Source organism: Drosophila bipectinata, chromosome 2L (genome assembly GCF_030179905.1).
Source record: "Drosophila bipectinata strain 14024-0381.07 chromosome 2L, DbipHiC1v2, whole genome shotgun sequence".
Taxonomy (NCBI): domain Eukaryota; kingdom Metazoa; phylum Arthropoda; class Insecta; order Diptera; family Drosophilidae; genus Drosophila; species Drosophila bipectinata.
The window spans coordinates 9,436,115-9,573,351 of NC_091736.1; the positions used below are offsets into that span (position 1 = coordinate 9,436,115).

Here is a 137,237-nt window from a genome sequence, read left to right on the forward strand (position 1 = left end):
TGGCTAATTAAATGTACATTTATGTAGCTTCCCCCCAAAAGTCACGAAGTCAGTTGATAAAAATCTTACCGAATTCCAAATAGAATTATTTATTTTTAACTCGGAGTTATATTTCTTGATCCTTCTCAGACATTTCTTCTTGTACAAAATAATAGACTATTTGATAGGATATAATTGAGAGAGCAATACCTTACTAACCTGAATTATTCTTATCATATTATTTATGGTTCCTATTTTCAAAGTGTACTTTTGAATGTCATCCATCCTCAAAAATTTGTCTTTCCAACAGTCACCACTTGAAAGTGGCTAACAGGCAATTGCCTAAATGTCACGTACACTGGGACAGGAGACGGGACTTCCCCATGTGTAAATTTCAATGGTATGTCGAGTTGAGGAGACTCGAAATACCGCTAATTGCAGATGGTGCATACTTCATGGTGTACATACCATCCATAAGCCCATCGTGCCCCTTGCCTGTGTGCACTTGGCTTAAAGCCCCGCTGCTCTCTTTCTGCATGCAACACAGCCTCTTTGGCTGTGATACCCTGCTGCCCACTCCGCTGCATTCTTTGGTGGCTCATCTGTGTGGCAAATTGAAAATGACGCTCATTTATTTCATTATTGGGGGAGTGTGGAGGAGAGTGCTTTTCGTTTTGTCCCATTCAAATAGCCGTGAAATTGCATTTGATTTTATTTGTCACAAAGTTGTTGGAGACACAGGAATATGGGTAAGAAAATTGATGAAATTTTCAAAATCGATATTGAAGCAAAACTAATTCTTAAACACAATTGTTTTTGATGCCATTTCGGTCTGCCACTTGCTTGATTTTATTCAAAATAGCAAATAAAACCTGACCATAAAAAGTAGTTGCACCTTTATACTCTTGAAAATGAGAACCCCTTCGACAACTAACACCCCATCGGGCATTACAATCGAAATGAAATTGGCCCAGCCCGTATGTTATCCGCATCAAAAACCCGCTTTTTTCGCTTCGTGTTTATATTATTTAACTTTTTTATTTTTATTCTTGTACGGGGTGAACTGCCGTACTCGGGAGTACGTAAAAAATGGTTGTGCATCCGTATGTGTGCGGGCTGCGATAAGAAGGCACAATAACTTTTTCGCACTTAATGCGATTAGATAAGAGCACACAGCCAGGAACAGGGTGAGGAACCTGGAACTGAAATCCAAAAATTGGATTGCCTCGTAAAATTACTTAGTGATGGAAACTTGTTAGCCAAAGGAAAATGAATGGAAAACCAACGTCATAGAAATCAAATTCCTTAAATAGTATAAAAAGTCTGAAGCCAGGAGACTTTATCCATCTTGGTGTCCTTTGCCTGGGTCAGTAATTAGGAGAATCTAAATGGATTTTTGCTGAGATATAGTCCACACTCTGATTTGATAATTACATATGGGATGTATGTATCTTGGCCTGTAATTTTGTTCTTTGAGGTAATTCAATTTGCACAAATGGATATCTAATGTGGTTCTCGTTTGAACACAACACAGGGTGGTCATTCCATAACCTATTACCAAGACCCATATAAGTATGAGGACTTTGGTCCTTTAATGTTTAAGCATTAAGTAATGTTTGCTATAAACCAGATTGAAAATCGGAAATGAAAAATACATACCAGGGATTGCAAACAAGAGATTTAAAAGAATAGAATACCCTCCGAAATGGTATACATGATTACTTCATGATTATCTCATTAACATTCGTCGAGGGTTAAGCTCGAGTCAAGTCCTCCCAGCCGAATACCATTTATTCTATGCCTCATTATAATTTTGTTAAATGTTATGTAAAACGAGTGTCATGTTCCTCACCCCGGATCAACACTTTCCCTTTTGGCGCCACAGTGGCGGGGACTCTAACGTCCTTAGAGGGTTGCCCACTGGCTTCCATTTACAGTGACGTTTTGACTTTTAATTGTATTTTAAAGTGTTGCTACCCACCTCGGGGCTAGAGGGTAGGATTCAGCCGGCACTTGGGTCAGTTTCAGGCCATTTGGTTTATGATTTAGCCTGACGGTTTTTCGTTATTTGATGCCTAATTAAATTTAACGATGATATTGATTTCTTTTCCTACTTGTTTGTTAATTTCTCTAGAGATTCAAGTCGGTGGTGACAATTCTTAACCACAAACGAGCTAGGGAGTGGTATTCATACGGAGTGGGGCTTAGACACTATACTTACACTATTGGAATTCGAAAATCTTGACATTCGCTAGACAATTTTGACAAACCTTTACGCGGTTCTCATACTATTCCTGAACCTTTTTAACCCTAACCTCCTTTGGGACCAATCGATATTTAAACCTCTTCAAATAAATCAAATAGATTAAGTTCTCAATGACCTGCCTAGCTCTAGCTCTCTAACCACAAAACTCATGAATAGATCGAATATCTCAAACCCGGCGACCCGAGTCAAAAGTTCATGAGATTCTATACCCCGCCTGGAAATCCATCCACTGAACGGAAGCTAATAACAGGATTAACACAATGCGTGAAAATTGAATTTTATGCCAATATACTTAAGAGGGAAACACACGCTTAAAGAGTCGCCCGTGTCCCGTGGCCCAAGCCGTGGGCTCGGGCGAAAGGATCGAAGTTCTTTGGCGACAGCGCCGACGATGGCTTTGGCGACAAGCAAACACAAAGTCCCAAACGTAATTTTCACGAATTCATTGAACTGCGTGAGTGTGAAAAATAACAATTTAGATAAATATTGTGCTGGCGACCTCCATGGGCGCCGTGGCTGGCATGTCATACACGGCGGGAGTCGACATTAGACCTCGATGAGGAGGACGACGGCAGAGACGACGACGACGACGAAGACGACTACGACGGCATGGAAAGCGAGTGAGCTAGCGAGCTCTGGACAGCAAACGCATCGACCGTTGACACAGAAATCATATTAATATAAATTAACGATGTGGAAAATTTAGTTTAGTAGTGAAAATGGCGAGCCAAAGAAATACGCCACGCACAGCCACTGTGCCCAGGACGAGACTTGTGGCTCACGTCGTCGACTCATCCGTCAAAATGTCCCGAGTGCAAATCCCACAGCAACCCCTCCCATCTCCCATCGTACATAGCCACCCCACCTACCATTGTCAGGACTCCGTCGACAGAGATTGTTTTGTTTTTTCTGATTTAGGTATACCAATTTCTGCATACCGTCGTCCACTCCTCTTTCTTTCCATGCAGTTTTTCAATTAATTGGCATTTTGCGATATAATTTCAATGCACTTCAGCCAGTATGTTGGATGGGCGACTTGGCTCTAATAACGCCCCCATAATAATAATCCGATTATGCCCACGACATCCTCATGTAGTGTTGCTGAGCTTTCGACGTCATCCCAGTACGTTGGTGAAAATTCCACAGACATCCCACACGTGAAGCATCCTCACTGAAGCAAAGTTGGCTTATATAAACTTGTTGATTGCAAATTAATTAACGAAAGTTTTTTTCGATAGACTATGTTCTTTGATTAAGCTGTCTGCTTGCATATGTATAGCAAACTAAAGAGTTGACAACTACTTGGAAGACAAATAGAAAGTTATATCATTAAAGTGGTTAAAACAAAAGGTATACTTTTAGTAAAAATCCAACAATAACACCCATCAATACTTCAGCCACATTTCTTTTGAAAACCCTTTGATTTATTGCTGATTTAATAATATACTTTAAACTTATTTATTGATACAGACATTTAAAAAAATTGTCAAGAACTGTGAATAATCAGTGCCCAAAATTAATCGCATAAACGTACAGCAGATGCAACACAGGGTGCTTGTTCCAAATACAAATTAAAAAGGTTTTCATGTATATATTTTTTTTAGAAAAACAATATGTGGTGGCAATCTACACTCCACACTGGCCTGTGTCGCTTGATGTCGGATTTTTGTCGTTGAAATTCGCTGGCAAGAATAAATCGAGGTCCACAGACCCTTCATATGTGCCAAATGGCGAATACGACGACAAACTGCGTACTTTAGCTACTGGGGCATGTAACTTTTTTGGGGGGATTGTTATTGCTGTTTTGGGGGTTATAGAGGAGAATATGTGATTGGTGAGAGGGTCGGGGAAGCCTTGGGTTAAATATAACGATAACTTTGCAAACAAAAATTAAAATTAAATGAGACAATATGATGTTTAGCGCTTGCGCTCCTGATAAAATTCCCGAATCAACTGGCGCAGATAGCGCATCTCGTTGCGGCGCTCTCCAAGACGGCGTCGAAGCTCTTCATTCTCTTGGGTGAGCTCCTGCTCCTCGCCCATGACGTTCTCCATTTCCATTTTCTTCTTTTGCCTGTAGCGAGTAGCCGCGTTCTTGTTTTGTTCCTTTTTCCGGATCTTGCGGTCCTCCACGCCTCGGCCGTAGGTGCGAGTACGCTTCTTTGGGCTGACGGCCAACTCCTCAACGGATGTGTGAGCTGGGGAGGAGCTGCTGCTAATGGACTCTGGGATCCACTCCTCATCGACGTCCGCTATGCTGCCACTCACTCTGCTGGCACTGCTGCCGCCCAGTGAGGACGATGACTGTGATTCGCAGTCGTCCTGCTCCCAGTTGGTGGGGAGCTCCAACTCCTGAGCCCGCATGTTGACAATATCATCGATGATCTGGTTCTCCCGGGCAATTTCGCTTCCGCCCACCCATGTGTTGAAGTTGAAGGTGGCGGGCGTTGAAGCTGCCGCCGGAGTTGCAGCATCAGAAGCATAATATTGCTGTAAGATATGAGTTGATTAGGTAAAGATCTCGTATAAATCATCCTCCCCTGACTTACCACCTTCTCCTCGGCTTTGACGAGCACGGAATGGGGCTCTGCTTGTTGTTTGATAGCATCGAATTGTGGCGGAGACTGCGGAGGAGTTAGCTGCTGCAGTATCAGGGATGGGGCATCGCAATGGAAGTCAACAGTGGGCTCTACCGGAACAGCCGAGGCTGTGCCAGCAGGGAATTGTACTTTAGTTTCGGGAATTATTGGCTGGCTGACCACATCGATGTTGGGCTGATAGCTGTTGGCCTCATAGTAGTTAAGAGGAGTCTTTTGATCCAGAAGGCATTCTGATGGAAAGCGGAAGGAAGTTTCACATTATTATTAGCAATTCTCAAAGTCTATGTTTAATATAATAGCTGACAACAATGTTTATGAGGCGGAATAGATAAATATGTATAATTGTTTCAAGTAGTTTCAAGGTGAGTTCAAGCTTCGGCTTGAAACTGCACTTGATTTTCATATTCCATTTATATAATTTTCTCTCTGACCGGCCCTGTTGCTGGAGTATTTTCAAACATTGTATTAAAGATTTTGTAGCTTTTTTGGAAAACTCAAGGAAATAAATATTAAGCCCAGAGTTCGTCGACATCGAAAAAAAATTTAATAAAATCGCAATGAGAGATCGGAGAGAGTTGATAGTGGCGGGTTAAAAGCTTTCTAAAAAAAACATTGTTGCACCTGTTTGAAAAATATAATGTGACCCAGCGACACCTTGAGGTGGAGCCAGTACACATTCACCTCTCCCAAGTTAGACTCGATTAGCATAACACGTTTCCAATCAATCTGTCTCTTCAAAGAAAAATAAGTCTCTCCTCGCCCAGCTGCGCTTGAATATTTTAAAAGCAGAGCAAACTGTAACTGCATTAATTGATTTACATAAGTTCATAAAGTAAGGTCTGTTGCTACGCCTAGAAATACCTTTTAATTCTTGAAACAGTACGTCACAGGTACATATATTAGATTATAGACCTTCACAATAAATATTCTCTTTAAAGTTTGAAAATAATTGAATATGTAAGCTAATTAATCTGAATTCCATTTATCATAAACTAAAAGAATTTATTCACATTTGTCTTCTTATTTCAAATAGAGGGCAAAGATTGCATTTAATATGTTATCTTGACTTTTTTACCAATGAAAATTATAAATTTCTACATATTGCACTTATCATAATGGGGCAACAACAACTGCACCACAATGACAGACATTCGCAATCTTTACAGAGCATTAGAAGCTCTATATATAAATTGTATATATTGATATTTAATGGGAACATGATTAGCAACAACCTTGGCGTACTAATGCTATGGAAAATCACAAAGATTATCAGGCATAGCTAGGAAACTGAAGTAAATCCCAAATAAATAAACCCAAAACTTATTAAATAAACCCCTGCACTTTATTGAAAAATAACATCTATGAGATATTTTCTGATATTTGTTAGAGGCTCTCTTTAAAGAGCCTCTCTCTAAATTAATGGACATTAAATAAATCTAAAGACTTTATAGATCTATCCAAACAATGCCTAATTAAGTCAGAGTAATAGTGAAATCATTATAACATAGGATTTGTTTTCAAAATACTAACCATAGGCTTGCATAAATATATATGTGCTCATGTTTGCGGCAGCAGTCAGTCGTTTTTTTAGTAAAATGTATGGTAAGTAAATGGAATGGAATCTTAGCTTATAAACAATTAGAGAAGGCAGTAGATAAAAAATAGAAAAAGTTTTGTAGAAAAAGATACTAAACTAATCGAAAAACTAAAACTAAAACTATATAAAGAACAAAATGGGGGACTTTGTAAATAAAAATATGAAAATATATACGTATATATGATGCGTACTTTAATTGTTTTCAGTAGAAAAATCACAGTAAAAATTTTGAAGGTATACTCGAATTGCTGGCAAACGTGCTATATTGACTCTGTCAACAAATGACAAAAAATATCATATTTACAAAAACGCTTTTAAAAAAAAAACTCAAAAACTAAGGCACGTGGCAAAAGGTATTTATAGAGTTTTTTTTGGACTTTTGACTTTTGATAACTTTGTGTGATGGTGGATGTTATCAGTTTCTTGTATTTCTCCGACTGTCCAGGTCCTGTCACTGTCCGTGTTATGTAACTGCTGCCGCAAAATAAAAACAGGCGTGGCCGGACGGTTCAGTCAACTTGATAGGATCTTAACGTCGTTTCACCAACTTTTGCGAATTGATCACAATTTCACGGTTCCACATGTAACGGTATCCACAGTGCGCTATCATGCTCACAGAGTCCTTAATGGTCGCACTCGAATGTTCAGGGATGTGCCAGGATATCGCCAGGCTACATATAGTTATGAATCGGTTTAAGTTTAACAATACAAAGTCCTTTGCCTAGAAGGTTCGTCGAGAGTCGTCGCGACACAATTTCTGACACTTTGAGTGGTAATCGATTAGAATAAAAATTGCTTTGATTTATTCTTGTTGGCGCGCCAGATTTCCTTTATCAAAGGCATTTAAAATCTATATGTTTCTCAATACACATTAATTTAAGTCAATTTTCGAGACAGCCTGCCTTTGTTTGTCTTTTGCGCGTTTTTTAAAAGCCCGCAGACTTGAGGTTGTGTTGGTACTGCTGCTGCTGCTGCTGCTGCTGCTTGTTTGTTAGTCGCTTTTTCGCTTTTGGAAGTTTTCTTTGTGTTGTTGTGTGTTGTTTATCAACGAGGGGGGGCACCGCGGCACTTGGGTGGGAGGGGAGAGGTAGAAATCGAAGTCAAAGCCTGGCTTGGATCCGAACGCTCGTGTCTGAGTAACGATCTCAACTGACTTCGGAATGCGAAGCAACAACGTTTTTGGTCAACCCACAGCTCGCCAGCCAGCCGGAGAGGCACACACTGTCTGTCGAGAGGCCGAGAGTGTAACCCTGCAATAAGATCAATCTTTTCGCTGCTTTGTTTTGAGTCCGAGTCGCTATCAAAAGCGAAAAGTGAGCGATCGCCGCTCGGGCAAATATGAGCCGAGCCATTCAACTCGGCCACAGTGGAGCGTCGCTGAAAATTTCCATTCAAAATGGTCAACAGCAACAGCACTCTTAAGCCCCCATAGACCGTGAATACTATGCCAAAAGCAAATAAGAGTAGAACAGGACTTTGACTCAGAGGCGTTTCAAATCGAGTTTGACGTGATAATAAAATCAAGATAAAGTCATTTAAAAGTTAAACCAAATGATTAGACGAAAATATTTGCATCTACTTAACTACAATTCAATAAAGTATCTGAAAGAGTATTCAGAATCGTAGGCTCAATTGTTTTGAAATATTTTTCATGAGCTGCAAGTCGTTCTCTTCTGCAAGTCTCTCTTCCCTTATAAAAAGACCCTCCTGCATACACGTATTCGCACTTCGAAAGTTATATATAGGAACTACACCTTGTAAAACCTGAACAAAATTCAGTGTAAAACAGGGGCACGTCCCCAAAGATAAAAAAAGACTTAATAAAGGATTCTTCACGATCATAAAAGTAATATCCAAATATGACGTACAAACGCCTTTCCAAAGACGAGCTTTGACTCGGTAACTTTCCAGACAAAAGATAAATACAAGTTATTCATAAAATGGAAAATATTTTGTAAAAAAGCATAACAACAGCTGATATCTGTTGGATTTGTAAAAGTAACAGCTGAATTCCCGGCAAAGAGCGGAGCTTAAGAGAAACCCAGTGATCACTCGGTCGCCGCGTGATCAACCAAACATTGGTTCCGATTACATGGCTCTTGTTCGCTCGTAGGGTTTGTTGTTGCCCCACAATTGGCTTTTTGACCACCACCCGATATGACCGCCTCGAACACAAAAGAGGCCTGTATTCGTTTATATGTCTTTCAATATTGCAGCGAAATCGTTAATAAAAACAAAACCAATCTGGATCCGGTTTATCAACTTCACTTGTTTGAACGCTTCGGACTTGTCCCACTGTGGTCTGGCTTGTAGGGAAGTACGCGACAAAAATATTTCTACTACAAATCTTAATATTTTAAAACAAGTGTACAATATTTTAGGTTTCAAGTTACTTTTTTTTCAGTTCAGATATCTGAAACCTTTTTTAAGCTAAAAACTTGAACTTTAAAGCGAAAACTCAAGTTCTTGAAACTCTTAACAAGCTATATTTTTTTTGTTTTGCCAATCGAACTTTAGTTTCAATCTTTTCATTTCTCTATTCTTTGAACCTCGACTGATTACCTTGAACTGGGCTTTGAACCACAAAATTTATAAAAAGGGTGGGGGATAAATATAATTTATTTTGTTTATGGCTTCTATTCGTATCTACTGGGGTTTTCTAAATCCCTTATTGTTTTATTAAATACATTCTTAGTTGATGAAAAATATTTAACACAACGGTATGACCCTTCTTATCGTAAATTTGTAGAATTTCTTCTAAGAATAAATTACAAGAATTCTCTTAAAATTTTAAAAACCCAGCTACTAAATCATTAAACATAAGTAGCTTAGATCATAGTGCCAATTAAACGATAGTGCCTCTTCAAATACTTGCCTTCATCCTTCAAGTCAAAGATTTCCACAACTAACTCCTCGTCACTCAGCATCTCCAGTGAGGCTGCGTCATTCAGCGTCATGCACTCCTCGTCACCAATTAAAGCTATTCCTAAAAAGAAGTAGACTATGATTAAGGGTTTAGGTTTCTAAGCACAAGTGCATACCATTTGCAAAGTTATCGTCATACAGCCACTCAGAGTCTTGCGCCTCAGTGAGCGCAAACAGATCGGAGACCACCGTCGAATTGGGCGATTGTGGCTCCAGCTTGAGGTCCCAATACTCCTTGGGCAAATCCAAGCTCTCCATGGTTTGATGAAATGTTGCGTCCATAGTCAAAATCAATGTCAAAAATTACAGAAGATATGCTGTTCCTTGAATAGATGAAATCCGGTCCGAAGAATGCGAATGGTTGTTGTTGTTGTTGTGATTCTGGTTGTTGTAAGGATGCCATGATGGCACTGCGAGATTTCGAAAATGGAAAAATAATATATTAGTCTATTTGAGCTGAATCCACTGTTCAATAAGTCATAACCCCATTTAGCGAAACCCTAATCGAACCAAATCGATTGCCATGTCATGGTGATAAGCGAGACAGGCACCCTTAGGTCTATCTAAATAAAGTAATATAAGTATAATTGCTGTAAGTAAAAACAAGCTAATGCTTTAGCTTCAGCCGTACATATCTGGAGGATATGTTGGTCTATGGGTCAAGTACAAGGATATCAATGGTGCATCAATGGTACAGATTCATCTTCTGCATCTCCAGCATCCAAATCTCAATTCTATAGTTATGAATAAGCTTTTGGAAATGACATTCTTGCATTCCAAAGCAGTTCTTCCCCAAATTGGCGGGGTGGCAACTGTAGGCCACTTGCAACACGGATTATCCAATTCCAGGCAGCGATTGCGTCAGCCAATGTTTACACCTGCTTTTCGCCTGGTTGCATGCCACATTGCCTTTGATGCGAATTTGCCACGTTAACATGGGGAGGCCAAACTAGAATCCATACAACTTGTACATGTGGTGGGTGATTCACAAACGCCACACACAGCTACAATAAATGGGGAATGTGCAACCGCTCTGCAACAGTGTGCAAAAGGCGATTGTGAAATTAATAATCATTGCGAATACTCACGGGAGTTTTGTATACGTTTCCATTTTTTGTGTGTTTGGGGCACCTAAGTGCGGTTGTTGTTGCTGATACGCAAACTATAGAGCCATCTTTACGTCAATATAAATGCCGAAAACTTTGGATAAAAAATCTGGACCTTTTTGCGTTTCATTTGGGCTTATAATGATTGAGTGACCAGATGGGCGAATCGGATATTCGCACAGGGCCCACAAAATACACTAAAAAATCCTGTTTTCCTTATTGAGAGGTGTTGGGAGAAATACATCCTTTCTGAAAACCTAATAATATATTTTATATATAATTTTACAATCAAAATTAGTTACTTTTCTTACATTTTTTAAATATATTATCGATTTATCGAATATATTATCGGCAAGGTAGACTTGAAACAATTAGGGGGAGTCCCAAAAAATCATCTTAAGTTCTAGAAAATTTGGTTATTGATAAATTAATAAAAAATTGTAAAGCACTACACGTTACACATTTTCATGTTTTTTTTATGTCAATTAATTGTTACATTTTTTTTTTTTTTAATATGATCACTGTGGAATGCAGTGACGAATGGCACGCCTTAGCGTGCTATATATGGTACCATATACAGCCGATGAATAAAAAATTTTCCGAAACATTTCTTAAAATATATTTGTGTCAATATAAAATAATAAAAGATTATTTTAATATATTTTCTCTTTTATTGGAAATATGTCTATTCTCACACTTGCGTTTTTGGCTCATCTTTGCGTCGATTATCTGCTGTTATCGATTTTTTCAACACCTTGACAACCCTGATGGGTGGGCGAGGGCTCGCTCCCCGCTTGTAATGTGTGTTAAATTGCAATTAACTACGTAGCAGCTAGTTGTGCGCGTGTGTGCGTTTTCGCGGTGTGTTATTTAGAGCCAGTTGCAGCTATGCCCCCAAACTTTTGAGTGTGTTGGTGCGAGTGGGCGTGTATGCGCCACGGAAAATGGGGAACCCGTGCCCGAAACAGAGGTCAAAAGTGTAAACGCGGAGCTCGCGCAAGGCAAGGTCAAATGCGATAGCGATGGAGTAGATGAGCTTGTTTTGGCTTTCAGTTTATTAGGAGGAAAATAAAAATAACGCTGGTATTGCGTCCCACAAGGGCATATGTAGTGGTGCTGCTTGCTAGGCATGCTCTTCAGGCATTCCTCGTTCCCATGCTGATAAGAGTGAGAGAGGGACGGAGGCAGAAAGAGCGCGTCAGCTGTTCAATGTTTTGGTTGTGTGGAGGGCACAGGTTTCGCTTCGCAGATTCGTTCTTTGAACAGTTTCATTTGGAACTCTCGCCTCCACGTTTGCTTGTCGTACTGTCGTACTCTGGTATGCGTCGTATCCACTTGCCACGATCCTCGACGCGCGCGTGCTTTTGAGCGTTTTTCGATGAAAATACATACAGGCTGGATCGGCGGCAGTGGCAGCGGCAGCGGCAATTGAGTTTTCATTATCGGCAATTGCGGCGGTACGGAAGCGCGGCCAACTGACGTCTCCGTCTGACGTCTGCGCCACACAGCCCGCCCACCCCTTCCGCGTGTGAGTGTGTGCGCTATATTTTGTTATTATTGAGCTGATGACGCGTTCGTTGGCACAAGCGTTTCGCCATAGAACCTACGGATAAAGCCAGCTAGCCAGCTAGCTAGCCAGGCAGCTACATTAATTAAAGCAAACTAAACCCAATCAAGGTGCAAATCAAACAGCCATACTGGCACAGTAAACAAATCAATTACAAGTTATTCGATTTAATTTAAGAAGCGCGATTTTAGTGTATTAATAAATGTGCTAATAGACAGCCACACAGTAGCAATATTTATATGTTTTAGTCATAGTTTTTTGAAAAATTATTTGACCCGCGAACCCGTTTACAGAGTGATGGAAAATTCCCAGACACACGGCCAGCGCCAAGAGTTAATTGCTATTGCCATACCTGAGACTGAGACATTAAAAAAGCATTAAATGTGCCTCGTCACGACCGATAAAAAGCCCGCGAAACTACATCAACTATTTGAAACATCAGAGTGTGAAGCATATAGGGAAGCATAGACGTCTCCCCCGCAGCTGGTGAAAATGATGCTTAACAAATACGAAAGCTATCAACACGCAAGCCAAATGTTTCCCCATCAAGAACAGCAGCAGCAGCAGCAGCACCCGCTGCAACATCAGCACCAGCACCAGCATCCGACCCTCGCCCACACCTTCCCTCATCTTCAGTATGGGAGCGGGAACGCGGCAGGTGGGTCTACGGGCGCCACAGAATCGGCAGCGGACCTGTTGAAGGCCGAACGGGAGTCGATACACTCCGGCCAGTTCATGGTCTCGCATTTCGAGGCCGAGGAGGCGCAAGACGATCTCGAGGACGATGAGGAGGTGAAAATGCTGGACCCGGAGGATCCCACACTGGACAAGCCCGGCGAGCCGGCCAACACCTGTCGCGACGTCCAGCTGTACGTGCCCCAAACGGTCAGCCAAATCAATCGCATGGATCAGGAGTGCGACGAGAGCAGTATGAGCATGATTACATCGCACCTGGAGATCGAAACATCGCTGACTAAGCTGTTCAAGTGCATGAATCTGGCGTACAGGTGAGTCCCCCCCTGGTGAGCGAACATCAGCAACCTACACGTGCCTGCCTAGCTCCAAACACACACAAACACCAACAATAGCCGAGAGTGCCGAAAAGCCAAGTTTCCCTGGCCCGATTGTTCACGCTCTTGGCGCGTGATAACGGCCAAACTGACAAATCGAAAATCCAGCAACCAAAAAATGCTTGGACCGCTTTGGCCAACCGCATAATCGTGGCGGCAGCACCAACAGCACCAGCAGCGGCACATGTTGGGACGCGAGGCGGCTGCTCGGGTTACTCTACTCTGGCCATAACTTCGCTATAATCGCTCGTCCGCCTTCTACTGGCTAGTGGCTACTCCCATTTCAGCAGACGCTAGCGAAAATTTTCGAAAATAGTATCATAATGGCATTGTTTTAATGAAATTGAAGGTGTACTACCTCCAGGTACATCCAGGCAGGTGATATTATAGTGTCTGATTCTGTTCTATGAACTGCGAAATCGTTTAGGTTTGAAGCTATTCTTAGTAAGCTATTATTAAAATGGGCAAACACCATTAGGCTAGGGCTACTCTCGGCTTTGAAGACCATAACCAATAGCCCCTATAAGGAAAGATAGATATTAATTGGAAGATATTATCAGGTATTACCTTTATAACCAACCTTTTATTGAAATCTAAACACTAAATCCCTATAAATTCAATAATTGTTATTCCATTTTCAAATCTAGGGTAGACCATGGCTGGCTTTAGTCATCACCAAACATCGTACGACATGTGCGTTTCTTCGATCTATTTTTAACTCCATTTCTGAACGCCACTCTCTGACCTGGCCTGGGCTGGCCCACCCGATGGCGACTTCGTTTTTTATTTCCTTTGTTGCGAGCAGCGAAATTTATTGGACTCGCCGTGTCTTATCAGCCAGAAGTATTATGTTATAGGAGCTTATCAGCTCTAGCGTTTATACACAAATTTCATTCAGGTTGTTTTGTTTTGTTGGCTCTATATTAACCGTGTGGAATAATGCGCAAATACTGAGAATATAGATTCAGTAATTTTACCAGGAAAACATGGAAAGTTACGTCGAAAATCTATCAAGGCTAAGTGATATGATAATGTATCAGTAAACAATAGCAGTTTCCAAATTTTCATATTTAATTCAAAAACATTACCATTAAGGTATTCAATTAGTTAATATTTGTAGTAGATACACTCCACTGTAGCTCCGAAGTTCGTAATGCAAAATGAGAGTACCATATACCTATTAATATATAGACTGATTTCCCAGAGATTATGGCTCTGTTGGGGTTAGGGGTTTTTCTATATTTAGACTGCAATCTGGCTGCACCTACGTGAAATCGATTTTTCTTTATTATGTCAAAACAGAGATAGATTCAGAGATAAGAGACCTCAGGGTAGGTGTAATAAAGAGAATGACGTTTTGTGTATAAATTTTTGTTACTCTTGAGGGGTACTGATACAATAATACAGATACAATTACACCAAAAGTTTCCAAATGATCCAAGTTCTTTAAAAAAAGATATGCCACTGATCAAACATAAGAAAGATATTTTATAAGATACGAAATCTGTAATATTTACACCCAAAGTCTCTATTTTATTTAACTTAACTTATCTGACAAGAAAATTGTATTATAAAATACAAATCAATCCAATATGAAGGCTTTGTATATAAGTTAATCGAATCTTACCAGTGAAAGATCTATTATTATTATCAAGATCTATAATATCCCAACAAAACACACCTTATTTTTACGTCGAGACATCCCTACGAAGATTCTAAAAAAACATCTATTATAAGATCTTAATTTTCTTTCCTTCAATTCACATTCAAATACAAATTTTTGAATTCTTATTTTTTTTAGCCAAAAACTAACATCCCCCAAATGGAATCATTTCAAAGGAGTTCGCCTTCGTTGGAAGGACAAGATTCGCCTCAACAATGTCATATGGCGGTGTTGGCATATGCAGTGTAAGTATTATCTACTCATAAGTAGGAAATGATTCTGGGGGATTTTGGAGAGTAGAAAGTCATCAAGATTTAACTAAAAAAATACCTAATGATTTAGCTACAATTAAATAGCAAGTATTAGTCAAGAAGCTAAGATGTCTTAGGTCTCTAGTGTTGTGAGAACAATTTCTTTAAAACATCGTTTATTTTTCTTAGATTTTTAGCTTCCTTATATGATCCTATATATGATACATATAATTGTGCCAATAAATTTTTTTAGATTTTTTGTCCATTTTTCGTGATGGGACCCCTTGAAAATGGGATTTTTCCCTATGGGGCCCACAGCGATGGCTATATCTTCCCCAATTCTCATCCGATTTTCAAGCGGAGTACCTTAAACGATTTCTATATTGATTTCCCACAATTCTGCATCAAAATCCCGAGACAAAATATTTTTTAGATTTTTTGTCCATTTTTCGTTCTGGGACCCCTTGAAAATGGGATTTTCCCCTATGGGGCCCACAGCGATAGCTATATCTTCCCCAATTCTCATCCGATTCTCAAGCGGAGTACCTCAAACGATTTCTAGATCGATTTCCCACAATTCTGCATCAAAATCCCGAGACAAAATATTTTTCAAATTTTTTGTCCATTTTTCGTGATGGGACCCCTTGAAAATGGGATTTTCCCCTATGGGGCCCACAGCGATGGCTATATCTTCCCCAATTCTCATCCGATTCTCAAGCGGAGTACCTCAAACGATTTCTAGATCGATTTCCCACAGTTCTGCATCAAAATCCCGAGACAAAATATTTTTTAGATTTTTTGTCCATTTTTCGTGATGGGACCCCTTGAAAATGGGATTTTCCCTATGGGGCCCACAGCGATGGCTATATCTTCCCCCATTCTCATCCGATGCTCAAGCGGAGTACCTTAAAAGATTTCTAGATCGATATTCCACAGTTCTGCATCAAAATCCCGAGACAAAATATTTTTTAGATTTTTTGTCCATTTTTCGTGATGGGACCCCTTGAAAATGGGATTTTCCCCTATGGGGCCCACAGTGATGGCTATATCTTCCCCAATTCACATCCGATTCTCAAGCGGAGTACGGAATTAAGACATTGAACCTGACTGGAGGTGACTGGTGGGGATGTGGGAACGTGCGGCCTAGGTTGCCAGGCGGGCCGCTGGCCATACCGTCTCCGTCAGCTCAGCCATCGTCTCAGTCGTTACTCTTTGCCCTTATCAGGGACGCGTCGGTAGTGGTTGGGAGTGCTAGAGTCAGCGCCAGCGCCAGCCCTTATCAGAGTCTGGGGCTGGGGCTCTCTTCGGTAATACCCAAGCGGTTGTCATTTCATTTAAATTTCAGTGGATTTTGTTCTTGGGGCCTGCTACCGCCTGAGAACATAAGATTTCGCCATTGCCAGACGGACGGGGTTACTAGTTGCTGCTAATACATTTTAGTGCACACTTGGTCGCTCGTGTAGACAGGCTCCTCCTAACACTGTATTCTCCACCCGCTCCCTGAAGTGTGGCCCAGATCTTGTTGTTGTCCAGCACCAAGTGTCCCATTGATTAGCACCTCACAACGCAGACGGAAACAAATAAAAAAAAAACCCCAAAAACAAACCGAAACTATAAAAAATCAAAAAACTTGTTGGCAAACACAGTCGTCGATGATTTGCGTTTGGTTCTGCTTGTCTGCAACTGCTACTGATATAATTTTCAAAATTTTCCGTCCGTTACATCATTAGTGCGAGTGAGAAGCCCTCGGCGCTGCTTTACAAGCTACTAAAACGTCGTCGTCGACGTCGGCGTCCGCGATTATCTCTTCGCTCTACCAGATTGCCGGCCAACAACAACCACCCACAAAGGCAAATGGAAATTTTTCTTTAATTTTTCAACTCATACGACATTTTGTAATATTCCTCTATGATTCTTAATTGCCCATCGACACCCAATAATGGAGGCTATTTTTGAAATAATTTCGCCATCCGATTTCGTAGTGTGTCTCCTCAGACGAATCTCAGACACAAAATATCTAGAATAGTAGATCCCCAGATAGACTAAGTTTTTATCACTTTATAACTGCCCGTGGAAAAATTCAGACTTTTATTAGGGTCTGTCTAAAAATAATGCTCTACCATCATGCTGGCTAAAATAAAATAATCTCCACGTTAGTCTAAAATAATGGTAATGTTTATACTAAGGGTAGTCCAAGGTATACGCGTGCCTCAGGCGCTTCATAATTGAAAACACTTCTCATATGGAATAATATCAGTTGATTTAAAATATTATATAAATGCATGCATGTCATATCTCCCCCCAGTTGATACTATTTTGGGCTTATCAGATGCTTTATTTATAAGATACTTTTCAATTTAATGGTCAAGTAGACATTACCAGGAATTTCCAAGAAAGGGGCTTCAGAAATGAATCATTTTTGCAGATAACTATGTCTATATATCTGTAATTACTAGTCGAGGTAGTATCTATCTAGTAAAATAGTATCTTTCCATTTATAACCCTTTTTTTCCACTCCTCAAATTTTGTAAATTATTCTTTGATAATTCTCTGACCATTTCTTTAAAAGATAAATTCCCAAAAAATTCTACTTATTTTTGCAACACAATTGTATCTTTATTTTATGCATATTTGTTAGATAAGTGTGTGTAAAAAATAATCGGTTATTGTCCGTAACAGTTGTGCATAAAAATGATAAAGTATAGTAGCTTTAGATTCTAGATTCTAGATTCTACAGCCAGGGGTTCTCACACACGTGTTACTGGATAGGTTTTGTCATCTCTGGGGAAACTCGCTATCTCCACCTATCTCAGCTAAATCTTATCATGTTATTTTTTTGTGGAGAGTGTTTCCCTTACAAAACTGAATTCGTACCTTTTCTATTTTGCAGTCATTCAAAAGCGCAGAACTCCGGTGTGTCAATTTGCCTCGCCGTTGGACGTTGACATACATAGTAATCCTCAAGTAAGTACTCCCCTCAAATACTAGCAAGTATAGTATTAAGTAATTAAATAAGAGGACGTTTAAACGCCTAGTAACTGGAAAAGATTTGAATCTTATATACAAGAATAGAGTTCAAGCTAACAATCGATGAATCATCAGAAATATAAAAAGTATATTATTACATTCAATTTTTTGTGTTTTTTTTTGGCGCGAAAAGTATTTTTGCACTTTTTCGCATAGATATCGGAAGAATTTATAATGCATTTATTGTACAAGCTAGTTCGGTACCTGCCACACTGCTCTTTGATGACGAATCGGTAATATCGAGAAAGATTAACAAAGAATTCCCAAAAAAAAACCACAGAATAATACAAACAAGCCGCCATATCTTAGTTATTTTAAAAAGGTTTTCAAGCTTTGCTGAACCCATTAATTCATAATAAGCTTTAAATAGAATCGTTCTATAGCTTTGCTTTAATCTAATAAGTTTTAATCAGTACCTCCCTCTAAAATAATCCATATCTTAGATTAATCTTTAAGAATAATAAGGCCTTTATCTTGTATATCTTTAAAATCTCAAGCCTTTTCTTGACACGCCCATTTCGTGTTTTGCCTCTAAAGGTAATTTCCATATCGGACCTTGACTAGGCTGAAGACCTTTCTTTATCTCGCACTCGCCTCACGTATCAAGACTTAAACATTATCAGAAATTTTCGGGGCTGGCATCGACTCTGCTCCCTGTTCCGGAATTATCTTATCGGGTTTACAACTTGTTTTAATTTGGGCAGTCGGCGGGGAAAGCTTGCGTGCGGCCAGACTGGTACAATGTTAAAATTATTAATACATTTCGCTATAATTGACATTTCAATTAATGAGATTATAAATAGGATAAGGTGGAAAGAGCCTTATACTTCCTACAAATACAGTATGAATGTTGAGCATTATTGACCTTAAAGTATTCCAAAATGTATTCCCCCGATGGGCGGTGGATTGCCACACGATAATCCCCAGCAAACAATACTAGTTTTTATCTTTACGGAAGTATAAAACACGTTTATTCATAGTTAAGATAGTTAATTATGTATACTAAGTTAGTAGTATTATGTATGTGTACTTTTAAATGATCTTTCTCTAATCCAACTTAATCCTATTGTATTTCATACAGACAGTTGTACTTGAGGGCAAGTATTGGAAACGTCACTCAGCTGTAATTAAGGCTGAATACAGAAAATGGCGCAAGAACTATAGATCAAAGGCAACCGGATGTTTAACTTACGATTCGGTAAGTACTTATACTTTAATAGATTTTGTCGAGTTTTCCATTTCCTTGAACTGTACTAGGATGACCATATAAGTAAAGATTGCCGTAAAGAGCTACAAACAATTAAATAATTAGGATGAATAATTATTAAGGAGTTTTAAACCAACTTACCTTAAACAAAGTACTCTTGTCCAAGGCAAAAAATCCATAGGCTGTGAGAATGGGTTGTTGTCGAAGGTTCTTCAGTAAGAATTTTTCTATCTGAAAAATAGAAAAGTAAGAGTAATACTTTATGAGAGGTTTAATAAAAGGAATAAGCTTATGTAAATTCAACAATCACAGGGTGAAAGGAACTGATTACAGCTGGTTTCTAATAGAGTACAAGTTATTGTTATAATATAATATAAAAACAAGCAAATAAAAACACAATTAAAATACCAAAAAAGAATTTTAGAGAGCTTTTAAAGACCTCAAGGCCCGCAACGGGGCCTTTACTTTACTTACCATTTTATCCAAACCTGTGCCGGTTCTAGGTACCTTGGCCAATATTTTTGCCGTTTTATTAGCCTGAAAATATGCAAAAAAAGATACATTTTAGAAAAGAAAGGTCTAGATTCATTCATGTTCCAGCACCCACAACAAACTCACTTCCACCGTAATGCCATTAGAGCGAAGCATGAGTACCAACATTATTATCCACGGCAGGCCCCAAGTGGCCGAGACGAGAAACATTCTAAGGACTACCCCCGACTCGAACTTGCCTTCCATCACCGTGCTGATCATGTAAAAGGGACCAGAGGGGGCCATCAGCAGGACCAGTGCCACAATCGGCAGCATTAGCTGGCCAAAACAGTCGGCCAGTTCGCCCTGGCAGATGGCCAAGATCCGCTGACGGCCTTGGAGCTCAGAAGCCAGGACTTTGAGGCTAAGCTGCCGGTTGTAGTGACACAGTCCCGCAGCCATAATCATCTTGAGGCAGACAAAGAACACAAGCAGGAGGCAGAGCACCAGGAAGGCGTACACGTACACCACCAGGCAAAGGGCCAAGGGGATTGGGGCCATGCCGGATTGGCTGTAACCGCTCAGGTAGTTGCCGAAGCAGAGTACTGTGAGCCCTCCGTAGAGTACGAGGTAGTGCAGGAACTGCTTGTCTGCGCTTCTGTCCAGGCACTTCCGGTTCAGGCGCAACATGTCCTGGATCAACTGCCGGTGGCGGTGGCGTCGCAAGTAGAGAATCCCGTACAGCAGCCAGAGCACCAGGCATGTGCTCCGGAAGATAATGGTCTCGTAGAAGTTGCCCGTCCGGTTGTAGACGTTCAGGTGGAATATCTGAGGCTGCAGGTGGGCAAACGTGAAGCAGCCGGTGGAGGCAACCAGCATGGCCAGGGTGTATAGGAGGGCATATCGCTCATCCGGAGGTGTGGCCGATAGCGAACAGCTCTCCGAATCGAACTGCCAGCACATCATGCCCAGGAGATGGAGCAGCCGCAGGTAGATCCGCAAGTCCCGGCACAATGGAGACATGCTGTCGTCGAAGAGCCGATTCGCACTAACCAATCAGCCTAATGAGCGGACACTATTTTGTTACCAAATAATCAGATAGGATAGAGCCAATATTTACACGGTAATTGATTAGGGCTATCGGGCTAATGTATGAGGTAATTCAAATACAACTGGCCAATAAATAATACTCTGTGGTGGGGGAATAGACTGGCACTTAAAAGGATGGTAAAAGGATTACTTTAAAGTATGACAACATAAGCTCATGGCCTTATTAATGATTAATGTGACAAAAATGCACCTAATTCGGATGACATTAAAAGCTAAACATTATAAACTATAGTGGTAGTTTTTAAAGATAAGAATAAAGCATCTGACAGATTAGCTTTGTTTTCTTGACAACAGAGGGGTTTTAAACATGTTTCTTCTTATACTTGAGCTACTCACCTCTTCCTGAACATTTGTAAAGCCCATTACCTGATAGAGCAAAGCAACCCAAGGAATGCTCCAGTAGATACTGGTTAGGCATATAAAATGAAATCGCCAAGTCCGATGGAAACTACCAACGAAAATGGTGGAAATTAGAAAAAAGGGCCCCGAAGGCGTTATCAAAAATATAAATCCGATAATAAACAGAAACATGAGACCAAAACAGCGGTTCATCTCCACACGACATAGACAAACCAATTCCATGTAATCCTTGAAGTTTTTTATGAACTCGCAACTTTGCTTGGCAGACTTTAGGTTATCCTTCAACATTCGGTTGTATATCCTAAAAGACTCGAGTAGAATGCGTTGAAAGTGGGCAAAAAGGACCACTATCTGGCTGAGGATGAGGTACGCAAACCCGTACTCGAAAAGGTAAATGGGAATAACTGGAGGACGCACTCCAGCCTCCCAGTAGCCGTGGGCGTAGTTGAGGACACAAGTCACAAACAGTGTTATGTTCAGGATGTAGAGTATCCAACAGCTTGCAACTCCACCTTTCAAGAGCCTATGAAGCCTCAAGATTGACTCCAAAAGTCTGGCAAAGCGACGCCGTTGAGCATAGAGCTGGACGTACACCAGCAGGGTCACCAGGGAGCAGCTCCGGATGTTGATCAGGGCGTAGTAGTTGCCGGTGCTGTTGTGCTTTCCCATTGTGAGGTGATGGGGATAGAAGGAGCAGTAGGTGTTCAAGATGCAACTGTTGAGAAACACCACAGCCAGATAAATCCTAGCTTTCCGATTCTCGGAATCGGTTTCCAGGACACAACCCTTTTCTAAATCGAAGCTGAATCGGACAAGTCCTAGCCAACGGAGGGTCAGTAATTGAATTCGAAACTCCCTGAAATCGTTGCGCGACATTCTGTGAACTTGGCTTTACTAATAAACTTAAACGAAAGGCTAAAGGGCTATGTTGATAGAAAAGCACTTTAGGCACGACTTAATAAATATTGGAAAAGTCGGGGAAACCCCCACCACATCCTTACCCGAAAATAACTAGTTAAGCCAATATTTGTGTAGTTGGGTGGCGTCCATTAGGTTATGACAGCCCTATCCTTAATAGCTTACCTCCATTCTCACCGAATCCGATCGCAAACACATTAGGATGGAGAGTGTGTAGGGGAGGTTCCATAAAAGCGTATTCACCAGAGCATGCATCATGTAGGCAGTGCCCAGCTGACGGGCGTCCATCTCAAAGACGACGGTTATGAGGAAGAACGGAGCACCTGGGGCCCCAAGGAGCATGATTGACATGACCAACACCAAGGGAATCCCGAAATCGTGGCTTAATCGGTACTGACACAGGTACAGTAGTCGGATTTGTTGCCGCAACCGACAGGAGAACAGTTTCTGAGATAAAGCCAAGTTCGTGAGGATCGCACTGGCCAAGTCCTTGTTGTGGAGCTGCATCAAGGTAGTAGAAATCCGGACCAGATAGTTGTGGAAGGCTATGACGAGCCCGACCAGAATATAGCAATACGTGGAGATGAAAGCTATGAGGAAAGTTTGCCACGGCTTGAGGTCACTGTGGGTGAACGCCTTGAGGTTCACCACACCAGTGAGGACGACCTGGCTTGCAAAGAGGCCATAAGCCCGCAGAAAACCCCTGGCCTTCCGATTTTGGAGATCCGAGCGGTTTAAATAGATTAGCTGTGAGATGAGGGACTCGAACCGGTGGCGTTGCAAAAAGAAGCAAAGATGTATCAGCATGACTGTCAGACAGGCAAACCCGTAGTTAATCTTGAAATACGTGTTTCCCACTTGGCCGTACATTGGAATTTCATAGTCCTTGTTACTAATAATCATGTGGCACAGGCCCATCAGTGCCAAGAACTGAGAACTAACAAGTCCTGCCACGGCTAGGGTTTCATCACTCCTGGAAATATGTGTTTGAAGTTCTTGGACATCGTGGCTGATGCACAAAAGCCCGAAACCCTTGAGGGTCCGCAAGTAAACGCGCAGTTCCGCACCGAAAGACATGACGGAAGGCAAGGTACTGGCCATCGAAAACAGGGCTACCTCGCCTAGTCCTTCCCCTTTTAATCAATAATTAATTAGTTACAGATCTGATGATCGAATAGTTAGCCTAGTAATTATCCCAACTCTATAGGAAATTAGCCTGTGGAGACTGAAATTAGAATCAGCAGTACGAGGTTGGGAATAGGATATGATCTTTCAAATACCATAACACGAAAAGCCCTCCCCTCTTTTCTGATTAGAGGATGACGTTTTGTTTTAGGATTCTCATAATATTTAAACAACGAGGTTGACGTACATACCTGAACAGCAACTCGATTGCCCATACAAATGGCTGTACACGTTAGCAGGGTGGGGAAAAGCCAGACCAGGTTGGTGAGTAATTTTAATCCGAGGGGCTTATTCGTTTGTATTATCATGGTTAAATAAATCACACCTGATACGTCAAGCGAGGCAAACATCCAAGAGAGCCAGGCGATAAAACCATATACGAGGCTGATATCTACGTTGCAAAGTACGATCAGGCGATCGTGCAGATCCAGGCAACTGCGCAGCCGAATGAGGCTGTTCTCCTTGGAGCTGTTCAGCTGCCTGAGGATGTCTTCGATTCTGGCCTGGTTCCAGCTGATCACCAGCTGCAGGATGTGCATCATGCAGAAGTAGGTGCCCATCGTGAAGCTGGTGACCAGGTAGCGCAGTGGGAATCCCAGGGAGGTGAGCACAAAGAGGCGGGATGCCTCCAGCAGCCACTCAAAAATGCACGTCTTCACGAAGTTGGCCATGTACAGGACGTTGGTGGCAATGATTAGCCAGAGTAACCGCCGCGGGAGCACCAACCGTACATCCGCCAGGTGCCTGCTCCGATAGCGCTCTATTTGCCGGACGATCCGCAGGTGGGGGGCCTGCAGCCAGATGAGCCAGGCGTTCTGCACCACCAGAATGCCCAGAGCCACCACCACCACCAGGCGATCAAAGTGGTTGCCGGTTTTGGTCAGCTCGGACTTGAAGCACCTCCGCCAATAAATGATCATAACGGCCATGCAGCCAACTAGGTAGGCCTGCAGCGCAAAGTGCACCACGTAGCAGATGAGGCTGCGCCGGAGCAGGAACTTTTTCTGGCTGGGATTGTAGTCGATGCAGAATATGCCCAGATACCGGCACAGGCGGTAGTAGGCGCAGAGCTCTCCGGATTGAAACTTGTCCATTTCTCAGGGATACTAATAAAGGTATAAAGCTAGTGATGCCTGTCTCTTATAAGTAACCTGGCCTTGTTTGGATTACTTGTTTATACTAGTCTTGCTTGTTTATTTTTCTTCCATGTATTCTAAATACTCCTAAGTACCGGGTATTGTATACAGTCTAAGCTCTGCACTTACCTGATTAGAAACGTCATTAACGGCCAATGGCAAGATGATGTAGAAAACCAAGGGAGCCAGCCAACCGGAAACGAGGAGTAACTCCCTCATCGAGTGGAACTTTTCCAAGGTCGTGATGTAGAGTATCAGTACGCATTGCATGACCTGGTACAAGAAAAGGAACAGCAGGGATCCACCATACACATCCACCAGCTGGCTCTGGGAGAGAAGCAGGATGAAGTCATGGGTTCTTAAGCTTCCTGCTAGGTTGGCAATGGTTAGGGATTCCGTGGCCACCAAGTCCTCTAGCTGGTCTCCTTGGACACGTAGAAGCCCCTGCGTAAGACACACCATTCCACTGTAGCAGGTGAACAGGTAGTTGGCCTGAATGCATCGGATGAAGAATCCCAGCAGGATAACAGCACGGCTAAACTGCAGGCTGGTCAGCCAAATCTTGGAGGCAAAGGCTGCTATCATAAGGATGTAGAAAAGGCAAATGGCCAACCAGGTTCGGTAGATCCTTTGAATTAGATTCTTGGTCCGTGAGTCCAGTTGCCAGAAGAGCTTAATCTGCGAGAGTCGCTGCAGCAGCTTCGATTGCGTGTTTTGGTGGCAGCGGAACCACAGGTTCGCAAAGAGCTGGGTGAGGGAGGTGCTTATGATGACGGCATTGTCGAAAATGTTGCCAGTGCTTGTATCCGTTTCCAGGTAATAGAGGGACTCGGCTAGTGCTGCCACCAGAGCAGACACGAAAACAAACGTCACTAGGAGCTGGGTTCCATACGACAACCATGAGCCACGAAGCCACATTGAATGGGACAAGTCCAAGTCACTGAGGCCGAAATAGCGTTGGTGGCGCAAGAAGCCCAAGAACCTTCGCTTGGCCCTACACATGTTATTAGTCGTGTCTCCAATAGGGAACTAAGTAGCCAGCTGATGACTTTCAGTCAATACTCCAATTAAATTAATTGGCTGGAACGGTCGCCCTATCTGCTAGTAACTATCTGTAGCTAAAGAAGATCCCTGCAGAAGATAGACAACCAGACTTAAAAAACCCATCATATAGCCCTAAACTATCCATTCCAATAATACTATGTATATGAGGAGTGTGGTTTCCAATAAGCTTACCACTTTATTTCCAAACTGGGAACACATGACCAGCCGACTGACAGCCTTTAATAAATTTTGACGTCTGCCTGGGACTATCGTTTATAAAAAATCTATTGAAAATCTATCTATTTTATCTATTGATTACCTTTAACTTTTTTTCAGAAAAGTGAGTTGGACTTTCTGGAATGGTCGCCCCTGAACGATAGGAATCTTATGATTGACGAATTGACAACTGACACCTTGTTCTCAGCCATAAATGTTCCGTTTCCCTTTCCGGATTCTAGAGAAATCGGTAAGGTCTCCATTTAAAAACAAAACTGTGATTTTAAGTTAATAAAACTATATTTTTTTATCAGCACGTGGCGCAAGCATTGCGGATTTCATACAGCCAAGTCTGGGCCCCCTGCAACCGAATTTAGATGACATAGACGTTACTTTCTCAGGTCAGTGAGTCTGGGTTTAAAGCTGGGCAAGCTTTACTAAAGGTTGGGGATCTCCTTTTTCAGATCTGATACCTGCTACACGATTGCCCCCTGTTCCAGAGGAGGGCACCGATGCCGAGATGCTCAAGAACGACGACTACTGCCTGTCAGCCATTGTGGGTGCCCCGCACACTCTCTACAGCAGTGACAGAATGATGGACGTGGTTATCAGCAACAACAGTGGCGCCGGAGACATCGACGCCAACATGATGGAGCTCAACACGCCCATCAACACGATGGCCTATAATGAGATCGAACAAAGGTTCTCGGTGGCGCGTCAGGAGCAGCAGTCCGCCAACGAGTCCCAGTTTCTGGGGGACTCGGGCTCGTTGTCCGGTCGGATGCACGGCAGCAGTAAGCACTTCGGGGCCATCAACGCGGGTGACAATACCAGCAACAGGTGCGTCATCAACGGCCGGGTGGCTAAGAGCACACAGAGGCCCTTCCGGCGGGAGCCGCACAACTACGACAAGGCCCAGCCCACTCTGCACCAGACGAACCTCTACCAGCAGATGCTGGCCGAGCAGCAGAAGAACCAACAGCAGCAACATCAGTCCCAGATGGGCGGAGGCATTGTGTTGCAGGCAGCTTCCTTCCAGGCATCTCAACAACAACAACAAATAAACCAGCAACAGCAACATTTTCCCACTCAGCAGACGAACACGTTCGCCAACCAAAGCTTTCTAAGCGGCTACACAGACAACTACCAGCAACAGCAGCAGCAGCAGCCGCTCAACGTCAAGGTGGAGCCTCTGCAGAACGATATGCTGTCGCTGCACAATGACAGCGGCTATAACTCCATCGGCTACAAACCCTATCCGCAATTCAAGAAGTCTGCCTCGACAGGAACGTTTCTTAATGTCCCCAGGCTGCCGCAACAGCAGCAGCAGCAGCAGCAAGGATACTTGCAGCCGGAGTCGCCGCAGATGCAGCAGTCGCTTCCCTTGGGCCTGAGTACGCAACAGTTGTTGCAGCTGTCGCGCCAGCAGCAGACAACTCCCACCCATCAGCAACAGCACCAATCAGCAGTGGCCTGCTTGTTGCAGCAACAGCAGCAGCAACATCAGCAGCAGCAGCAACAACAGCAGCAGCAGCAACATCAGCAGCAGCAGCAACACCTTCAGACCTCTGTCAGTACAGCCACTTGGGTGTCGCCAAACACCATCTTGCCCAAAGAAATCCATCGCTCCAACAGCTTGCCACTAAATGTGACTCTGAACAAACCGGCCGACGGCAGACAGCTCATCCACGAGCAACCTTTCGCCGTGCCCAAGTATCATGCAAAGGGAAAGACAAGGGTGCGAAGCAACTCGATGCACCAGCAACACACCTCTGTGGTGGCAGCAGCCAGAGCGTGTGGGTCGTCCCTGAGCTCCCACAGCTGCAGCAACTTGCTGGTCGCGGAGCCAATGCAACCGGCCACCAGCGATCCTATGCTTCACAGCACTCTGGCCCAATTGTTGACGTCAAGTGAGTACCTCAAGAGGACTTTCTGTCTTTAAACTGTTATGAAATGTGGCTCCTTTCCAGATTCACGTTTGCAGACAGCCGTAGCGAACAGTTCACAGTCGAATCCAACCTCCGCTAATGCCATAGCCACCACTAGTACCAGCAGCAACATGTCCCCGGCCCTCTATGCTGCAATAACAACGCCGCTGTCGGTGCCAGTGCCAACGCAACAACACTCACCAAAGAAGTCAGCCTCATTGCCCATGGCCATAAATCCGGCGCTGAACAGTCCACCCGGCGCAGCCAAAATGCAGAGCTTCGGCCCATCCATTGGAAGTCTTGGCGGCAGTAGCCTAAGCCTATCGCCGGAGTCACCGTTTCACGACTCCCAGGACTCGCCGCTTTCGCCGTCGGCCAGTCTAAAGTTCCAGCCGAGGGACACTCAGCGGCGGGCGGGCCATATCCACGCTGAGCAGAAGCGGCGTTACAACATTAAGAACGGCTTTGACACCCTGCACGCTCTTATTCCACAACTGCAGCTGAATCCGACCACCAAGCTGAGCAAGGCGGCTATGCTGCAGAAGGGCGCGGACCACATAAAGCAATTGCGACAGGAGCGCAGTGTGCTGAAGGACAAGATCGAGGCACTTCGAATTGAAAGGGATGACCTAAACAACTCCTTAACGTAAGAATATCTCACATAACTCATCCTATATAATAATTAAACCTTTCACAATAGGCACCTCCACTCCATCCTGCCGGCAAATGGAGCGCCTGTGACGAGACAGGGATCTGAGCATGTGCGGCAGCTGTACGAGATCTATGTGCGGTACAACACCATGAACGACTGGAAGTTTTGGATTGTGAGTCTAGTATTTTAGCCTATAATTCATCATATTTAATGGAGTTCTTCCCTTTAGTTGGGTCTCATTCTGGAGCCACTGCTTGCCTCGTATACTTCGACGGTTTCAAGTGCCAGTCTGGACGAACTCCGCCGGACTGCCTTCTTGTGGGTGGATCAGCACTGTTCCCTCATTGATCTGCGACCCGGTAAGAGCCATTACTCCTTATAAAAATGAGCAACCATTTAATTATATATATTCTTTCCATTATAGCTGTTACAAATAAATTGAAGTACCTATCGATGCACACAGACATCGTGTCAGAGCCGCCAAGCACCTTGCAAGAAGAGGTTACCAAGGCCTTGCAGAACTCAAGTGGACAGCATCCAAACCTACATGGCTAATACTGTTGATGCTCCTGTCCGTGATAAGAATTTATTCAGTCTTTTTTTTAGAAATAAATGCTACAAATTGTTTGGTTTATTTGCTCGCCGAAATTCATTATGAATTCATGTACAAAAAAAAAAAAAATGAATGTTAGAAAGATTTTTATACAAGAGATTGGCAGCTGCCATTATTACGCAAAGCAGCAGATAGTGCCTACCATTTTGACATAAGGGTAAAATAAATACAGAATTTTACAAATTTAATAAAAAATGTTTGTAGAATGTTTATCTTTTTCGTGTGGCATCTACCCACTGTAGGTTCCTATAGGCGATAAGTACTATCTATAGGTTGATTACCAAGCTGAGAACCTCCACCGAATGAGCGAGCCAAGGCGTTGCCTCAGTTTGATGTACTCCTCGGATCCGATAGACCATTGTATTCCATTTCCAGAGAGTGAGTAGAATATGAGCGTATTTTTCGTAGTTCTCTGACGTGAAGTGTTTATTAAGTGGAGGAATCCGAATGCAGTTGATGTCTGGCTTTCCTCACGTAATCATGACAACCAACATCATCGCCCTTATTGTGGCTATTGGATTACCCGTTCTGCTGGCCATAAATGGCTGTTGGGTGCTTTTGTTTATTACCGCAATCGTCTGGCTTTGGCAGAAACGCCACTTCAACTTCTGGCGGCGATTGGGAGTCCCATCTATACCACCGACGCCCTTTGTGGGTAATGTGTGGAATTTATTGCGGGGAGGATGCTGTTTTGGGGACCAGTTTAAGGAGATGTACCAAAGCAGGGCTGCTGCCGGACATCCCTACGTGGGGATTCATGTTCTGCACAACCATGCTCTGCTTTTGAGGGATCCAGCCCTCATAAAGCGAATTATGGTGGAGGACTTCTCCAAGTTCTCCAGTCGGTTCGAGACAACCGATCCCATTCACGACACGATGGGTTCACAGAATCTGTTCTTCTGCAAATACGACACTTGGCGGGAGATCCACAAAATATTTGCGCCATTCTTTGCGGTCGGAAAGGTCCGGCAGATGTATGGACTGCTGGAACGCGTTGGCCAGCAATTGGAGGACCATATGGCTGTCGAGCTAGGCGGGAAGCAGTCCATGGAACTGGAAGTCAAGCAGTTGTGTGCCCTCTTCACAACGGATATCATCGCTTCCCTGGCGTTTGGAATAGAAGCCCACAGCTTGCAAAATCCCCAGGCCGAGTTCCGGCAGATGTGCATCGAAGTCAATGATCCCCGGCCAAAAAGGTTAATCCACCTGTTCACGATGTTCTTCTTTCCGCGACTATCCGGTAGAATTCGAACACATCTGTACTCGGATGAGTATGAGAGGTTTATGCGCCAGTCCATGGACTTTATTCTGGCCGAACGCGAAGCCAGTGGGATAAAGCGTCACGATCTGATAGATATATTCCTGCAATTGAAGAGCAGCGAGTCAGCAGACAGCATTATCCATCGTCCGGATTTCTTTGTGGCCCAGGCAGCCTTTCTGCTCCTCGCCGGCTTCGATACTTCCTCCTCCACCATTACCTTTGCCCTGTACGAGCTGGCCAAGCAGCCATCGATTCAAGCTCGGCTGAGGGAGGAGCTCCGAGAGGTCCTGCACTCCGGCCAAGATAGGCAACTAAGCTGCGACATCATCAATGGAATGACATATCTGCGCCAGGTGGTGGATGAAGTACTGCGTATGTATCCGCCCACCGCATTTTTGGATCGGTGTTGCAATGCCCCAGAGGGCTACGACCTCTCTGAATGGAAATGTGGTACCCCTTTCAAATTACGTTCCGGCACACCAGTATATATATCAGTTCTGGGACTTCATCATGATCCCCAGGTAAGATCCAACTAGGACCAAGCTTCTTTACTTCTTTATAATATTTTTAGTTCTGGCCCAGTCCGGAGATTTTCGATCCTGAACGGTTCGCTCCTGGACAACGACAGCAACATCATCCCATGACATATCTACCCTTTGGAGCCGGCCCAAGGGGCTGCATTGGGACATTGTTGGGCCAGCTGGAGATCAAAGTGGGTCTACTCCACATTCTGAAGAACTTTACTGTCGAACTCTGTGATAGAACTTTGCCGGAAATGCAGTTCGACCCAAAAGCCTTTGTCCTTACAGCAAAAGGCGGAACCTTCCTGCGTTTTGTTGAGAATCGTCTTTGAAGTGGATATAATTTTTTGCTTGTTATTAAAAAAAAAAATACAGATAGCTTTAACAAAAAACTTTTCTCTTAATTCGATTAACTAAAGTACCAAAGTCAGTACAAACGCATGGTTACAGCTAAACAGGCGTATATTTAATATCCTAAAAAATATTACTCATACGTATTAGGTATACGTACTGAAAATTTAATAAGTGATCTGTTTTAAAATGATTTTAACTTTACTTAATTTTTCCAGTAAAGTAAACCAAGATAACTGGTTGATTTCTATTGGGGTCTTAGCCATAACTTGGCCAATTCTTTTTTCGACTTTTTGGAATAAATATACCAAAATTTTAAAAGGATATTGAAGTACTAATACATAATTGGTATCTTGTTGTCAGGTTGGTTTAAGAAAAACCGAATATTTGGATAAGCACGAGGAACAAGTAACTGAGTTTAGTCCTAATATATAGAATATTCAAGAGAATATTGGATATAATCTAATAACTCTAGAGGATTAAAATTTACTTTGCCCAAAATTTAAAAAAAAGTTTGATATTTTTTTAACCAAGGGTTTTTACTTTATTTCAAAGTTGTAGCTTTCATGTACATTTTTAAAAACTAACTTAGAAGCAGTTTCGATTTTGTTTACAAATAAAAATAGAAAACTTTTACACAGATTATGAACATAATTCATAGGGTAATTACTAATTGCGATTTATTTTTTCACATTCAACACAATGTTTTAAATGATTTTTGTGTTTTCCTTTTTTTTACATCAAAACATTGAAACTTATACTATTACTGCCATGATATTTGCACGAATTGCTTTAAAGATTTCTAGGCCTTTGAAACGCTAACTAAGAGCTTATTTATATCGAAATAGTGAGGCCGATGAATTAAACTTTTGTGACTGATAACAAAACTATATAAGAGTGTGTACTGTGTGTTGTTTAAAACAAAATGCAAACGTTTTACATGAGATATGAAATAATGCCGAAGATTAGACTATTTTAATGTTGTGTGAATGTTGCATTGTATTTCTCAGAATAACCGACACGAGATCTTCCGATAATTCCGACAAAATACTCCAAGATTATTTTCATTCTATTTTGATTAGTTTGAGGAATATTTTAAGATGTCACGAGACCTTGAATTGTTTAATTTAAATTATTTTTCGAATGGAACTTTTAATTTTTATTTTATCTACTTATCGTTTTTATGTATGTAATTACTTTGCATATTCTATGCTCAGATTTACAGTGTTTACGTTTTATAATATTTAATGGGAAGTTGTTCTTTTTTGTTTTTGTGGTGCAACATTCCCAAAAGATCCAGGGCTATTAATAGAGAGCGCATCAATTAGCAATCTTTTTGACTACTGCCAGTTAACAAATCTATAAAACATACACACGTCGTTTATGCACGTCGGAATACAAGCGTATATAACTAGTGGTGTTGACACGACATACATTTATATAGTATTATATATAGCGTATTTGTATTCTCACATCAGTTTGCAAGTTAACGTATTTGCATATCCTAAACTACTGCGATTAGTTCGTTATGGTTTATGCTGTTACTTTCTGAGTTAGTCTTCTAATACATTTTATAAAACAGTTCGTAGCCGGCGACACTACTATCTTCTATCCTGCATGACCACTTGCTTCAGAGCTCCCGCTCGGACGCTCGACTTGACCTCGTGACCCCCCAACGAGGCGGTTCCATCACGTGCGATATATAGCTGCAAGCCAGAGGCTGTAAATAATAAAAATAAATTAATGTTATACAATCATAATGGTTCCACACAATCACTCACTTTCTGCTGATTCTTCAAATTGGTCCAGCTTTGTATCACTTAAAATCTCATCTATTAATGAGTTTGGATTGACCCGCGTCTCCTCCACTCTGTCCGAGACCCGGGGCCCGTCCTCCAGCGGCCCTTTCTTGCGCTTCTCGCCGCTGCTTTTCGTGCGATCTAAAGATCCTGTTTCACTTATAACTAAAGAACCGGAACTCGGATTCCTAGGAATTAAAATAAAAAGGAGATATATTAGTTTTCTATTCATCACAGAGTTCTCAGGTGCAGTCTTATTTATAAATCATTGGTAACACAGGCTTTAATAAGGCAAGACGATGTTCAAATAAATGCATTCTTTACACAACATGCCTTTGTACGAGTGCCTTATAAACATTATATGGAGTGACGGTGCAGTGACAGTCACATATGAGTGTAATATGAACTCAAAAGTTGAAAACATAAAGCATTATCGCACTCATCATTAATAATTGCAAACAATAATCGACTTACTGGATAATGAATTCAAAATATTGACAATTCTATAGCCCTAAAAGCTATCTTTTTTTGAATTTAATTGTTTATTATTTTGGGAAAATAATACTCCAACTATGTTCTAATGCGCCAATGAGGAATCTTTGAATCAGTATTTTTTTGATGGACTTATCACTATCATAAAATAATAACATACTTTTTTAAAACTTAAGAAAAAACAAGCATAGACTATAACACGACTAGACTTGGAGGATCCCACTTTAGGAGGCACAAGCTCTTTCCAATTTTCTTTCCAAGACAATCCAATATTTGACCTCATAAAGTAGGGATTTCATAGTGTTTATATCTACTGGGAGGTGGTGGATGGTGGAAACAAGAGACACCTTATAGGTTTTGAAAGATCTAATTTCGACAATACTAGGTCTGTGGTAGCACGTGAATGTCTAAACGAAAATTGAGGCAAGAGGTGAACTGTAACTCAACCCACATCAGAGTGATGCTTGGGCGGCGAATGATCTGAGTGGTGGCCAGCGGCGAAAGCGTTGCTCCTGATACGGACATGGTGGTGGCCGAGGCTAGGGCGGACGCCTCGGCGGCAGCTGCAGACGTGGATAGCAAAAGGGACGCGGCCGACGGATTGGAGCGGATGCTGCAGGCGTCCGTAGGACTGGCAGCCAGAGAGCCGATGGCATCGCTCGACATGACATTGCCCAGCCGGGGACTGCTGTCGTGGCCATTGGGTGAACTGGCCGTCATCTGTTGCTGCTGCTGCTGCTGGTGGGTCTGCTGGGAGGCCGAGTCCACAACGCTCTGACCACTCCCGGTGGTGCACTGAAAGATAACTGCTCCGCTGTGGCTGCTGTTGCTGCCGTTCGACGAGGAGGCCGAGTGATTCGAATGGATGCTGGCCAGGGTGCCGCAGGGCGAGGAACTGGTGCACCCGGAAGCACCAGTCTGCTGCTGCTTGTTAACGTTGCCACAGTTGTGACCATTGTTGCTGCTATCGAAAAGTCGACGAGGAACTCCACTGAAGCCTCTGCTGGGACGCATCGTTGAATTCAAATATTTTTTTAGAGACGCGGCAGCAAAAATGTATGGCGAGTGCACAAATAAAACAATCTTTAGGATTAGGAAGTCTTACAAACCAACAAAAAAAAAAAGTAACTGCGGGGATCATAAGCTTATATTATATCCTAGTAGATCACATAACTCTTTATAAGCTAAATTCCAATCACTCGTACATATACATATAAGATATAATAGATCATTGATTGCAAATAATAATGATTTCATTCATTCTCTATTGAATTGAAAAAAGAACTAATGAATATATTACAGATGGAGTAGTTCTGCTCTACCTCAGAGACTCGGTTAAAATAAAACCAAATTCAGTTATTAGATTATAACCAATTCTTATTCTATTTCTAGGTCTTTTCGACTGAAGGACGCTGCCACATAACGTACGGATGATAGATCTAGGTTTGTATCTTTTTACAATAGAATGATAGCCCGGTATTGCAGCGATTACAGATTATAATATGTTCTTAGGAGGATAATCTTCTAGTAGATGTCTTAGAGTGGATTTTATAACAAATATGTATTAAAATTTATTAACTTTTGTTAAAGTAAACTTTTAATGTAAGTAATTCGATATTTAATTGTTTTTATTGAAGGTGAGTCACTCTACTTGCACTTTTGTTAGAAATTGTTGCACTATTTTTGTTTATTGTTACAAAGACCACTGGCACATCGTTAAATACCAATTAGTTGAGTCATTTTCCAGCCGTGTTCCACCTATTTTACAATCTCCTGCTGTCCCAATGCAGATGCTATAGAACTTACTATTAAAACCCATGTACTGTAACCTTAATTATTTATAATATAAACTGTATATAGTTAGTAGCAACTTCAAAAGACAATAACAAATAAAACGAAAATGAAATAAATGATTAACGAAAATCGGGGAGGAAAGTACCATATGGAAACGATAACGATAACGTGGGGATAATGGACCAATACCAAGGACTGGACTATGTCTAGAACTAGGACGGGTCGCATAAACAGCGTTAAGCTAAACATCTAGGAACAGTGTTTAGACGTCTAACATCAAAGAACAAGTAGGAACGATTAACGAGTAACGATTAGCCTTCCGTTTGCTAATTTTATTAAATGTATGGCATAGTTATAGGACCTTTTTTGGGTTTTATTGCTTGAATTGAATTGAATTGTTGGGAATGGAAACACGACGCACCTCATTAGTTCGTATGTGGAGTTGGTGGAGTGCGGCCGCATCACGAACGCTTCCTGGGGCGGCAGGGGTGTCGAGGACGTGCCCTGGAGGATGTTGCGCCGGTAGGCCCGCTCGAACGGTGTTCGCGATATAAAGGTTACTGAACTGGCCATGGACTCCACCGGGGAGTCAACAACGTCATAGCTAAGCAGACGATTCACGGTGCTGTGGCCCAGTGCCGATGGCTTCTCCGCCGACTGTATGAGGCGGGGGAAATTCGGTTTTCGCTCTGTCGTTGGGGTCAGGAAGGGATCCGCCTCAATGCGCTCACTGACGATGTCCGGTATGGTGCCCATCGATCGCATCTTCTGGATGGGATAGTGCGGCGTCTGCGGACTATCGCCACCGTCCTGGCCGATGAACTTTGCATTCCCCACCTTGATGTGGTGGTGGCTCTGGTGGCTGACGTGCTTCACAAACAGCTTTCCGGACGAACCGTTCGACGTGGTCGAGTTCTTGCGCAGATTGTGGTGCTGCTGGAAGCGCAGCCGCTCCTCCAGCGACTGCTCGTGCATCCGCTGGAACTCCTCGCGTACAGCCTGCTCGGCGTACTCGTCGAAACACAGGTTGTTCAGAGATTTGATTTTGGGTATTTGGGCGTGCTCGGCCAGCTGCTTGAGGCGCCGCGGCGAGTTACGATCCAGCTCCATCGAGGCCTTGTGGAATTCCATTTCTAGAATGGAGAGATTCTCCATGGACTTGATCTTGGCCACCCGCGGAGTGTGATAGTTCTCCTCGAGGCCCGAGTCGTTGTCCCCCGAGTCTTCGTGCAGAGACTCCTCAGTGTCGCTCGTCTCCCCACTGTCGTACTGGGTGGCATGGGACGGTGACCCGGCACTCCGGTAGGTGGAGCCTGGCGTCGCCACGCCTCCTCCTCCGGCAAGCGGTAAGAACTGCGGGGCCGCAATCTCCCCCATCGGGGTGCGAAACTCCTCAAAGGCCAGCGAGTCTCCGGGCGCCATGGTGGAGTTGGGAGTCGCGTACAGTTGCTCCTCGCTAACGTACTCAACGGTGGTGCTGAGCGTGAACTTGGTCTGGACGTGACTGTGTGGAGCCGCCACCACGGGCCGGGTCTGCTGGGGTTCCGGGTTCTTTGGCCCGTGATGGCGACCGTGTGGTATGTTCAGTTTCATGGCATTTAGTGCCTTCTGATTAAGTCTATTGAGTAGAGAAACGGATTTTCTAAAACGACTATAGTTTATTGATTTTTTTGAATCGGAAGGCGGCCGTTGATTTTTTTTTATTTTTGTATGTGGTTGGTAAGTATTAATTATTTGGCAGTTAGTTGTCCAATCACCCCATTTTGTTAATAATTAAAATAATTTTGGTTAAAAAAGAAAGAGAAATACAAGTAGATTAAAATTAAAACATTAAAATAAACCAAAACAGAAAGTATAAGTGGATAAGCTAGGATAAATTATAAAGCTACCATAATGCCAATATTTTAAACCAAAACATAACGATTTTTGAGTAATGCCTAACCTTGACCATAATCATTATATTATTGGATGATACTTAGTTGGGATGGGAGCCGGTATGATTAGAGAGCAACGAGAGTCGGTTAGTTTTGGTTAGGATTTACCAAAAATATACATATCCTTAGAAGTATATACATATATCATCCGATTACCCAAGGCCTTTAATAATTTACAAAAGTGTTATAGTACTTATACACAAAGATCTATGAAATTTGTTCCTAAAGCCCTTAGAAAAATTAGCTAATGGTATAAACTCATTCTGGTTTTCATCCTGACTATCCTTGTCCTATTTTTTTAAATAAATTTTATTAGATTATATATTAAATTCTACTCCTTTTATGATCATTTATTGCTTAAAAAACTGACTTTATTTCTGTTCATCACCTAAAAGAAAGAATAAATCTTTCAAGACTCTCTTTTTTCTTAAAACTACCAAAAAAAATACAAAAATACCTTTAAAACGGACATTTTCGGACATGGTAAATACTCCTGCGAGGAACTAGGACCTCCAGCTGATGGCAAATTAATATCCTTTTGTTAATTACCTATAGTATTATCAACATGCAACACAAATACAATAGATGCCTGACATATATCGACTTAGTGGTGATAATGATTCGAATTATTTATATTTTAGAAGATACCCTTTGCAAGGGTATCCAAAAGAATATGATATACATTTAATAGGTTTTAGTTTACAAACAAGATATAGATATATATATAGATGCTGTTAAATATATGTACCTTAAGCTAATCATAAACTATGAGGTATTTGCTCAAAAAAATAGTTTTAGATACATTTTCAGGGTGTACTGCGTACTGCTTAAGCATTTATGCAAATGTAGATATTAGAGCATTATTCGGCTATGACGTAAGAGAGGTTATTCAGATTCATAGGCAAATAAGGTCAAAAATATTTGTACAAGAAGGGACATAAAAAGCATATAGACTCTGATTCGATTTGGAAACGTACCTTGCATGCCCCGAGTCGCCCTCGGAACTCTGCCGCGAATGTTGACTGTGGGAGAAGCTGCTGTAGCCCGAACCTTTCGACATCTGCAATGGGAATAATGTGAGTCATACGGACATCATCCTCCAGGCTGATGTATCGTTCCACTCACTTGACTAGTATTACTGGAATTTCGCGAATGACCTATTTCCATTAGGTTGGCGGTGCTAACCACATTACCAGAGAACCCGACTGCTGCTCCTGTGGTACCATAGTTATTGCTGCCAATAATCCCCAGGCCGGGAGCAGCCTGGGACACCGGAGTGGTGGCGTTCGACGCAGACGCATGCTGCTGTAGATTGTCGGTGGTCAGCGTTACCGCCGACTCCGAAGACTCTGACAGCCCCGAGTCTGTCACAATAGCCGCGAAAAACTCCCTATCGATCTCTGCAATGACTGTTGAAGGAATATACAAAGGTTGCTGGTTGACAATTCCATGTCTACTCACCCTCTTCCTTTGTGTTTGAAACTGTCCGCGCTGCCTGCATCCCCTGGGTGCTGGCGACCCCGCCCAAAGTGGCGCCACTGCCTCCCAGTGGAACCGCCGATCCGCCACTGCCGGCCCCAAAAGTGGGCAGAGCACTGGCCGTCGGCGTTTGCAGACCAACTCCAGTGGCTGCATTGGTTATGTCATCCATGGAAGGCTTGCTCTGCTTGCTCTTCAGACTGGGGGTAGGCCTGCAAAGGTGAGATAGTTGCTGGTTACTCATCTACGGTCTGGTCTGGAGGACTTGACTTACGCTTTGAATAGAATATCACCGCTCAACATGTGCATCTTGATGCTCACGCGCAGCATCGAGTTGTCCAGGCGATGGCGCAGGTCGTAGCCCTCGAGAAGGAAGCGCCGCGAGGTGAGGCCGGCGCCCGCAAACTCGGCCAGGTTGAGGTCGATGAAGCCCAGCTTGTAGTAGCTGCGACCGCCCTTCATCTCCTTGCGTATCGATATCCGTAGGTGGCAGGGATCCAGGACGCCGGTTGAGGCATTCGCACTCATTTTGCAGGGAAACTCGAAGCTGCGGTTCCACTCGACGCGATGGTTCCGCACCTCCTCCCTGTGAATGGTGGATGGACATGGTTGATAATGGACACTAGCTATGATTGAGAGTAAGTGGACTCACCGACTACTGTACTCCTGGAAAGACCCCCCATCAAGGAGTCGAATCTTTGCGAATAACACCTCATTAACTAGGGCCACCTCCACCAGGTCCTGCAGCTGTACTTCCACATTGAACTTGTACTTTTTCTTTTTCATCATAAAGGCCATTCCAGGGGCGCTAGGCCCGAGCAATGTCATCAATTCTTGGCCAACAATCCGTGGTCTGTTGTCTGTTGCCTTCCACGGGAGCTGTATCTAAAAAGGTGTCCTGGGTATTGGCCGAACGTGTGATGGAGACTCTTTTCCTGGGACTGAGGGTGAGGATTGTTAGGGTTACTCGGCTCTTAATTAAATTATTTTTAATGTTTCTAGATGTCCAGTCGTCCTGCTACTTGACTGCCATTTTCTAAAATAGACGACCGGCGCTGGAATTGAAGGCGTGGGCTGTTGGGCTGCTGGGATGGATGATGGTCATCAACGACTTGTTCGAAAAACTGCAAAAGAAAGCCAGGCATTCAGTAAATTTTTGTGAGTTGTGAGTTGAAAATGTGAAACCAGAGCTGACTTGATGAGCCTGAGCTTGAGGTTGAGGTTGAGGGAGTTATATTATATAGAAACATATGCTTATCTGGCAGATAATATCTACACATGTCAGCATTTTTTATCTTCCTCTGATGGTTATTTATTATTTTATTAGTTTAGTTCAGATACTGACTGGCTATGGCCATTCAATAAAGATATTAAATGAAACCCTGCCTGATTCAGGTTGACCCTGTTTGATTTTACCATCAAGATTCGGAATAGAATCGCTATATTATGTCCAATTAACAGAACCGTTCCCTAACAAAATTGCACTTGGACTGACTACAAATGAACTCAACTCGTACTCGCGTTTAATTGAAAACCTTTCATCTTAAAATTGGGTGATTCTGTGGAATTTTATTTTAAGAATTTTGTAATTCTTGTTACTAAATGTTACCCTTTAGGGAAGTAATTCCAGCTTAGTGAGATGCAAGCCGAGATTATGGCATGTGTTTGCTGGAATTTCAATAAAACACTTCCATGCCCCCGCCTGATGGATGTCGCAATTAGCATTTATCGCCAGAGCTGTGCTGTTTCCAAGTGGGCGGCCCCCAGCCCCAGCGAACTCAACTCAGCCCCAACTAACTACTTGTATTAATTTGTTTGTTCTTTGATAAACTTACACGGGTTTTCCCTTTTATTAGTTAATATTTTATACTCGAATTACGTAAGTATTATATCGTTTGGCGTGAGTCTGGACTTTGAATTCAACAATAAGCTGCCATTTACTTAATATTCGAAATTAAAAACATGACTTATTCGTTTATAGAGCCAGAGCCAGAGCCCTGGAGAAGGTTAAGTAAACACAGGCCTTACTTAATTTATAAGCCTTGTCCTAATTACTTAAGGTTTTTATATGTTTTTTTTTTTAATGGATGTGATATGTACTATAATTTCATAATTTTGGAGGAATATTTAGTCATTTTCAGATACTCTCCCTTATATAGAAGCTTTGTGGCTAGTAGAGTAGTAGTAGTAGTAGTAGTAGTATAGTAATATAGTATAGTATATAGTAGCAGAAAGTATAGAAAGTATAGTGGCATAGTATAGCTACGATAACCCCCCCTCCATTAGGTCTTTGGATATATAATTCCGATCATACCAAGTTAAGATAAACATATCCCTCTGTATAAACACTGTTGAGAATTTATGGTTTGAGATTCGAAATTATAATAACCCCTGCCACCAATATTCAAATTCCAATTAAACATTTTGGATTCCCAAGGCCGCTGGCCCCTGGACTCTCGGCGAGTCTATTCTCGGGTCTATTTAAAGCACTTATCAGCCCCACTACAGATTATGTCTTCAATTACTGTTTAAGTAGAAAAGTTAAGGAGCCAACCTCTGGAACGGGTTTCCACTATCACTGTGTGTGTCTCCGCCGGAGTGAACCATTCTGTTCATTACCTTATCTACACCTTTATTAGCCATCGTTCGAACGGGCGGGCTTTGTAATTATTAGTTTACCACCTTTGTTTGATTCTTTCCATTCCAAGTATTATGTATGTATTTTTTTTGTTGCTCGGTCTTTGCTTATCTTTGGTGGTAAACAGCCCCATAAACTGCGGATGACATATTTCAAGTGCAAAAGATATCAATAGGTTCACCTCTAGATAGGTCCGATAAGGGTTGCGAATTCTGGGCCTCTATGCCCTCGGAGGGTCTCTCATTAGACTGGGACTGAACTGGACTGGAGCTCTTATCTCTCTTCAGGTTAGAAAGTTCCGGGAATGTTAGCCAGGCGGCAACTACGCATTTTATGGCGATTTCCAACCAAAGATAATTGGCGGAGGAAGTGTTGCCGAAAACCGACTAAAAAATAATTGGGTCTCCTAATGATAGTGTTATCACGAGAGAATTGAACTCGAAAATTATATGATTTTTTGTGAGAAATACGCGGCCTAACAATGACTCTGTGTATGTGTTCTGTTTGGCCAAAAATTCGATGACTCACGAAACCATTTTTAGGTACATTCCACCTCCAAACGGCCCAATCATCGGAAATTTCGGGACTCTACCATAATACTATATAAACAACCCACTCAACCACAAGATAGAGGGAGGAGATGGAAGCACCTCCATATCTTGGAACATAAAGGGGCGACAACTAAAGTACTCCACTTCTCTAGGCTCTAATTAAACGTTAATGCCACTTTGGCCATAAGGTGCGTGTCTAGTTCGCTTCAACAGCACAGTAAGGATACACAGTAACGAACTCCTACTAGCCCACCACCCACCACCCACCGCCCATCGCCCACAAAAACAACGTTTGTTTAAACAGGACAAACTTTTAAAAAAAATCAATAATTCGGCGGAGCTGATTTGTGTTATATGTCGGTCTCGATTCGGGGTGGGTTCGGCATACACTATGAAGGCTAGACCGTACCGTAGTACCGTAGTTCAAGTGACCTACGTCCCCTTTGTGGCAGTGGAAGCGGAAGTCGGAAACACTTATTCCACCTGCCCTCCAAAGATGATGCAAGTTGCGTCTCAAGGCGGCGCTGGATAATGAGGACGAGAGGGCTTTGCCGTCGTGACGAGGGAAATCCTTAGAAGAGGTTTCTATAGTATCTATATTTGGATTAAAACCAGAAAGGGGTCTTCTACCTTCTATCCGGCAATTAGAGACGAAATTGCGTACGCAAATAAGAGCAATGGAGAAATGTTTCGGTTTCTTTACACTTTTCGTGTCGAAAATGCTACCTGACTGGTTCAACGAGCTCTGTCTTCTGGCTTCGGGCTTCCTCTTCCGAAGCTTACATCCATTCTCCTAACTTGGCCCTGAGAATTAGGTTCCAAGCTCTATATTGGGGACAGTGGTATGTCTGTAAGGAATTTCGCGACATGGAAACTTAAAATATTGACTGTCTGATTGATATTTATATTAATAAACATCTTTATGACTTACTTAAATAATAAAGAAAACAAAATGTTTACCCCGAACAGGGGGTCGAACCATCACCTTTCCAAGTGCTCGCTAAAATACACACAGAAATGGAATTTATTGGTTCTGCCGATTCATGGAAAAAATCCAGTACCCAGTACCCAGTTCCGAGTACCGAGTAATGGGGGAAAATGCACAATGCAGCAACGCAATTGACATATATTTATTTTAAATAAAACAAAACATGTATCGGTATCTAGCCCCCCCAAATGGCTTGGGGTTATGCGATCAGAAGCACCCACATGCCAGTGGCAAAAATTTGTGTTTAATTGAATGCATCCTCATTAGACAAGCCGTTAAAGTTCCATTCCTGGCTGCTCTGGATGCCCCCTAACTGGCTGGTGGCTGGCTGGCGGGTCGGCTTAACCTCATTGGAGGTGATTTGATATGACAATCGCAAACATCGCACTTGACAACGGTTTTGGTTACGAGATTTAAATTCCAGACCAGTATACCTCTGAAGGTTAAACGAGTCCATCTTTTTTGTAGATTTTGTTTAAAATAAATTAAAGTTACTGGGCATGGGCTGGTAAAAAAAAAAACTAGTTTCGTTTAATGGCTAGTTCCGGTTACTTTAAAAAGTTTAACTTTTTTGAATAAAAGAATTTTTTGAAATAATTTACTTTGTATTTAGAGATATTTTTATAGATGATCTAATGAAAAATGGTCCAAAATAATAGAAACACTTGTTTCGTTATTTCTTCTACTATAATTTAAAATAGTTCTATAATTTCTGTATGAGTACCCCTCTGTTTTTGGAATATTTCAGCTGAATAAAAAGCATTTTGTTTTGATTACTTAATGGTGTTTAGACAATTTGAATGGAAAACTAGAATATATTTTTCATCGGAAACTACCGAAAGCTGTTGGGTTTCATTGTCTGATTTTAATGATAAATCAAAGGCATATCTACGCACATATTTTATCACTAAACTCGTTAAATTTCGGCCCCCACTTGGCTGAACGACATTTCTGAGGTCAAATACCCCACTGTGCCCCATTAAAATGCTCATTTCAAGCTCAACCCAGACAGGCTCAAGGCCCGAGGCTAACTAAACTCTTAATAACTGTCATTTCCCATCCCCTAGAATAGGAACTGAGACTCACCTATATCAATTGATGAAAAATCCGTGCAATTTCCGTTTAGTGGGCGGCGGCGATGTTACAAGCAGCTGATTATATAGCGGATGCGAACGAGGGGCACAGACAGACAACGAAACGAAACGAAAGCGAAATATTATACACACTTTTCGCACAAATAGAACAAAAAACAACTATCTGCCAGATACCAGATGAAAATTAACATTTGAATAGAAAAAGCAAATAATTGGACTTCTCAATGGGCACGAAAATGAGACAAGGTGGCAGCGCCACTGTAGTACCTCAAAGGGCGTCGTACTACTTGTTTCATTGCCGTTATTTTGTTTTGTAAAATGATCTTAGGGCTTAATCGATACTAAAGTATTGCAATTCGTTGCAATTCTAGACATTAATGAGTGATGACGTTAGGAGATGAGAGTGTACATTTTCAAGAACACGCTTCGTTTTTTTTTTTTTGTTTCTGTTTTCTGTTTCTCTATTGTTGTTGTTGTTGTCACTGTTTTTGCGCTCTAGGCGAGCAGAGCAGAGGAGAATGTAAAAAGGCCAGAGAGAGAGATAGAGCCAGTGGAATAGTGAGTCAAGAGGATGCACACTCCCCCACACCCCCTGCACAATAAACGCAGTTATGATTTTTCCAACTCTTTGCCAGCTCCGTATTTGGCCTAATGAGATTTCAGCACTACACTCCTCCACGGACGGAAGGCACTTTAATTAAAACTCGAGAGGGGGACACGACTCCCACACCAACACAAACACGACGCCAGCAACGGTGTCAGGCTATAGCTGCTTACCACTGGACTTGATATTTGATAACTACGCGCACATAATTGAGAGTGTTGGGTCGTCCTTCACTCCGCGTTTGTTTAATTGCCAACAGATTCGCTAAAAAAATGACACCACAACCGAACAATGAGCGAAAATTGTAGGGATGTCGAATATTTATTTATATCGAACTATCGATATTATCCCCCAAAATAGATATATGTCTATCGAAATTATTTTGTTTGATCTTACTGAGGCTTTGCAACACTGTTTATTGAACTTATCAACACTGCGAAAGATACCAAACATGTGTGCAGTTTCTTTAGAGCGCCAAATTTGAATTCCCGTATTCTTAACAGAAAACCCGAATCGTTTTTTTTCTAAAATTTTTATGATTAAAATTTAACATTCTTATAACATTTACAGAATCAACTTTTCTTTCACAAAACTATCTGAACAGTTGAGGTGAACGTACAACACGGAGGCCGCCAATCGGGCCTGCAACTCCTGTTGGCTGAGGTCGTGGGCCCACTCCACACGGCCCCAGAACTTCAGTTGATACTCCTCTTCTAAGCGGGCCAACGCTACAGCCTTCTCCACGGGCAGCATTTGCTCGATGACAGCGCACGCCAGAATAATGGACTTCAAAGTATCCACAGCGAATACAAATCCTAAAGAATAAATATATTTAATTATATGTAAATACACTAAGAAATGTAGGTTACCATGCAGTGTTTCTAAGCTGTAGGAATGAAGGTGCTTGGCAATTTTAATTTTGTCTGCCTCACTGACTTGGGGAGGCGTTATGTTCATGGTCTTCTGAAGGTTGACCTCGAAGCGTTGGTTGAACCAGTCAATAACAGGATCCCATTCATTTTGCTGCAATTCCTGAAGAGCTTTCTCGTCCTGCAACGGATTACTTTGTGACTAGGAAGGATATTTTAAAATCAAACACTTACATCATACTGGAAGAGGACTGTGTCGGTTGGGATAAAGTTTAGAAGGTAGTTAACCATGTCCAGCTTGGTTAGATTGTTCGGATTATCGATGGCCGTAAAGCAGAGCGCGGAGAGGTGCATGCGGGATCGTTCGATGTGTTCCTTTTGGGCATCAAATTCAGTGGCCACGGCTATGGCAAGGGGTTCGCTGCGCACTGTGAATGGTGACCCCTTGGGGGTCTTTAGCTTCCGGTGGTCCAGCACCACCTCGTATCCTCCATCGCTGCTCAGAACAGATGTCTTCTTGTAAAACCTTTTAGGCGGAGTGGCTGTGTAAAATTTGGAAAACCGGCATGTTATGAAATATTCCAACATGTGATTGGTATCAAACATTACCATACTTCCGCGCTTGAGACAAATTACAACCGCCGCTTCGTAGAGCGCGAATCGCGTTAAACAGAAGTTTCCCATTCATTATGGCTTATTTTAATCTTTATTTACAAGTTATATATTAATATTTACAGTCGGGATATTAGGTAAAAGCTTGGTATGGTATTTCAAATATCGATAAATGAGGTGATTCTTATCGATAGTGTATACACCGACTGTTACTTATTTTCAAAATGTTAGCGTTTACACTGGCTGTAACTTAAATACGCTTTTTAAAAAATAGTTTTTAAAGTCTCAGACTTAAGACTATAAAATATAAATTTATGTTCTAAAAAATAGAACCAAGCAGCTTCAATAAACTTACAATGTAAATATTTCAGAAACACAAAATGTCATCAAAATTGTAGTTGTTTTTTAAATTTTTTGTTCGTTTTTTTTGTCCGGTTTTATGTGCCTTGAAGGCAAAAACTTCAATGGAGCGTCCCAACGACTTCGAGTCCAGCATGGATGGAAGCCAGGCTACTTTCCAAACAATAAATAACATCAAAAGTCTGGACGCAATATACAAGACTTACATACCAGCTTCAGCTTCAAAAGAACTTAAGACCAAATCAGACTTTAGCATTGCAGACTCCACCACTACCCTTAAAAATGAACCCATTACACCACCTCTTCCATGTCAAATTGTAGACACTTCATCACCATTAAGTAGGAACAATCCACCTTTAAGGAATATAGATAGTTCCATGTCATCATTCCAATTAAATAGATCGGATTCCAGAATCGCTTCTGGACAAATTGTTAAAACTCGGAGCAGTATTGGTGGAGGTAACTATTACTAGATCATTGTTCTATAAAGTCTATAAGGGATCTATAAAGGACCATCTCAAATCCTGTTAATTCTTATACAAAATATAAATAGGATCTTCCAGTTGTTGGGGTCAATCGCCCAACGTTACTTTCGCTGAACCGGAAATTTGTAGCGATCCCTATTATGATCAAGGCTCGTCATCCAATTGTGGCTGTGGCTGGTCTCCCACGCAGTCAACTTGGAACCAATCTCAGATGCAGAGCGGACCGCCCACGAGTCAATCCCAACCGATATCAGGCGGTTCTTCACGTGCGCCTTCCCAAGGGTGCTCAGCCACCTGCTCAGGTAATCCAAATGGATGCTCCTGTGAGTCATACTTCACGGATTCAGATCAAGAATCGGATTCAGATCCTTCTCCCAGCGGCAGTCCATCACGTCAGACAAGGGACCAGGAGGAATCTGAATGCTCGGAGTGCCGAAAGATGGCATTCCAAAGGCAAAATCAAACAGCTCAAAACTCCTCTTATGGTAATTATTCTTCAGGAAACTCACCAGCATCTGGTAGCTCACCCCATTCCTGTGGGCAGCGGAAGATTGATCCACCAGCTTTCCGTCCACCTCAGTCAGATTGCTACTCCACTATATCGGATTGCTGTGCTGCACCGTTTCTTCCACCGAGTTCCTCCTCTCGTCCTCCACCGGATTACTGCTCTTGTAGCTTCTCAAGTCCACATGAGCCATCTCCACATATTCCTGCAAAGGATTGCAGTACCCATCCATCGAATGGCTTTCAGTTTCCTCCATCTAATTGCTGCCAGAGCTCTCCACCAGATAGCTTCCCACCTCCACCGGATTTCTGCTCTTGTGGCTGTTCACCTCCACGTGAGGTACCTCCACAAGTAGGTCCAACGAATTGCTTTCAGGGTCCTCCGCCTAATTGCGGTCAGTGCCCTTCACCGGATAGCTTCCAGTGTCCCCCACCAGACGGGTGCCCTCCGTCAGGATGTTTCCCTCCTCCAGGCGGGCAGAAGAGTTGCCCTCAGATGCCCTGCTTCGACAGCTGCTTCGGAAATAAATGTTGTTGCGGTTCCATCGTGAACGACCGTATCCATTCCCAAACTGTTTACATGGCTGACTACAGGCCGACCTGTTACCGTCCCAATACATTTTCTGGAAACACGGAAGCAGGGAACGAATGCTGCTGCGAAAGTGTACCTCTAGGTGGAGGATTTGGAAGACTATGCAAGGATTGCCCTTGTTTAAACTCAGGTGGTTGTGGACCCACGTTTAGTGGCTGCGGTGGGTCCAACCCTCAGCCTCCTGGGTGCGGTGGAGTATGTGGTGACCTATATGGTGGACAGTCGCCCGGAACTTATGGATGCTCGAGTGGCTGTGGTTCTACCCCTCCGCCTTCTGGTTGCTGTGGTGTATGTGGTGATCTATGTGGCGGACAGTCGCCCGGAATTTATGCCATTGGTGATCTATATTCTCCAGATTATTGCTGCTACCCACTAAGTCAGGTCACGTGAGTAAAACAGTATCCCCTTAATGAAGTATTGAGATCCTAGTTATATTTCTTCCAGTTACACTTGCCCCAATGCCTATTGCTGTCAACCGACTGACTGGTGTAATCAGGGCTCATGGTGAGGTTCTTAAACAAAAATCCATATCCACAAAACTTAAAAATAATGAAAGTGATCTAAACCAAACGTAAGGCTTTATAATTAAATAAAAAATTATACAAGCCCGAAAAAAACAATCTTTAAAATTCGAATTTCTCTGCTTTCTTCTGATTAGCTAGTCTATAATTAAACAAGAAAGGAAAGCCACCTTCGGGCGGAGCCGAAGTTGATAAACCCTTGCAGTTAAAGCCGGATATATATCGCAAACATCGGATATAGTTGGCCGATCTTTATGAGAATATCATAATAAAACCATTATGCATCAAAATCATAAGTCAAAATATTTTGTAGATTTTTTGTCCATTTTTCTAGATGGGATCCCTTGAAAATGTGGTTTTTCCCCATATGGGCCACAGTGATGGCTATATCTTCCCCAATTCTTATCCGATTCTCAAGCGGAGTACCTTAAATGATTTCTAGATCGATTCTCCACCATTCTGCATCAAAATCCTGAGACGAAATATTTTTTAGATTTTTCGTCCATTTTTCATGATGGGATCCCTTAAAAATGTGGTTTTCCCCTATAGGGCCCACTGTGATGGCTATATCTTCCCCAATTCTTATCCGATTCTCAAGCGCAATACCTCAAATGATTTCTAGATCAATTCTCCACCATTCTGCATCAAAATCCTGAGACAAAATATTTTTTAGATTTTTTGTCCATTTTTCCTGATGGGATCCCTTGAAAATGTGGTTTTCCCCTATAGGGCCCACTGCGATGGCTATATCTTCCCCAATTCTTATCCGATTCTCAAGCGGAGTACCTCAAATGATTTCTAGATCGATTCTCCACCATTCTGCATCAAAATCCTAAGACGAAATATTTTTTAGATTTTTCGTCCATTTTTCATGATGGGATCCCTTAAAAATGTGGTTTTCCCCTATAGGGCCCACTGTGATGGCTATATCTTCCCCAATTCTTATCCGATTCTCAAGCGGAGTACCTTAAATGATTTCTAGATCGATTCTCCACCATTCTGCATCAAAATCCTGAGACGAAATATTTTTTAGATTTTTTGTCCATTTTTCCTGATGGGATCCCTTGAAAATGTGGTTTTCTCCTATAGGGCCCACTGTGATAGCTATATCTTCCCCAATTCTTATCCGATTCTCAAGCGGAGTACCTTAAATGATTTCTAGATCGATTCTCCACCATTCTACATCAAAATCCTGAGACGAAATATTTTTTAGATTTTTTGTCCATATTTGCGTAGAAACAGACAGACGGACATGCTATATCAACTCAGGAGGTGATGCTGATCAAGAATATATATAATTTATAGGGTCGGAGATGTCTCCTTCACTGCGTTGCACAGTTTTGGACAAAATTATAATACCCAAGGGTATAAGGGTGTAAAAATATATTTTAGGCTTAGATGTTTGTGTTTTTATTCAACTTTCGAAACTGCATATTGATATTTTAGTAGTTTTCACAAGACTATTTTAGTGATACAATTGGTTTCTGTACATCAACGGGACATCGCTGGGTGGGGCAGACGGTATTGAAATAAACTTTATAAAAACAAGTTATCTTTTCTGTAAGGAAAAATAAAATTTTCGAATTTCTTTACAAATTATAAATAAAATAAAAAGGCTTGGGATTTTTTTTACAATTATATTTTCTACATTAAGTTCGAATCACAATACTATACGTATGTGGTTCTCATTTTATGCAAGATAGATTTTTATTGGAATTACATTTTAATATTTCAGTTTTTCTATTTTGAGTTTTGTTTTTTGTTTTCTGGTGGGGCTAAAAGTTTTATAGTTAACGTACACACATATAGACACAAATATTCAGGATACAGATCTAGCTATTGAAGAAACATATGTATTTATAAGCGAAAAATTAGTAAAGACGGCATTCAAATAGCCGGTACTCCGGACTTAAGACGACATGCCTATCCAGGAACTTCAGAAAAGTTCCTTCACAATAGGTTATCCGTATTACGAAGGTCGTTTAAGTCCGATTACCGGTATTATATATGTATGTACATTTGCACGAACAAAGGGTAACATCGCCAAATACGAGTACCTCATACTAATTATACCATGTAACTGTTACTTTCTTGTTAGGTGTTTTTAATCCTGTTGCAGGATTTGCTTCAGCTATTTAAGTAAGAATGACTAATAATAATAATTATAAAGAAGAAATCAATGCAAACTTAAAAAATACAATTCAATTATACATTTGATTTATATATATACTACCATGTATATTGTATAAGTAGTCGGGTGTGTGTATTTTCATGTAACAAATAGAATCACTGGAGGAGTCTTAACCAGCCCTAGTCTGGCTCTGTTGAGGGGTCTTTTCTTGTTGAAAGTGTTGCGACCATATCTGCGGCATGCATTAAGTAGACGTGGGTGAAATTGCACTAAGACTAAATGCTAAAACTTTTAAAAATTGGACTTTATCCGATTTGCATTAATGTATATATGTATATAGATATATGTATCGAAAATTCTCTTCTCTAGCAGCTCATCTTTACACCAAATCGGTTTTGGCATTTCATTAAAAAATAGTTTGAATATTTGCTCTTAAATAGATACATATAAAAAGTCGCTATCTTAATTTGATTCTTGATTCTTATTATTTTTTCTTTTTTTTTTATGCGTTTTCTTCGTTATACTAAAGTTAATCCCTTAAATAAATTTCTTAGTCTTTTCATTTTCCATGTGTGCTTTAGTTTTCTTTATACATAAGTCAAATATGTATATATAGCAAAAACGTTATATACTTTTTCTTTACTGGAACACCGGCCGACAACACCAGCAATCGAAGCCCCTGACATGGCATATATCAAAATATATATTTGTGTAAAAATTTGGCAAATTTTGCGCTTAGTTTCATTCTCCGCTACGGGCTCGACTAAGCTGCTGCTGTGGCTTTGGTTTTAGGCACATATTTTCAGAGCTTATAGTTAGAAAACGTAATCCTAAATACATAATAGCTAATACTAAATATGTAAAACTTGTGCCAATGGTAGCGGACTTCCATCTGAATAATCAATTGTCAATGTTCTCCGCGTAAAAGCTCCATCAGCAAATTGAAATCGGCCCCATCGCGAGTCTTGATCGTAAGCATCTCCTTTCCAAGCTAAAGGAATACATTTATTAATTTAATTTTAATTAAAATCATGTATGTACACTCACCTGGCATGTACGCTGCAGATCGGGAATACGGAGCAGGAGTTCTCCAAACTTGGAGGGAGTTTCCGGGTAGTGGGCCAGGGTATAGGCCTGTAAGCTCTGCAATGCCTTCTCCTGGCACTCGCGCACCTTGACAGCCTCCTGCAACTCCGTTGTATCTGCAGAAAGAAATCTCTAGTTTAGAACTTAATAGCTTTAATGGCTTCTCTTTAGCTTACCTGACTGTAGCAGCACAATCACCTTCATGGCAACGTATTCATAGCGATCGACTCGCAAACGTCTCAAGTGATCTGTCAGATTAAGCATTCTTTCAATGCAGGTCTACAAGAGAGTGTTTTAGAATAAAATGGAATACAATTTGGAGGTAAAGAGACTCTAACTCACCTGCAAACCATTGGATTTGGCCTGCGACAGGGTTATCTTTCTTCCTTGTGACATTTTTATTTCGCCGGGAGTGTCGATGGATCGAAAGCAGCAGGAGAAGAGCAATAGCTCACACCACGAATTGATTAGCAAACATATCTGATCATCGATCTAAAAAAAAGATTTACCACAAGTTCTAAAACCATTCATAGAATTATATAATTGATTTCCTACCGAAATATTTTTAAAAAGCGGCAAACTCTTGCACCATTTCACTATTTTATAAAGACGGTGGTCGGCCACGTTGCACAGATGGGCGATCAGATCGGGATTGGCGTTTTCTCCGTTGGATGATAGACCAGCACTGGCCAGCAGTGGATTGGTCACTTGTGGCTGTTGCCCGTGGGCGGCTGAGGAAGCCGCAGATGATGCTCCCGACGAGGAGCTTCCGGAGGCGAATGCAGACAGAGGTTGATTGATGCGGGCCAGCTCTGCGTCGGTGTACTGCCATAGATGTTCAACATCCATAATTTCCTACAAATATATAAAATTTTTAATTAAAGTTGAAACACAACCATTAACTAAGAAGTACCTTCAGGAGCGGCGGAATGCTTCCAGTTCGTTGGCTCTGCTTCGCCGACTCCAGCGATTCCTCCACCTTGATGGAGGCCCCAAGATTCGGGCTGGCGGGCAGGGAAACCGAGGTGGACAGAGAAGCACCACCAAATCCGTTTAGTTGATGAAGTCTCTGTTGCTGATTTGGCTGCTGTTGCTGCTGTGGGCTAGCCACCGTTGCAGATCCTGTCGCCTGGTCCGGACTCACAAGCGGGCTGAGCATCGAGTTGGGTAACGTGTAGGAGCACTGATAGGTGGACCGACCGCCACGCGTCCTGTCCTCCCGGATGGCTTCCAGCTTCATGCCCTTTTGCAGGCACTTTTCGAACCGGCAGGCCGGACACTTCTTGCGCGTGGAGATGCTGACCTGGCAGGGCCCACCCCGCACGCAGACGTAGTTCTTCCGATTTTGCACAGTGCGCTTGAAGAATCCCTTGCAGGACTCACAGGAGAAGATGCCGTAGTGGAAGCCACTGATTTTGTCGCCGCAAATGGGACACGGAGAGTTGATGAGTTGCTGCCGTGAAATGCCAGCCGGCGAAGCGGGCAGGGATGAGCCCGAGCTACCCACGTCCAGGCTGCTGCAGACAGAGTCCATGCTTAGATTCTGCGCCTCGTGACTGCCGGATGAGGCGGTGGACGATGCCTCCATCTTGAGCGGTCGGTACAGCACGCTGTGGTGGTGCAGACTTCCGTTGCCGTAAAGGACTCCACTGGGCGGAGCATGACGCGCCTGAATGGGCGAGTGGGTGGGACTGAACTCCGAGCTGTAGCTGTAGCAGCTGCTGTGGGAGGCATCACTGTTGTTGCGGCTGAGCGAGGGCGTGTAGGGGGCGTGTCGGGACGTCAGCGGTGACTGGGAGGGCGAGCTGTGCGTGTAGACGGAATGTATGGCGGAGTCCGGACTGGGATTCGCGGGCAGCGGCAGATGGCCACCGCTACTCGACTTGCTGCGGGCTGCCAGGAGCGGTGAGTTGTCCCCCAGCGGTGGCTCAAACTTAAGATTAATCGGGTCGCTCTGGGTCGGCGCCAGCTTCAGCTTCGGGCCAGAGTGCGGCGTCGAGCTGGTCAGCATGTATGGCTTTCCCTGTTGCTGGTTCAGTTCCCCGTCAATGTTCTCCAGCTCGGTCTTGATCGGTTGCAGGGTCGTGGCAGCATGAGAGGCTAGGATCTCCCTTTTGATCGTCGGCTCGGTCTCCATGGGCTCCTCGCCGCCGTCGGCCTCCGGTTCGCTTAGCTCACCCTCCCAGGACATGGGCCGCGGGCCATTCTTGTCCGAGGCCCGTCGCCGCACCTTTAGGTTCTCAATGTTGGTCAGTTCTGCCTCCGAGTCGGACTCGTCCTCTTGGCTGGGTTGTCCGGTCAGCGGTATAAGCAGGCTGCCGGAATGGAGTTCATAGTTGGCTATTACCGGCACTAGGTTGCCGTTGGGCGTGGGGGGTTCGTCCAGCTCGCACTTAATGTTCGTCACGGAGACGTTGTGCCTGGAAGGGGTGGCTCCTCCAGCAGCACCCGCCGGCATCGCCGTTGTGGTGGTTACATTGCTGTTCGTCGGTAGCTGAAAGCTACTTCCGGTAGTGCCCAAGGGTGCACTTTGCTGCTCCGCCTTGATGCTGGACATGTTCGGCATAGTGAGGCACGTGGCAGCGGGAATAGTATGGCCTCTCCTGGCACTGGGTGCCTCTGGCTCGACAATCGATTATCGAAGACTTTTTCTCTCAGTCGTACACTTTGTAGAAATTGGACAGGTGGCGTTGGTTTGGTTCCATATTGGGTTATGCAACTGTGGAAAGTGGAAAGAGGCAGTACGATTAGTATTTCGAATTTAAATAATTGTGGTTCTTTAAAAGAATTGCTGGCATGGAAACTAACTAAGGCCTATTGTACGATGGCTCGAGAAGCGACAACAATAGGGTCAATGCCACCCCACATTTACCCACCCCGACGACCTTGGTCGGAGCATCCACCGCCACTTATGCTAATTGAGTTTACTCGCGAGCGGGCTTTCATATTCTTCTGTTCATTCACTTCTTATCATTGCTTGTCGTTGTTCTTTCTTTCGTACCACGCGATTACAATGGGCAGCACTAGGGGGGGCTCTAGGGTGGGAGCCCCACAGCCAAAGACGAAAAGTGTCATTGACCACCCGGCGGGTGTCGTATCTTGGGAGTGTGGGTACTGAAGAGTGGTACTTTAACCCAGCAACCACGCCACTTGCTGGAGGGGAACTTTTCCATATGTCTGATTAAAAAATATTTCTATTTTTGATAACTAAAAATTATTATTGTAAAAACTAATTACTAATATTAACAAAAAAAAAAAAAGTTTCTGATAAAATAATACTCACAACAATCCACACCCCCACCCTGCTGCTGGCTGTGAAAATTCCTTGACCCTAAGGCGGAAAATACACTCTGCCAAAATAAAGAAAAATTCTCATATCTTATACGAAATTACCCCAATGGGGAAGGAAAGAAGGAGACGGACGGATTAAGAGAGAGAGCGAGAAAGAGGAACGACGCGCAGAGCAGCCAAAGGACGACCTTCAAATAATGTTGAATTTTGTACGCAAACGACCTTGCATACAACAACAGCAACGGAACGACGAACCAGACCACGAAGAAGACGGAGCAACGAAGACAACTCAATACACACATGTACACACACACATACATATAGTGTAAGGCGTAACACATGCGCGCCAGGGGGGAGCCAAAAGGGGAGCTGGGCTAAGATTTTGAGAGAGCAACAAGATAGAGAAAGAGAAAAGCATGAGTCATTTTTTTTTTGTCGTCTTTTACTTTGGTTTGGTATACAAAAAGAACAGAAATCCCCATATTGGGGGCATTCTGTGCATGTGTGGGGGAATGTGACCAGAGAGAGAGAGAGAGGAAAAAGAACAAGTCAAATATTGTATGAAAAGTTACTAGCCAGCCGCTCTCTCTCTCTCTCGCGGCAAAGAATCGTTCTCAGTGAACGGGCCGGGTGAGAAGCGAGGGAGGGCCCCCCAACAGTAGAGTGAGTGGTCAGCATTCTTATTTTGCTTATTTTTGTGTTTTGTCTTTTTGTCGAAATACACACAAACACACACACACACACACATGTATACAGTGGCGGGTTAAAGTTTTGGCTCGGCAACAGAATCTTGGATAAGTCTTGGACTTATGGACTTGTGACTAACTTTAGTACCTCTTTTAAAAAAAAAACCTCCACAATTAAAGCTTTTCTGCATTAAAATGTATACTCAAGCGGAAATCCCTTCAACAATATTGATGAATTGGATATAATATTCCCTGTTTTCGAGCTTCGAGGGTTGCACATTTTGTTTCCCTTTCGCCTTTGACCTCGAACCATGGGGGTGGATGACTCCCGGGCTTTTCTTCGAATATGAGTTTTTTGGAAACATGAAGGGGAGTCTATGTTAATGGCCTCGTGAAGGGTTAGACAAATGTTTAATTCCGATAATGCCGATAAAGGTTTATTTATATCCCAATAACCCCAATTGCATCTGGCAGAGGTTCAGGCTAACCCTAAAAAAGCAAGAGCTTTGATGGATTATTCTAAGGATTCTAGGGATTTAGCTTCTATAGATGGCAGTTTTAATATTTTGAAAATATTTTAAATAAAAAAGAAAACCTTTCAGTTTTATTTAAAGAGTTTTAAAAATTAGACCATGTGGCTCAGAGTGGTACTTTGCGCCCCAGATTAAAATATATGTATTTTTTAGACATAAATAATAGATAATAGATAATAGATAGATAATAACAAGTTTAATCTTTAAAGCATAACGTTAAAACTTACTCTTAAACAAATGCCTTTAGTATGTACGTTTTTATGTAAAAAAAAACTTGATTTTTAACAGGTGCGTTTAGTCGCGTTGCTATTTGGCATCGATATTGCCACAGTTTCCTTCTAAAAACTTAGACATAGGAACATTGGCCAAAACTTCAGCAAACCGGTACCAGTCCAAGCTTCCACTGCAATAAAAACAAATCACTATTTTACTAAATAATTGATAGAAAAGTAAAGAAACTTTATCTTTATCAGACAATTACTTTTTTGAAGAACTAATAGATGTAATTTTAAAAAAGAAATAATTCAAGTTTTCTATTAGTGATGCATTTTTTAAGGGAGTCTTGAGTTTCATTATTTTTCTTGCAGTTTTTCGTTGTGTTGGAACGAGTTTCGCCATCGCTACTGCTTTTGGAGCTGGCTTTGGCTCGAAATACGACGACTAGGCCCGGTTGCGTGTCTTTAATTAAAATCAAAAGCCAGGTCAGCGACGCGTAATGTACATACATGCATATGCAAGTTGACTGCCAAATGAGAAGTCTAAGCACAGAACTGACTGCCAGCACTGCCAGCCGCCAGCAAGTTGTTGTGGGACAAGGTTGTTACGATCGTTTTTTTTGCAGCAATATGCATATGCAGCTGAGCTTTTCTTGCTGTTGGCAATCGGTTTTGGTATTGGGCTGAGCTGGCAAAAAATTTAACCATTAAACCATTACATTTTACAATAATAAAATATTTCAGTAGTCAGCTTAGAAATATTTTTCTATTAAAATATCATAAAAGACTTCAAAGATTCTAGTTTTGTAGAAGATAATGGTATGAGATGGTAAGTATCTTCACCTCTAGATACATGAGATAGTAAGTATCTTTACCTTTAGATACTTTTTATGAGAAACACCCGTCTGGATATACACTGATTATAAGCTCTAGCTCCTCTAGAACCCAAAGCCAAGCCCAACTATGATAATTATTGCAGTTCCCCTATCGCTCCACAACGAGATTGTCAACCTCGTAGATGCATTGCATTCGTATTAGTAAGTATCTGTCAGATAGAGTTCTTGCAGATGCCCCTTCTTCCAGCACTACATTACATTTTTCGGGCAAGGTCATCAGCGGGACAGAGTCAATGGCCGCCAATGACCTTATCTCCCGCTCTCTTTGGGTCTTCAGCTGGCACTCCACTCGTTCTTCTTCCACCACTGTTGCTGGCTGTTTCGGTTGCTGGTTTCTGCCTCATTTACAACTTGTTCTTGGCAGAGGCAGAGGCAGAGTCAGAACCCGAGTGGTGGATAGTGGTGAGTGGAGAGTGAATAGTGGGCAGTGGGGCGGAGGCGGGGGATTTCAATAAAAGAAGGTAGCAAGGTAGCAAGGGCAGTCACCATGACGTGTTATTATTTTTGTTTTTTTTTTTGTTCTTCGTGCGGATCTCTCTTTCATGGTTTCCTCTTTGTCGCCGCCTTTGCTTAGTTTGGGTTCGAGTTCTTTTTTTTTATTTCTTGGCAACAAGTCGTTGTTGTTCTGCTTCTCGATACCCTTTCCAAAGGCCTAACCGATTGGAGTCAAAGCTTACCAAGCCAAGTTTAAAGGGTATATTGGCCTCGAGTGTGTGGCGGGTAACTAACTAGCTTTCCTTTCTTCTTTTTTCACTGCATCCGTCTTCTTCTGATGGCCATGTTTGAACGTGTTTGGCCCCTCTATTGTCGTCCCCTTCTCCACAACAAGTTTAAGTAGTCTTTGTCCCCTTTTCACTGGCTTTCTTGCTCTTGGAGCTTCCTTGTGTCTGGGCCCCATCTTGTTTTCCCCCCACCCCACCAATGTGTTCATTGATCTCTCACTCTCTTGTCGGTTCTTCGGTTCGATTTTGTATTTCGCCAGCCAGGTACGCGTAAAGTGATATGGATATGGTATAGTACCGTTTTCACCTCATAAACCATACAGAATTATTACCTTTAACATTAAAGGTTTTTTTTTGAAACATTTTTTTATAATTAGAGGTTAGATGCCACACCTTCATGTGGCTTTTAGAGGAAGTTATGGACTTTGATTCTTCATTTGGGTGGGAGGTCTATCAATAGTTACTAGTTTCAATACAATATTACTTATAAGAAGCTTTTATTAATACTATCTTGAAATATTTAGCAATTACTTTGTAATTAACCTCTACTTTTAAGACTCATCATATAATAAGAAAATAAAAAAAAGGGCTACGATTAAGTTTCTAGATTATATAATAATACCCATTACTTTTCTCCTCCACTTCATGATTCTTAAGATACCATTACCATTACCAGATACTATTAAGCCACTGAAGAAAGTCTATAGATCATCTAAAAAATAGTCCGATTTGCTTGAATTTATAATAATAATTCTAATAATAATTGTCCTTCAGTGTATGGCTCAAGACCTTGAATCAAACCTTTAACAAAGAATTAAATCCATCTCCATGACACATACAGAGTACAAGCAGCACAATATACCCTTGTATTTCAGGGATACCGGGTATGTATAATAAAGCAAATTGGAGCCAATCTCTCAGAACCGAATTCTGCGGCAATTTTTGTGTGATTAGTCATCAGGAGAAACAAAAAAAAAAGTTCTAAGAACTGGAATTGTGCGAACAAGGTCTTAGATTCTTAAGAACATCTCAAGTCTCCTATTGAAATAGTGTATTTCCTTTGGATAAATACCATGTATATTACTATACTCTATAGATACTAGAATTATAGATATTTATATAGATATGCAGATACTTTTAGACCATAAACAAACAAACAAGGTCTTAGATTTATAAGAAAATCTATTGTTTCTTACTCGAAATGTGTATTTCCTTTGGATAAATGATATGTATCTAGTATCTAGGCCCTAGATTCTAGGGCTTAGAGTCTAAGCTAATTATGTTAATGGTCTGTTTTAATAAAATTTTAGTTCTATCGATTTCTTAATTCGATTTTTCAAAGACTCAACTTTATTATCACAAATTTATTGTTTATTCCAGCATAAATTAAGGTCTAAATGTTGATTTTAGGGCTTGATGGTTTTACGAGCTGGTCTTTACAAGTTTTTTATTTTAGGAACTGTTTCAAAAATATTCCTTTCATTAAAACAAAGTGATGGAGATCTTAGAATACCCATTACATTCATTAGTCTCTCATTTAAATAATCTAGAAAATAATACAAATATTTAATAACTCCAAGCCTCTAAGTCTAGGACTAGTCTTTTTTTCAAACCAAAGTTCAATCATCGTCCAAAAAGGCTTTCAATTGTTACACAACAATGAGCAACAGTCGGTTGCAGTTGCAGCAACCAGCGGCAGCAACTACATTTACTTTTTTGTTGCATTTAGCGAGCAACATGTCTCTGTCTTTTGGTTTTGGTGGCCCCGCGTCACCTACATACATACATACATACATACTACCACCAACTGTAAATTGGCGAGGCAAAAAATTGGCCAAAGCTATCATGTTTGTATAGACACGTATAGACAAGAAAAAAAAGCTGAAAAAACAAAAAAAAAAAAAACAACAAAATCAGTAACCACAGAATAGTGCAGCAACTGCAGTTATGGCAGTGGTGGCTGCCAGTTTCAAACAAAATGGCACAACTTGGCCAAAACTGCAACGCCAACGACAGATAACTGGTCGAAAATTCACAAAAAAAAAAAAATATATTGAATTGGTATGGTTGAAGTGCCACTAGAAACTTTTTATCTTTTTAAAAGTTATAGTTATTTAGAAAACAATATTTTAAATTAGAAATAAGTATCCTATAGGTGCAGGTCTAAAAGCCAGTTAATATTCAGAAATACTATTAGAATGTAAAACTAGTAAGCGGACCAGAACCACCAGAGAAAAATACATGTTGAGGAGGTCAATGTTGCAATTGTTAACTGCTAATTAGCAGTCAGAGTCAAAGCCAGGCGGCGGAGGCATATATCGATGCTGGAAAGCATGTAAGTATGTAACTATTTATGTACTGCAGGCGGAGGAAGTGTATGTATGGTATGGTTACTGCCAGAGTCGGGGGGGTCTGCGGTGGGTCGCCGATCGACGGCAGTTGGAGCGCCCCAAGATATAGCCACGGAACCGGTTAAGAGCTCTGAGTTGAGTTGCGGTTGCTGCTTTTATGACAGTCTTTGATCAACATTATATATACATATATACATACAAACAGACTTCGAGACATCTAGACAAGTTATAATTTCCAAAGTCATGGAATAGAAAAGAAATCTGAATACTTAAGTATAGTAAACATGATGCAATCCAGAATCTTAAAACTTCAGTAAACGGCATCAGTGTCATATTAAGAAAAATCGTGCCAGATTATTATTGCCCTTTATTATCCTGGGCAGCTTTAAACTGTATGAGTTATGGTCGCAGAAGGTAAGGGCTCTCCAAGGCATCAAGAACATAAATAATCAGACACGGTGGTGTGGCGACCAAAGGAGCCAATCAACTTACGAGTCTTTTTGTTAAAAGTTAAAGGCCAGGCTTTCTACCCAAAGCATATAAACATAAAAACCGCAAATCAACGCAGCCAAAATCTTAATGAGACCAAGAGGCCTTTCAAGAAATAACCGATCCCGAATCGTGGGTCTGGCCCGTCCCGGCAACGGAAATACTTGCCAATATTTTCTGGGTCAAGTCACACGTGAAACCAGAAGACATGGCCTGAAGACCCAAGTGGAGGAGTTCCAAAAAAAAAAAAATAATAAAATTTACTTGGAAGTATAAACTCAAGCACTGCACTGCCAGATATGACTAATCTTAATTTCGATTTTATAAAAATATCTTACCATATTTTAAAACTAAAATCCGATTGTCTTTTTGGTTCAGTCGATTATATTTTTTTTTTAGTTGATAAGATTATTAAAGTTGGCCACTTTTTTAATTAAATAGATTTTTGTAGTGGACTTGTAAGCACCGCTTTTTGTGTTTTAATAATATGATGTGTTAGTGGGCCACCTTAAGGCCTTCTCAGGTTGAGATTATTGCACGACAAATATCGGCCGCCACTTGGATTTTGCACCTGTGAATTATTTACGGTAAATTTCTCGTCCAGGCAGGGTGAGTCCGGCGGCGCACTTGTATGGGTGTATGGGTTATATAGCGAGTGCCGTGGCTGCAAATTGACAATAAAATAAACAACAAAAATTCACTGGCGAGAAACAACACGACGATGACGATAACGACGACGAAACTTGTTGGAGCCGCGACACAAAACGCGGAAGCTGCTGTTGCTGGTTGCTGTTGCAAGCCAGAACCAGAACCAGAAAAACTTTTCTGCACACCGTCCCGGGCGTCGTTGGAATCAGAGAACCCGACCTCCGCCGTCCACCGCCGTCTCTCGGAAAATACCTTCTTTTTCTCTTTTCCCTCTTCTTTTTGGTTCTTTTTTTTTGCACTTGCCCGCTTTCTTCGTGGCCCCGGTTGGATTTTATTTTACACTAGCGTTTCGTTTCGTTATTCCTCACCTTTTGCAAAGTTTATTGACATTTCCAGCCTTCTCTTTGGCTGCTTTCTTCAAGCGTGCGCAATATCTCTCTCTCGCTCTCAACACTTGCTTTTTTGTTTACAATGGCTGCGGTGATTGGAACATTTACTCACACTAACACTCTCTCACACACACACACGCAAACACACACACTCGCACAAAGAATAACCTTCAATTTTATCTTGTTGCGCGTTTTGTCATGCCTTTACCGTCTGCATTTTGTGAATTAACATCCTATTCGTTTTTAATTGCAACTTTAAATCAAATTTGGCCCTTTGGCATTGGTTCTCCACTCCACTCTCCACTGCAAGACACACACACACACTTTTTAAACAAGCGAGATAGCAACACACGAAAAATTACTTTATTTGCTCTTCTTCGGCTCCGATCCCTTTTTTTTTAAAATTAATTATTTGCAAATTAATTTAACCGATAAACTTAATAAGAAATTAAGTACCTTGCCCGTGGGATGATTAAAATTTCAATTTCTGTTACACACATCCGCTTTTAAGGATTTTTGACGGTTTGCAGCCGTCCGCTTCCTCGCGGTAATTCCAATTAGAACATAAACAATGAAGAAAATAGACATAAGCAACGAAGAAACAGTGTGCCCAGCGGCCGAAAATGTGATTTCCCGAACCGGTAACGAACGTTTAGAATCGAACACGAACCGGGTAAAAAATCGTTACATAAATTACCTATTTGTATCATTTAATTTTGTGTATTTTGTGGAATAAAATAGCAGGGGAAAAGTAACATTTAAATTATTTTGAAAATTAGTAGCAATTTTGCAACATTGATAAGTTCGATGATCGATAGGCATGGAACTATGACTCCCAGCAACATATTGTCAAAGTGTCATCACTCAAAAAGCGCCACCTTTTGGCGATTGGAGTAATTAATTCTTTTTGTTTTTTAAATTTTAAGTTTTAATTAAATTTTTAAAGTGTTACTCCAGAAAACTAAAACTGTCTTGGGAAAGTTTTATTTAAATAAAAGCCTTGAACTTAAAATTTGACAAAAATATTTATTTTCTTAGAGCCCTGCTAGAACTTTAAAATCATTTTTTTTAAAGAAATTTTTTAAAATAACGATTTCGGGGTAATATCTAGTCGGGGTAGTATATTAAGATATTAAACAGATTCTTATATAATATATGTTAAAATTATAAAAGACAAACTTTAAAAGTGATGGAGTAAATATATATGAACTGGTTAAAAAAATGTATTAATATTTATCTGAAAAGTTTCGCTCGATTGATAATATTTACTTTAAAGTGCCTAATTATAAAAGTAAAACCCATGAGACATAATTCCAAAGTTTCGGTTTATCTGCCAAATGGTTTCGACGACCTTGCTGCAATTCGCAAATGGCAAGTTTAAATGCATTGAAGGTTTGTTAGTATTTACAATTGACAATTAGCATTAACCATTTAGCATTACCATTTAGAGACTTGACTTGTTAAATCAAGGGTATTTTATGTTTTTTTAAATGTAACTCGGAAGCTTTATAAAATAGACCATTGATCAATAAATATTCGGAAGACTGTCAGGCTCTATAAATAAAAAATGGTAGTCTTCGCCAAAGCCAAAAACATCATTAATTTTCAGTTTATCATACATAAATTTAAAAAATGTATAACCTTAATAAATAAAAAATTTAATAAATTGTGAACTCCTTAAAATTAGTCCACTAAATTGGTTTACCTTTTTATATGATTTACGTAAATTAAGCATTTTAAAAACCATTTGTCTTTTTCTGCATCTCCAACTCGGATCGATATCTGTATCATGGACCTTTTAACTGTTATGGCATACGGCCGAGGTCATCTATTTATAATATAGCTTGCCTTTGTGCCGATTTTGCCAACTCTTACGCAAATCTCACCTCTTAAGCCCGGTTTTATAGTGTTGATTTTAAGTGCCTGGGCTGCGATCGGTAATCGGTAAGCTCATCTCAAAAAATGGGATTTCCCAAGCTATACTATCCAATAATAAGAGTTTGTAATTTATATTTAATATATATTTTTTATTTTTTATTTGTATTTATGTCTAAAATCTCAACGGAACTTTGTGTAACAACAACATTCAACAATAATGAGTGGCAGTGACTTGTTAATTTAACAAGCTGCCCGATCATGACTCCTCTTAGAAGCGGAAGCGCTTGGCGGGCACGTTGTAGCTGTAGCCGCTAGACTCGACGGACTCCACGGGAGCGGGAGCAGAGTAGACGGGAGCGGGTGCGGGGGCAGAGTAAACGGGAGCAGGCGCTGGGGCAGAGTAAACTGGAGCGGGAGCAGGGGCAGAGTAGACTGGTGCTGGAGCAGGAGCTGGGATGTCCTGGACAGGGGGCAGGTACTCAGGAACTGGAGCTGGGGCAGAGTAGACTGGAGCGGGTGCGGGAGCAGAGTAGACTGGAGCAGGTGCTGGGGCAGAGTAGACTGGGGCTGGGGCAGGGATATCCTGAACAGGGGGCAGGTATTCTGGAGCAGGAGCTGGTGCGGAGAACACTGGAGCTGGGGCAGGGGCAGAGTAAACTGGAGCTGGAGCAGGAGCAGAGTATACTGGGGCAGGAGCAGGGGCAGAGTAGACTGGGGATGGAGCAGGAGCGGGGATTTCCTGAACGGGAGGAAGGTACTCGGGAGCTGGAGCGGGGGCGGAGTAGACTGGAGCCGGAGCCGGTGCAGAGTAGACTGGAGCCGGAGCAGGAGCAGAGTAGACTGGTGCTGGAGCTGGGATGTCCTGAACAGGAGGCAGGTACTCAGGAGCAGGTGCTGGGGCAGGTGCAGAGTAAACTGGAGCCGGGGCAGGAGCTGAGTAGACTGGAGCCGGGGCAGGAGCGGAGTAAACTGGAGCCGGGGCAGGAGCAGAGTAGACTGGAGCCGGGGCAGGAGCAGAGTACACTGGGGCCGAGATCGGGGCCTCCTGGGGGGCCAGGTAAGACGACACCGGAGCCGAGGGGATGTTGAAGGTGGGAGTGGGCTTGTTGTAGCTGTAGCCGCTGCCCAGGTTCAGGTGGGAGACGTCGGCGGAAGCCACGGCAATAGCGCACACAGCAAACACGAAGAGTTTCTAAAATGAAGGGAGAACCACGGTTACAACTCTGAGGGACAAGGATCGGCTGGGATGCAAGGCATTACTCACCATTGTTGTTGAGTTGTTGGGCTACGTTAGTTCGTTGGATTAACTTTGGTAAGCTTTGGTCGCAAGACGCTGAAGCTGAATGATAACCAACTGCAGATGGGCCGGCACTTTTATACCGAAAGACGGGTTTGGGTCAATCTATGATTTGGCCAGATGTCTGCTCATGTGTCTCTGGCTGAGGGTTTCTGCTTCTGCTTCTTCTTCTTCTCGGCTAAGGCAGCTTGTCAAAAAGAAGACGCTGGTTTTGAACAGAGTGGAGCGGTGCTACTTAACCCTGTCGTGGGCCCGATAAAGCATCAAATTATGGTTTCAGGTTTTCCTTCTCACTGTGTATTTTATAATTTAATTTTATAAAAACTTAAGCATATAATTATTTTAATTGCAGATAAATTTTGCAGAAAATATTCAAACTCTAAACTGAAATACAGTTTCAATATTAATTCAATCTCAATATTAAATATCTTAAAATTCTAACCAAAGAGTATACAATAAGTCAAGATTAGATTTTAATAAAATTTAATTTTTTTCGTCTCATCACACTCATTAAAGGCCTACTCTTAACCTTTGAAAGGTAGTGTGAGTGAGAGTGGCCAGCGGACCAGGTGTGGGGTTAACACGTCTGCTATCTGCTCTCCGAGGCGTATGCTGCGCATGCGTGGCCGGCCGTTCGCCTCTCATCGCTATCGGGAGATTTGGGTTTTGCAATGTCAATAGGGCAGATACAGATACAGATACAGATACAGATACAGAGTGTATAGGAGTCTAGGGGACGATGGGACACACCAACGCTAAAGACAAACAGAAGACGCTGTAAGGGCCGCCAACTTAAGTCATAGGTCACGATCGGCTTTTCACTTTCAGTTAGCGGAAATCGGTCTTGTTTGACCAATATAGTGGCCGGTGCTAATGACCAAACTACACGCTTGACTAAGCGCAGCTTGTTCGGCTCAAGGATGCCCGGCTCGGCGCTAGCATCTGTGAACTTGTAATTAATGAAAACGAAATACCTAAGGCAGACATGCGCTGTAGCTTTATTAATTTAAATATTAAATACTTAGGGTTGGCCCTGTGTGAAGCCCCTAGCTGGATTTTTGTTTTATGTGCCATATTAATTGTGTGTGACTCTAAGCTTCCCAATATTTTTTTTTTTTTTCATAATTTGTCCGATAGTGAGACGGCATATTTCCTACGACTTGGTATCAATTAATTGGTGTTACAGCAGCTGACACAGTTTCAAAATAAAAACAGCCCATCATTGTCTATTGTCGAATTGCCGGGACTCTGAAAGACAGGTTTCAATCAATTGTATCTGCTAAATACTAAAAAAAAAGTATTCCTGCCAACTAGTTTTGATCTTATTGCATCTATAAATCTGCATATATAAATAAGGAATTGTTAGATTGTAAACTGAGCCGAGTCTGAATTTGAATAAGTTGAATAATTCGATGCAATATTTTCGAAATAAATATTTATATTTGTGACGTTTCTCCCGAAAGTCTATTTCGTATATACGGCCTTCACACCGCCCAACCCGGCCCGGCAGTGGCAAAATATTTGCGTATTGTTGTATTGTTGTACAAGCTGATCGAATCCATACATATTGCTTAATCTTTAATGCATAAATGCATCATCCGAAAGCATATTTCACTTAAAATAAAATCAATTTATGCGCTGTTCCGAATTGGCTTTGCCTCTTTCGATGTCGAATAACAATGCAGATACGTTTTGTGAGAAAAATATTCAAAAGAGGCGTAATCCGTTTTAATGATACCACTTAATAAGTTCAAACAGCAACAACAGCAAACCTAATTTGTAAAAAAAAAGATTGGTTGGTGTATATAAATATATATTCGATTATGTCGTTAGCCCCCGGTCACTTGCACTCGTCAGCAAAACAAGATTAGGTTAAAGTAGATAATATTTAAAACTGAGTGTTTCAAATGATTTTTGTTTAATTTTAAATAAATGTTTAATATTTCAAGTTCAATATTTCAAGAGCCAAATTGCGAAAGTTTTGAAAATTATATTTTTTTTAATTTAGAGCGTATTAAAAACCCAAAACTATATTTGTATAGTTATTATATGATATATAATATAGGCATATACTCAAATAATAACTATACAAATATAGTTTTGAGTACCGTATTGTTATGCAATTTCAAACAGAAACTTTGAATATAATATTTTTTTTTTAAATTTTTTTAACTGACTGAAGCTGTTTATATTTCTCAAAAAATGTTTTTTTTTTTTTTAACTTGAAAGTGATTCCAAAAATTGAACATTTGAAATTTTGAAAACCCTCTCAGCGTTCCTTAGATAAATCTATTGTCAAATAATACTATTTTGAAGTTTTCTATAAATCTCTGATAGTCACCTCAGTTGACCAAAAAATCATAAAAGTTTTTCTATTTTTCATTAACAATTCATATTGCCCTTAAATGATTTTATAAAGTTCAAACATACTATTTTATACAAATACTAATTTTGTTTCAAGTTTATAAGCTGTAAACTTTAGCTAAAAATTTTCGTTTGTTGTCGAGTGTTTAATTAAGCAATTAGTTAACCATATGAATAATTATTTGAAAATAAAAGGAAAGCCAGCTGTCACACCATCGGACCATCCGAAGCTTCTGTGCACTGCCAGGTAGGGTTGTTGGTTTTTAAAAAAATATCGTATTGATGATATTTGCTGTGAAAAAAATATCAATCGATAATATTAAGAAATATCACATAAAAAAATCGATATATCGAGTATTTTTGATATTTTTTATGGTCAGCTAAAATTGAAAAAAGGTTATTTGTAAATTTAAAAAAAGGTTTTAATATGTGTTTTCATCCGCCATGGACTGCAAATAAGAGTTATTTTTTATTTAAAAAGTGAATTTAAAAAACAACAAATATTTATACCCACTCTCAAGCAACTTTTATTTACGTTATTTAAAATAAAAAATAACAAAATTATTAAGGACATTGTATTCAAATTTAATTATAAAAAAAACTTAATATAAAAAAAAAGTTTTTTAAAACTTAATTAATTTATGGAATATGTACTAAATAATGCTAATTACCTAATTATCTTATTTAATGCTCTTAATTACAAAACAAATCTTTCTTCAATGATTTAAAAAAAACTCTTTCGGTTATATGCTGGTCTGTCATTCGACTACGGGAGTCACAGACAATACATTTAATGGCAGAAGCCAACCGTTCAGATGGAACCGTACTTCCAGGCGTGATAAGATAACTTAATGCCAATTTCTGGCTTAAGAGTGACCAAACATAAAATATTGAAAATACCAACTCAAAAATATTATTATCGACTATTTTTGCCCAAAAAATATTCCGATAATAATATTTTTTTAAGAGAAAATATATCGATATATTAATATTTTGATATAGTTCCGACATCCCTACTGCCAGGTGACCTTTAAGGCATCTCATCCATTTTGGACGCGTGCAGGATATTATAATATGGTCTTGCGTAAGATGATAGATAAAGTTAGTGGATTAATCCAAACCCAAGAATAGAGCTAAGATATATTGTAATCCAGACAGATCCATCAACAGATTCCTATAAAAAGTGGTTACATTTTCTTCAAATTAAAAAACAAGTCAGTAGGGATTTTTTCAACTAATGATAAATGATTTTATTGTTTTCTCTCATTATCAGAATACCGTTTGCACTGTTTGCATGATTAGGTAGGTTTATTTGTTATATAATGCGCTGCATTCGGTTGTTAATTGCTTAAGTTGTTTAATTAGTTAAATTATCATAAGTATACATGCTAAAGCAAGTCAGACGCTGCCTTGAATGTAGGTTGTTCTTTCTTTACCTGTAGTTCAGATTATGCACAAGTTTTCTTGTTATTCGTGTTAAGTTTTAATGGTATGTATCATAGATCATAGATTACTTATGCGTATGTATTTCGTTAGAACTTGTACAATTTACATCTAAAATTAGAATACTACAAGTAGTTGATGTTTCGCTTTAGCTAAAGAAATCATATAAATTAAGATAGTCGACAAATAAAGTAAAGGCGCCTAAAATTAATATAATTGTTTATATAACTGGCTCTGAAGATTATTAGAAATTAAAATATATATATTTCTTAAAATGAGAATCAATAATGCTTCAACACCTTATATGCACTTTGTAGATTGCGTTTGGGAATGAATTTCCAATAAGTGGCCTAAAGCATACCATAGTTACATTCCATGCAGATACACACTCCGGTGTAATCATCTTTTTTTTCAAAAGGGGCGGGTCGATTTATTCCAAGACGGTAGGTAATTTTTGAATAATATTAGGATTTATTCTCGAAGGAGTCCACACAAGCTTATAATGAAGCTCTGTCGGGTTTAATGAAATAAGTTGTCAGGGTTTCTAACTTGAATATCCGATTAGAAAATAAACTTTTTAAAAGTTTTGGAGTAGATCGGATAGTTTTGGTGTGAATTTCTAAAATAGGGATTACATTAGGAAAACTTTACTAGTTTAGCTAAGGAAATCAATCCGCCCGATCCTACATGCATGGGCAACACTATTTACAGATCTCTATGCGCCCGGCGATGTTAGTTATGTGTCATAGTCGTCCTGCTGGGAGCTGAAGTAGCTCACCAGCCCGCTGAACTCTCCCACAGCGGGTGCGCCCGGGCCCGGTGGTAGTGCTCCGGCCTCACGCGGTGACCCGGAGTCCTCCTCGGCAATGGGTGCTGGTGAGTTTGTGGCACCCACTACAGCCATTGGAGATTTCTGGATGGTGTATGCCTCCAGGGTGGTCAGTTTTTTGCTCGTTATCACCGAAGTCGGCTTGAGACTGCTGCCCTCCACGGGGATCGTAGGTGCAGCGGCTACTTCGGGAGAGGGTGCCGGCGGCTGCGTTGGAGGTCCTGCCGCTGGGGACTTGTCTCTCGTCAAGGCAGACACCGAATGATTTGTAGGCGTGGATGAGGGCGGAGCACTCACGATTACCGAGCTAGGTGCTGCATGAGCGGATGTGGTTGTCAGTGGAGGGGGTGGAGGGTAATAGCCATATGGAGGATATGCACCTAAAGAATCGGAAGAATAATGATGGTTAATCACAGAGAACCCTAAATATTATCAGTTGCCCCAAAACTTACGTGGTCCGGCGGCATAGTCCACGGATCCGGGTCGCAAACTCCCTACACCTGGTGGTCCATTTACACGGGGTGGGAAATTGGGATTACCATAGATGGTGGGAGGTGGTCTAGAAGTAGATTTTGGGATTACAGTGTATTCATGACGAGAAATCTTTACCACTTACCTGTAAGGATTTAGATGAGGCGATGCATGTCTGGCGGGTGGCGGTCCAGAGGCGTAGGCTGCAGCCATCGAGGGACCTGGCGGTCCACCGTGATGCTCCGCACCATGAAGGAACGGGGCTCGTGGATTCTGCGAGCCTACACTAGCCGTGGAGGTGGGTGGCACTGAGCCCCGAAGCGGCGGCGGAGGTCCGTACGTAGGACGCAGAGTGGAGTGGGAGGGAGGCAGGCCAGGTGGCATCGGGGGTCGCAGTAGGTGGCGCGGCGGGCCTGGCGACGACGAAGGGGAACGGGATCCAGCAGTGGGTGGAATCGGCGGCTGTCCATAAAACCTCGCCAAGTCCGTGGTGGTGGGAAACATGCCTGCAGGTGGGCCGTGTCCATGCGGCCGGCCATGGTGCGGGGGAAGGTGTGGTGGCATCCGCGGAATCACTGGAGCCTCAGTAGTTGGAGCGCTGGCGTTGAGCGGTTGCCCCTTGGATTTTGGTGCTGGAACTGATCCTGTTCCTGGAGCCACCGAAGACGTAGCCGCAGTCATTGCTGCAGCAGCCTGTTGCTTTTGCAACTGGTCTCGGAGGGGAGTCACCTTTTTCCGCCTGCCGCGGGGTTTCGAGTCCGAGGACGCATTCCCAGCTGGAGCATCTGGAGGACGGGCCGCGGCTGATGCGGCGACAGATTGCATGATGTGGGCCGCCGCCGCAGCAGCCGAGGGCATGGACATGACTAGGGGCAAGTGTTGAGAAGACGGCGGCGCAGGGGGATAGTTGCCTCGACTGATCGGCTGGCCCAGGGGAGCTGAGAGGGCGTTCTGAAGTAGCTGCATGGTCTGCGGTGGCGGCACGGCTTGGGACAGGTGGCGCTGCAACATTGGGTGCATTCCGTGCATCGACTGGGGTGGAAGTAGAGAGTGAGGTGGACCTTGACCACCGGAGTGCGGGAATGCATGTCTCAGTAGCGGCGGATGCATTGTGGGCATTGGTAGACGCTTCCGCATAGGCTCCTGTAAGCCAGATGCACTGGGAGCTGGAGCTGGTGGGTGAGCAGGAACCGGAGCCGCAGGAGCAGCCTCGGGCGCACTCTTACTAGCCTGCTTCGCTTTTGAAGGCGTAGTGCGCAGGACCTCCTCAGCTCCGGGCAACTCCCTGGCGGCCACAGCCGCGCTAAACTGTTCCTCTTCCTCGACCATACGCGCAATGGCGTCCTCCATGTCCTCAGGTAGGTCGTCAGGCAATTCTGCGTCATCCAGCTCTGACTCATCCACGTCCTCCAGATCGCCGATCGTCTCGCCCTTGCGCTGCAGGTAATCAATGTCCAGCACCTTGGCCTGCCGAATAACCGATAGAGGAACTGTGGACAGGGAATCTCCACCGCCAGCTGCCTTTACGGGAGTCCGCTTCTCGGCTCCGCCAGGACCCGAAGCCCCCTTGATAGGCGTGAGACGCGGTGTGGCCGCGAGCTTGGCTCCTTCGGCATTCTTCTCGGCCAGCATGCGTTTGATTTCCTCCTGCCGCTGGATGAATTTCTGTCGCTCCTCCGGCGGAGTATCCGGCCTGTGGACGCCCGGCTTAATTCCTCCATCGGAGCTGTCGTCGTCTAAATGGAAGAAAACTTGTTAATATCCAACAGCATCCCTTTGAAGCTTCAACTTACCCTCCTCAATATAAGCGTATCGTCTTCCCCGGGTGCGAGTTCGATCATCAGAGGCGGCACCTTCCTCCTCATCGTTGGACGAAGGCGGCTTCTTCTTCTTGGGCTTCGGTTTGCTCTTACCCTTGCCCGACGGTGCGGCAGCTCCAGTCGGTTTCAGAGGCTGAGAACGCGGCTGCTTGCCAGAGCCCTTTCCCGACAACGGAGCGTCCTCCTCACCATCGTCGTCATCGTCTTCCGGCTCACTTTCGCTAATATCGTCGTCCGAGTACTCCAAGCGCTTGGCCTTCTTGGCAGTCTGGGCAAAGGGTTTCTTCAACTTGGGCGACTTTCGGGCAATGCCACCTGCGTTGGACTTCTTGGCGCCCGACGCCTTCTTGCGCTTGGAGGATGGACGCCAAGCACCGTCATCGCTATCAGAGGTGGTGTCGTCGCACAAGTCGGCACTGTCCACGTTCTCGGAGAGGTCCGACCCGTTCTCGTCGTCCTCCGTTTCTGTCTCCGTATAGTCGGAGTCCTCCTTCTTCTTTTTCTTTGACTTGGTGCTCCGCTGTGGCTCCTCCTCTTCGCTCTCGTCGCTTCCTTCCACGACGAACTTTCGGTCCTTCCGCCTCTCCCGTGCCGCTCTTCTAGCCGCCTTCCTCTGCTTCTTTCCCCGTCCTGGACGCCTGTACACCTCCAAGCTGGAGTCAGAGTCCCCGGATCCAGACTGCGAGGTGTCCTCGTCCGAGTAGCTGGAGGTCTTGAAGTCCTCGTCGCTGCCATTGTCCTCCTCGCTGCTCACATCCAATGTCGTCAGTTTCCGGGACTTCTTCTTGGCCGGCGGCTGCTTGACCTTGTTGCGCTGGACGAGAATCTCATCTTCGGAGCTGCTGGCGCCGTCGTCACTGGCCTTTTCCTTTGGCTTGTCGGACTCGTCGCCCTCTTTCTCCGGCTTCTTTTCGTCCGAAGAGGTCTCTTCCTTCCGTGCCTTCTCCTTGTCGGCCTCAATGATGGTGGAGATGTCCTTGCCGCGGCCCAAGTTTCCAGCTCCCGCCACCTCGTCCATTTCCTTCTTGAGCGCCGAGTTGATGAGGTCGTCGTACTCATTCAGTCGATAGCTCACGTTGATCTGCCGCCGTTTGCGCAGCTTGTAGATGGGCTCGTCGTCCGAGTCCGAATAGCTGCTGCTGCTGCCGCTGCTAGAGCCGGAGCGCTTTCCTGTGCCGGACCTGGAGCCGGAACCACTGCTCTCATATTTTCCATTACTCGAATCGGAATCGTTGCCGCGCCTTCGCCGGGTGCCCCGCTTAGCCGCTCGCCGATTGCTGCGGCCATCGCCCCTTCGCCTTTTCACCTTGTCCGCCTTGCTGGCCTTCTTCACCTCCTCCTCATCTTCGTTGTCCTCATCCTCCTCCCTCGAATCGTCGTCCTCAGCCGCCTTGGTGGACGCCTCTTGCGCCTGCCGCTCGCGTTCGGCCTGCTCCTCGGCCAGCAGCCGCTCCTGTTCCTTCTGCGCCACCATGGAGTCGAATTGCTGCAGCTGACGCTCCAGGGCGGCAATGAGTTGCTCCTGCTGGCAGGGCGGGCAGTGCCAGTCGCCCTCAGGTATGTAGAAGAGAACCGGAGAAAGGCAGGAACAGTGGTAGCCCTTGTTGCAGGCCGGGGTGTCGCACAGAAGAATCCATTCGGGGTGGTCGGACTTGCCGCACTTCTGGCACGCCTCCTCTGCATCATCGCTCTGGTCATCCGCGTTCTCCTTGCGCACAGTTCGCGCTCGCTTCATAGGTACCACCTGGGACTCGTCCTCCAGCTCAGACTCCGGTGAGAACTCGTGATCCGAGCGAAAGAGCGGCGAGCCTGGATCAGTCTCGTAGTGGGGGGGCTCCTCCTCTTCCTCTTCGCTCTCCGGCTGCTCCTCCGAGTCGGATGACCAGCCATCCTTTCCGGGGCACTTCTTCTTCTTTTTGCTGCGAGCCTCCTCTTCGGCTTCACTGGCCTCGGACTCAGACTCTTCGCCCGACGGCTCTAGCACTGTGGGATCTGCCTCTTTTTCGGCCTTCTTCTTTTTCTTGAGCTCCTGCTTCATGGAGCGCAGGGCAACCTCCTCCAGCTTGCGCCGTTCTGCTTCCTCTTTGATCTTCTGCTGGGCTATGCGGCGGGACTGGCGCACTGGAGTCTCGGAATCGTTGGCCTCAATGATATTAGTGGTGTCCACCTCACGCTTCTTTCGGGGACCACGACCTCGTCCAACTTTTGGTTTCGGCTCTTCCTTGGCATCCTCTTTGATTGGTTCTTCCTTGGATGTTTCTTCCTTAATTGGTTCCTCCTTGATTGAATCTTCCTTGACGTCTTCTTCTTTGATTGGATCTTCTTTGTCGTCTTCCTCCTTGATTGCCTCCTCTTTAACGGGTGACTTCTTCGCAGGTTCCTCACCCGAAGATTTCCGTTTAATCTCTGATTTGGACTTCAACATTGTTTTGGGTGGAGACTTCTCTGGATGATCTTCCTCCTCGGACTCCTCCTTAGCTTTATCCTCAGGCGGAGGCTTCTCTTTCGAGCCACCCCTTGTCCTTTTCGGTTGGGGAAGTTCAGAATAGACAACGGCGGCTCCTCCGCGCCGGCCAGAGCGACGAGCTGATCCTTCAGGAGGCACGGATGTTTCCTTGGCAGGAGGGGAAGACTCTTTGGACGCCAGCTCTTGAGGATCCTCGGCTTTGTCGACGCTCTTCTCTTCGTTTCGTTTAAGCTTTTCATTGGCAACGGAGGCAGTCACATCGCTGGGAGAGGATTCTTTCGAGGCGGAGTCCTTGGCTTCGTCGCTGCTCCGACGTTTGCGGTAACATTCCTCTGACTTGCCGAGTGAGGTACTCGGAGTTGGGATCAAAGGCACAGTGGTTTCGCTATTGGTTCGCTTTCGAGGCACAGGCTCTTCATCGCTCTCTTCCTGCCGCAGTTGCGTGAGGAGATTTTTCTTTAGAGGCTTCGTCACTGGGGACTTCTTTGGGGGACTGAAGGATGTGGGCGGAGGTGTAGCTTCCTTAAGAGGTGTTGTCTCCGCTCCACCTCTTATGGAACTGACTTCAGAGGGTTCCTTTTCCGGCGTCTTCTTAAGCTTCTTTTCGATAATCTCCGCCAGCGTGGGTTTTTGCTTGGTGGGAGGAGACTTCTCCAAGTTTCTCTTGGGAGCAGCAATCTTATGCCGACTCCGGGGATCCTCCTCACCGCTTGATGATGTCGTCTCCTCGATTTGGGTCTTCTGGGCCTCCACCTTACGTCTGGACTCCACGTTTGTGATTTTCGGGCGCATCTTAATGCGTTTGCCGCCCACGTCCAGATCGTCTTGATTAGCTTCTTCCTCCTGGGCCTGCTTGTGCTCATCCTCCAGAACTTCGCTTTCCGAGGTAGAGTTTCTGAGATTGCGGTCGCATTCGTTGAGACGTCGCTTGCGATTTCTTGATTGAAGGCAATCTTTGCTAGCTGCCGCAGGCGAAGGAGGCTTAGGTACTGAATCATCATTGGGCTTGGGCTTTGCGTCACTCCCTTCCACATCTCCACTCCCGTTTTCTTTGGAAACTAGACTCTTGACAGTATTGGGCAATTCGTTTTGTACTTGGTCCGATATCTTTTCAATATCTGGAGAGGCATTGCTCTTTTTTATTGTCTTGTCGCCAGTATTTCCCTCTAATATCTGATTAGTCTGCTCTGGAGTGGGTCCTTTTTGGGTAACAGATTCGTCAGGAACCACTTTTGCGTCTTCTTGAATTTCTGGTGGCGTTGGGATGGTTTCCTCCAAGGATGTATTGCTCTTAGTTTGGCTAGGTTCTCGGGTAGGTGCGGGCAAGTTATTGACACTCCCATCATCATTAGAGCTACTTCGTTCGCTCTCCACGTCAGTTCTCGTCCGCTTTTGGTCTGGTGGGAGTTCATGATCTGTCTTTAAAGCCAGACTGTTTTTAATTGGAGCCTCTTCTGTGTGTTTTGAGTCTGCATCTCTAAGGCTTTCATCCGGTCGAGGTAGAACGTCTCTTTCTTCAGCCTTGTGTTCAGCGTCTGCAGCACTTTTCGATGGAGCCGTGGTTTCTGGAGCAGCTTCTTTGACTTCAGGTTTGGTTGAAGCAGAGCTAGTTTCAATTACTTTGATTTTGTAATCCCGAGGGACTTCATTTGCCGCAGGAACTTCCTCTTCTTTTAGTATTTCTTTTGAATTAGTTTCTTTTTCAGGCGCTTCACTCGATTTGTGGGAAGGAGCTGGTGTTGGCAGAGACTCTTTAGAAATCGTCGTGGGTCGAGTGTCATTGGCTGGCAAAGATTCCTCTTTGGGCTTCTCACTTTCTCCATTGGTTTTCTCCTCACTCAGGCTGTCGAAGATGCTGCGCTTCGTTTCTGGCTTTGAGGTTTGCTTTATTGGACTCAGCTTCAGGCAGCCTGGTTCGCCGAAGAAGAATGTCGCCTTGGGCTCCGATTGCTCAGTCGTCGTCTCCCCTTCGGCAGCATCGTTTTTCCCGTTTCCCACCAGGCAGTCGTGGCCACTTCCTTGACCAATAACATGCATCACGGGGTCCTCCACTACTTCACTGAATAGGAGTTCCTCGCATTCGAACTGAAATGGCAATTCGCAGATTTGGTTTGTGGGAACTGCGTCACAATCGCGTCCTGATCCTTGGCCTTTAACCACCATAGTTGGTTCTTCAATGGCCTCGCCTATTTCTTCGTCGTCATCGTCGTCCTCTTCGATGTCAGCCGCAGCGCTGTCGATGTCCTCTTCTTCCTCCTCCTCGGCCTCATCCAGTTCGGAATCATCGTCCTCCTCCTCCTCTCCAGACTCTCCTTCGTTTTCTATTTTGGAGCTCTCATAGCGACTTGGTTTGTTTATGCGCTTTGCGTCTAGAAGAGTCGGGCGGTACTTCTTCAGCTGGTGCTGCTCCTGAGAAGCGGTGGGACTGCTATCCACCTCTTCGACAGAACGTTTTTTGACTTGAGCGGGCGAGGCAGTGCCGCTTAGTTTGGCCTGGCTGATGAGCAGGGGCTGTTGAAAGGGAATCATCGTGGAATTACTTTGGTTTTCAAGATTAGCTCTCCTACTTACCTTGACCTTCTTGGTCTTTTGCTCCTCTTGCTCTGGGGATCGAAGCTTGATTTTCAGGTTGGGTATCGCCTTTACAGGCGGTTCCTCGGGCTCTTTGTCGTTCTCATCATCCTCCTCCTCCTCCTTTTCCTCGGGGGGTGGCGGCTTATCCGGGCAACTATTGCTACTGCTGGTGTCCTCGTCGGCCTCTCCGATGTCCTTGGACGGCAGCACAACCTCGTTGCCGCGTAGCCTAGCGATGAGATTGACAAACTCCTCCCGGTTTGTGGCCACCACCTGCCAGATCTCTTCGTCGAGGTGCTCCTGGTAGATGCGCAGGTTGCAGTCTGCGTCCTGCGTCAGCCAGTAGGTATGCCCCAACCGATCTCTCCCAATGGGCTCCGATCGCAGGGTATTCGCATTTAAGGTAAGGATGTGGGCACGGAATTTGGCATTGCGCTCGAACTGGCTCTCCAAAAGTTCCTAAAAGAATAATGTTATTACCAGGAGAGCTGATATATCTCATTTCTTACCCGGAGTATTCGCAGCTTGACCCGGAGGCTGGAGTTTTTGTATCCGAAGCGTTCTACCTCCCAGGCATCCTGTACAGAATAACCAAAGCAAAATTTGCTAAGGGCCGATTCCCAGCTCTTCTCATGAACCGTCTTTCGGGTTTTTCTTAGCAGTTTTATGTGCAAGTCCTTTAGTTCGGTAACTAAAATACAAATTAATTAAACAATAAATTAATTATTGTTGCTTTAAAAAGAAATTCTGATTCATTCATTGCCTTGGAAGCCCCTGACAACTGTTTTTATGCAAAATAATTGAGACATTTTTATTTGTTTTATCAGAAGGGTAATTCAATGCCACTAATTTATTAATATTAATATTTTAAAGTTAAATTTTCATGTTTTTGGACACTTTCTCACTCTCACCTTCATCGTTGTTGGTCAACCAGTCCTGCAAATGTTTGAAATTCGGCAAGTTTAGGCCCAAGTCCTTGGCGAATTTTTGCAAAAACGCACAAATCACAGCAAAGTCGGGATCGTTGGCGCACGTATGGTGCGTGGAGGTCATGGCATCGTCATCCTTGCACTCCTCCGAGATCGCCTCGGTTTGAATTGGATTTGTTGGCCCTTCTGAAGCCGCCATTTTTCATGCGTCCCAAGAACGGGGAAAATTTTTCGTAGCTCACGAAAAAATTGTATACTACTCTGGTAAATCCGCACAATTCGCACTGTTAACACTCATCATTAGTTCGAACCTCAAGCTGTCTAGACGGACAACACTTTCGGCTCTCGAATAGGCATATTTGTAAGGGCAGGGCTGGCCTTTTTGCAAATAAAAACCACTATTTAAAACAAATGAAAAGGCTTTATTTTCTATTGTGACTATCAGTGTGGCTGTCTGCTGATTGGCCAAAAATACTGCAATCTGTACATTACTTTCCTATTAGTTCGAGACTCTCAAAGAACCAGTTTATTTTAATATTTTCAGGGTAAGTGTTCAAAGTTTTTAAATTTGAGTTATAAACTTTATATAAAAATAACACGTGCTGAAATTTGTTCAAGTTTGCTATACGTTTGAATAAAAATAATTACAACTGTAAATTTTTTTTTGTTTATTTATATACATTTTTAAGAACTTACTTAATATCTGTTTTGAGAATTTAGTCGTTTTTAATCTGTTTAACTATATATTTAATTAAAATTAAAACGGTAGTAGTAAATTCTCGAAATAAAACATTATTTTTAAAAGAACTCTGGTTTTAGTATACCCCTAGTACAATACCGTTGTCAAATTGGTATTTTAAGTATCGAACCAGTTCTATGTTCGATAACTGGTTCCGCAGAGCAATTTTCGATGTGTATGTGCCCTGTGAGTTGGGGGAATTTGTTGATAGAACGAGAAAACAAAGGCAAACAGTCATAGAAAAACAACAAAGGCGACTCTAAATACCCAATTAAAAAATCGAAAATCCAATCGTACCGTTTGCGTTGCTCGCTCGACTATTTGCCCCATCAATATTTGTTTATTTCGAAAGTGAAAAAGTGTAAGATACGTACATAGAAAAATCTACAAAATATACAAAAAGCTAGTGAAAGTGAAATAGAGTGAATAAAATCAAATCAGTGCAAAAAAGCTGGAAACAATGGCCACTTATCAAATGAACTTCAACCAGGACTTTACGTAAGTACCAAAAACTACATTAATCCTCGGGTACAGAGCTAGAAGGTCACAATAGCAAAAAGAAAAAAAAAATGGCAATCCACATCAAACAATTGAGATACAAAAATCGACAAACGACACGAGTAAACAAGGCGAAAACAGCTGCTGTGGTTTAATTTCACGGAATGAAGGGGGGGGGGTTCCTAATAGCTCAACTGTAACTGCCTCATATAGCGAATGTGGGTGAGAGTGGGGGGGGATCGGCGTCATTCACTTATGTCTATGTAGTTTATTAGAACATGCAAACAAGCCATTCCAATAACAATAACATGCATACACATATCTACATATTACGAAATATAGTTTGTGGAGGGGGGAGTGGGGCACTACACTGGCCACCACGAAAAATAACGTCCCCACCAAAGGCCTTTATTTTGATGGCCAGACGACGCACAAATTCTACACACAAGCATGTGTAGGTGCGCAACAGCTGACGACTATACTTATTATTATTATTAGTGAACGAATACAGATGCAAACTTCAAGCTTAATAAACAAGTTTTGTTTTGCACTTTTGTGATTATTTTCGCTCAGCTGATGTCATTTAGTACAAATGTACCGTAACTCTTTAAAAAAAAAACTCATCTCTTCCAAAAACCCCAACAAACCCAGTTCAGATTTGAATAATCAATATTTTTGTAATATATTTATAATATAAAAAAGATTTAATACTTGTCTCATTGAACCCCAAACCGGGGAATAATATATATGTAGATGTTTTTATCAAATCAGCTGACCTTTTTTTTTAAACAAGAATTATTTCATTAAATTGTGATTGTAAAGCTCTGGAAAAAACAGAGAAGCTTTTGGGGAATGGGGGGCCGATAGGGGACAGGAGGAGAGCCTTTCAACTTATTATCAACAAATCACTGTGAGGGTGAATGGACTCCAATTAGCAAGCCTAGCAAATCAGTGCCTTTATTTTTCAATAGGAGCAGGAGCAGGAAATGACGCTTATAAGCAATTTGGGTATAAATTTATCAATTATTACAATTGAAGCTCAGACCATATTTTTTGTGCCAGTCACTGTTGTTTTTATATTTCTTTCGTAGTGTTTACGAAACTGCGTTTTGTTTACAAACAATAGTTGGTAACAACAAATAAACAACAAAACAATAGGAGATTAGGGCTGAAGTGTATATACTCTTTAAAAATAATAATTAAAAATAAATAATAAAATTAAATTCAGGATTTGTTTAGAATCTTAGCTATAGTTTCAAGAAAGAAGATTTAAAGGCTTAGATATTTAACTAAAAAAATTAAAGAATCTTAAAGATTTTATATTTATATTTTATATGAGATTTTCTCAGACATTGCCACAATCCCCACCAAATGGTGGGTGGGGCTTAGTTTCCTAAAGAGTGTTACAGACGCTTCAAAAAATGTATAATACTCTACTTAACATTAGTATGAAAACTAGTGAGAAACAACTGACCGCGAAACGCTATCGCTTCAGTAACCTTGGGCCTCATTTTAGCGCACACGCCCTTCGGAAACTAGTTTTGAAAATTGGGTATCAAAACAAACACGTGTTGCGCTCCCAGACTGATTGCTTACATCGTGATTTGAAAGCCAATTCCTTGCCAAAATTGCCAAATATGATAATAAGTGCCTATTGTAGTTTCAAAAACCGGATTCAAATGCCGAGCGGTTGAAAACTGTACTACCTGCGAAGCATACCAAACAGAACAGCCATTTTTCACACATCTGGCAAGCCTTAAAAAAAAATACCAAAACAAACTCGAAAAATACCAAACTTCAAACAACAAAGAGGTGGGCAGGAGAAACAAAATAAATAAACAAACTTAGTAAATTTTCGAAAAATTTATTTATTTTAGGGCACAGGCATTAAATTTAATATTAAAATGTTTAAACAACTTAAATGTTTATTTAAAAACTTTCAAGAGTGACCATATTAAAAAAATCATTTTAAAATTATATCGATATGCGATATTTTGGACAAAAAAAAAACATCGCATTGATATTATTATTTTGGAATTATCATAAGAGTGCAGTTTGCAATTAGAGAGAGAGACATTGTGCATGGGGAAAAATCAATTAGGGGTCATCAGCGATGGAGCAGCGTGAAAATTTTCTAGCACTGACCCTCCTGGACGCGTTGGAGGATGAGAATGAAGCGGACATCATGTCGATGCTGGACAGGAATAGCATCAATGCTGGCGTCGTACCTTGTGAGCGAGGATTGGCACCCCTGCACTACGTTTGTGGGATGCGTAACGAGGATCTAGCCAGACGAATCCTTGCCCGATTCCTGGAGTGCCCCGATCTGGACGTGGATGCCCTGTGCGATGGCAAGACCACGGCTCTGCACATCGCCAGCATCTACGGACGTGTTGAGATAGTAAAGATGCTCCTGGAGCGCGGAGCTCGAGCTGATCTTTCAGACGAGGAGAACAAACTGCCGGTGCATTACGCTATTGAGGAGTGCCACTTTGAGGTCCTACAGCTTCTGCGGGATCACATTTTCCAACAGAAGCGAAAGAAGAAGTTGCAGCAGGAGCAACTAAATACTCCCAATCAGCTGAAGTATAATCACGACGTTACCTCTCCTTACTACATAAACATCACCCACAGACGGCACCGACCGCAGCCCAAGTTTCCAGATGTTAGCAATGATCTCCACAATATTCCGCCTTTGCCGGATGAGGAGTCGGTCAACCTGTTCTCCCTCACAGAAGCACATCTCACACAGCTCATTCAGAGCCAGCAAGACCGCCATTCGGAGGATCCCGATCACCCCAAGCAGCGCACGCTCATCGAGAGCTGGCGGGAAAAGGTCAATCGCTCTCGCGCTCGCCAGTCTCTTCTCAAGCAATACGACGAGCATGTGGAGGCACTAGTGGATGAGGCCCTCGGCCAAGATGACTTTAACTACAAGCAGCATGTTCAGCAGCAGCTTCGGTTCGAGGAGAACTCCGAGGAGGCAACAGAAGAGGCCTCCAACTCCTGCCGACAGGTATTCGAGCAGTTGGTGGAGCAGGTCTCCCAAGCAGTAATTGTGGAGCCCGAGACTGAGCACAGTTTCTTTACCGCCAACGATGACATGGACAGTTCACGGCAGCGACAAGATGAATATTTCCTGCAGATTAAGGAGGCTTATGTGCACACGGATGACGAAAACGGATTGGTGTTTTACGAGGCGAAGTTTCTCCAAAACGGAGAGGGCCGGAAGCCAGTCAGTGTAGAACCTCTGGAAAAGACACCTGATCTCGACAGTACAGTCAGCACAAACCTAACTCTGCCGCTCGACTACGAAACGGATGCCTTGCGCCGAGAACTTACCCAGCTGGGTGCTCCTGTCGGTCCAATCACAAAGACCACCAAACGTCTGTACATCAAACAGCTCATCAAGTACAAGAGGAACACGGATGCCCTGTTGGCCGCCCAGAAGCATGCACAAGATTCGCAGATTCGGTACTCGGTTGAGCTGCATCGTACCCTGCGCTCGCCGGAGGATTTCGCCAAGATTAGTGACTATATGCCGCACGAGGCTGTCTCCGCGCAGCACTTCGCAAAGTGCAACCTGCCGAAGAAGAACATGCGGGAGGGACATCTGAAGCAGAGCTTCATTTACATGCTGATCGATCCGCGGATTTCACGAAACCTGCCTGGGGAAAGCGCCTTCCTGGACAAGTTCGATGTGTGGCAGCGGTTCCTCGATTCCATATTTTACGTGGGCAAGGGCAAGACCTCGCGTCCCTACGCCCATCTCTACGATGCTATGAGACAGCACACACGTCTCCATCAGAAAAGGGGCAAGATGAAGAATGGAGAACGGCCTGGAGGATTCCGAACCCTGCAGCCGGAAGTTTTTCGTTCTCCACCGCCGGCGGACTCCAAGATGGGCAGCGAGAAGCTAGATCGGATACTGAGCATTTGGCAGCACGGAAGTGGCGTTGTCTGCTTGCATGTTTTCCACAACATTATGCCCATTGATGCCTACACCCGTGAGGCGTCCATTATTGATGCCCTGGGCCTGGTGCACCTGACCAACATGAAGCGCGGCGACTACTACGGCCCCGCTCAGTCCTGGACGATGAAGCAGAAGAAGCAGTTGGGCATCGCACTGCTCTACAAGGCCATGCACATATACTTGGCAGAAGGAGAATCTCAGCTCTCGCCCAGTGACCTTCTCTAGAGGAGGGTGGCTCTCCGAAAGGGTACAAAGTGCTTCGACACAATTCGCGAAAGTTCAAAGCTTGATCTCAAGAATGTTGTGTTAGAATTTATTCAAATATTGAAACTCTCAGAAATAGGCTTTAAATGGCAGGCACTGTTTTCAGGCGCACTTACAATTGCAAGATATTTTGTTTTAATGCAAGTTAAGCTTAAATAAATAATTAAATAAATTAAATAATTATCTTTTTTAATAATAGGAATCTAAGGTAGCTAAGAAAAGAGCTAATAGTTTTTTTAAGATTAAATTTATTTTACAACTTCCCAGGTGGATCTTATAAATAAGAATGGCATCTAGTCAACAATTAGAACCTACATGAAAAATCGATGAAATAAAAATAAATGTATTTAAAATTAAATCAACTCAAGTGGTATTTTATCAAAATGTCCTAAATTTTACCAAACCGTTTAAATCCCCATTGGCGCCTCTCCCCAAAAGCCTCTCGTTTGGGTTTGTTTACTTTTTGAAGGTCTATGGAAGACGTCTCTTGAAGTTATAAGATTTATAAATGGGAAATATTGGTTAACCAGTTTATAAAGATAAAAAAGAAAGCAAAATATTCAAGAAATTGCAAGCTTCAAAATGATTATTTCTTTATTGCATTATATTTCAAAATAACAACAAAAGTTTTTATAAATATTAAAAAAAAGGATGTGTCCTTTGAACAGCCTTCATTATCCTTTGAAAAATTGCATTTCGCAACAAAACTCTCAAAGGTGGAGCCCAAAAGCATGCTGCACCTTTCTGGTGGTTGCGCACTGCTATGAGTATGCGGCCTTATAATTCACAACCGCTTCTAGCTGCGCTGGAATGGAGTAGTCTGGCCGTACTGGTATTCGTTATCTTTGCGCAGTGGCAATACCGTAACCGATGAAGTTCTACTGAGGTGCGGTTATTGCTAGTTGAAAACTTTAACCAATACCCCGCCATGGGGACGTGAAATACCGTCCACTACGGCAATTTTTGCAAGCCCGAGAGGGCTAATTGAATAATAAATATGAATTATGAAGATGGAGTTGTGGAGAGAAAGGCTTTTCTCGATGTTCATAATAATAAAGAGGGAGCTTCTTCAGGGATAAACTCATTGAAGCTGAAAGGATATTGAATTGGATCCTTATAGGTTCCAACAAGGTTAGATTCCTTATAGCTAAAAGTAGTTATTAGTGGTAGTTAGGTCATTTCTCGCCAGAAACATCTTGTAAAACCTCTTTTTATTGTACTTTGCAGCTCATTGTCCGTGTTGAGTTCCACGGGCCTTCGCCTGTACTCGATATCTGGCCAGGACAAGGTGGAGGAGATATTCGCCAAGGATAACACAGAGCAGATACGGATTACGGAGAGGCTATTCAACAGCTCCCTAGTAGTCCTGGTGACTGCCCAGAAGCCCAATTGCCTCAAGATGTTGCACTTCAAGAAGAAACAGGACATCTGCAACTGCTTCTACCCGTCGGATATTTTGTGCGTTCGCATGAACCGCCAGCGTCTGATTGTCTGCCTGGCGGAGAGCATACACATCCATGACATTCGTGACATGAAGATCCTGCATTCCATCGACAACATCGCCCCCAACGAGCAGGGCCTGTGCGCCCTCTCGCTCAACTCCCTCTTGGCCTTCCCCATCTGTCAGACCAGCGGGGAGCTGCGCATCTTCAATGCGAGCAAGCTCCGTACTGGCATCACGATCAAGGCTCATGCCACGCCCCTTTCGGCACTGACATTCTCGACCAGTGGCACTCTGCTGGCCACCGCCTCCGAGCGTGGCACTGTCATCCGGGTTTTCTGCGTCAAAAATGGACAGCGGGTCCAGGAGTTTCGGCGAGGCGTGAGCTGCGTACGCATCGCCTCGCTGGTTTTCGCGACCAGCGGCGACTTCCTCTGCGCCTCGTCCAACACGGAAACCGTTCACATCTTCAAGATCGACGCCCAGGCTGTGGAGACGGTGGAGCTGAAAGCTATAGGTAGGACCACATTAGCTAAACAATAATATTACTAGAAATAACCCATACCCCTTACCATTATAGCCGAAGTAGCTGCCAAGTCTGATGAGGCGAGCAAGGAGGCAGCGCCGGCTCCTTCTGCTGAGGAAGCCAACAGTACGGCCGCTCCTGCTGCTAGCTGGGGAGGCATGTTCTCCAAAGCGGTGTCCTCGCTGCTGCTGCCTTCACAGGTGACTGATGTGCTGGCCCAGGACCGATCCTTTGCCACTGTGCAACTGGCACAGGCGGGTCTGAAGCACATTTGCGCCTTGACTCGCGTGCAAAAGGAACTGCGCCTCCTGATCGCCTGCGAAGACGGTTTCCTCTATGTCCACGACTTTAATGCGGAGCGGGGAGGATCGTGCAAGCTTTTGGCTGTCCACGATCTACGCGGTGCCCTTGAGGATGTAATCGAGCTTCAGTTGAGCGAGAGTGTGTTGAGGTCGCAAATAAAGACATCATCCACGATACCAGCCCAACCCTCATCTCTGAACATGCTGAAAAGCTGTGCAGCGAGTGTTCTCATCGAGAATCCTGATCCGATGCCAGACAACAGCTATGCGAGTATTCTGAGGGGTGAACAGGCGGATGCCATGTCAGGTTAGAATCATTATTATGACTAGCTATTGGCAACGAAACTAATTCTTCACCTTCCTCAGATTCCGCAAAATTTCGCAAGCTGTGTGATGCCATCGATACTCCAACAAAGCTGTACGATGAGCGTCAGTTCCCTCCTGTAGCCATTGCAGCCAAGGATTGACCAAGCCGGCGGAGCCAGGATAAGATGAATAGCAAAGTTAGCAAAATCCCCAAAAACAAGAAATAAGTTGCAAAAACCAGTCCTCCAAAGGGGGGAAGAGTGTGACTTAAGGTCTGACAAAAAAAATAACAAATACTCCTAAAAACGAAAGAAAAAAAAAAGTATTTTAATTTATATGTACCTAATTTTAGTATTTAAGAATTTTCAAATATTCTTAATCTGTATATATGTACGTACCCTTTAAAATGACGATTTAACCGACTTGTACAAAATGTTTACTTTCTGATTATTTCTCTTGTACCATATTGATTAGATTCTTCTCTTATGATCCAATTCGAACTGTGTTTTTTTGTGGTTTAACACTAGGTATAGAACTCTATTTATCTATGGATGTATGCGAAGTGAAGACTAGAAAAATTGTGCAAAAGAAGCTCAATAAAAATCCAAAAGCAAATACAATTGAAAGATAGCTTAAGCAACCAATGATGTACCTTCAAAATAAACGAATAAGAAACCCTATCTTTGGCCCAAGCCGAGGATCTTATATCCTTGCAGTCGAGAATATGTAGCCTTTAACTTACTAACCATTTTTTTCGATCTCTATATGAATTTAATTGCTTTCTCGTGAATTTCTTTAAAAGGACATTCATACTTTATCCGCTTATAACGATCTGCTTCAGTGTGACTGACATCCTATTCTAATCTTAAATGTTTCCTTCTTGCAATAACTTTTTAAAAACATATAATTGCCTGCAAGGATATATATTAGAAACTCAGATGTATAGAAAAGACCTCTTAATAGATGTTTTCGACCTCCAACTCACAATTATTTAAAATATTAGTTCGAAAAAATGCAAAACAATTACTTAAAAAAACTAAGTATTAAACAAAAAAAATCATATATATCAAAGCTAGATTATTAAAATCTTTATTTTACTATTTAAAATTTATTGTCGAAATTTGTAATCCAAAACCAAGCGAAAATAAAAAGTGCATGTATATAATATGTGTAAATAGGTACAATATACATTGTACTTATTTATTTAAAATAAATGTCAATGCCGCAAGATAATATTTAGTGAAACATAACAATTAGGCGGCATTCCATAAAAAAGAAAATGTCCTTTTAAACTCCGTTGCTGATTTTGCTGGCCCGATAGGTCTGTATCTGATCTGGATCCGGTTGCTCCTCTCTGTGGTGATGATGATGATGATGACGATGATGGTGGTGGTGATGGTGTCTATGTGGTGGCTGCTCTGGTTCAGGTTGCAACTCGGGTTCCTCTTCAGCCGGAATTTCATCCATCTGCGTTGACTTGTCCAATTTCCATCCAATTTCTGGAGGTGGTGTGGTCGTCTTTTGTGATTTTAGTGAGAACATGGAACCAATTTTCTTCAGTTTGTTGTGAACTGAGGCCTCCACATCGTGATGGTCAGAGCTCTTAATACTTTTCATTGAAATGCCTGGTGACTTTGAAGAGTGCTTCGATCTGCTGGAAGGGGCCTTTCCGGACTTGGATGATGAGCTCGACGAGTTCGATGAGGACGAATCGCCAGTGCTGGTGTGCACTGGTTTTGTGACAATCCATATTTTTGCCGCAAAAAGTGCTTCGGCTTTAAAGGCATCTTTAAGAGATATCTATGGAAAGTATTAATATGTAAACAGATTTTCACATAGTGTCTGGATATTGCCTTTAAATAGTAGTCGATTAGTCAAAACCACCAACATACCTACATATGTAAATTAATTTCAATTCAAGCAATGTAGTTTGGAATTTTACCTTCTCTTCGATGGCCACCGACTTGACGTTCCAGAGAAATTCCGTACATCCCAGAACCATGGCTGCAAATAACCCAAGTCCCAGTACAAGGAAAACACCGCCCACATTCTCCAGTCCCAGCTCAGGTGTGTCTCCACCTTCCTCGTCGCTTTTCTCACAGCTGCCACCGCCGTGCATTTCCTTCCACCACTTGCGCTTTAGCTCGGCAAGTTGGCCAAGTTCTCCCAGTTTTAGAACAGCTCCACTAATCTGCTTCCGATATGGAGAATCTGAAAATAGTTTTAGTAAGTAAAGTAAATTAAAATAGTCAAAGTTGATATGATACTTACTAAAGGGCATGGCAATACCATAGCTTTTATAATCCAGCCAGCCTCCGATCTGCACCAGATCACACTTCCGCTCCACATTGTACTCCAAGGTGGTGGACTCCATAAAAAAAGCATAGAGGTTCTTGCCCTTCTGGACCCTCTCGACTCCCTCATCGTTTGTCTTTGTAAACACCGATGGACTGGCACTCTCCATGGCTGTCCACATTTTCTGATACGTACTGAAGTTGGAGTCCCGGAAAAAGCCTTGGGTGGAGCCACCGGACATGACTCCATACTTTATTTTATTTTGAGCAGCCAAATCTTCGGCACTGCTGATGGTATTCCCCTGGCGGGAATTGGTCAGAAAAGCGGCCAAGTTTGCGGTATAGGAGTTCAACATCATCAAAGCAAAGAACCACCACATTCCAGTCACCAGTCTGGTGGAAGCAGCCCTAATAATACACGTTGGTTAGTAGGATACTTGACAGCTTGACTTTTGAAGTGGTTTTCTTACTTGGGCAGGATGTCACATCCTTGACCCATCAGTGAGCCAATTGAAAGCCAAGTGGTGTTCATTATAGACCAAATATTCTCGACTTCTTCGGGTTCCTTGCAAGGATGCGGGTTCTCCCAATCGTCTGGTGCCATTCGAGCAAGGGCAAACAGGAGCAGAGATATGAACAGATACGCTGATCCCATGTAGATCCAAACATCTAGCGAAAAGGGCGACAGGAAGGAGAATAGGTCTGTGGGTGGGGTGGGTGGCTTGGAGAAGAGAATACTGATTCCCAAGGTCATAAATGGAGGCGTAAAGTCCACAGCCTGACGTCTAGAAGATGTCATTGTAAGGTCACAAATTCCAAGATCAGCGTTCTGAAAGAAAAAAATATTTTAATTAAAAAAAACAAGTTATGTTAATATAAAATACTCACACCATCGATGAGTTGTTTCACAATTCCATCCCAGGTTTGGGTTACTTTGTTTAAAGCCCCATATTTACCATCGGGAGACATACGGAATTCGTATTTAAAATTTAACATTCTGGCGATTGCATCTATGAGGTCTATAGAGTAACCCTCATATCGCGCATTTCCCTGAAGAATTTCTCCCTCGTTCGGTTCCCGGAGTGTTAGAAATGGAGCTCCAAGTCGGGAGGATACAATAAACGTTTTGTTGGACAATTTCAAACCCACTCTCTTTTCGCTTTCCTCGTCGTCGTTAAGTACATCTAAGCCATTTACTGGATCCCAGGTGGCCAGATCCGTAAAGCCGCCGGAACTCAATTCCATGAAACGTAGAGTGAAGAAGCTTCTTTGTCCGTACTCGTTAAAGTCAATCCTTCCAGTAGCTGTTTCTTCAGAACGCTGTGGAGTATTAAAATCATTAGAACCACAATCTGAGACTCTTCAAAAATGTTTTGTGAAAACTTACTGCTTTCATAAACTCAATAATTCGCCTGCCAAAGGACCATGGTTTCTTCCGCCTACACTCCAGTTCGGGAGCTGCAAGTTCCTCCAGAATTCCCAACTGGGTTAGACCCTTCGAGAAGAGCCAAACGGCATCATTCAGGAGTATCATTTGGGTTTTTACCCGATGGGGCTCAACGCTATAGTAACGACCGTCCTGCTTCTCCCGCTCCTCCCAATCGTGGACAACGTTTTTTATGTGAAAGTCTGTTGGATCCATTAGGCGGATTGTGGTTATGTTGGCTTCAACTCCAGAAAGTTCACCAAAGTCTATCGTGTGGGTATCCAGTACGGGTATGAAGACGCTCTGAAAAAGTTGTTTTTTAATAATTGGGTTTTTCAAGCCCATTACCTTATACCTGATATTCTCCCAACATTTTCAGTTCATTGGCTTGCTGTAAAATTCCCAATAAATTCTCTGGAGAACAGTGCAGGATCAGACAGTTGTCGGTGGATAGTTTGATTTCCTTTAGGAAGGGTCTGTGATCTCCATCCGTTGCAAGCTGTTTTACCGTGGTGGGGTAGCTGGTAGGTTCTCCGATTTGTAGAATATCCTGGAGTTGTTGAAGCTCTAAGGGTAATTATATTTTTTAAAAGGGATTATCAACTTTTTGGTTAGCTGACCTGACCTTTATCGGACTCGTAGGCAACGGTAAAGCTTCGCCAACCGAAACTTTGGACGATTTCAGCAAATCCTCGGGATAACAAGAGGTTATCGGGATGAACATTTAGTGTCATGGTGGAGTGTTCTCTATCCGGTATAGATTCGTTCGGTATCCAATCGTATACAATGTGAGGTATGTCCAATGTATCGCAGATGGAAGCTATTATATCTGCAATGATAATGGATGATATACCATTACATACCTTATAAGTAAAATTGGGATATCTGAATACTTTCCAGAACTACTGCCTGTACTGGGTCCAAAAATGGCTATTGCACCTTGGGAAATTAAATTGCAAACTGCAAAAAAAGTGATTAGTATTGCAAGAAAAAATTCTTATTAAGACCTTACCAATTTTTTCCATACGGAAGCTATCATCTGTATTGGCGTACATGACGATGGGAACCAGTTCTATGTCCCGCTCCAATATATTGGCTCGATGGACTGCGGTTCGAAATGCAATTTCCGATTCATCCTTGTCCGATGTAAAGATGCTACCTAACGAAAATAAGCGACAAATTGTGTCTAAGAGGCCGCATTAGGGCAGGTGACCTACTTACCCACAAAAAACTGATTTCTAGCCGAAATTAGGGGTAAAAGGCTCAGCAGAAGCTGGGCAAACAGTAGGGTACACATTTTGGAAACCATTACTGGAGGATAACATTGATGTAAACGTCTTAGTTAAATGTTTATTTTGTTGATGATGTAAAACCCGCAGACGAGAAAATTTCAGTAAAATGCAGTTTTGATGTCCGGAGCTCTGCGATGCAATGAGCAACAAATCCGATTGGATTCAAAAGTATGCTAAATTTAAAAATATGTGAGTGCGAAAGCGGCTAGAGAGAGTGTCTCTGGTGTTTGTTTTGCTTAGGGTATTCTAAAAACAATCAAATATTCTGAGAGCAGGGGACAAATGTATTGGTATTAACTAAGAACAAAGTCCCCAAAATTGGTTTATCTCTGGTGATTAATTTCATTGATTTATGGTCTGCAGAAATATTTATACATTCGTGTATAAAAGCTATTAAAATATCTTTTAAGTAAATATAAAAATGCGTCTGTTTCGATAATTTAATTTTATAGTTTAATTGTTGTTTTTGTTAAAGATTCACATAAAGTATTCCTAATACACTTTTTAAAATTTTGATTTGGACAAGACCAGGACTAGACCTTCTTGCGCACAAAGTGATCGTAGAAGACGACATATCCGTACTTTGGTGAATAGACCATCGACCTCTTGGCATTCTTCGTGTATATATTGTGTTGTCCACCCACCGTAATCATTTTGTGGTCTCCCCTGTGCATAAACATCAGCCCGTGATGATGATCGTGCATAACCACATAGTTGTCGCTCTGGGTGTACTTGACCATGTTATATCTGGGGTTCGAGTAGCTGAGGTGGTGAGGCAAGGGCTTAAGCCGGGTGCGACCCGCATAGACGCCCCGCCAATCCGTGTGCTTCAGGGATTGTATGAAGCAGTTCCGCCAACTCATATCCAGATCGATATATCCGGAAATCTCTGATCCGTCGACGTTTACATATGAGGTGAAAACGATTGTCTGCAAGAGGAGAGTATAGGTTACAAGGTATAAAAAAGAAAAAGGAGGCAGGCCTTAAGTCACCGATAGGATCTTGTTACGGTTAAGCGACTCTCGAGCCTTGAACTCCAACAGCACTGGGTCCTTGTTAGTCGGAGACATCAAGTCGCCAAATAATCCAACGTGCGTGGTCTTTGGCCTGATGGCCTCCACGGCCATGGTGACACGCTTCGCAAACTCATCGGAGCTATAGGGAATCTTGGTGGTACGATAGCCCAGCTGGACGATGGTCTTGATAGTGTTCTGGTTGTTCAGATACCGGTAGTCCTGGGCAGTGGCAAAGGAGCTAATGTAATCGTTGTAGTTTTCGAATTCCAATACGCTAAAGTCCACGTTCTTGCCTTGATCCATTCCTGTAAGTGTCTTGTGTGTCTTTGGACTTTAGGAAAGAGCCTCTCGCTCTGTGTGGTCTATCAGAAATTCTAATGTGTGTGGATTATTGAAAAGTGTAAGTGTTCAAGTGTGATTATGTCAGAAATAACTATTTTCCCATTTACATTTGGTTTAGCTGTCAAAACAAAACTTCTGACCACAATTCACACTCCAACGTTTGTTGATGTTCGATGTCTGGCACACACATTTATCTCTTTTTGTTGTGTTTTCTTTGTTTTTGTTAAATGATGGAACCCATCAAGGTAGGTGCATTTTAATGAATATTTCTCCTAGAGAATATAATGGGTTTCATTGCAGACATTAGCAAAATCTTTGCCTGTGAAAGTTGACGTTGAAAACCCTTTAAAATCATCGTCTTCGAGAACTTCCAGCTCGAATTACAGCACTTCAATTGAAATAAATGTTGATAGTCATTTGGATAATAAAACAGTCCATAGCGAAAAGCATAGGAAAAGTTCAAAGCAACTTAGAAACGAACGTCATGCCTACGAAAGGTATTTGGATACCTTTGTGAGGATCGAGGACAGACGGTATTTGCCGAATGGGTCGGTTAGGCGTCAACTGGCTCCACTCAGGGCGATGGTCGGGACGGTAGTGCTCTCACCCTCCAAATTCAGGCACAAGCACTTCCGGCCCCTGGGCTCCCACTTTTATTTCAGTGAGCATATCATGGCCGTGGACCCATTGGTTTCAGCGATTTCGGAACGGGAGCGACTAAACACGACTAAGACAATATCGGTAAGATATTGTTGGCACGATTATATTTCGATAAAATATTATCTTATACTGATAGAAACTACTACATTAAATACCCTGAAGGCAGTGGCAGATTCAACAGGTGGGCAAAGGCGCGCTTGCCCACTGGGCCCCCCCGACGAAAGGCTTTCAGGGCCCCTCGTGCTGAAAGTTACACCTTCGATTTCTTTTCCACAAATCTGCATCAAAATCTGGGAACAAAATATTTTTAAGATTTTTTGTCAAATTTTCTGGGCTGTCCCCTTCAAAATGTGCAAAATGCATGGGGAGCCCCATATGACCCACTGTGTAGGTCACATCTTAGGAAATATTGATCCGATTCTTGAACGGAATACCTTAAACGATTTTTGGATCGATTCTCCATAAATCTGCATCAAAATCTGGGAACAAAATATTTTTAAGATTTTTTGTCAAATTTTCTGGGCTGTACCCTTCAAAATACCCTTCAATGTACCCTGACAAAATTTTGCCCACTGGGCCTTTTTCCTTAAATCCGCCACTGCCTGAAGGTTTATTGTAGCTATCTCTTGTCACTTTTGTCGAAGCAGCCTATTAACCAATTTATAGTCATTAAGCTTTAATAAATTTAAATGAATATTTTTCCAAACTAGACAATTATTTTCGTAAGCACCCGAGACTCCAAGGGCTTCAGTGTTTCTGGCTACATTGATTTGGAGCAGAGCATGCGAAGGTTCAAGCTCGGCGAGTTTAAATGTCATCCCTGGTCGGATATTTTTGCAGGACGCCGTCGGCTGGAGCCAAACAACCAGGATCTGAGCTTTGTCACTTGGAAGAATGCCACTGTCTATTACAATGAATCGGATAACTATAGGATTATTCCGGATGCTGGAAAAGGATTGTGTTTTCTCTTCAAGGGTGATGGTTCCTTGCTGCCTATCGAGAAATTCATCACTGAAGAACATTCATCGTGCACGTTTCTAGAATCAGAAAAACATGGATTTTGTGCTGTTTATGATCATCGAATACGCCGTAAAATGTGATTAAAAAAATAAAATATAGTAGAAATCAAATTACATATTTATTTTTAATTTTTTTTATTTAATAGTGGCTTTATAAAAGATTTATTAAATTGTACTTTGGCATAGTTTCAAAATGGCGGTTGCCTGATTGATGTGCCGTCTACGTCACCGTGCGACGTCATAACGTATCCGCCCGAGAGTACGTTACGTATACGATCCGTGGGCCGGTGTCTCCGAAGAGAGGAAGTGCGAAGAGAGCCCCCGCTGGGAATCCATTTCGTGGCAGCCGTAGTGGCAGTCAGTAGGCGCGCGAGGCGCTTTAAGACTGGACGCCGTGTCGCGTGGAAAAATCTCGGAAAATAATTTCACTTTTTAATTTTTGCGTAATTTCTGGTGATTGCGTGTGTGTCTCATCTGTACATATATTGTACATATATATATGTAACTGGAAAGTGAATATACCGAAATGGCTGCTGCATTTAGAAAATTCAATTAGATTTGAGTGTTTTGAGTTAAACAAGTATTTCGGAAGAATACAAAAATGCATTTGTGTCCAGGTCACATTTACCTTTTCATTATCGTATTTTTTAAAACAATACTCGCCTTTGGCGGAGGTGATCGCAATGAAATTTCCGTGGGTAGGTCCTCGAAAATGCGTTTAAACTATTGGCTTAGTGAAAAATTTATGATTTAAGGTGCCATTTTCTATGAAAATGAAAAGGATATCGAACTGAGCTTCGATCAGGCCTTCCGAGATGTCAACAACATGAAGTTCGGCGACGTCCGGTTCATCCCAATCAAGAGGTATATGCCCACCAATGATAGTTTTCTCCTGCAGCAGCTGAGTGAGTGAATAAATACCCATGCAGCTTGGACAGCAAAATTTATGAGATAAATATCTTCCGTATAGCTTGTGAACTGATTTCCGATGGCGTTGCGGCTATTTTTGGACCAAGTTCAAAGGCAGCCAGTGGTACGCTCGCCTCTAGAGTGTAAGGCTAAAGACATCTGTTCACCGATGCTCCCCCGTTTCTTCACAGATATTGTGGCGCAAATTGCAAACACGACTGGCATTCCACACATAGAGTACGATTTGAAGTTGGACACGGCAACCCAGCAGGAGCATCTCAACCACAAAATGTCGGTCAATGTGGCGCCCTCACTGACAGTCCTTTCGCGGGCCTATTTCGAGATCATCAAAAGCAACTACGAGTGGCGCACCTTTACTTTGATTTATGAAACACCTGAAGGTGAGCTCGACGCATTGGGGTTACTTGGGCTATTTATTTTCCCCCCCACCTATAGGTCTGGCACGCTTACAAGATCTTATGAACATTCAGGCACTAAACAGTGACTATGTGAAGCTGCGAAACCTGGCAGACTACGCGGGAGATTATCGAGTGCTTTGGAAGGAAGTAGATGAAACCTTTCACGAACACCGGATCATTCTAGATTGTGACCCGAAAACTCTTAAGGAATTACTGAAGGTTTCGGTGGACTTTAAGCTGCAGGGTCCTTTCAGGGTGAGCTTATAAGGAGGGAAAACAGACTACATAATCAATGATTATATATTCTTAGAACTGGTTTCTCACCCATTTGGACTCACATAGCTCGGGTCTGAAGGATATTTATAATGAAGACTTTAAAGCAAATATTACCTCCGTGCGCTTGAAAACTGTAGACCCAAATCCTTTTGATAGAAAAAAGACTCGTATTACAGAGGTGGATGTAAGTAGAAATATCATAGGTATCATAAATTATACATTGATTTCTGATCATATTTGTAAAACCTTTAGCAAATTCTGGGAAACCAAACCATGTTGCCCATTCTTATATACGATGCTGTGGTGCTCTTTTCCAACTCTGCCCGGAGAGTTATAGCTGCCATGGAGCCGTATCAACCGCCGAATAGATATTGTGGCAGTATGAGCCCCTGGGTACTAGGGCCTTTTATAGTCAACGAAATGAAGACCATCTCCGAGGACGATGTAGAGCCCAATTTCAAGACCGAAAATATGAGGCTAGATGAATATGGACAGCGGACAAACTTTAACCTGGAGATCTACAAGCCAACTGTGAACGAGCCCATGATGGTCTGGACTCCTGATAATGGAATAAAAAAACGACGCCTCAGTCTGGAGCTGGAAAACACAGCATCCACTCAGGATTTTTCAGAGCAGCGTCGAGTTTACACGGTGGTAACTCACTACGAGGAGCCATACTTTATGATGAAGTTTGTTTTAAGATAATGGATTAAACTTTACTCTAAGACTAATCTATCTATTTTTTTAGAGAGGACCACGAGAACTTTAGGGGGAGAGAGAAATATGAGGGATATGCTGTGGACCTCATAAGCAAACTTTCGGAAATCATGGAGTTTGATTATGAATTTATGATTGTGAATGGAAATGGAAAATATAATCCTGAGACTAAGCAATGGGATGGCATTATTCGCAAACTAATAGATCATGTAGGTTATTCGATAAATTATTTTAAAGAAAATAATCCAATATTTATTTTAATTTCCAGCATGCTCAGATAGGCGTTTGTGATCTCACTATTACACAACTGCGAAGGTCTGTTGTTGACTTCACAGTGCCCTTCATGCAGCTGGGCATTAGTATTTTGCACTACAAGAAACCGCCAGAACCCAAGAACCCGTTTGCCTTCTTGGAACCCTTTGCCTTCGAAGTCTGGATCTATATGATATTTGCTCAGCTAGTGATCACTTTGGCTTTCGTTTTTATTGCCAGGTAGGTTTTCATTTAATTTACACAACAAAGTCGCCTATTACTTAAGATATATGTTTCAGGTTGTCTTACCGGGAATGGCTGCCCCCCAATCCGGCCATTAAAGATCCCGATGAACTGGAGAATATTTGGAATGTGAATAATTCAACATGGCTAATGGTGGGCTCTATCATGCAACAGGGTTGTGATATTCTTCCAAGGTGGGTTAGACTATTATCCAAATTTGTATTATCATTAATATTATTTTTTCAGGGGTCCCCATATGCGCATCCTTACTGGAATGTGGTGGTTCTTTGCCCTAATGATGCTAAGTACTTATACTGCAAACTTGGCCGCTTTTCTGACCAGCAACAAATGGCAGAGCAGCATCAAGAGCCTGCAGGATCTGATCGAACAGGATGAAGTGAGCTTCGGCAGTATGCGGGGTGGCAGCACTTCCCTATTCTTCTCCGAGTCGAATGACACCGACTATCAGAGGGCGTGGAACAAAATGAAGGACTTTGAACCATCTGCCTTCACTAGCACCAACAAAGAAGGCGTGACTAGGGTCGAGAAGGAAGCTGGTGACTATGCCTTCTTGATGGAGACCACAAGTCTGACGTACAATGTGGAGCGAAATTGTAATCTAACTCAGATAGGTGGAACGATCGGTGAAAAACATTACGGCTTGGCTGTGCCCTTGGGTGAGTAAACTAGGATGTATCTGGAGTCCTTTAGCTTAACTTTTTTCATTCCAACCAGGTGCTGACTACCGAACCAACCTCAGTGTCTCGATTCTGCAGCTAAGTGAGAAGGGCGAGCTCTATAAGCTAAAGAACAAGTGGTGGAAGAAGCACAATATCACCTGCGAAGCCGCCCACGAGGTGGATGGTGACGAGTTGTCTATCATCGAACTGGGAGGTGTTTTTCTTGTTCTGGCTGGTGGCGTTCTGACCGGTGTCATTTTGGGCATAGTCGAGTTCCTTTGGAATGTGCAGCATGTAGCGGTCGAGGAGCGGGTTACCCCTTGGGAGGCACTCAAGGCGGAGTTTATATTTGCCCTCAAGTTCTGGGTCCGCAAGAAACCAATGAGGATCTCCAGTAGCAGCGACAAATCAACTTCCAGGAGATCTTCGGATTCTAGACGCAGTTCCAAGGAGAAGAGCCGCAGCAAGACGGCTAGTTGAACAACTTTGACAAAATTGTTAGAAAAAAGTTTTAATAAAATGTTACAAAAATTTCACATGTATACCAAAAGTATTTTAATTCTAAAGTTTTTTAAAAATTTAAAAGCAGAATAGAGTACCGGGTTTAATGAGGAGTTTATGAAGCTATTTATTTTGAATATCTTATTTAAATAATATAACTTTATAAAAGTATAAGAAATTTCTTTCCCTAAACTAAATAAAATGGGAACCTGTCACGCTTCTTAAATGTGTATATAGATTTAAATTTAGATCTATATACACATTTAAGAAGCGTGACAAAAAATAGACCAAAACATTAGCGGCTGATTTCAGAGAGGAAAGTCAATAAAAAACAAATTATTGAAATAAAGATATGACGCTGTTGATAGATCTATTTTCCGATAAATATTTGTCCATATTTCAAAAGCTATAGGCAAACTAAGATAGTTCTCTTTGATTTCCGGCTCCCATAGGAAGAATTTTTCCTCGATTGTGTATTTTTCTAACTCGTTTTTTAAGCATGTGATGCACCACTCATTCCGTTGTGGAGGCGCCCGTCCTGCCTAATTTTAGAGCACATATATTTATTGGTCCGTTTCCAGCTAGAGATAGCCGGAGATCAGTCCCCCTCGTGTCCGACGAACAAATGGGACTCCGGCACTCGCAGCAGTGGTTGCCGCTGACGTAGAAACAAAAGTTCTCTCGCAGATTCACTCCAAAAAGTGTATTTTTTGTGTGGCCTCCCCAGTGCTTGGCCAACTTTTCCCCCGAACAGATCGAGTCCATATATTTTTTTGTGTCGTCCGATCGGAAAAGCTACAAATATATTTCCTATACGAATCTCGAATGTCGTCAAGTGCTGTGAACTGAATCACTTATTAAAACCTGACCTAATTATGACCTGCCACAGATGACACGATGTTCGCGTTACGGTTTTTCCTGTTGGCCACTTTGGCGCTATCCAGTAGCGCCAACGAAGAGGTCTTGGTTCTGAGAGTCGGTTAGTGTGTGTTGTCGATTGTCTGTAAAAATCGTCTTTGAAATATGATTTCCTTTAGGAGCCATCTTTTTCGATACGGAGATGAAACTAGCCGAAGCCTTTGATGCGGCAGTGGAGGAAGTGAATGCCATAAATCCCAGCTTGAAGCTGGATGCCATCAAGCACTATCTGACGGTAGACGACAGTATTGTCCTGCAAGAGATCTGTGAGTTGCTGAAATGATTAAAAATTGATTGGAAGACATTATGATTTCACTCCCTAGCTTGTGACTTGATTGGAAATGGTGTGGTGGCTATTTTCGGACCAAGTTCAAAGACAAATAGCGGTAAGTTGCTTTCTCTTTTCTTGTCTACCGACCCATCATTAAATTATTTTTAAACAAAATCTTATGGCCTGCCGTCACAAAATAATACCAGTCTGCACCACACGCTGAAACATATATAAATTGTATTTGGATAATACAGAGAGACAAATGGAGGGCGCGGAGCAGGTCTGTCACGGTTTGGCTGAGAGTCTTGGACAAATATCTAAAGGCTCGTCAACCTCGTTAATGATTCTTCAAATCATCTAAACACACTCACACATGTTTGCCATTAAAATGATGCTTTCTGGCTTCAGATCTCTATAGTTTGCTAGACGGAGAAAATTTGAACAATTGCCAAGAAAAATGGCATTTGATTTTTAGGTTTTGTGCTCTTTGTGTTTTGCTCGGTATAGTTATTGTGTGTTTTGTTAGTTCCCCGCATAATTCTAAACAAAATACTCAAGGCAATTGATTTATCTCTCACTCTCATTAAATACAAAATCTCTGGTTTCTCTGTTTACATCCAGACATCGTGGAGGTGCTGTGCAATACGACAGGTATACCCCACCTGCAGTTCGATTGGCCGCCCCAAAAGTCGGCAAGGGAAGGTCTCAACCATAAAATGACTATTAATGTGGCGCCCATGGAGCTGATTCTATCTACTGCCATTCTGGATGTGTTGGCCAGCAAGAGCTTCAACTGGAACTCCTTTACCCTTGTTTACGAGAAAAGCACTAGTGGGTATTGAGCCTCCATATACATGGACTTAAGATCTTATTATTTTTCTCTAGACCTGAATCGCCTTCAACACATATTGGCTTGGAAGCAGCTCCATAAGACAGGCATTAAAATTCGACCATTCGAACGAGGCGACGACTACCGGGTGCTCTGGAAACAGATCAGTACGGCCAATGAAAAATATGTGCTCCTCGACTGCCCCCCTGATATCTTAGTAAATGTTATCAACGCCTCTATTGGATTTAATATGACCGGTGCATTTAATGTAAATTTTGGACAACCAGAGACCTGAAAACTCTTCATTAAAATTATTTGAATATTTTCAGCATTTATTTCTAACCAATCTAGATACTCATATTAGCGGAATAGATCGTTTCTACTCAAAGGAGTTCACTGTATCGATTGCTGCCATCAGGATACGAAACTACATTCCACCACCAGTTCACGATGAGATCGATGTATTTGACAACGAAGTGGACGATATGGTAGGATAATAGAATATTATTATAATAACTTTTCTTATTTTAACCTCTATTTAAAGTTTGATTCGCTGGAAACCCAACTACTTTATGACTCAGTCGTTTTGTTCTACAATGCTCTTCTCGAGTTAAGTCAACGGTCGGGATTCTATGCGCCTCAGACCAGGTGTGGTCTTGGATTTTGGCAGCCAGGACCCCGTTTGGTTGAACAAATGAAGAATGTAAGTTTGTAGTCTATATATGTTTATATATTCCATTTATTTATTTACTTTAATAATTCCAGATATCCCCAAAGCAAGCCAAACCTCCTTTCAAGACCCAAAAACTCCACATCAACGCGGATGGACAGCGTGACGATTTTAATCTGGATGTTTATAATCCCATTATCGATCGCGTGAACTATATCTGGAACAAGGAGTTTCAACTTGTCAGCTACGAGAAGATAAGGGAAAATTCTTCCCAGGCCCTGAAGCAGAAACGGCTAGAGGACAAGGTGGATTTCTCCCAGAAACCTGTTCGCTACAAGATAGCAACTCGTGTGGGTGAACCATACTTTAGTTGGCGGTTGGTTTCTAGCAAAATGTTTCAGTTTTAAATGTGTTTTAATATTAAATGCAGATTAACCTTTTAGTGCAGAGCCAGAGGGTGTTCACTACGAGGGAAACGATCGATTCGAAGGCTATGTAGTGGATCTAATTTATGATTTGGCCCAGGAGTGCAAATTCGAATTCGACTTTGAGCCAGTGAAGGATAACAAGTATGGGAGCTACGATCCGATAACCGATGAATGGGACGGAATTATTCGAGCCCTGATGGATAATGTAAGAAAAGGATACTTCTTCAATACAATTTAATATTTAATAACCTATTTCCCTAGCATGCACAAATTGGGATTTGCGACTTGACCATCACTCAGGCCCGTCGATCGGTCGTGGACTTCACAGTTCCCTTCATGCAACTGGGCATCAGCATCCTCGCCTATAAGAAACCGCCACCGGAGCCAAATGAATACGGCTTCCTCAAACCTTACAATCTTGAGGTGTGGCTTTATGTCATTATAGCCATGATGATCAGTGCCATAGCCCTGATTTTAACTGGTCGAATGGATAGATTTGAGTGGGAGAAGCCGGTGGAAAATGAGAACAATGAACTGGAACAGGAGAACATATGGCATATGCGAAATACTCTGTGGCTGGTATTGGGTTCCATTCTTAACCAGGGATGCGATCTTCTACCTAGGTTTGAAAGCTAAAGTAAATAATATGATATATAATACATAAGCTGATTTCATTTAAGGGGCGTTCCCATGCGTCTGTTGACCGCTTTTTGGTGGATCTTCGCCCTACTCGTCTCGCAAACGTACATTGCCAAGCTGGCGGCCTTCGTCACCTCGTCAAAGATCTCCAACGACATAGCCTCCCTGCACGACCTCGTCGACCAAAACAAAGTGCAGTTTGGCACCATTCGAGGGGGCGCCACCTCGGTATATTTTTCCGACTCAAACGATACTGAGAACCGGATGGCTTGGAACAAAATGCTATCCTTTAAGCCAGACGCCTTCACGAAGAGCAACGAGGAGGGTGTTAAGCGTGTCAAGGTGAGCAAGGGCACCTATGCCTTCCTGATGGAGACCACCAGCCTGCAGTACCACGTCCAGCGAAACCTGGATCTGATCCAGATCGGGGAAAGTTTCGGCCAGAAGCATTATGGCATAGCTGTTCCGCTTAGTAAGTCTGGTAGAGTAAAACTACTTTGAAAGTACTACAAATATTTTTCCAATATCCTTACAGACTCCCAATTTCGTTCCAATCTAAGCGTGGGAATTCTCAGGCTCAGTGAAAAAGGAAGACTGTACTATTTTCGAAATAAATGGCTAAACACCAATGATAGTTCCAGTGACAAAGGACCCGAACCTGTCGATGACGGTAAACTGGATATGGAATCGGTGGGTGGGCTGTTTGTGGTGCTCATAGTGGGCGTGATTATATCATTCATAATTGGATTGGGCGAGTTCCTCAGGCATGTGCAGCGCATTGCACTGAAGGATAAAGTAAGAGAGAGTCTTTTAACCTTTTAAACTGTCAACTATTAATGGATGTAATATTTTTTTTCAGATAACTCCTAAGATGGCCTTAAAGGCCGAAGTCATGTTTCTGATCCGTTTCTGGGAAACCAAAAAGCCGCGTCATACCTATCAACGGAGCAGGGACTCCACCTCTACCGGGTACTCCTCAATGGAGCAAATGTCCACTGTGTCCAGTGTGAAGAAGAGAAAAAATGCAAGAAAGGATAATTAGAATAGTGAAAAGGCTTGCAATCATTCAGTGAAATACTTTAAGCCTAGAACTAGTCATAAAGCTGTTAATCAATCGTGGTAGAACATGGGTCTACTCATATACAAATATAATATAACAATACATTTTTTATTTAAAACTTAAGCAGACTAGAGTGTTTTCTGTAGGGGTCGATTATTGAGAACTAAGAATATCCTCTATATATTATCCAAATAATGTTTGTAAAATATTTGTTTTTGTAAAGTCAATTATTTTTAGCCTCTTAATGTCTTAAATTATCAACTTGAATTAAGCCTTTGGTGCATTTTCCGAAAATTTCAGAACAGGATCAATACAGACACAGACACAGGCCCAAAACCATTGAATTTTTATGACCTAACAAGCAATTTTTGGACTGCGTTTTGTTCTGTTGCCGACCACTTCGATGAGCACATCCCGCATCAAAATACATACTCTGTGGGCCTTTAGTAACCAACATAAAAAAGGCCGGGCCATGGAATTCGAAGCTGGGAGGATGGGAGGAGGTGGAGTGGCCATGGTGAAAGGGTCAAGTGTCTGGGCTGCGTTCGGGCCAGATACTTGGATTATGGGAGTTAAGCCGCTTGCCCGCAGCTCACTCAACGTGTAAGCGGCTTCAAGGCAACTGTCGGCCAATTTCGCCTTAAAGTTAAATGCCACTCAACGCATAAACATTCCACCTCAGACAATACGCCGTCCCGAACGCGGCTCCTCGAAATTTCAGGTCGTGGGACTCGCGGGCAATGCAAGCAGCCGATTAACAAACGACATCGCCGTCCTGCCAAATGGCTATGGTTTGTATTGCGCTTTGTAATTTAAATGGCCCTTTTACGGTGCTGGCTATAAAATGTACAAATAAGGGTTAATTATGGCCCGGTAATTGACGCCAAGCCTGCCAACACAAGAAGCCCAAATTTGTGGGTGGAAATGGCTGACGGGAATGTTAAGTAGAGCGGGTAAAAACTTTTTTTGTGAGTTGCCAGTCCAAAATTAAAGCTGGATCCTGTAGAGAAACTCAAAGCCAATATAGGGGAGTGTTTCGCATTGCTTATTTTATTGTTAATGGGTATGTGTCGATATTATAAGGTATAGTATTGCTTACAATATTGCCTCAAAAAATGTAGAAAAATTTATTGGAAGCCCGGAGTGGCAAAGATATAATAGCTTTCTCAGTGAGTCATTTATTGCATGCATCCCGTGAGATTTTTCAGAGAATTACCAAAATTTTTTCCTAATAAAAAAAAGTTTCTTGTTTTCAATTGGTTTTATGCAGAATAATAGAGAATATATCAACAAATCGCTTAAGATATATTTTTGAAGACGGATAAAGATTGGAATTTATATAGGAATACCACTTTGGAAGTCCTATCCTCGTATTGCAGACTTTCCCTTCGATGAATAAAATTCTTTTTAAAACAAAACAAAATTGGTGTAAAAAAGGTCCTATAAATTACGCTCTCATTAAGGAAAGGCTTCAAACAAAAGCTGCAAACACTTAATTTAATATTCGAGCTGCTCATCTCTGTCAAAAGTGACAGACCCACAAGCTTATTAACCCATGTCAGCAACGCCCCCAGGCAACAATTCACCGGACGGATGTTGGCTGTATCAACACCGTAGAGCAGCAACACAGAAAACAAAAGTTTCTTTTTACCAAAGAAACAAAAAACCGAAAACAAAAAACGCATAAAAACCCGACGCAGTCGATTGCCCCATCGACGGAGCGGAAACAATTGACTCGATTACATGGCAAACAAAAACAACTTGCCAAGATAAACATGACAGACCAATAAAAGCAACAAAAAAGGGCAGCAAAAAACCAGAAAAACCAAAAAAAAAACCAAAACGAAAAAACTTCACAAAACATTATGGCAAACAGTGCGTGTGAAGGGATGTCGACCATGTTGTGGGGACTCCAATCGAGTGTGTGACGACCCCAGTTTAGTTTCCGGGATTTTCCAAACTAGATTTCTTTCCGTTTCGGACAGGGTTCCATATTCGTTTTGATTTGAATAAATGCTCTTGGTTCTTTTATCCTTTATTTTATTGGCTGAATTGTTTTAGCTGTGGCGAGTCCTTAAACCACATTGTACCATTCTTGTTATTGTTATTTGTTATTTGCGCCACAGTTTCACTTTTTTTTTTAAACTTGTTTTGTTTTAACGAAACCAGATTCTAAAAAACCACAAATTGTTTTATAGCTTGGGTGCTTCATATTGCGGATAAATTATTAATTGGTATTTATTGGTGAGACTTTTATAATAAACCTCCCATTTTGTAGTTTGTTTTGTTGGATAATTTGTTTATAGCTTTGGTAGGATTTTTTTAAGTCTTTCGTATACGAAAAAGGGATATTTTAAGACTTTCGTATAGATTCTGTACAACATTTTATAGAATGGTTTTAGGAACTTATATCTTATTTTTAATATTTATTTTTACATAATAATATTATGTATCTTTACTTAGTTGTTCTTAATTATTATTAGTTATTTTGAACAAATCTATTCTTTCAACTATACTCCACTTCCCGTTTGTGGTCATTGCGTATACGCACCGTTGCCCCTTTGTCGGTGAATGTTTGTCCAAGGATTGATTTTTATTTTCGATTCCGCAGCCAGAGCTCTCCAAAAGCAGTGGGCTGCAAACAAATCTACACGAACTTTTGATTTCAAGCCAATCCCAATGCATTTTAAACAACAAGTTGCCAGGCCAGTCGCAACTCTTATGATAATTATGGCACGTGCTGTCCACGTTATGCGGGTGAGGGGAGCCAATTTGCTTCCATCGATGACAAGCGCTTCAATGACAACGAACTACACTTAAACAATAAACTTTTGGTTTTTAACATAACTTTTTTTTAACAATATAGATGGTTGCTTTCCCCTCGCCACCTTGAAAAGTTCGTTTTCTTCAGGATTTTATGCATATATAATGCTTTTAATTTTTTTCCCAGTGTAGAGTTTGCCTGGAAGCTGCAAATTTCGGGAAATTCGGCCAGCTAACCAGCAGAAAGCAAGCTGGCAAATAAAAACAGAACCAAAACAAAGAGGAAAACAGGCAGGGGAGCGCCCCATAGCCCGAAGCTGGGCGGAGTACGACAGGATGAGGCTTGGGACCGGCCCAGGCACGGGTTCGGGTTCATGAAGGGAAGACAGAGGAGCAACGAACCCTCGTAGGCTCCGTCAGAGGCTCAAATTCAATATGGCGTCGCAGAGGAAGTGCCGCAGACGCAGTTGCATGTGCATCCTAGGTAACTGGTGTGAGTTAGCGTGGAGGGGTCGTGGGTGGTATGTGCGTGGGTGGGTGGACTTTCTCATTGAACCAACAGCTTGTGGCGTCAATTTGCGGACATTATTGTTTCATGACTGCCAACTGCGTAGCGGCCAACGTGAAGTGGGCACCCAGTGGACAGTGGTCTCTAAGCAAAACCGCCCAAAACTCGCCGCAATCACGGGATAACAATTTTCGAATCATCTCAGCGGTGAAACTCGATGAAAGAGGTGGGGTTTTGTATTTTTTTTTCTATATTTTTTGCAGCCGCATTAAAAGCAACAACCATATCAGCAGCGGCATGCCGGGACTACCCCATTTCAATACCATTTTTGATTATTTGCACGGCTTGCGCGAAAAATTAATTGCGGCGCTAGTTTTTGTTTTCGTTGGCCGAATTGCCGATTTTCCGCTGTTCCACTTCTCAATTTTCATTCTATTCGAATTTCAAAGATCATCAAAATTCCACACAGAAAATCCAATCGATTGGGATTCGAAATAATAATGCCATACCATATGCTTAGTTGGCGTCGCCATTGTATATCAATTATAGAGGTATTGTTATTTCAAAAGATAATACAAAAAAGAATTCTCTCAGTTGTCAGTAAATCAACAGAGAAATTTTATAATTTAATTTAGTGGAATGTGAAAAATTTTAGCCGAGGGGTTAATCAAATTGGTTGAGATATTTATAATTAGAGCATCAAATGCCTGCACGTGAAAAATCTATTTTATTTAAACATAAATATCTTTTTATATACTAAAAACTATTTATTGAAAAATATTTGTTTTTAGAGCATGGAAAATCGAGAGAAATTATTTATTTATTCATTTTTTTTTTGTAAATTTTGACTAGGTTCTAATGGTGGTTTCAATTAGCTGTTGCCTTCTTGCCAACACGCATAGGTGGGCCAGGTCTATTATTTCCCTGGAAGTATTACGCACAAAGTGCATGGCACATGTCGGTTTGAAAGTCATTAGGCAATGTGAACATATCGACACGAAGGCTTAGAATAGTTCATGCCCTCCACATGCAAACCAAAATGAGACCCCGACCGTGGTCATTATGCGGCTGGCTTTTTCCACATTTCATGGCCCAAGTGCTTATTTGGACACATTGCAGAGGTCGAAGGTTGAGAGGGCGAAGGTGCCTCCAACTAGCAGTTCAACTTTTGAGTTTATTCCCACTTTTTGCCCCTTTTTTTCTGCGCCAACTCGACCATTTCGGGCGAAGCACTTAAAAATCGACACGGTATGCAGTTATTTGTTATTTACTGTTTTGGGGAAATTGCTTACTTGGAGTCTAGGTCCTCGTCCAGCTGCCTGAAAGCCATCTACTTTCATGGAGTATATCTCTAGTTTTCAATCAGCCTAATGACAGAGACGGTCGGAATTTGCTTTTTAATTAAAAGAAAATACCATTCAACATTGTCGAAAAGCAGACACTCGAAAAACTCAACTATTTGCAGATGCAAGCACAAAACTTGCGAAAAGAAAAACCCAATGGAGATAAAGAGCCATAGAGAAGTAGAGTCATAATAACAATAATAAACAAGTTAGCCACTTCATTTTGAATGGTCCGGCGACGTTCTGATAGCTACTTAGTGCCAATATTAAAATCCAACCACAAAGCTAAAGGAAGCTTGCTTTTTCAAATACTTCAAATAGATAAACAGCGACGACATCAAGACAACATTGGAACATCAGTGTGGGCACAAAAACAATCCTTGTAGAAAGTTTTTTCAATATTTTTATTAAGGGATGTAGGTTATCGAAATATATATTTAAAGGTAAAGTTTAAAGCAATCCAAAATAAATTTTGAAAAAATTAGAATTTATTGACGCTCAAATTAAAGATTCACTCAAAGACACTTCCCAAGAAAGTCATGAGTAAAGTGCACTATTTTTAAAGGACTACCCACTTTCATTTTAGTTTAAAGGATATATTTTTAAATCCACAAACATGGCTGGTGTGGTTTTTTGCCTTCTAATCTCCTAAATATACTATCCATTTCATGAATCCAAGTCCAGAGTAAACTACTCCACCGCTTTAGCTAATGACACTTTATGGAGCCAACAGTCTGCTGATTTCCCAACCAGTCCTAGCCTCTGAGCTCTATTTTTGGTGTCTGGGTAATGTGCTTGAGCCTCTTGTCTGTGGAAAGTTTTTTAAACCGAAGGCGTAAGTTCCAAGTGTGCTTGGCCCTGTGATGGTCCTTAATATTTTTCATTTTATGCTTTTTTTGGGTGTATTGGTATGTGAACTGGTCAAGTGGGGATTTGTTTAGTATATGCTACAGAATATAGTGTACTATGAAGTCTTATTGCCTGTAGATTTCCTCATTTAAATGTATCATTAGCATCTAAGTAGTTCCGAAGAGGCGTGTCCGACTCTTCAATTTTAAGCACTTCCGCCGCACAATACAAGCAGAAAATAAATTAAACTTCCTAGGACTTGGAATTGAATGCTATCGACTAGGGATACCCATTAAGAAGTTAAAATAAGCTTAATATATGCTAGCTAATTTTCTAAGGCGTTTATATATAAAATGTATTTAATTTTTGAAGATGATTTAGCTATTTTTTTTTATTTTAAATCAATATATATATACACTCCATTTTGTATATGCACTGGGTATTGAAATTTAACCCCCAACCGTTTATTGTCCGCACATAAAATACAACTTTCTCATTGGATTGTCTGTCTTGGATATAAACGGAAAAAATTTACGCGCTGCAAACATGCAACTTGTGGCTGGTTACTTAAGTCAAGGTTCTCCAGAACTAATACGAGGGGTCAGTGCAATTCCCCCATCGAACAGGGCATGTGTGGTGCAGTCGGAATTTTTTACTCGTTAGCCAAGTGCCCCCAACTATGCTACATGCCACTGAAGAAACTTTGTAATTGAAATCAAGTGTGTAAAGTGAGCTGGAAATCAAATCTAATGCAATACACATGAACACTTTCATAAAGGATCGCCAAGAACTTTTACGCCCTCAATAGAAATGGAAGACAAAAGCAATATACCTACACTGCTAGAAAATAATTTTATAAATTTTGTAGATCATACATGAGATTTACAAAATATGTTTATAAAGTAACAAGACTTTTTGTCTCAACCTAACTTTTTTATGAGGTTCTTAGTTTAGCAAATACTTGAGTATTTAAAAAATATTGTTATTTTATATTATTTTTTTATTATTTTATATTTATATTATATTATAATATTGATATTTTATAAGAATTTTTCACAGTCGACTAGCTTCCAGAAAACTTGACCATTTGTTTTGATTAAAGATGGGAAACATTTAGGAAAGCTGTAACAAGAAAAGTGTTTGCCAACTGTTTGCATTTTCTATTCACATTTGAGGGTTTCATATTTCAGTTGAATGGGTTTTGCGACAATGGGTTAATGTACACATGTACCATGTCTTTGAAGGGTTGATCGATGATGTTTTGTATTAATTGGCAATTTGTATTTAAGTTTCTTGGCCGTTTCAATTTTCTTTTGTCTTCAAATGTGGTTGCCAATTTTAGGAGCTGATTGATTAATTTTTCTAGATTTATTCGCCTTTAATTGATTTTCAAAGGTTGTGCATTCATATCAGTGACATAATTTAAGACATAAGACCATTCATCGCATTGCCTAATTAATCATGGAAATCGGAAAGCCATTTCATAAAATTGACTGTACATCGATTGCACACACATTACGGAATAGGGGCCATAATTAATTTCGTATTCATTAGAAGATGTATAATTAATAAGAAAATAATTCGGGCAGCAACATGCAAAATTCACGAAAGTCATCTAAATACTAAATTTCAAATCAATTTACCAAAATCCCCATCGCACGCACTCATACGCAGAATTATGTCCTCATATGAAGATATATACATAAAGATATATATACATATATAATTGTATATGGAGGCATGTGAGTGCACATGTTCGTAGGCACGTGCAATTGAGCATCTATAATCACTGGAATTTATCTAAAGTAGGCAGTAAGCGAGAATCAGGATGTCGGCATCAAGGCAACGACGACGAAATTTGCATAAACTTGGTGGACATTCGAGGCATCTCAGGATATGCAACTGCCACTGCAGCAGCAGCAGCAATAGCAACAGCAACTGGAAATGCAACTGTGTGCACCGCCCTACTGAGATGCATCCCACAGATAGGCAGGAACTGCAATTGAAGATATTTGTCATGCCCATGACGGGCCGAGGACGATGACGATGACGGGTGGTTCAAGCAACTTGGTTAATTATAATGGGTGAGCCATTTGGGGGGAGTTAGAAGATTGGGATCTGGGGGCTGGCGGGCTGGAGCGGGGTAATCCTGCCGAGGACGCTGGCAAATTGCAATTCCAAGGGAGCTGACGACCGGAAGGAAGTGTAAAATTCAAATATGACAAATGACATGAACTTAAGCGGCTCCTGACTACAACAGAGACAAGAGGTTTGATTTTGAAAGAGATTTCGGGGGTGGATGGTGAGGGTTGCAGAGGGGCGGTCGAGTTTACTCAGTGTTCAGGGTCCATAAGATTTATTGTGTGCCGGGTTATGGAAATTATTAATATCGTAATATCTTGCCATAATTTCATAGAGAAATGCAATGTCATACAACAACACTCGGGGTCTTAATTAGTATTTTCGTAATTTATCAATTTGAATTCTGGTGCAATGGCAAATATTTTGATGACTTTAAATTCCACAATTGGTCACCTCTTAGTGCAGGCGAATGGAAAATTGGTCTGATGGCCGCTCATCCTGGCAGGAGTTTGCATGTCAGTGTAGGTGTAAGATTAGCTTATGTAAGCTTTTGAGATACTTGTGCAACAATGCCTATGACTTTGAACGCTAGTTACAATTCTAAGCTACTTGAAACCCAATGGGGGAAATCTAAGTAATTTGTTTCAGTTGTTGTTGAGGGACTCTGAAATATGACCTTTCTTTAAGTATATTCATAAGAAAAAAAGAATTCTAACCTTTTGAAGTCTTTTGACTGAAAAGTAGGCTATACTTTTGTCTGCTAAGTACGGATTACGTATACGCAATGTGGGTTGTTGTTCTATTGCAAGGGAGCTCTACTTATATCATCTGGGACTATATTACAAGAGTCTATGAAGAATATACAGCATTTAGGTTTGCCCTGTACGATACCAGGTAGACTTAAAACAATCTGTTAAGAGTTTAAGTGAGATTGGTTACTTGTTGGCTTAAGTTTCCTTCAATATCAATGACTCCAAAAAGTCAACAGTGTCACTAGAGCACCTTAAAAATCTTCTAGGATCAAATAGAGTGCCGGCACTAAAATTGAGATGTTAAATACTAGCAATGACGCTGCAGGTGTCCCACAATCCGGGGACAGTTCTTCACGTTCCGTTTAGCTGGCTGCGGTTTCACGCACACTCTGTTTCATACACTTGCCTGTAATCCCAGGCGCGACTGGGGGCAGGCATCGCTCCGCCGGAGCAGATTACAGGGCGAGTGGTGAAAAACTAGAAACACGACAACAATAAAAAGTGGCTGGCTGCTGACACAAAAAAAGCTGGTACCCGGTGACTGCTCTAAAAACAATTTGATATTTGGCCAGCAAAAAAAGCACAGGCGAAAGGCGAGGGTAGGGTAGCTCCACAGCAGGGGCCATAAAAAATTAGTAGGTCTGGCCAGAAGAGAGAGAGCGGGAAACTCACGTTATCAGCAAACGCCATCATCGGCCGACCTGACGGACGTTGTCAACACCCAAATCCAAACAAGGACTCCAGTCCAGGACACGACAGCACACCACACCACAGGATGGGAGAGGAGTCGGAACAGAAGTCACAGGGGCCGGGCTAAGGAGTCAAATGCACAGGCGCCTATAAGTTGGCAAGCGAAATCAAATTCTGGCAGGGCGACAAAGCTTTGTGGCCATAATAATACGTGACCAGTCTGTTCCCTGGCTCGGGTCTCTGACTCCGGACAACGGTTTCGGTTTCTTAAAGTCATCGATTTGGTGAACAGATAGCCAAGAGTCGGTTGCTGCTGCAACTCATGGCCAGTGGTGTAAAGTTGAAACGCCCACTACCATCTATGAGTTACTTACAAATTGATGTGAATTCCTTCACATGTTCCCGTGAAACTAACACACACGCCAACCATTCATCATCCTCCGCCGCAGTCGAATATTCTATTTTCCATATAGGATATGGATCCTCCACCCTGTCACCTCCTCACGGAGAATATATTTTTGGACTAAGAAGCGGTAAGAAACATTCATATGTGGGAGTGCATGTGGATTTTTGTGAAAGAATAACTTTACAAGTTGCAGCCTAAGGCTATTTGCCTTAAATAAACTTTTTTTTCCGGCTGGTAAATCCGGGCCAGCACAGTGATTCCAGACTTATGGTATGGTTTATGGTATATATTTATCTTTTGTAGAAAAAGTATTCTTATAATAAATGTAATTGTAACTAATAATATAGTAGTTTAAATAATATTAGTAGTTTAAATAAATCGAATATGTTACGAAAACTTCTTAGCTTGAACAAAGCAAACTATTCTGAATGATCTCAGATACATGGGTAAATTGACGGATATAGGTCTAGAAATAGGATATATGGGAAAATTTTTATAATGAAAAGATACGCTTATTCAAGACCTATGTAGTTAGTATATAATAGTATATGAACTCCTTAGAACCTATAATTGCTACCATTTTAGAATATCTTGTACTAGTGTACTGCTCCTTCGGCATACCAAAGTAGCGGCTTCAACTTATGACTATCGTTAGGTTCGGTAGAACGGCAACATATACATTTCCTGCCCAAAGATATTATCTAAGTGAAAAAGTTTATACACATATGATTTATTTACTGATTGGCTGGCTGGCTGAAAACTCCTCGTTGGTCACAACATATTATGAAGATGGTTATCGCAATTTGGCGATTAGTTATTGGATCAGGTTATAAATGATTGATAGCTGAGCGGAGACATGAAATCTAATTGGGGGAATGGCTGGTTGTGTAGCATGTTGAATAATGGATACCATTATATAATGATCCAATTTGCAACCTGTTGGGACCGAGAAGAAAAGTCCCAAATGTTTGCCAAACATATAACAGCATTTGTAACTTGATTTAAAGTCACGACTCATGGCACTCTTCTGGTGAGCTGACAAATTTTATTTCCGCCAAAGTCACGCACCAGGGAACTGAACCCCGCCGACCCAAATACACTTCAAAAGTGCCACCAGAGCACTGTGGGTGGGTGGTTGCAAAATTCCCGCTCTGGCTACATTTATTCGAATTGTCTTTTGTGCGCTTCATTTCGCATAAACAAATCTCGGCTGTTGTGTATTTATACCGGAAACGTGCAAATAACGCCCCAGGGACTAGGGGAAGTCGAGTTCCCAAACGCTTCCACAACGTGCTCCATATTGTCACCATTGTTGTGGCCTCCGCCACCGGAGCCACCTGCGTCGCTCAGATTTTTGTCTTTTTTTCCATTTCATTTTTTGTTGTTGTTGGTTTTACCCAGTTTTTCATCAACTAACATACGTAGAGCTGAAAAAAAGTTACTTGACGTTTCCGTTGCAGTTAAAACACATGGCCAAAATACAAATAAACAAACATAAATGTCTATAAAACTGTGAGCTGGCTAAGGTCGAAGCTTAGATACTCTTTCTAAAGGTGAATGGTCCATTAATTAGTCAAAATTAAGAGAAACAAAACAGAAAATAAGTTACGTTTCTTATAAAAGTATGTATATCCTTTGCTACAAGTATATCCTAATAGATCAATCAATACGACACTTCTTATATAAAAGACTAATATAGATGTTCTTGTAAATGGATTCATTTGATTGGATTTAAATTTTCAATAATGTTCAATCATATATTTGAAATGTTTATTAGTAAATGTAAATAATGCCTAGGGTAATTATGTTTTAAGTGGCATGAACACAAAACACGTAAACGTTTGTATTAATTGAATCATTTATAATCAACTAAATGGCATGCGATACTTTTTCCCACAAATTCAATTAAACTAATAACCAAATAAAGTTTAGATTCCATTGCTATACAAACATATGTAAATACGAATATTAAATAGGCTTATCCGTACCACAATTGGCATGGTTTTTTAATCTTGAATAGGGTACTGGGATATTCGGGTTTTTTCGGTCGCCTTGCCTACTTTTTGGCGCCCGTACGTGTTCCTGTGTGGGGGCTTTAAGGGCCTGTGTGGCAGCTTAGCGCGGTTGAATGGTTGGTTTGTTGCTTGGGTTGGCTTTTGTGTGCGCCTATTGTCAAATTGAATTGTAATAGACACGTTTTTGCAAAGGCAATGTATGAGTGCCTGTTGGCATGTGTGTCCTGGTATATTTGTATATCTGTGCATGGCGATTTTCCTGGCACTTTACATTTGCAGCTGCGCTCGTAATGCTCGACCAGAAGCGGGACGGCAGGACCCGCTGCCGTAGTCTGTTCTGTCCTGGTGTGTGAGTTTTGTCCGTCCCAGCCGAGACTTAATTTTATGCAAACGAAACGTATGCGGCGTCTTCCGAGCGCATAAAAAATATTATTGCTTACATTTAGACAGAGACCCCGCTGTTAGTCCTGCTGAAATTGCACCAGTCTGCTTCCTTGGCGGTTGTCCTCGCATTTGCATTTTCTTATTTAAATGTCGACTTTTAAATGACGACAAATTGTTTTGACGTTGTGTCGCTTTTTGATTTTAAAAATGCTAAGAGACAAGTGAAAAAACGTCCCTGGTGTGTGGCTTTGCATATGGATATGTTGTCATGAGATTGTGTAGAAGGCTGAAAATGGGTTTTGTGTTTTTTCTTTAAGGCCGCAGCCATTAACTGAAACCAAGTTTACTTAAAAAAGTAACTAAAGTAGAAGTCTCAGTTACGAGGTAGAGGTTATCAAATACTTTTTTATTTATTTATAACAAATACAAAACAAGAAAGAAAATATTATTTTGGGCGGAATCATAATTGATATACTCTTGCAGTGGTATATCATTCAAATATTGGATACAGTTATAGGGGTCAAAGATAATTCCTCTTCCCTATTACACAAAATCACAGAAATACAATCTACCTTCGTAATTTATGAGTACCGGGTATAGCAATGCTTCCACAAAAATATGTCCAACCAATAGCCGTGTAAATTGCCAACAAAATATGTGTATGCATAATTTGTTGGCGTAAATCCTCGTTGACACAATTGCTCAAATATTACTTGCCAAATTAAAGTTAAATTTTTCGATTAAATGCAACCGCACTATGATGCCCCTCTGCCGCCCACATCGCCATAAGCCAATTTTCAGGGCACTGTTAGACCAATTCAAATGAAGCCAAAAGCCAAAAAGTGTAAAAACTGTAACAATATTGTCACTTAATTTAATCACATTTATGGAAACCACTAATTGACTTTTGAACATTAATGCACGAGAACCATTGAAAAGGGCCAGTATATGTACACACAGTACCCCCTCGGTGTGTGGCCAGTGAATTGGTCTAATGCACGAAGATGGGACCAAAAAGGCAGGGGGATGCCATCCATGAATTGGCGACAGCAAAATGTTGCCATAATTGGTATTTTTGATATGTATGCAAATTTTGGGCTGAAGCTCATAACCCCTGGCTGCTGCAGTTGCCCTCAACGTGGCTTGTGCTAATTAAATTATTATTTCCCATAGAATGACCCGCGAAGGGAATGCATAATATGTATATGCGGATATTATACATTGTTTTTAAACATTTTTGTCGGATATTTGAGATTGGATATGTTTGAACAGTTTTTATGGTTATTCAAAGAGATACATATCATATAAAATACCATATCATCAATAGATGATATTCAGCCTTTATTTTTGAGAGATGAAAACTATTTTAATTAATTTAATTCGGTTCACTTGATTCCTAAAGATTTGGGTCTTTGACTTCTATTGCTAATTGCCTCTGCAAAATAGCTCCAATCAAAAACAAAATCTTTTCATTTTGGTAACAGTTATTGACACATATTTCTGTGCCTGATGCCAGAGTTTTTACTATGATGCATTTTTTTGGAGGTTAGTAGCCTGGTACATACACATCTTCTTTTAATAATTTATTTTATCCTAATAGATTATAGTTTTTGTATAATTTTAATTTTATTTGTACTTTTCCAAAATAAATTTCTTAATAACCCCTCTGTTTTTATTTTACCTTGTTTGTTAATCTATCAATTCCGGATTCAATTGCAGGGTAGCCGATAAGCTTCAGTAAGGACACGTCATATTTTTATGCCGTTTATTTTTCACACGCTATCAGTTTTCAATGAATTTTCATTTATAAAACAAGTCTGCGTTTCCCACTTTACCTTTCACCTCTTCTGTTTTCATCTTTCGATTTTTTATCAGCCAATGTTTGTTCGTCACGCCCTCGAACAGTGTGCGTCAGGAGTTCATCATGACTTTATGGGCGAGAGTACATATGTACAGAAAAAGAAAAAATATTTAAAAATTTTTTTTAAATGTGTAATCTATTGATATACATTTTTTCAATTCTCTAACAAGCGAAAATGTCATGGAAATGGGTTCTTTATCAGGAAAGTCTTTTGAATAATAGCAAAAAAACTATATAGCTTATTTATTTAATTCTGATGGTATTTGATGTGTTATTATATTAAAAAGTTCAAGTCTCACAAAGTTTATTTATATTTTTGAATAGAATATATTTTTTTTTATAAGTTTTTAGGTATATAATTTTATTTTGTTGCATGAATGCTTTTGAATATAACATTTTGAGTTTGAATATCGGAGTATTAATGTATTTTCTACGCGTGTATAATGGCCAGAGTGAACATTTACAGATGTCCGGGTGTATGTTAACACGCAGCACCACCACGCTACCGAGCACCACCCCACCCTCTTGTCCTTATGCCAGCGCCCATCAACCAGCCACCCCACCGAAATCGCCTTTCACTGCGATTGCCAATCAATGTTTGCGCAAAAATATTTGATTCTCCTTTTTTCCACTCCCTTAGCTCTGGCGGCCCAGGATGGAGGGTATGGATGGTCTTTGTTTGTGTTTTCGATAAATCTGTCTAGGCTTGAAATGCATGCCATGACGCTCAATTGCAGTGGATTAAATTATTAAAAAATGGCCCCAGTATGAAAACAGAAGAAATGGAAAACGCGAAATGAGAAACTCATATATAAACTGCTGAGGCTTGATCCAGGGAACGGATGGCTTCGGATTAATAAAAAGTGGGAAGCTGCTTTAATTTGATTAACATGTAAATTGACTCAGGGGTCACTGGGAGCTGCTAATTTTCCAGATGAATATAAATAATTGTATTATTACTTGCGGTGAGGTATTTAAAGCGAGTCCTCTGTCCAATTCCATCTCGAATCCCATTCCCTCTGGCAAACCCGCAGCCCGAAAAGAGAATGAAGAAACTAAATCGCTTTAGGCCAAGTGACCCTGGAGCCAACCGAAGCACAAATAATAACACAATTTTTTCTGGCACGCCATTTTCATATTAAATAACTTTGTATAAATTTCCTGCCTGCCCAGCTCTCGAGCCTTACCTTTGGCCCGGCCTGTCTCTCATTTTTATTGTGTCACTTGAGCGACAGGTGGAGAAGTTCTCAGAGGTTAGCTGCTCTTAAAAAATAAGAGGTGCAAGACAGTTTTGGCCATTTAATTAAACATAAATCAGCCGGGGGCGGCAAAACTTCTGAATCGTTGATTGTTTTATTAACTTGAACTGTTTCCTTCCAAAAAAAAGCAAGTCGGAAGACTAAAAACTCTAAAAGAGCTTCAACAATAAAAGGTTTATTAGTTTCTCATAAATTTAAAGTTTTTTTCTCGGTAGAATCTTGAAAGAGAAAAACATTAAAGACCCATTTCAGTAAAGCGCGTTAGGCTGTTAAAAGGCTACATCGATGAGGAGCCACATGGATGCCAGCAACTGTTTTGATTTCAAGTGTTGGGAATAACTCCCATCCTTCCACTCCAGCTATTCCCAACGAGATATATAAAGACTTCAAATGGAGCTGCTTTGTGGGTTAGACCAAGTGGAGCTCGTTAATGGAATGTGAGCGAACTCGTTGGTGTGAACTCTGAAAGCGTTTGACCTGCGATGGGTTTTGCTTTTTTCCATGCTAATGAGTAACATGCCCCTCTTATGGATGGATACCTTTCAAGCCACTTTCATAGAAAGGGGCTAGCGGGGCATGCTTTAAATCACTTTACAAATCACTTACAAAATCCAATCATACAACGAATTTTACCGAATGTGGCTAATATTTAATTTATTCAAATGGGTATATATGGCCTAGCTTTATCTCTTCATTTGCACTTTTCAGATCCTTGACACTCGATTCGAAACCCCCAGTCCCCCTCATTTGATCCACTGCTTTGGGTTGATGTATATACTGGATATGGTACCGCGGAGGGACTGCATCCCTTGGCAGCTGGGAACTGGCTTGGGTCGTTGGGCCACGTTCTTGACCCACCGCTGGAAAGCCTGTTCTGCGTCCTGCTGGCGCTGGATCTTCTCATTCATTTGCCGCCTTCGAGCCCTCTGGAGCTCAAGCCTGCGCTGCTCCGCCTCGCGAAGCTTCTGCATCTCCCACTCATGTAGGTGGTTCCTCTGAGGATTCGGGTACTTTCTGGGCGGTACTCCTGCGTGGGAGTTCCTGGGAGGAGCACCTGTGTGGGTGTTCCCGATTGCGGGAGTGCTACTGGCAGTGCAGGTATGCTGGGTTTTCTGCCGGCACCACTGATCGTACCGCTCCTTCGACAAACGCTCACGCAGAGCTGTTCTTTCCAGCAGCGCTGCCTGCTCCGCTCGTTCCGCCTGCTGCTTGCACTGGCGCTGCCGCCGTTTAGCCGATAGCCAGTTCTGGTAGGCCTCTGCAGCCGGGCGTTCTAGGCGCAGAGGATCGAGGCGGCGGGTGTAGGTCAGGGGGGGCGATCCGCGACCAGAGTTGAGCTGAAGGGAGGACATGGTGGCACTGAGGTTACTGTCCTGAGAGGGGCGCATGCTCTCGTTGCGGGACATGGCTTCCTCCCAGCTGCACATCGAGGTGGTAGAGTCCTTGTCTTCCTCCCGGTAGGAGCTCAATTGGCTACTGCCACTCCTGCTGCCACTGCTGAGGCTGCTACTGCCGCTATCGTCCAGCTGGACGCGGAGGGTCTCCGGATCCGAGTACAGCTCCAGCTCGACAGCCACACCCTCATCGATATTAGCTTCGTCCGGGGTGCCCGTGGATGGGAGCGAGCCGCAGCGCAGGGTGGAGGTCTCCGTTTCGTCCAACGAGACGAGGTCGCTGGACGACACGGAGCTGCCCACGTAGCGCACCGTGCTGGGACTGCCCATGGCCCGCAGGAGGCTTCCCTCGTCGTACGTCCTGATGTAGGTCCTGGAGCACTTGGAATGGGGGGGCATCTTGCACGATTCGTCGTCCTCCTCGTTCGAGCTAGCGGGGCTCCGGGGCGATTGCTTCTTGGACCGTGGACCGCGAAAGACCTCGCAATCGATCAGGGAACCCTGGCTGTTCATGCGACCCAGAAATGCCATTCTGTTTAACCTCTAATTTTATGCAATAGTATAAGGGAATAAAATATAAAAATTTTTGATTTCGGATGATCCTACATACCTTCCTGTCTACCCAATTGTAACTTCAATACGTCGTCTGACAGAGACGATTTGTGAAACACTCTGTTGTCTTGAAAACCACTCAACTTTGCAGTTTTTGGGAGAAAGTGTTTGGTTGTAGGAGTGTGTGTGGGAATAGCAAACAATAATCACTGACGCAAAACCAAAAGGTAAATTACATTTTCAGAATTTTGAGTGTAAAAATGTTCTACCATATTGTTTGGTAGGTCTATTGTCTTAATTCTCCCTAAAACTTGCCGGGTGGAACTCAGTTACCAGCTGCCACCCACCTGGGCCAAATAACATTTTAGATTTCATTTTCTATTAATATACAATTTAGCTATTTCTTGCTATTATACGTCTGAGACCGCCCTTTGCCTGCCCGTCGCCCAATCCTCGTCCTGCCTCGTCCTCACCATTTGATTGCCGTTGCCGTTGCCGTTACCGTGGCCGTTGCAGTTGAAGTTGCCGCGTCGGCCGGTTGTTGCTTTTACATTCTAATCGAAATTTTTATTGTTCGCAGTCACGAAATGTGTGCGACGTTGCAATGATGACGACAACTCGGCGTCGTCTGCGGTGATGCAACGCCGCGGGCAATGGGACAGCGGGGCAGCGGGGCGGCCAGCCGGTGGTGGGGCACAGGTGGTGCGGTGGGGTAATGTCAGTTATTTGACAGTGCCGACAGTCGAGTGTGTTGGCGGGGCAGACATGCAAGCTGCAATGCCACAACGCCGAGCGTCTCGCCAATCCTACCACAGTACACAGTAGCGGATTCTCAAAATCTAGACATAATTCAAAACATCAAAAAAGTACACTGTAAGAATATAGATTTTATAACCAGCAATATAAATATTACAAACCCTATTAAAAAAATCATTAAAATTTTATTCCTCCTCAATTTAATAAGTCCCTAGCAGGATATCCGTAATCAGCTCCTTAAATCTAATAAATTATGATATCAACAGTATTTTGATTATTTAATTTTATGCCAAACACGTAAAAATATCAATCCTCCAAAATCACAAACCATAAATATTTATCTAATTGCCAATTAGCTGCAGCCTCATCTGTCCATGTGGTTATTGGGGATTCGCTCCTGGAACAGCTCCATATGGCTCAGTCGCTGTGTCTAAAAGCTAAGTCAAAATGTGCCACTTAGTCAAGGGGGCATAAAAATTGCCATACCGTGGCTCCACTCCCCTTATGGCTTTTACCAAAATGCAAAAACAACAGCGAGCGGTAAAGCGTTGGTAGCTGAAGCAGGCAGCAGGCAGGAGGGCGGGCAGACGACGTTTGGCAATGCAGCCGGCATTATTTTATAATTTTCAAACAAGTTGCAGGGCTTCAATGACGTTTGCTACACAATTTGCTTTTATCGAAAACAGACACATGTGAAAAAGCCACTGAACTGCTGAAAGCCCTCGAAACATGAAATTCCATTAGATGTCCATGTATTACACACATTTTCATTGATAGAAATCGAAATTATTACCCTAAGGAATGTTCTATTAAATCTTAAAGGTATTTTTTGTACAAATGTATGGTTCAATGTGTTCGGTAAACAAAAATAAAGGTTTTTGTTTATACATATATATTTTTTTTATTTCATCAACTTGTAGAATGTTGATTTCAGGACGGCTTTAAGGCACTGAAAAGTGGATGTAAAAGATTAAATGTTAACTTTGTTTTGTGTAAAGAGATTAAAGTTATTGGCGATTTCTTTAAACAGCAAAAAGTTTTTTTATAGGACGACAATTTTTTGTTCAAAATATTATTATGTCGTAACTCCTCAACTTCCTAGAAACCTATTCCCAAGTATTAAACTTTAAGATATACATATCTTCGTGATTCGAGACGTACAATATAAAGCTACACCCCTTGGGTGATTATTGGGTTCTGATACCCCTCTTGTAGGCATAAAGGCAACCTTCAAGATTGCTGTAAATTCAACTTAAATGTTGTGAAAATCCATGCAATTAGCAATCAACGCCATAAAAATATCCGACCTCCTGTTCGGGCCACAACAAAAAGTCAGTCAGTCAGTGTGGCAATGATGTGAACTGGGAAGACGACTAGAATATGGCTTATTTAAGTCGGAGGCGCGTGTTAAGAACTTTCCAAGCCAGGCATGCAAACTTTCCTCATATATGAGAGAGAGTGTCCTTGGCATGAGTTTGCTTCCTTGCCGACTTTACTGCGTGTGGCAGGCAGATTAAAGTGACAGACAGGGCTAGGCATGGAAAATAACAAAAGGCTGTTAAGTCCTTGTAAGTGTTTAAGTCGACAAGGGGTCGGCGGAGACCAGGGCAAGGACGAACCCCGATGCGTGTTTATAGCGCTGTGAAATGAACATTTTGCAGGTGATTTAACAGTTATTAGATTTTTCAACCAAAAGTAGCTAGGATGTAGGCTATGCCTGCGATTTCCCCTGGGATGTCTTTCATACTCTCCTTTACTTGCTTCCTTTTTTTATAATCCCGAAAAGTTTTTATTTGATTGCAACAAATATTCGCATCTCATGACCCGGCAAGTAACAGAGGTAAACAAAAATGTCAAAAGGCATTTGTGCAAAACAATTGCAGAGCCAAAAGTTTTCCCTCACAACTTTTAAACTATGCTTGATTAAATAAAGATGTTCCTGGAGGACTGGAGATCCTGGAGGGGTAAAGGGTTATGTATCCTGATGCATATTATGCGTAAAATACATTCTTGAAAAGAATTGTTGATGTTTTATTTCAAACACACACTTTGGGACGGAAACTATCAACTTTTCTTCAAACAATATTTGACTGACAATATGAACTGTCCTTACGCCTAAATATTTTTCAAATAAAAGTGTAATAAATGCATTTATTTACTATTTTGGGCAGTAAACATTAGTCTTCTCATTTTAAATAAATTGAAAACCCCCAAGGGATGAGACTGCACCGACTGTAGATTTCGACCAAAAGTTTTGTTGAGGCAACTTTGGCATATTTCTTAATTAGCTTTGTGAGTTTCCTATGAAGCACCTGTCACAATTCCCATGCGTACGGTCAGTCAGCTGGGCTGGGCCTAGTACCTACAAAAAAAAAAACTTTTTTCGCATGAAAAAATATTATGCGAAAAATGATATTAAAACTTTGTGAATGATGCTTTGTTAAACTTTTCATTGTGTGCTGAAAGTTTTCATATGAGGGGCTGTTGAGGAGTAGTAGCACTAGGTCGGTTAGTTCAAGACGCGGGCAGGGGGAAACCTATCAATGGCAATGCTAGTAACAATGGCCAATTTGTAACAAGGTTCTTGAGTCGCATAAATTATACGTTGCCCTCTAATTGGACCAGTCTTTGCATGGAAATGACGACGAACGTCAAACACCGTTGGTGACGACGACACTCTCGAGGAGCCTCCGTCGAAAATCCGTGGCATGAGGGGGTGGCACGAGGACATTTCACTGGAAAATGTCCTGGCCCGTCCAACAGCCTGTCGGCATGTGGCATAAAGCGAAAAGCGAAAAGGCAGCAAGGCGTAACATGCGATAAAATTGAGTTGGAAACGTGTTTCAAATCTAAAATTAACAAACTGCCCCAGTCAGTTAGCGAGTCGCAGAGTCAACGTTCCACCGAGTTTGTCTGAGCGTTAGGCGAATCCGTTCACTGCTTCGTCCTTCATGCCATCTGCCATCAGTCCAGCCATCCACCCACCTCCCGACTAAATGTCCTGCGAGGCAACCTAGCCTGCATGTAAATGACTTTTTAATGATGTCCACAGTCTCTTTTTCGCCCCGTCTCTTTCCACTCGGCTCAGTGCGTCTCTTTCAAGTGTCATAGTTTGCCTAATTGCTGACATAATTTCCCATTTTTTGTCCCTGCATTTCATTAGGTTTTTTTCTCAGTGCCCAGGCTATTGGTTTCATGTAACTGCAGGCCTGATTAGCGCCTGTAATGAATTTCAACTTGTTCTTAATTAATTGTTGATTTAAAATTCCTCTCAGGCTATTGGAACTATTCACATTAGCAAGTTTGACTGTCTATTAGAGTTTAGTGAGGTTTAAGATGCGATTTTTGGCAAATTTGCCACAAGACCTTGTCCTTTAAATACGGTTAGTCCTTTAACAGAACGTCCTAGTTCATGAAAGATGGCGATTTTAGACTCGTTGTCAGTGTAGTGCAAAAAACCAAAAAATCAAAAGATAAATTGCCCGTGTGTTTAGGTGGGAAAACAATGAAAGTCTTACGCCTCCATGGAAACCACAACAGACCGCTTGCCGAGCACATAAATAATGCAATCGAAAAAGGAGATCCAGTCCGAGCTGCCATTAGACAAAGGCACTGCCAAAGGTGAAAAATAAAAGAAAGGCGGCCGAGGGAGGCCGCTGATATGAAGGCTTTAGACAATGGGTTCCACATTTATCAAACTGATGCCAAGCGATCAATAACTGTGCAAAACAACGGAGGACTTACTGCTGCAGATGATGAAAAATGCTCACGATTCTACCAACAAAAGGAGATCTTAGAGGGCTATATAGAGGGTGAACTCACCCAACCATGATCATTTCAACTCCTTTCTGAACTGATTAAAATTTTATAATATCCCCCGAGTGCTAATTCCAACATTTTAGTTAAATTATTAATAATATTTAAACATGATTACTTAATTAGATTTCATGAATATAGTTAGTAACTTAAGTAGTCCAAAAAATAGTTAAATATTAATACTTGACTTACAACGTGTCCTTGCAGTGATTCAATCAATTGCTTGCCAGAGTTCGGGGCAGACCGACCACTACCTTGGCCATGTGGCCATAGTTATCGGGCCGAAATACGCACTACAATAATATCAAAGCTAAAGTGCGTAAACAATGCAAACAACCTGGCAACGACTTGACTCTTTGCCCTGGCTCCCCTTGACTCGTCGGTCAAGTTGTGGTGCAATAGCAACAATAACACCCGTGCAACAACAACAATAGCTAAGACAACAAAAGCAGCAAACGCAACACAAACTAGTTAGTGCAAACTACATTGATGACGAATAACATGCTCCAATACCTTCCAAATTTAATCCTGCCAATGCTCTATATATGCGGCACATGTCCCCTTTGGGGCCCCACCCTTTTTCCTCAGCATCATCGTCTAGTACTATCTCGTAAATACACACAGGACACACACCGAATAAGCGTTCGACTACTCAAATGTGCACTGGAAAAAAAAACTTGTTGGTTCTGGTTAAATATTACCCTAAAGGAATCAGTAATTCCTGTATCCGTAAGGGATGGGACAGGATTATCGACCTAAAACTGTATTCCTACAAAGAATATAAAAAGTTACTCCTCAAAATTACCCTTTTTTTTTATTCACAGTGCATTTCCTCATATATGTGGGAGGTTGTTGCATGTGTGTGAACAGGAAACCAAACCGACGTTGACCTCATCAAAAGGATTTCCAACGTCTTTTTGGTCTTTTTGTTTGCCCAGCTCGTACTAGCCTTTGACTTTGCTGCAAGGGGAGCTGCGAGCTGGCCGAAAGCAGGGAAATTGTGCAAATGAACTTTAGGCCTTTGGCTTTGTTTGTTTGTATTTCGGTTTCCTTTTCCCTCTTGTATCCCTCCTGTATTCCCCTTCTTTCATCCATCCAATCTCAATATCCCTGCGATTCAGTTTCCATTCGGGTAGCTACTGGGAACATACGTACCTTATTTTATTTTAGACCAATATAATTTTGTAACTTCACAGACAACAGGCTCGAATACAGCATTTGGCCATGTAGTTCTGAAAATCTAATGAAAATGGACAAAGCCCTAGCCCATTTCCCCCACTACACTATAATTCCCCTCGTCCTCGGCTTGCAGCGAGACCAAAAATGAATCTTGTCCAACAACAATTGAAATTTTATTGAGTGTGCAGCTCGGCAGTGAAGCTAAAGGATACATTTCGATTTTTGTTTCACTTGCTTGTGTGTTTTTCCAACGAATCCGAAGCTATTTGCCATCAAACATATCCTCTGGTTCACTTATTGTATAACTTACATAATTGCTTAAACTGTATATAGAATTTGAGAACTTTTTAAGGATAAATATTGAATTAGTTTTCCAGAACTACCAGGAAGGTAGAAAATATTGGCAACCAAGCACATGCAGGTTTTTCCCTCTTATTTTTCAACAATTTTCATATTAATTACAATCACTCACACAACTAGAAACCAGAAACAGAGTAACAATTGGTATCAGAGTAAATAATTTGGTTGGTTACTTCTTTAGTGGAGCGGTTGGTGGCGGTGGCTTGGTTGCTTCCTTAAGAGGGTCCTGCCAGGGCTGGGGATTCACGTACAGTTGCGAGATGGTGCCTCGCAGTGAGTCTATTCCCTGGTTGAGGGGCACAGGCTTGGGCTTCTGACTCACCTTGCCCATCCACTTCTGCCAAGCAGCTTGGGCCAGGACCTTGCGCCGTTTCTCCTCCTGCTCCTTGAAAAGCGTTTCCTGGCGCTTTTCCTCCCGCTGCGCCTGCAGCTCTAGAAGCTTCTTTCTTCTCCAGTTTTCCACTACTTGATGCGCTTCGTCCTGAGATACATTGCGTTTACTTCTGACCAGTTTGGCATCCCGATTTGAGGAAGGGACCGATTCGCTGGAGGGTTCTGAAGCACTTTCCTCATCACTTTTCTTTTCGAACCGCTGTATCTCGGCCTGCCGGGCTTTGGCCCTTAGCCACTGGTCATAGCATATCTCGGCGAGCCGCTTCCGCTTTTCCGCCTGCTGCTTAACGTAGTCCTGCTCAAGCTTCAGCATCTCGATCTCCTTATCGCGCTGCCGCTGCTTGGCGGAATACCAGTTCTCGTAGGCTTGCTTGGGGTCACGGTACACCTAAAATGAGGATTCTTATTTGTATGCTGGGGAAACATCGCTGAAATCCTACCTTATCTACATTACGCATGTAGTTCGAGGTGCTTGTCTGGGAACTGAGGATCAGGGGGGGCACCGACTGTTTGGTTTCCCTGTAAATCGTCGACCAACTGCCCAGGGAGAGTTCATCCGTGTCGCCCTTCACAGAATAAGTGCGGCTAGTAAGACTTTGGGTCATTGCTTCTGGCGACGACTGGGACAGGGGAGACTCGGTGGAGGAGGACGTGGAGCCCTTGAGGAGAGTCCTTGAGGTGTAGACCTCCTCACGGATAACCAGCTGACCATCCTCGCCCACATGACCACAGAATGCCATTTCTCTGATGTTTTGAATAAAGTGTGTGGACCCGTTTGTATTAAATGACAAAAATGAACGTTATAATTTATTCGGTTTCTATTTTTCGATACGATTGGCAAGGCTCTATTTTTTGAGTGGAGACGATGTCGGATATACAGTTGAGTTTTTACTCCGTAATTGCTGAGTGTCGCACCGATTCCCGTCAATGTTGGCATTAAAATGGTTGTCCTTTTCCGCCAATACCCACGCAATAAAGCCGGCGAAGTGCCCATCGCTGTACATATGCCGTGGAAAATTTTAATTACAATCCCCAGACACAACAGCACCGTAATAACAACGCCCGCAAAACGCACTGGCAGGAAATAAAGAATACATATCGTACCTTGGTGATATGCCGACGCCAACGGTGCAAACCTCAGTGGCCGACACATCAGTAAATGGCGTCGACTCATTGACATTTCCGCTGATTACTTTATGACCTTTACGAACACACGTACACACGGGATGCAGACTGATGCGGAGGACATCGACGGATGCGGGGCATAACACTATGACGCCTGTCGCAACATGACATCGTGTTTCGTCGCCCCACCCCGTTGCAAGGATCTCCGGCACACAATTTGGTGAAGGGTATAATCACTTTGTAATGGATCTCGAATTTCCTTGCCTTCGAGAGAATATATACATGTGTGTCCTTTGAAATATGCAGGAAACTGATGCGAACACATTTTTCATTTTCCATTGAAAAGGCCTTTCAAAAGGCGAACAACTTTTAAGAGATAAGTATGGTCAGTTTTCGTGGCTATGAGCCAGAACACTCCTTCTATGATAAGGATAAAAAATGTTACTAATATAGAGTCCGACAAAATATTTTTTAAATTTTTTGTCCATTTTTCGTGATGGTATCCCTTGAAAATGGGGTTTCCCTTACATGGCCTTCAGTGTATCTTCAGCTATATCTTCCCCAATTGTCGTCCGATTCTCAAGCGGAGTACCTTAAACGATTTCGGGATCGATTCGCCACCATTCTACATCAAAATCCTGCGAAAAAATATTTTTCACATTTTTCGTCCATTTTTCGTGATGGTATCCCTTGGTAATGGGGTTTTCCTTACATGGCCTACAGTGATGGCTATATGTTCCCCAATTCTCGTCCGATTCTCGAGCGGAGTACCCTTAACGATTTCGGGATCGATTCGCCACCATTCTGCATCAAAATCCCGAGACAAAATATTTTTTAGATTTTTTGTCCATTTTTCCTGATGGAATCCCTTGAAAATGGGGTTTTCGCCTGTAGGGTCCACAGTGAAGGCTATATCTTCCCCAATTCTCGTCCGATTCTCAAGCGGAGTACCTTAAACGATTTCGGTATCGATTCGCCACCATTCTGCATCAAAATCCCGAGACAAAATATTTTTTAGATTTTTTGTCCATTTTTCCTGATGGAATCCCTTGAAAATGGTGTTTTCCCCTATAGAGTCCACAGTGATGGCTATATCTTCCCCAATTCTCGTCCGATTCTCAAGCGGAGTACCTTAAACGATTTCGGGATCGATTCGCCACCATTCTGCATCAAAATCCCGAGACAAAATATTTTTTAGATTTTTTGTCCATTTTTCCTGATGGAATCCCTTGAAAATGGGGTTTTCGCCTGTAGGGTCCACAGTGAAGGCTATATCTTCCCCAATTCTCGTCCGATTCTCAAGCGGAGTACCTTAAACGATTTCGGTATCGATTCGCCACCATTCTGCATCAAAATCCCGAGACAAAATATTTTTTAGATTTTTTGTCCATTTTTCCTGATGGAATCCCTTGAAAATGGGGTTTTTCCCTATGGAGTCCACAGTGATGGCTATAACTTCCCCAATTCTCATCCGATTCTCAAGCGGAGTACCTTAAACGATTTCTAGATCGATTCGCCACCATTCTGCATCAAAATCCCGAGACAAAATATTTTTTAGATTTTTTGTCCATTTTTCGTGATGGTATCCCTTGAAAATGGGGTTTTCCCCTATAGAGTCCACAGTGATGGCTATATCTTCCCCAATTCTCGTCCAATTCTCAAGCGGAGTACCTTAAACGATTTCGGGGTCGATTCGCCACCATTTTGCATCAAAATCCCGAGACAAAATATTTTTTAGATTTTTTGTCCATTTTTCCTGATGGAATCCCTTGAAAATGGCGTTTTCCCCTATAGAGTCCACAGTGATCTATATCTTCCCCAATTCTCGTCCGATTCTGAAGCGGAGTACCTTAAACGATTTCGGGATCGATTCGCCACCATTCTGCATAAAAATCCTGAGTCAAAATATGTTTTAGATTTTTTGTCCATTTTTCGTGATGGTATCCCTTGAAAATGGCGTTTTCCCCTATAGAGTCCACAGTGATGGCTATATCTTCCCCAATTCTCGTCCGATTCTCAAGCGGAGTACCTTAAACGATTTCGGGATCGATTCGCCACCATTCTGCATCAAAATCCCGAAACAAAATATTTGTTAGATTTTTTGTCCATTTTTCCTGATGGAATCCCTTGAAAATGGGGTTTTCCCCTATAGAGTCCACAGTGATGGCTATAACTTCCCCAATTCTCATCCGATTCTCAAGCGGAGTACCTTAAATGATTTCGGGATCGATTCGCCACCATTCTGCATCAAAATCCCGAGAAAAAATATTTTGTAGATTTTTTGTCCATTTTTCCTGATGGAATCCCTTGAAAATGGGGTTTTCCCCTATAGAGTCCACAGTGATGGCTATAACTTCCCCAATTCTCGTCCGATTCTCAAGCGGAGTACCTTAAACGATTTCGGGATCGATTTGCCACCGTTCTGCATCAAAATCCCGAGACAAAATATTTTTTAGATTTTTTGTCCATTTTTCCTGATGGAATCCCTTGAAAATGGGGTTTTCCCCCATGGAGTCCACAGTGATGGCTATATGTTCCCCAATTCTCGTCCGATTCTCAAGCGGAGTACCTTAAACGATTTCGGGATCGATTCGCCACCATTCTGCATCAAAATCCCGAGACAAAATATTTTTTAGATTTTTTGTCCATTTTTTTTTATGGAATCCCTTGAAAATGGGGTTTTTCCCTATGGAGTCCACAGTGATGGCTATAACTTCCCCAATTCTCATCCGATTCTCAAGCGGAGTACCTTAAACGATTTCTAGATCGATTCGCCACCATTCTGCATCAAAATCCCGAGACAAAATATTTTTTAGATTTTTTGTCCATTTTTCCTGATGGAATCCCTTGAAAATGGGGTTTTCCCCTATAGAGTCCACAGTGATGGCTATATCTTCCCCAATTCTCATCCGATTCTCAAGCGGAGTACCTTAAACGATTTCTAGATCGATTCGCCACCATTCTGCATCAAAATCCCGAGACAAAATATTTTTTAGATTTTTTGTCCATTTTTCGTGATGGTATCCCTTGAAAATGGGGTTTTCCCCTATAGAGTCCACAGTGATGGCTATATCTTCCCCAATTCTCGTCCAATTCTCAAGCGGAGTACCTTAAACGATTTCGGGATCGATTCGCCACCATTCTGCATCAAAATCCCGAGACAAAATATTTTTTAGATTTTTTGTCCATTTTTCCTGATGGAATCCCTTGAAAATGGGGTTTTTCCCTATGGAGTCCACAGTGATGGCTATAACTTCCCCAATTCTCATCCGATTCTCAAGCGGAGTACCTTAAACGATTTCTAGATCGATTCGCCACCATTCTGCATCAAAATCCCGAGACAAAATATTTTTTAGATTTTTTGTCCATTTTTCGTGATGGTATCCCTTGAAAATGGGGTTTTCCCCTATAGAGTCCACAGTGATGGCTATATCTTCCCCAATTCTCGTCCAATTCTCAAGCGGAGTACCTTAAACGATTTCGGGGTCGATTCGCCACCATTTTGCATCAAAATCCCGAGACAAAATATTTTTTAGATTTTTTGTCCATTTTTCCTGATGGAATCCCTTGAAAATGGCGTTTTCCCCTATAGAGTCCACAGTGATCTATATCTTCCCCAATTCTCGTCCGATTCTGAAGCGGAGTACCTTAAACGATTTCGGGATCGATTCGCCACCATTCTGCATAAAAATCCTGAGTCAAAATATGTTTTAGATTTTTTGTCCATTTTTCGTGATGGTATCCCTTGAAAATGGCGTTTTCCCCTATAGAGTCCACAGTGATGGCTATATCTTCCCCAATTCTCGTCCGATTCTCAAGCGGAGTACCTTAAACGATTTCGGGATCGATTCGCCACCATTCTGCATCAAAATCCCGAAACAAAATATTTGTTAGATTTTTTGTCCATTTTTCCTGATGGAATCCCTTGAAAATGGGGTTTTCCCCTATAGAGTCCACAGTGATGGCTATAACTTCCCCAATTCTCATCCGATTCTCAAGCGGAGTACCTTAAATGATTTCGGGATCGATTCGCCACCATTCTGCATCAAAATCCCGAGAAAAAATATTTTGTAGATTTTTTGTCCATTTTTCCTGATGGAATCCCTTGAAAATGGGGTTTTCCCCTATAGAGTCCACAGTGATGGCTATAACTTCCCCAATTCTCGTCCGATTCTCAAGCGGAGTACCTTAAACGATTTCGGGATCGATTTGCCACCGTTCTGCATCAAAATCCCGAGACAAAATATTTTTTAGATTTTTTGTCCATTTTTCCTGATGGAATCCCTTGAAAATGGGGTTTTCCCCCATGGAGTCCACAGTGCACAGTGGTCCGGCTTGTATGAAGAGAGCGGCCAAAAATACTTCTAGTTCAGGTAGGGACTGGAAACTTGGCACAAAATATTTATATTTTTATTCTAAAATAATATATTAAAATCAGCCAGATCGGGCAACTATATCATATAGTTGCCATATAACTGATTGATCGAAAATGCTATAACTTGGATGTTTTTACAGTTAGAGAGTTCAATTTTTGTAAGAATGCTATATTTGACAAAATAACACGACCTACCAAATTTCATAAGGATCAGCCGACTATATCTTATAGCTGCCATATAACTGATTGATCGGAAATGATATAACTTCGGTGTTTTTAAAGCTAGAGAATTCTGATTTGGTACGAATGCTATTTTTGGGAAAATAATTCAACATGCCAAATTTCATAAGGATCAGCCGACTATATCCTATAGCTGCCATATCACTGAAAAAACGGAAATTACCAAACTTTCATGTTAAGATGGTGTTAGTATTTTTACGATATTAGACACATAGGCAAATTTTGGCAAAAAATTTTTGCACATTTGTTACCCTTGGAGACCGACAAACACATTGGTATATAAACGAATTGTAGAATTTTGTGGGATCACTACTAAAACTTCAGCTAAACATGAAAAATACGTTCAAAATATAGGAAAAAAACATGCATTAGTTCATAGTAATATAATAATAACAATAATTATTATTTATATATCAAATTATATCTCATTTTATAGAAAATACCTTCAACTTCAAAATCCATTACAAATAATTTGAATTTGAACACGTAAATAATGATCTGACCACTTCAAAGTGCGGTATAGTTGTGAAATATTCGTGATGCGCGCAGCCGCGCTTTACAAATGAGCATCTTCAAATCATTTTTTAGAAAATCCAGTTAGATTTTTAGACAAATCTGGTTTGTCATGAAGAAGCTTGGACATTTTAGAGGCGATTTGTTTACTTTTCGATTATTTTTGTCGTTATCAATTTTTTTATTTTTGGCCTATGGGAGCAACCACTGTGCAGTGATGGCTATATGTTCCCCAATTCTCGTCCGATTCTCAAGCGGAGTACCTTAAACGATTTCGGGATCGATTCGCCACCATTCTGCATCAAAATCCCGAGACAAAATATTTTTTAGATTTTTTGTCCATTTTTTTTTATGGAATCCCTTGAAAATGGGGTTTTCCCCTATAGAGTCCACAGTGATGGCTATATCTTTCCCAATTCTCGTCCGATCTTTTTCCGCCTTTTTCAAGAGGCTTATGAGATTTCCTAATTAAAGCGTCAAAAGCTAAGCGAATTTCAAATAATTTCGCGCACAAGACAAGTGCCACATAAATATTAGAGACACACGGGCAACGCCGAAAATCTCAGCACTTTGTGACAGGCTAATTATGCGTGCCAATGATTTATAAATATTTTATAATGACTGTGCGACCCTGACTTCGAATTTGGTTATTCGTGGCATTAAATAAAATGAATGGGTAGGTGCAGGTGCATGCCTGCAGTTGCCTGGCCCACGAGTGCTCCCCCTTGTGTGCAATTCGGCTTTTCAGCGCTTCATTTTTGGTCGAGTTTGTGTTAAACTGTATGTTTTGCGCATTCCTGATTGCATTGCGGTTTTATGACTTCATTATTGCTAATTATACGACAGTATGCCAGGCTCTACTTCCAGCCACAATGAAATTTCCATGCCTTAATTCTGTTATGAGGGGTATATTAGTGGAATTCTTTTAAAATTTGTGAATTCCACGATGAATTTATATAAATATGCGATTCTGTACTAATTCCATCAATTTATGCTTGGCTGTCTAAGCAATCATTAAATGGCTCAACACCAAAATTATAATGCATAAAAGTTAACAAATTTCATGGCAAGCCTATGACACTTAAATGAATGCCAACCACTCAACCATCAGCATTAAATTCATTTCACATGCGCGGCTACAGACAGACAATGAATTCATTCAGGACCCACACCCAGCAGATTTCTTCTTCCACAGCTTGGATTTTGATTTGAAAATTGTAAATGCGGTCACGTATGTTATTATATCAAATATCTTTCATGGTTATGTTTATATGTTGGCTTTGTTACGAGCATCTTCTATATTGGCTGCTTTCCCTTTCTCTGTCAACAAATTAGCTTTTGTGTTTGCAAAGTCACACAAAGAACACAGTCTGGTTCATAAATCGAATATCCAATTTTCCCAAATAATTCGTAGAAGGTTAATATTTAATACTACAACTTTTGGTGGAGTTTTGACTTTTTTAATCAGATCTATACTTTTTACCTCCACCTTTCCTTAAACACCACCTAAGCACTTTTCTTTAATTTTCTTTTTGGTCTGGTACATTTAATTTTAAATATAAACAACCCCCAGCCGATGGGGGATTGGGTCCCCCATAGTAAGTAGTGCAATCGCCAGACAACAACGGAAAGGGATAAAAAAATAATCCCCAGCCTCGAACCAACACTTTGAACTGCACTTCCCTTCATTTTTGTTTGCCAGAGACCGTTCAGCCTCTCGGCAGAAAAAAAAAACGAAAAATAAGCTTAAATAAAAATGATTTCATTACCTTGATTAGTTGGTCTCTTCAAATGTTCAAATGTTCCCTTTTGCCAGCTTGTTTGCCTCACTTTTCTGCACAAACATTTTGAAATCCCGCGATGCCCTTAGAATAGCATCAGGTGCGGAGGATGATGAGGCGGGCTATGGTTGGCTAGGACAGGACTTGATATTGAAGTAACATAGCTTTGCATTCGCCATTTTTTGGGTTCAATGCAAACATTAACCTCATTACCTTTTTATGCTGAACGAACACTGCACTGAAATTAAATTCCACTTACATTTTAATGGTTTAAATTTAACTTATTGTATTTTTGGATTAAATGGTTTGTTTAAATTCCTCTGAGAAATAGTTATTAGAAGGATAGTTTAATTTATAGGTTTTTTTATGGCAGTTGCCATATTTAAAGAAATTCATACTTACTCTTAACGACGTGTGAAAGAAGTTTTTAGAATTGTTTGTAATTGTTTCTTGAATAAGTATACACCTTAAACAAGACAAGTAAATTAATTTGAATAATTAAATTCATTATGAAATAGTTTCGTTATGCCAAGAACTTGCGCTCGCTAATGAATTTTTTCTGTAAAATTCTTTTCACAAGAAAGTCTTGGTGGAATGTAACTAATATCTTCCTAACAAGTCTACTTGAAGCTTCACAACTCTCCTTATTATTTCCACAATTTATGCGATTTTTAAGACTTCCTCTCACCTGTGAAGTTTGTCGAAGAAGGCCACTTTCTTTCCACCAACTTTGCTTCCGAGAAGTGCGAAAAGCAGCTTAATTAAGCATAATAGACGCTCTGGCTGCAGCTTCTCGACCAGTTTCGACCTTTTTTTACTACCGTCTAAGTAGCTGTTGGTAATTTGTGCTTAGCCGCACTACAGACCAACACTTTGGGGAGGTGATGTGGACCTTGCACCGTTTTAATTGCATTTCCTCTGTTTTTGATGCCTTTTGAATTTATAATGCCATTGGTTTGCCGTCGCTTCCCAACACTTTTTGCTATTTTTCCATGGCACGTTTCTAGCAAAAAAATAATTCAATTAATTCCAAGCGGACAGGTGTAAGGCAGCTACACTTAATATTAATCATACGCCCTGTGAGCACAGAAAAAAAGGCAGTAGGAAGCGTAACCGTAAAAAAAGCATGGTCCCTCGCTGACTAGCATTCGTATCTAATAAACATGTTTATTTCATTAGAGCTACACATGCGGCTACTCCACTCGACTCCTGTCCTCCTCTCCTTCGAAAACGACACCCCAAGGGACATCATTTGCTCGAGACCCAACGATTTCGACATGAAAAATGCGTTCGCGAAAAGTTGCCACGATTCTGCTCGCTCTTTATGATTGGGGATTTTTCGTGGAACCACTAATGTGCCATAGCAGCCTCGATTTGGTTTTTTCATCCGCAACTCATGGTTGGCTTTTGCCACCGAGCGTGGGCTCTCGACATCATTACAAATAAATTGTGCGTGAAAGATACATTTCGCCAGATCCGACACGGTGCAATGATAGGCATGTTTTGGGGCTGAAACTTCGAGATGTTGTAGATATTCAAAGGTAGGGAAAGTAGGTTTCCTTTGGCTTTAAAGTCAAGGTACAGATACTAGGATGTAGTTTGATAAGTAGGGTGCCGTTTTTCTGGGGCGAAATATCAGATTAATCAGAGGAAATCTTTAAAAATGTCTTTAACTTAGGGTTTATCTAGATATTATAGATAAGAAATTCAGGCTATATGACAGTTTAATTACCATTTTATCAGTTTATTTAAGAAAATGAATGGATCTACCCTTACCCATTTAAATATCCTGAAAACGGTTCTGCTTGTCTGACAAATTCCATTTATCTGTCATCACTCTAGCCGCACTTAGCCATGTATCTCAGCAAACTTGCATACAATCCCAACTTTAAACTACCGACACACCGTCCAAACGAAGTTCCTCGGACAACAACCGAGTGCGTGGCCAAAACTTGCTCCTCTCAGGTTGTTTCTGATCCTGATAGTATACACTTCATGCCTGTGTCACATTTCCGCTTACTTGAAATTATTAATAACCGAAATTTGGAGAGACGGCAGCCATGGCTTTGGGTTTGTCGGCTGTGTGCGGATGCTCGGAGAATCTTGTCAGCAATTCAATTAGTGGACGGTTGCATTTATCTTATTTAAATGCAGCATACTTTCAAACTAGTACACACAGTTTGGGTTTTGAGTCGGTGAGTGAGTCTCTGCGTGAATCGGGGGACGAGATTGCGGGGGCGTCGTTATGACGACAACAACGATAACGACAACGTCACGCCAACAACTCGAAGGGAACTCGGGACTTATGCAGTGACGCAACCAATTATGGCTTAGGGCCAACTGTAACTGCACCGTCTCGCCGCCTTCTTTCCAACAAACTTTGCTCTGCACGAGTGTCTGTTGTGGTCGACTGTGTCTGCTTTGAGTCTGCCATCCAAGCCAACATTCTCCACAAGTCATTGCCTTAAAAACTGTGTCAGTCCAGAGTTCATATGACACGTAAAATTTGATTTTGTCGCCTGTGCGAGTGGCTCAAAATTTCCCAACTAAAAAGTCAAGGAATATTGTAGGGGATTTTGTTTAAAAGTTTTCTAATTCAATAAGATTAATAGAGTTTGAGGACATTGAGAGTGCGAAACTGGTGGCTAAATATAAATTCATTTATTATTTTGTAGAAAAATATGTTTCATAGGCTTTCTTCGCAAATTGTTGGAATTTTAAAGTGGCTAAAAATTAAACTATTTTTAAGACATTTTTTGTGGAATTGTTTAAGCCACATTGAAATCCTAACATGGAGTTATTAAAAAATGCAATCAAATAAATAAAAACCGGGTATAGATTGCGAAAAAATCAACATTTTTTTATTCAATATAATTTTATATACATATTTTTTTTGTTTAGCACTTTAAATAGTTGAAAAATTATATCTCACATAGGCCGCAAATATTAAACTGAACACAACGGATTTCAAAGGTTTAATGTGAAAAAATATTGACAAACAAAAAACTTACAAAAAAATGTACTTATATTAAGTACAAAATAAACCTTAATTCAAATTTCCAATTGGGCTAAAGCTAAAGAG

The 137,237-nt window shown here is 41.9% G+C and overlaps 18 protein-coding genes and 1 non-coding gene across 39 annotated transcripts; 8 read left to right on the plus strand and 11 right to left on the minus strand.

The window, feature by feature from the left end:
* Positions 1–3,647: 3,647 nt before the first annotated feature.
* crc (bZIP transcription factor crc) lies at positions 3,648–10,625 on the minus strand. Of its 2 annotated transcripts, XM_017243710.3 has the most exons (5): positions 10,456–10,625; positions 9,484–9,777; positions 9,318–9,428; positions 4,795–5,075; positions 3,648–4,735 (listed from the first exon to the last, which is right to left on the minus strand). In XM_017243710.3, the coding sequence occupies exons 2-5, from the start codon at positions 9,647–9,649 to the stop codon at positions 4,163–4,165; spliced, it is 1,131 nt and encodes a 376-aa protein (XP_017099199.2). In that variant the 5' UTR covers positions 9,650–9,777; positions 10,456–10,625; the 3' UTR covers positions 3,648–4,162. The 2 variants fall into 2 exon arrangements, with proteins under 2 accessions (XP_017099199.2, XP_017099200.2); XM_017243711.3 differs by lacking the exons at positions 9,318–9,428; positions 9,484–9,777; positions 10,456–10,625 and adding an exon at positions 6,376–6,517.
* Positions 10,626–11,232: 607 nt separating this feature from the next.
* Mondo (MLX interacting protein mondo) lies at positions 11,233–29,086 on the plus strand. Of its 4 annotated transcripts, none has more exons than XM_017243625.3 (12): positions 11,233–11,274; positions 12,334–13,047; positions 14,912–15,018; positions 17,915–17,988; positions 19,133–19,249; positions 25,819–25,948; positions 26,013–26,099; positions 26,163–27,608; positions 27,669–28,272; positions 28,327–28,450; positions 28,508–28,637; positions 28,703–29,086. In XM_017243625.3, the coding sequence occupies exons 2-12, from the start codon at positions 12,533–12,535 to the stop codon at positions 28,831–28,833; spliced, it is 3,465 nt and encodes a 1,154-aa protein (XP_017099114.2). In that variant the 5' UTR covers positions 11,233–11,274; positions 12,334–12,532; the 3' UTR covers positions 28,834–29,086. The 4 variants fall into 4 exon arrangements, with proteins under 4 accessions (XP_017099114.2, XP_017099112.2, XP_017099113.2 ...); XM_017243623.3 differs by having other exon boundaries at positions 11,240–12,150; XM_017243624.3 differs by having other exon boundaries at positions 11,240–11,479.
* Gr39a (Gustatory receptor 39a) lies at positions 19,258–21,241 on the minus strand. The gene is made up of 4 exons (XM_017243258.3): positions 19,877–21,241; positions 19,733–19,795; positions 19,400–19,489; positions 19,258–19,341 (listed from the first exon to the last, which is right to left on the minus strand). Exons 1-4 carry the CDS (start codon positions 20,750–20,752, stop codon positions 19,258–19,260), a joined length of 1,113 nt encoding a protein of 370 aa, XP_017098747.2. The 5' UTR covers positions 20,753–21,241.
* Positions 29,087–29,278: 192 nt separating the features above from the next.
* Cyp6t1 (Cytochrome P450 6t1) lies at positions 29,279–31,065 on the plus strand. The gene is made up of 2 exons (XM_017243299.3): positions 29,279–30,673; positions 30,724–31,065. The coding sequence occupies exons 1-2, from the start codon at positions 29,339–29,341 to the stop codon at positions 31,003–31,005; spliced, it is 1,617 nt and encodes a 538-aa protein (XP_017098788.2). The 5' UTR covers positions 29,279–29,338; the 3' UTR covers positions 31,006–31,065.
* A 617-nt stretch (positions 31,066–31,682) lies between these two features.
* Positions 31,683–44,750, minus strand: LOC108126890 (early estrogen-induced gene 1 protein). 11 transcript variants are annotated; one of them, XM_017243655.3, is made up of 11 exons: positions 44,571–44,750; positions 43,786–43,850; positions 39,175–39,646; positions 38,797–39,108; positions 38,505–38,734; positions 38,169–38,443; positions 38,021–38,103; positions 35,531–36,760; positions 33,767–34,315; positions 32,806–33,011; positions 31,683–32,744 (listed from the first exon to the last, which is right to left on the minus strand). In XM_017243655.3, the coding sequence occupies exons 3-11, from the start codon at positions 39,348–39,350 to the stop codon at positions 32,626–32,628; spliced, it is 3,180 nt and encodes a 1,059-aa protein (XP_017099144.2). In that variant the 5' UTR covers positions 39,351–39,646; positions 43,786–43,850; positions 44,571–44,750; the 3' UTR covers positions 31,683–32,625. The 11 variants fall into 11 exon arrangements, with proteins under 11 accessions (XP_017099144.2, XP_043068466.1, XP_043068463.1 ...); XM_043212531.2 differs by lacking the exon at positions 33,767–34,315 and having other exon boundaries at positions 35,531–36,727; positions 44,571–44,747; XM_043212528.2 differs by lacking the exon at positions 33,767–34,315 and having other exon boundaries at positions 44,571–44,747.
* A 196-nt stretch (positions 44,751–44,946) lies between these two features.
* On the minus strand, positions 44,947–46,056 carry l(2)k14505 (ATP synthase mitochondrial F1 complex assembly factor 2 homolog l(2)k14505). The gene is made up of 4 exons (XM_017243374.3): positions 45,876–46,056; positions 45,501–45,808; positions 45,267–45,447; positions 44,947–45,212 (listed from the first exon to the last, which is right to left on the minus strand). The coding sequence occupies exons 1-4, from the start codon at positions 45,952–45,954 to the stop codon at positions 44,962–44,964; spliced, it is 819 nt and encodes a 272-aa protein (XP_017098863.2). The 5' UTR covers positions 45,955–46,056; the 3' UTR covers positions 44,947–44,961.
* Positions 46,057–46,219: 163 nt separating this feature from the next.
* On the plus strand, positions 46,220–86,392 carry Atg18b (Autophagy-related 18b). 3 transcript variants are annotated; one of them, XM_070277244.1, is made up of 5 exons: positions 48,064–48,205; positions 48,264–48,390; positions 84,551–85,281; positions 85,345–85,899; positions 85,959–86,392. In XM_070277244.1, exons 2-5 carry the CDS (start codon positions 48,278–48,280, stop codon positions 86,057–86,059), a joined length of 1,500 nt encoding a protein of 499 aa, XP_070133345.1. In that variant the 5' UTR covers positions 48,064–48,205; positions 48,264–48,277; the 3' UTR covers positions 86,060–86,392. The 3 variants fall into 3 exon arrangements, with proteins under 3 accessions (XP_070133344.1, XP_070133345.1, XP_017099148.2); XM_017243659.3 differs by lacking the exons at positions 48,064–48,205; positions 48,264–48,390 and adding an exon at positions 78,725–79,086; XM_070277243.1 differs by lacking the exons at positions 84,551–85,281; positions 85,345–85,899; positions 85,959–86,392 and adding an exon at positions 46,220–46,697 and having other exon boundaries at positions 46,792–48,205; positions 48,264–48,396.
* Hr39 (Nuclear hormone receptor FTZ-F1 beta) lies at positions 50,435–62,368 on the minus strand. Of its 5 annotated transcripts, none has more exons than XM_017243662.3 (9): positions 62,234–62,368; positions 61,079–61,404; positions 56,295–56,470; positions 52,471–54,276; positions 52,113–52,412; positions 51,900–52,049; positions 51,734–51,836; positions 51,519–51,673; positions 50,435–51,462 (listed from the first exon to the last, which is right to left on the minus strand). In XM_017243662.3, the coding sequence occupies exons 4-9, from the start codon at positions 54,121–54,123 to the stop codon at positions 51,379–51,381; spliced, it is 2,445 nt and encodes an 814-aa protein (XP_017099151.2). In that variant the 5' UTR covers positions 54,124–54,276; positions 56,295–56,470; positions 61,079–61,404; positions 62,234–62,368; the 3' UTR covers positions 50,435–51,378. The 5 variants fall into 5 exon arrangements, with proteins under 5 accessions (XP_017099151.2, XP_017099154.2, XP_017099155.2 ...); XM_017243665.3 differs by having other exon boundaries at positions 61,079–61,311; positions 62,234–62,351; XM_017243666.3 differs by having other exon boundaries at positions 62,276–62,323.
* Positions 63,784–65,597, minus strand: LOC108126702 (uncharacterized). The gene is made up of 4 exons (XM_070276851.1): positions 65,482–65,597; positions 64,920–65,026; positions 64,673–64,847; positions 63,784–64,589 (listed from the first exon to the last, which is right to left on the minus strand). The coding sequence occupies exons 1-4, from the start codon at positions 65,595–65,597 to the stop codon at positions 63,896–63,898; spliced, it is 1,092 nt and encodes a 363-aa protein (XP_070132952.1). The 3' UTR covers positions 63,784–63,895.
* LOC108126888 (microtubule-associated protein futsch) lies at positions 68,541–78,317 on the minus strand. Its single transcript, XM_017243654.3, has 7 exons — positions 77,832–78,317; positions 77,430–77,611; positions 76,918–77,379; positions 71,853–76,857; positions 70,205–71,795; positions 70,041–70,147; positions 68,541–69,968 (listed from the first exon to the last, which is right to left on the minus strand). The coding sequence occupies exons 1-7, from the start codon at positions 78,046–78,048 to the stop codon at positions 69,496–69,498; spliced, it is 8,037 nt and encodes a 2,678-aa protein (XP_017099143.2). The 5' UTR covers positions 78,049–78,317; the 3' UTR covers positions 68,541–69,495.
* Positions 81,087–83,481, plus strand: LOC108126892 (ankyrin repeat and LEM domain-containing protein 1). Its single transcript, XM_017243657.3, has one exon. It carries the CDS (start codon positions 81,200–81,202, stop codon positions 83,282–83,284), a length of 2,085 nt encoding a protein of 694 aa, XP_017099146.2. The 5' UTR covers positions 81,087–81,199; the 3' UTR covers positions 83,285–83,481.
* On the plus strand, positions 84,165–84,304 carry LOC122321734 (U4 spliceosomal RNA). Its single transcript, XR_006246255.1, has one exon. It is a non-coding gene; the product is annotated as a U4 spliceosomal RNA (small nuclear RNA).
* Positions 86,393–87,060: 668 nt separating the features above from the next.
* On the minus strand, positions 87,061–91,130 carry clumsy. The gene is made up of 11 exons (XM_070277240.1): positions 90,840–91,130; positions 90,631–90,777; positions 90,516–90,578; positions 90,244–90,447; positions 89,974–90,185; positions 89,580–89,921; positions 89,081–89,512; positions 88,663–89,021; positions 88,170–88,600; positions 87,841–88,109; positions 87,061–87,698 (listed from the first exon to the last, which is right to left on the minus strand). Exons 1-11 carry the CDS (start codon positions 90,925–90,927, stop codon positions 87,186–87,188), a joined length of 3,060 nt encoding a protein of 1,019 aa, XP_070133341.1. The 5' UTR covers positions 90,928–91,130; the 3' UTR covers positions 87,061–87,185.
* Positions 91,131–91,352: 222 nt separating this feature from the next.
* On the minus strand, positions 91,353–92,229 carry LOC108126696 (cilia- and flagella-associated protein 299). The gene is made up of 2 exons (XM_017243368.3): positions 91,903–92,229; positions 91,353–91,839 (listed from the first exon to the last, which is right to left on the minus strand). The coding sequence occupies exons 1-2, from the start codon at positions 92,227–92,229 to the stop codon at positions 91,444–91,446; spliced, it is 723 nt and encodes a 240-aa protein (XP_017098857.1). The 3' UTR covers positions 91,353–91,443.
* A 142-nt stretch (positions 92,230–92,371) lies between these two features.
* LOC108126694 (cilia- and flagella-associated protein 299) lies at positions 92,372–94,061 on the plus strand. Its single transcript, XM_017243366.3, has 3 exons — positions 92,372–92,513; positions 92,569–93,009; positions 93,639–94,061. Exons 1-3 carry the CDS (start codon positions 92,496–92,498, stop codon positions 94,026–94,028), a joined length of 849 nt encoding a protein of 282 aa, XP_017098855.2. The 5' UTR covers positions 92,372–92,495; the 3' UTR covers positions 94,029–94,061.
* Positions 94,062–94,326: 265 nt separating this feature from the next.
* Positions 94,327–97,938, plus strand: GluRIIA (Glutamate receptor IIA). The gene is made up of 12 exons (XM_017243320.3): positions 94,327–94,645; positions 94,703–94,852; positions 94,918–94,980; positions 95,048–95,257; positions 95,313–95,530; positions 95,586–95,735; positions 95,804–96,240; positions 96,300–96,477; positions 96,537–96,760; positions 96,820–96,957; positions 97,010–97,440; positions 97,499–97,938. The coding sequence occupies exons 1-12, from the start codon at positions 94,549–94,551 to the stop codon at positions 97,921–97,923; spliced, it is 2,721 nt and encodes a 906-aa protein (XP_017098809.3). The 5' UTR covers positions 94,327–94,548; the 3' UTR covers positions 97,924–97,938.
* A 400-nt stretch (positions 97,939–98,338) lies between these two features.
* On the plus strand, positions 98,339–102,849 carry GluRIIB (Glutamate receptor IIB). Its single transcript, XM_017243334.3, has 13 exons — positions 98,339–98,923; positions 98,982–99,128; positions 99,186–99,248; positions 99,755–99,964; positions 100,019–100,230; positions 100,292–100,450; positions 100,507–100,665; positions 100,728–101,008; positions 101,076–101,265; positions 101,322–101,683; positions 101,741–102,171; positions 102,235–102,494; positions 102,559–102,849. The coding sequence occupies exons 1-13, from the start codon at positions 98,842–98,844 to the stop codon at positions 102,739–102,741; spliced, it is 2,739 nt and encodes a 912-aa protein (XP_017098823.2). The 5' UTR covers positions 98,339–98,841; the 3' UTR covers positions 102,742–102,849.
* A 15,449-nt stretch (positions 102,850–118,298) lies between these two features.
* On the minus strand, positions 118,299–119,837 carry LOC108126699 (uncharacterized). The gene is made up of 2 exons (XM_017243372.3): positions 119,676–119,837; positions 118,299–119,608 (listed from the first exon to the last, which is right to left on the minus strand). Exon 2 carries the CDS (start codon positions 119,594–119,596, stop codon positions 118,415–118,417), a length of 1,182 nt encoding a protein of 393 aa, XP_017098861.2. The 5' UTR covers positions 119,597–119,608; positions 119,676–119,837; the 3' UTR covers positions 118,299–118,414.
* A 5,743-nt stretch (positions 119,838–125,580) lies between these two features.
* LOC108126728 (coiled-coil domain-containing protein 34) lies at positions 125,581–126,980 on the minus strand. The gene is made up of 2 exons (XM_017243405.3): positions 126,562–126,980; positions 125,581–126,509 (listed from the first exon to the last, which is right to left on the minus strand). Exons 1-2 carry the CDS (start codon positions 126,859–126,861, stop codon positions 125,898–125,900), a joined length of 912 nt encoding a protein of 303 aa, XP_017098894.2. The 5' UTR covers positions 126,862–126,980; the 3' UTR covers positions 125,581–125,897.
* Between the last annotated feature and the right edge of the window lie 10,257 nt (positions 126,981–137,237).

Bases quoted from the DNA above. Each gene is read 5' to 3' on its own strand.
- crc (XM_017243710.3), bottom strand. From the start codon at position 9,649: ATGGACGCAACATTTCATCAAACCATGGAGAGCTTGGATTTGCCCAAG. The intron at 5,076-9,317 runs GCAAGTATTTGA...GCTTTCCATCAG, and splicing joins CTTTGACTTGAAGGATGAAG to AATGCCTTCTGGATCAAAAG. The intron at 4,736-4,794 runs GTAAGTCAGGGG...CATATCTTACAG, and splicing joins TCAAAGCCGAGGAGAAGGTG to CAATATTATGCTTCTGATGC.
- Mondo (XM_017243625.3), top strand. From the start codon at position 12,533: ATGATGCTTAACAAATACGAAAGCTATCAACACGCAAGCCAAATGTTT. The intron at 25,949-26,012 runs GTAAGGTCTCCA...TTTTTTTATCAG, and splicing joins TCCGGATTCTAGAGAAATCG to CACGTGGCGCAAGCATTGCG. The intron at 26,100-26,162 runs GTCAGTGAGTCT...CTCCTTTTTCAG, and splicing joins CATAGACGTTACTTTCTCAG to ATCTGATACCTGCTACACGA.
- Gr39a (XM_017243258.3), bottom strand. From the start codon at position 20,752: ATGTCTCCATTGTGCCGGGACTTGCGGATCTACCTGCGGCTGCTCCAT. The intron at 19,490-19,732 runs GTAAGTAAAGTA...TCTATTTTTCAG, and splicing joins GCACAGGTTTGGATAAAATG to ATAGAAAAATTCTTACTGAA. The intron at 19,342-19,399 runs GTAAGTTGGTTT...AATTGTTTGTAG, and splicing joins ACAAGAGTACTTTGTTTAAG to CTCTTTACGGCAATCTTTAC.
- Cyp6t1 (XM_017243299.3), top strand. From the start codon at position 29,339: ATGCAGTTGATGTCTGGCTTTCCTCACGTAATCATGACAACCAACATC. The intron at 30,674-30,723 runs GTAAGATCCAAC...TAATATTTTTAG, and splicing joins GACTTCATCATGATCCCCAG to TTCTGGCCCAGTCCGGAGAT.
- LOC108126890 (XM_017243655.3), bottom strand. From the start codon at position 39,350: ATGACATTGCTCGGGCCTAGCGCCCCTGGAATGGCCTTTATGATGAAA. The intron at 38,104-38,168 runs GTGAGTGGAACG...TTCCCATTGCAG, and splicing joins ATTCCAGTAATACTAGTCAA to ATGTCGAAAGGTTCGGGCTA. The intron at 34,316-35,530 runs GTGCGTCGTGTT...GCGTCCCAGCAG, and splicing joins TCCACATACGAACTAATGAG to AGGCTTCAGTGGAGTTCCTC.
- Atg18b (XM_070277243.1), top strand. From the start codon at position 46,343: ATGGAGCGTCCCAACGACTTCGAGTCCAGCATGGATGGAAGCCAGGCT. The intron at 46,698-46,791 runs GTAACTATTACT...AAATATAAATAG, and splicing joins TCGGAGCAGTATTGGTGGAG to GATCTTCCAGTTGTTGGGGT. The intron at 48,206-48,263 runs GTGAGTAAAACA...TATTTCTTCCAG, and splicing joins TACCCACTAAGTCAGGTCAC to TTACACTTGCCCCAATGCCT.
- Hr39 (XM_017243667.3), bottom strand. From the start codon at position 54,123: ATGCCGAACATGTCCAGCATCAAGGCGGAGCAGCAAAGTGCACCCTTG. The intron at 52,413-52,470 runs GTACTTCTTAGT...ATATATTTGTAG, and splicing joins GCATTCCGCCGCTCCTGAAG to GAAATTATGGATGTTGAACA. The intron at 52,050-52,112 runs GTAGGAAATCAA...TCTTTTTTTTAG, and splicing joins CGCTTTTTAAAAATATTTCG to ATCGATGATCAGATATGTTT.
- LOC108126702 (XM_070276851.1), bottom strand. From the start codon at position 65,597: ATGAGAGGCGAACGGCCGGCCACGCATGCGCAGCATACGCCTCGGAGA. The intron at 65,027-65,481 runs GTTAAGAGTAGG...TCGGTATAAAAG, and splicing joins ACTCACACTACCTTTCAAAG to TGCCGGCCCATCTGCAGTTG. The intron at 64,590-64,672 runs CTGCTCCTGCCC...CCAGTCTACTCA, and splicing joins GATCTCGGCCCCAGTGTACT to GCTCCTGCCCCGGCTCCAGT.
- LOC108126888 (XM_017243654.3), bottom strand. From the start codon at position 78,048: ATGGCGGCTTCAGAAGGGCCAACAAATCCAATTCAAACCGAGGCGATC. The intron at 71,796-71,852 runs GTAAGTTGAAGC...TCTTCCATTTAG, and splicing joins ATACGCTTATATTGAGGAGG to ACGACGACAGCTCCGATGGA. The intron at 69,969-70,040 runs GTAAGTTTTGGG...CCGATTCTTTAG, and splicing joins GGACTATGCCGCCGGACCAC to GTGCATATCCTCCATATGGC.
- LOC108126892 (XM_017243657.3), top strand. From the start codon at position 81,200: ATGGAGCAGCGTGAAAATTTTCTAGCACTGACCCTCCTGGACGCGTTG.
- clumsy (XM_070277240.1), bottom strand. From the start codon at position 90,927: ATGGTTTCCAAAATGTGTACCCTACTGTTTGCCCAGCTTCTGCTGAGC. The intron at 90,579-90,630 runs GTAAGGTCTTAA...CTTTTTTTGCAG, and splicing joins CTTCCGTATGGAAAAAATTG to TTTGCAATTTAATTTCCCAA. The intron at 87,699-87,840 runs GTAAAATTCCAA...TACTTTCCATAG, and splicing joins CGGTGGCCATCGAAGAGAAG to ATATCTCTTAAAGATGCCTT.
- LOC108126696 (XM_017243368.3), bottom strand. From the start codon at position 92,229: ATGGATCAAGGCAAGAACGTGGACTTTAGCGTATTGGAATTCGAAAAC. The intron at 91,840-91,902 runs GTGACTTAAGGC...CTCCTCTTGCAG, and splicing joins ACCGTAACAAGATCCTATCG to ACAATCGTTTTCACCTCATA.
- LOC108126694 (XM_017243366.3), top strand. The intron at 93,010-93,638 runs GTAAGATATTGT...TTTCCAAACTAG, and splicing joins ACACGACTAAGACAATATCG to ACAATTATTTTCGTAAGCAC.
- GluRIIA (XM_017243320.3), top strand. From the start codon at position 94,549: ATGCATTTGTGTCCAGGTCACATTTACCTTTTCATTATCGTATTTTTT. The intron at 94,853-94,917 runs GTGAGTGAATAA...TCTTCCGTATAG, and splicing joins TTTTCTCCTGCAGCAGCTGA to CTTGTGAACTGATTTCCGAT. The intron at 97,441-97,498 runs GTGAGTAAACTA...CATTCCAACCAG, and splicing joins CGGCTTGGCTGTGCCCTTGG to GTGCTGACTACCGAACCAAC.
- GluRIIB (XM_017243334.3), top strand. From the start codon at position 98,842: ATGTTCGCGTTACGGTTTTTCCTGTTGGCCACTTTGGCGCTATCCAGT. The intron at 99,965-100,018 runs GTGGGTATTGAG...ATTTTTCTCTAG, and splicing joins TGTTTACGAGAAAAGCACTA to ACCTGAATCGCCTTCAACAC. The intron at 102,172-102,234 runs GTAAGTCTGGTA...ATATCCTTACAG, and splicing joins TGGCATAGCTGTTCCGCTTA to ACTCCCAATTTCGTTCCAAT.
- LOC108126699 (XM_017243372.3), bottom strand. From the start codon at position 119,596: ATGGCATTTCTGGGTCGCATGAACAGCCAGGGTTCCCTGATCGATTGC.
- LOC108126728 (XM_017243405.3), bottom strand. From the start codon at position 126,861: ATGGCATTCTGTGGTCATGTGGGCGAGGATGGTCAGCTGGTTATCCGT. The intron at 126,510-126,561 runs GTAGGATTTCAG...TCCTCATTTTAG, and splicing joins ACATGCGTAATGTAGATAAG to GTGTACCGTGACCCCAAGCA.